Genomic DNA, 124,380 nt, shown 5'->3' with positions numbered 1-124,380 from the left:
AATGTTCTTCAGATTCTTCTTTGAGCTTCCATTTCAGCATCTGTAATGGACATATACCTATCTTTTGGGGATTTTGGAAGAATCAGATGTAAATAAAACAGCTAGTATGGTAGTAGACATTCAGTAAGTTTTAGTAATAGTAACAGTAATATTATTCAAGAAAAGCTAGTGCCAGAACTTGTAGCTCAACTTGTGCTGCTTGGACACTGAGTTGTACCTTTGTGTAGCCCCCTTTTATTTAATCAGTCCACCTTAACCGTGTGTTGGAACAGGTGAGTGAGTAGGGGCCATATGAACTACCACGTTTATTATCTAATATTACATTTATTGTATGCTTGGAATCCTTGTCATTTTTATTACTTAATTACATTTTATTTATTTTGATTTATTATGTTTTAAATACATAAATAGTTTCTCACACTATTTCTATCGTAGTGTCAAATTTTAGAATGAAACTAACACCAGATAAGAGTAGTCCCAACGAATTGTCTAATTGTGGCTCCACAGGTAAACAGGGAATTAAGTTGACGTTACCCTGTCTGCTAGCAGCTACCAGTGCAGTTACTGGGTTTTTCCCCATATTTGTCTTAGAGAGCAAGAGAGTTCTTAAAACTAGAAGTGGAGACAGCACCCGAAGAACAACAAAGATAAAACAAAAATGCAAAGATAAAAGAAGAAAAGCCCAAACAAAAATGCCTCTCAAAGAGATGATGAGCAGTAGATATAAAGAGCTGGGAGAGGTGTCCTTGAAAGGGAGGAAGAGATGGGCAGCGTGGTTGCATAGATAGAATAATGCACATGAAAGTGCTCATGACCTTCACCTTCTGGTGAGTCAGTATTTTTGTGGTCTTTGTATTCAGCACGGTGCCAGGTGCTGGGAGTTACAGAAGGAGTATCAAACTTGTTCTAAATCAAGATGCCTTTTGTCTGGCTTGTCTATAATGCCAGTACATCTGAATGCTCAGGTATCTGAAATCTTATCCTTTCCAGTCTCTTTCAATATTTGCTTTCTAAAGGGTTTTTCCTTCTCATATATTAACTTGAAATTTATTTAAAAATTAATTGGTGGCTGTAAAATCTATTTTTTCTTGATTTGAAGTTATTTTAGAAAGAATGATCACCTAAAAATAGGAATACATGGAGAAATCCTGAAGGAAAAAAGACTACATGTTTTTTCTTCTAACCTAAAAAGGACCGTCATATTTTATGGCCAATGTGGTTGTAGGATAATGTTCATGTCCCCCACCCCCACCCCAAGCTCGCTGTGAACCACTTCACCGCTGGAACAGCGGTGGCCTTGCTGACCTCAAGGCTTTGGTGCTCATTGGGCCCACCTAGAAAGCTCTTCTTAGGCTCTTGGCTAGGCCAGCTTCTTCTCATCCTTCAAGGCTCAGTCGAAATCTCATTTCCCACAGAGGGAGGTTTCTGAATGCCAACTAGTAAGCACATCACCCTTCCCAAAGGACCACTCAGTGTTTGTTTAGTTACTAAGGTGAACCTGGTACCAGACCTGGTGCCAAGGATGGTCACCATTTGGCTTGAGCCAGTCAGCACATTCCTTTTCCCTTCATCACAGTCGTTGGTTCAGGGGTGATCACGTGATGCACTCAGCCCAACCAGGTGACTCTCGGTACTATCACTTAGAATGCTGGGATGGGAGCATCACCTCTCTGCTCCTCCTCACTCCGTGCCCTCCACCTCCTCCCATGTCCTCCAGCCACTATCTTGTGAGGTTCTGAGATCACAATAACCTTACTACAGAAAAGGTAGCTAGCATACAGCATTGGATAGAAGTTGGAGCCCAGGACTTAACGCCAACCCCGAAACCCAGCTTGCCTCTGCATTTAAGTTAGGTGAACCATATGTTTCCTTAGTGTTGAAGCCAGCTTGAATTGGGAGTTTCTGTTATTTGCTGACAAAAACATCGTAATTTCCTCAGCAAGGTAGGTCTTCCTTGACTATATCTAAAGCATCTCCTGGTTTCCAGTTACCCTCTACTGTTACCACTTATTTCCTTTCCAATATATACCACAGCCTGCAATTATCTTGTTTATTTATTTACTTATCTTTTTTCTCTTTGAATCGTATGGCTCAGGAAGGCAGTGACCTTGTTCTCTTCCTCACAGCGCCCTATAGATGTTCAGTAAATATTTGGTGAATGGCTGAATGATAAAAGTATTTCATAAGCTTATTAGGAAAAAGGGATCTGTACCAGCTTTCCTCTAATACAGAGTTGTTCCATCTTGGCACTGCTGACACACTAGGCCAGGTGTTCGCTGTCGTGTGGGCGCTGTCCTGTGCATTGCGGGGGGTTTAGCAGGACCCCAGACCTCTACCCCGTAGATGCCAGTAGCACCGTCAAAAACAAATTGTCCCTGATTGAGAACCACTGTTGTAAGATTTTACTTACGCTTCACTGGCCCAGAAAGGGCATTGTCTTAAGACATTCTTTTGAGAGAAAACAAAGTAATGTTTGATTCTGAATCACAGAGACTGAGACATGGGAGGAGTGAAAGCCTCGTTATGAGTGAGTCAGGCACCTTCAGCCCGTGTTTGGTCCCATAGGTGAGGAGGGATGGCGCGCCTCCCATTTAGCCGCAGGACACGCTTACTGACCGTCATGAAAATGGAGGAGCTAATTTTGACAGTGGTTGAGAAGTATTTTTGTGATTACAAATTATTTCCTTCAGACAAGTGTATATAACTCACTGCTTTTCTGTGCCTTAGTTTCCTTGCTTGTGAACGAATACTTTGAGTGCCTGCACAATTACTGGAAAGTATTCATTCTTACATTTATGGTCACCTTAACCACCCTGTTTTAGCAGAAAAAAAGAAAGAAATTTAGTATTTGGTAACCGGGATCATTACTGCCTTACATGCTATTCTGACTTTCCACCCTGAAAACTAAATTCACATGCCATGGATAGATTCCGTCTTTTCCGCTTTGTTTCCTCAGCACATGGGAGGAAAAGGAGAGGGAGAACGAATACCCTGTGTGTGCTGTATTCTGAACTATAATGGGGTAAATTCAAAGTCCTTCCAAGTGAAGTGAGTCATTTCAGCACAGACTGTTTGGATTTGGCCTGTTGAAAGGAAGTACCTTCGTTTTCAGAGGGGAAATAACACCAAAGTGTTGGTGTCCTTTTTTCTTTTCTTTTCTTTTCTTTTTTTTGAATCAGATAGGTTCTGAAAGCAGGATGTGTCTGAGCTCCAGAGATGTTAGCATTGACGATGGACGCCATCAGTGGGTGGCACCATAAGGGTGCCAGAACCAAGGGTGTATTCAGTTCCCCAGATGAATTAATAATTTCCTCAGGAGGGTGGAAGTGGTAGAATAAATAACACTTTCAGTATTTGATTTTATTGGACAAGTCGGATTGTCCTTAACCTCATTTGTGCCAAGTGAAAAGACACTTCAGGAGAGCTGGCTACCTGACTGCAAAGCGGAATCGTGGCAAGGATGGATAGACTCACAGAGTCAGTTGTCTCGTGATGGACAACTAGAACGATAAAAAGAGAGACATGAGAACTAAGAGTCACGCGAACCAAAGTTACTTTATTTAATTCCCCAACACAAAGGAAAAACAGCAAAAGGGTATTTCTTGCCAATTCTGAAAGATGAAGCACTCCAAAATAATTGCACGTGCCCCCCGCTGCTCTCTACATCAGCGAACATTAAGGTTTACGGTCTGTTTGGAGGAGTGAGTAAAGCACTGGAGAAGCTGAGTCCCTCTAGCCCGCTAGAGAGGGGGAAACGCAGTTACTGTTAGGAAGAGCATGTTGCTAACAACCTTGAAACCAGCTATTTAAATTGTGAAATGTTAAGCCTGTTTTTCCGGAGGAAGTTTGTGAATTGTTACTTTTCACTTGAAAAAAAGAAAAAGACACTCCACAGATCCCTTATTGCACTTAATCTTAACGCTTGCAAAGGCTCTCTTCTGAGGATTCACCATTTATCAACTCTTTTCATTTTTTGACGATATGTATTCTTCCCCTTGGCCAGCTAAAGAATGTCACTCGCCATTCAGCTCTACAGGAATTAAGTCATTAGCCACTGCAGTCATTGACCTTCAGCACACCTCGAAAGGCGTGCTCTGAGGAAACTGGCAGGACAGGCCTTCAGATAGTTTTTCAGGAGAAGATTTTATGAACCCAATTTCTTGCATTTTCCCGTCCTTAGAAAAGCACTAAAACCATTAAGTTAGCTGTGCCTTGTGACTGGCAGTAGCCTTCTACTAAGGTGTTGCTTGATTGCACCTACCCATTCTCAAAATCACGTGCGTGCTGACTGCTGCCCTCGCCTCTTTGGAGCAGTTCCACAGAGCTCTCTGGGAGGCTGGCTCCCAGGATACTGTCCTCAGTGAGTCCCCAGATAGAACTGGAACGCTCAGCTCTCAGTTTGTGCGTTTTGATTTCAATTGACACCTTTGTTTCTGAAGGGAGTAGGGTCAGCCCAAGACGAGAAGTCAGGAAGGCCTGTCTGTAGCTCCTGTCCCCTGCCTTTCCACCCCGTCTCCAGCCTCCTCCTTTACTACTGGTTATGTCTCCTCAGTGTCCCGGAATGTAAATCCCTGAGCTCCTCTGCCAAGGTTTTAGGCGATATATGTGTGTTCTGTTCCTGTCTGATTTCTTTTTGGCCTCCCAAGGGCGGAGGGGCTTAACCAGCAAAAGGCAACCCGGTCCCGTCTTACCTCATCAGTTGGGAAAAAAAGTGTCCCTCTCTCCTGGAACAAACCACTACGGGCTGTTTTCCCACCTGGCCCTGCGCTGGTCTTGCTTGGTGAGGACAATGGTGAGGACACCTCCTAAGGAGGAGCAAGTCCCATCTAGGCTCATTGCCACTGGGATGGAGGTGAATGTTTCCTGAGAGTACAGGAAGCCCCACCCTTATTGCTGTGGCCTATGACGCGTCCTTGAGGTTGGCCTCTGTCCTTGAGCAGACTCAGAACTCTTCCCTAGGGCAGAGTAAAGTATGTCTGTGAATCAGGGAATGTTTGCTTGGCAGGGAAGGTGGGGAGGGGGGACCCTAGTACCCAGGAGCCTTGGGCTGTTTCCAGGAAAGGTTCCAAGTACCTGGTTGACTTTTTTCAATAGTAGTGGGTCTCTAGGAAATTCATCATGATAAAATAGGACAAATATGGACAAACCTTTGTGCTTTTAAATATGTCCTTACAGATTACATAACAGAAATGCCTGTTAGCCTTCATCTTGACGTGTTTTGTCCTAACTAGTCAACTCTGCACTCCTGGCCTCACCTGCAGTTGGTGAGCACTTTCACTGGGCAAGACTTTGACTTTGTACTGGAGGTGCAGTGATGAACCCACCCACATCCCCGCCCTCGGGAGACTGAAGAGGAAGCCGCTCTTAGAACAAGGTTCAGGACTTGGCCAGCTGGGCTGTGGTTCCAAGTGATGGTAAAAGTTCCAAGACAATACAGTAGACCCTGTCTGGAGTCAGATGGATCTGGGTGTAAGTCCTGGCGTCTATAACCTCTTGTAGGCAAATTACTTAACCTCTGTGAAATCATACCTGTCAGATGTGGATAGGAAATCCTACAGCATCACAGTGTTGTGGAGGCCAGTTAAATAATATGACATAAGCAAAGTGCCTACCACAGAAAGGAAGCACGATTAATAGCAGCTGTGGTTGTTACTGCCTTGATTACTTAACCTCTTGGTCACCTAAGGCACCTCCCCACTTCCTTGCCCTCATAATCCTCTCCCTGCATGACTGCACACACCTGTTACCCTCCTCCCCTTGCCCAGTGGGCCGCTCCTGTGGCATCTCTGCTTAGACGATCACAGATTTCCAAAAGTTCGATAGATCTGTGTTCATATCTTTGCTGATAATTCAAAACCAGAGAATCAGATTTTAGCAGGGAGGTTAAAATGCCTCCTTTCTGTTGTGAGAGATTCTGAAGAATATTGCAAATACCAGAGATTTTAACTTTGTCAGTGTCCTTAAAAAATTCACTTAATTAACCTTTATTTCTGTTACATAACTCTTAAAGCCCTTTCCCCAGTGTTACTTTATAACATTATGTTTCTGCTTAGTGGATCACTGGAGTGATATTAGTACATTTTCTAAAGGAATATTGCAGTACCCCGCACTAAACGGACTAGTCAGCCACCCTTGCTCAGCACTGGAAGTTTCCCCAAGTCTAGTCACTCACCCATTCATCCAACAAATATTTGTGGAATTCCTTCCATTAAAAAGCCATTATATAAGAGTGTTACAGGTGATTCAAAGATCATTATCAACAAAAAATATTTGCCTACCTGCTGGGGTGAGGGATGAAGGGAGGTGTAAGTGGAAGCTACAGGGAAGTGTCAGTGAAGCCAAGGACCTGGGGACCAGAGAGAGCTGTGCTCCAACCTCACTCTCTCACTATAACCATGTGAGCCCAGGAAGCAGCCTGAGCTCTCTGAGCCTCTGCATTTTCATCTTCAGAATGTGGATCCACTATCAGCGTTCAACACACATGTCCACTTTGTGCTGGGTACATCTCCTTGTCAAGCTACACTCTCTTGGTAAATGCTCACCGCAGTGCTCTAAGGCATCTAGCCAGTAGGTTCTCAACAAATGTGATTTTATCTTCTCCTGTCTTTCTAACATATATTCATTTAATAAACTTTGGACCAAGCCCTGTGCTAGAAGCACTTGGTTTAAAGATAACAGAGATAAAGACCACACCTCGAGCTTCCCAGTCTAGTTGGGGACATAACCTGTAAACAGATAATTATCCAGGGTAATCACTGTAATGACAGCCCTGTGCAAAGAGCATTATTGGAAACAGAAGTAGGATCCGTAGCCCAGCCTGGGCCAAAGGTGTGGCATGGGGGTGGGGTGGAGAAAGGTGGTTGGCACCTGAGTGGAGGTGAGGAGGTTGGAGGAAGGGTCCTCCCTTTCTCTGCCCGATCTGCAACTACCCGAGAGGTGTCGATACCTGGGAGGACAAGCAGGTTACTGTTTCTAAAATAAGGAAAGAGCAACAATGATGAAAAAACGTAAGCACAGCGGAGCGGCACGGACTCAGGTTGTGCTTCCAGGCTGACTGAGTACCGAACGGTTGGTGTGGTTCCCAGGAGTAGCACTCCCTCTCCAAAAAATGGAGCATGATCGAATAAAAGCAAACGTCTGTATTTTTAAATATGTCCTCACAAATTACATAAGAAAAATGCCTACCAGCTTGACTTAAAAATTTTTTTTTTATTCTGCACTTTCCTCATTCAGAGTAAGCTGGATGGGCCCAACTGACGTGGCTGTGGCTTTTAAAAGCACGATGGAGTCACATAGTCTGTTGGTGAATCTTCTAATAATATCAAAATGGTGCTTTGTGTCCTGACTGCTTGTAGAGGAGAGTGACGCACTGCCCTCCTGACGTGGGCCACTCAGTGTGCCACTGACCCAGACCCACTGACCACCCCAAACGGGACCAGTCAGGGGACTAGACAGGCTCACAGCAGACACAGCACCACCACAGCCAGGAAAGCAGGTGAACCATGAAAAAGAAATCTCTGTCGAAGCCTTTGTGGGCCAAGTTAACCCAAGGATGTCTGAGACTAGAGGAGTCAAAGTGTAAAAAGATCATGGAAATGAGAATGCTTATGCAGAGTGTGGGATTCCTAGAAATGTGAATTTATTCTCTTTGCCACCCAGGGGAGCCAGAGACTCATGAAAATCTTACACAAAGCTGCCTAAGTTACAAGCCAGGGAGCAGAGAAGTACTACTTCAGTTTCGGCTTTAGCAACTGCAGTCAACAGGGAAAACAGCCGACCGACAGAAAAAGAGATGCATTAATTCACGTAACTTGCATCTGGCTTAGGCTCAGCCGTGTTTAGGGCTCAGGTGGGCTCATCACGACCCACCCGGTCTTCCTCTCCAGCCTCCTCTCTGTGTTGCCGTCCTTCCCCACGTGGGACAAAGCCCCACTCTGCTCCGCACTGATGCAGTGCTTACACCTGGGACGAGGAGAGGGGGGTGGGCGACACCATGTTTTCCAGGTAACCTCCAGGGTCCCTCTGAAATAGGTACCTTCTATTTCAGCCTCGTTTTACAAATAAGACTCAGCTGGGCTAAGTAATTTCCCAAAGGACCACTGTTAAGTGGTGGAGCCGGGTGTTAAACACCACAGCCCTTGCTTGATCGCAGGGCAGGGGAAGCGATGGGAGGACAGAAGGTCAGACAGAGGGCTGCTGGCTGGCAGGCTGGGAGTGGGGCCTGGGCCCTGGGCGCAGGTGGGTGGGGGGAAACGGAACGTGCTTTGAAGTAACTCCTCCCCTTTCTTCGAGCACAGCCTGAGCCACAAAACCCGTAAGAGGTAAGTCCCAAAGAATGGGAGAGAATTTCCATTCCATTGGAGGCCCAGGTTACTATCTGGTGCTGGGCAGCCGGTTGGGATGGCAGAGGTGCGGCTTTGGGAGTGTCCGCGGGGACAGTGCCCTTGTCTGAGCTCACAGACCAGATCCCAGGTCTGCCCGGCCCTGAGGCTGGCCGGATGGGGAAGTGGGGGGGAGGGGGAGGGACTTGGGGTGGGGGGAGCTGAGTTCCCAGAGGCTCCCTGACCACCCGCGGGGCCTGCAGCCGCCAGGTACTCCTTTCCCTGTTAATCTTTCCAGAGGGCTGCCTCCCCCTCGAGTCCAGAAGGGGTGGGAACGACCCAGAGATGACTCCTGAAGCCTGGGGGTGGGGGATAAACTGTGAACTAGAGGTCTCTCGGAAGTGGGTTTTTATTTATCAAGAAAAGCTGACATTTCAGTTTCTCCTTGAGTTGAGGAGAATGCTCAGGAGAACACTAGGTAATGGGGAATGAGGTAACGTCCAGAGCACACATGACCTGCAGACAGAGGACAGCGGAAGCCGGGCCTCGCTCTGGAAAATTTAATCAATCTGTGACTTGACTCGAGTTATTGTAAAAGCACAGCTCAAGCCTTACAGTAATTGGTTTCATGCTCTTTGGAGTCTTTGCTTTCTTTTTATTTTACCTAAGAACTTTAAAATACTATATTTCGTTTTAGTTGTGAGAAATGCAGGGGAAGAAAGAGGGAAGGAAAGATGACACACGTGCAGAAGAGGCTTGGAGCTGTGTCAGGGTTGGTGATATTTGGATGGCGCCCAGCACTGCCAGGTCCTGGCCTGCCGGAGCCACCGCCTTGGGTGTCTGTGGAGACAGAGTCAGGCAGAGGGGCCCTCATTCCTCAGAGGCTTTTGCTTCAGTCCCCGAAGTAGCAATCCGCTGCTGGTGGAGGAGATCCTCACTTAGAGTAGCAGCAGACCTGAGGGCACCCCGGCCTTTTCCCCCTGGGTCCACACGTTTACCGCTCTGATACTTGTTGACTGAGAAAAATGAACAACTTAAAAGTTGAGGATTATGTTTTATTCAGCAGACATTCTGAGAACTTCAAGCTGGGGAGGCAGCCTCTCAGATCACTCTAAGGGACTGCTCCCAAGAGGTAGGGGAGGAGCCAAGATACACAGGAGTTTTTGCAACAAAGACCAGGGAGTTGGAACATCAAAAGATGTTACTGAGAAAACCAGGTATCTAGAGTTAAGGAATTTAGCACTTTTCTATATATGGGAAGATGCAAGAGTCTGGGCTCACTGAAATCATTCCTTTGATGTACACCTAGCTACCTTGGGCCAGTATCCTGTGCTTTCCCATCCTGAGTTCCCCTAGGGGGCACCGTTGGAAGTGGCTGCAGAGGCTGAGGGCTTGGCAGCAGGCAGCCTGCTTGTCTCCATCCTGAGTTCCCTCTGGTTCATTGTCGGGGACATCAGTAGTGGCTGAGGACTTGATGGCCACAGCATCATTTGTTTGCTGATACAGCTGGCAATATTTTTCATTCACATATTCATTCAGCAAACATTTACTGAGTGTCTACTACATGCCAGGCACAGTTCTAGGCACTTGGTCTTCAGCAATAAACAACACATAAAAATCTCTGCCCTCATGGGGCTTAAATTCTAAGATTGGGAGACTGACAAAAAATGATGGCTTGTGGTAAACACCATGAAGAAAACTAAAGCAGAGTAACCAGGGAACAGGTGGTAAGGGGATGTGTATGTGTGTGTATGTGTGTGCACACACACTCCTACTTTAAATTGGAATGTAACAAAAGAGCAGAGACCTGAAGGAAGGAGGGAGTGACATACAAATATCTGAGGGGAGGGATTCTGAGCAGAGGGAACAACACATGCAAAGGCCCTGGGGTAGAAGCATGGTTGGCATGTTCCATGAGTAGCAAGGAGGCCAGTGTGCCCCGAATGGAGTGGCAGAGACAAGAATGATAGGAGAAGGGGGTTGGAGAGGTAGGTGGGATCATCTACAACCATCTGAGTCCTCACAGGCCACAATAATATCTTTCACTTGTCTCTGAGTGAAGTCTAGAGCCATTCTCAAAGGATCACTCTAGGTGCTGCATGGAGTCCAGAGCAACATGGTCCAATAGAAATATAACGTGAGTCACAAATGGAAGTCATAATGTAATTTAAACAATTTGGGGGGGATGATATAGCTCAAGTGGTAGAGCACATGCTTAGCACGCATGACATTCCTGCCACGGACAAGGTGGGGACTTGTGTCTGAGTGTGAGGGCACCAAGAGCAGAACTCCTTGATATGGACACGTACTATGAGTGAAAATAAGCCATTTTTTTAAAAGAGTTATTTGGTAATGAAACAATACTGAGGCCGGAACACTTTCATAGTTGTGTTCTCCATTTGCAGGTCTCTTTCGTGTCTCACTTTTCTGAAGTTCTCTGAGGTCAGCCTAAAACATAAGCGTGTAACAGCGCGCATTCGATTGTAATGTGGTTTAGCTGTGTTCGGTGTCCTGCTCATGGTAACCTTCCCTAGAAAGGACGGCACACCCCCTCCCTCACGGGTGGCCATGCAGCTTACTTTGCCCAATGAGATGTGAACAAAGATAATGTGTAGTTTGCTGTATTTTTCCCCTGCTGCTATGGCAATGGCCAATGTCCCAGGCAGAGGCTGCTCTGTCACCTTGGGTCCTAGAGTCAAAACGACGTGGAGCAGAACTACAGCTGGCCCCTGATGGACACATCGGAGGAGAGAGAAATTAATCTTTGTTATGTAAGCCTCGGAGAGTTTGGGGGTCATTTTGAGAGAGGTGATTAGGCAGGTTTGCTGACCCTGACTGAAGGCAGTGCCAGGCTGCTGAAAGGCAGGGCATTTCTCATCTCCCACAGCTGGCTCCTTAATTCCAAGGACATGGTCCTACAACAGGATGACTTATGTCCCACGGCTGCTGCATTAATGCCAAGGACAGACCTCAGTATCTTTTTCTTTGTGTTCTTTCTCCTTCTGAACTTCCTGTTTCAGGGCTGAGCTCCCAGGGAGGGAAGAGTCAGTAATAAAGTAATTAGCGCCACCACCAGAAGGAAGAGAAGGATAAAAAGCCCCTGCGGCCTGAGCAGGGGCTGGAGCTGTGTCCACCAGCTACCTCGTCGCCGGCTCCCCACTCCAGTGTTTTCTTTTCCTCTCTCTCTGACCAAAAAAGCAGCTCTTTCTTCCACTTTGACCCTCTGCTCTATTGAGAATTCTTTCTCAGTCTCTCTCCGTCTGCTGGCCGCACATTTAAGGGGGCTTGCCCACCCTTCTGGGGAGTTTCCCAAGTTGGGGTTTCCTCTATCTGCTAACGGTTTGTTTGTTATTCAATATAGCATAGCCTAACCTGACAGATACATAGGTGCATACCCATGACATTTCAAAAACACCAGCAAAGCATAGAACTGAATATTACCATTACTGGGGAAGAGGGGTTTTCAGAACTTATCACTGTCGGCCTCTCTCCCCATAGTGGATGGACTACTTTAACCCACACTTACCCTTATCCTCAAGCACAGCCATGTTTCCGCAGAAAGTGGATTGCTGATTGATTATAGTTCAAGACATTCGCTGGCCTGGGTGTTGCTAGTGAGCTGTATTATTGGTCTTAAAGGTCAGGACTGACAAGAGACACTGTGACTTCCTTTTCTACATTCGGCCTCCACAGGGCCTTGCTTCTGATGGAGTATGTCATCTCTGCCCATTTGATTGCCTGGGCTGGTGGACTTGCGCCGCTCTTGGATTTGGAAGGGAAGAATCAGAAGCAAGGTGCTTCACTTAAGCCTCCGATGCAGCCCGCTTAACTCTAGCTCAGTGGTGGGGGTGTTGTTCAAGCAGAGCTCGGGTTCTGTTCCTCATGTGTAGGGCATTTAGGAATAAATTCCTCGAGGGAAGGAAGAATGAGTGGTTTATTACCCCAAACACCAACCCAAACCCTGAACAGCTCCTTTAATAGCATACAATCTACTATTAATTTCCTTATCTGTAGGGTTTCCCAAACAAAAGCCGCATGCTTAATAGCTAACCCATGTTACTGTTTCTAAAGAGCTCTTAGCAGAAATTGAATGTTGTCTTGAGGGAGAAGTAAACAGAGAACAAAATAAAGAATAAGTGCTCAGTCAAGGCTCTTTATGGACCTATTTCAAATTGGCTTTTTTTTTAAGGGTATATTTTGGAGGTTTATTGGAAGGATGCTGAAAGGTGAAGCTATAGAACCTGGTGCAGAGTCAGCACTCACTCCCCGGGCCACCTCCCCCTCAGGCAGGTACACTCAGGCTCTCGCCAGAGCAGAGAACTCACTTAATTATTAACATGTTAGCACGTTGTTGCCTGATTAGCTTGGCCATCAGCAGTATAATTTAATCAACTAGAATGTTCATCATAGAAGACCACAACATAACAGCATTTGTAAAAGATTGTATTTTTTAAACAAATATTCACAGTCAGATAATTCTCATATGAAAAAGCACTGAGATTCGAACACCCAAACTGAATAGAATTTTCAAAAATGGAAATTGTGAGTATTTAAAATTCATTCCTATCATTTTCCTCCCCTGAGGTTCAAGACTTGCTTGAATAACTGTGCTTTTGGCTTGTTTGGGGAGACTTTTCACATTTGCAAATTAGTGACCCAGTCCTAGCTGAGGTGGTGATGTTCAAATACTTCATTTCAAAAACAAACCCAGATCTGGAATTTTTAATAGCCCAGACCCGGGGTTGGATTGTGTTTGTCTGTGCCCCGAGGTCTACATCTAAGACTGACAGGAGAAAACCCAACTGAGCACAAGTGTTGGGACAGTTTGCATGAAGAGTAATTTGCTTGGGTTTCCCACACCCTCCTCTTGAGTTTTAAATAGCATTTGTTCAGTAAGTCATTCAATGCACCAGTTTCTACAATCAGCAAATACCGAAAAATTATGGGAGCTTGAAACTATAAAAAATGATTTCTAGTGTAGCATAAAGTTAATTCAGCAGATATTTATAAGCACCTATTTCTTGTCAGGCACTGTGTGGATACAAAGCAAATTAGGGTATTGAAACAGAATTATAACAGGATGTGATAGATGCCATGAATGTGATGGAATTGTGTCCAAAGGGCGTGGTCCCTGGGCTGTGGGTGGGGGAGGGGACAGAAAAAATATTAGAACTTGTCTTTATTTTTTTATCTCATACTTTAATTTTTCTGTTTTTGCATGTTTCTAGATAGAACTGGTACAGTGACATACATAATTTATAAATAGGTAACTATGGTGCGTAATTGCTTTGCTGAATGAGAACAGAAACTGGGATCATTTGCTCTGAGGTGCAGAGGACTCGGAACAAAGTCCCCGAATAAGCAGTGTTTCACACAAATCCCACAGAAAGCCTGTGATTTCGCCAGGCAGAAAAGCGGGGGGACTGTGCTAGTCAGAAAGAAAATACTGCCGTGTCTTCTCACATGTGGGAAAGAATATGACACTTCTACAAAATGTGGGGTGGCTGGGGAGAGCCCTGCACCTGTGGTGGGAAGTAGAGGGGAGGAAGCGGTAGCGCCAGTGTGGGAAGGTCACGGCCAGGTGGGAAGGACGTGGCCAAGTTCAGGGACCCGTGTTTTACGCCGCAGGAAGGAGAGGAGGGGAGGAAAGGGAAGACCAGGCCTTTCCACAGCCCCACTGGACCAATCCGTGGGATCCTCTTTCTAGTTGTGATGCTAAGGGTGAGTTTTGCCTATAATTTTGGAATAGCTTTGGAAGCAAAGGGAGACAAGCTCCTCGAGGGCGGTGGAGAGACCCCCCTATTTATGTTGTCAGAGTCTTCTTCCTGAGCACCTGCTGCAGGGGCGGCCAGGGCCACTGCATCCTCTCCGAGCTGCATCTCCTCTTCCTGCCTTGCTCCTCTCCCACAGGGGAGGAAGATTCTCTTGCTTCCCTAAAGGCTAAAGCCTCAGGTGCAGTGAGAGCAGGTGTGCACCATTCCAGGGTGTGGGGCAGGGTTAACAGACGGTTAGATCATGGGTCTGATGATCACAATGGTCTTAAGTCCTAGAGACCCAGTTTTAGACATTCTAATCCACTGTCAGACCCCAGGCCGGGTTTTAGGTTTGGAAAATAACCCCCAAGGCCCACTCGTAATTCATAAAGCCACTTCACTGTGTTAGAAGAGAACAGCCTTCTCAACACTGGTGGGGGAGGGGAGAGTTGCATTCTGTCCCTTGCTCGGTCCTCACTGGTCAGGCCAGGATCCCCAGTCATGGGACAGAGGCAGCCGGCTGGCCAGGGCTGGGCAAGAAGCGTGTCCCTACTGCCACACCAACAACCCAGCACACTCCTCTGGGTGCCTCTGCCTGGGACGCCTTTCCTCCTTTTCTCAGCCCAGGAACCTGCTATTCCCTTGTTCAGACCCTGCACAAAAGCCACATCCACTTTTCTGACCAATTCCCGTGGCCCCGATTTGATTTTTCCCTCGGTATGTTCCAAAGCGTTTCCACCTGTGCTGGAGCATAACGTCACGGCAGTGGCATTCCTTCTGAATGTTTCCACCTCCCCAACGGGGCTGTGCACTCTTGCGCCCGGTGCCTCGTTTCATGCTCCTTTGTGTCCCCCCCAGAGCCCGGTCACGGGCAGGCCAGCTCGAAGGCGTTCACCATCAGCTGAATGAATGAATGCAGTCCAGCCTTTTGGGCCTGAAGTATAGTTATTATAAGATCCAAAACCCATCTGTTTGGAGCTTATTAGATTATTTGGCTAGCCATGGCTTTATGCATAGCTCTTTATGTTCTCCTTTAGTATTTAGAAAATTCTTTTAAAAATTACCAGTCAGTTTTAATTATGGTGCAATAGGCCCCTCAAAAGACATGCCTCCTTGCTGAACCCCTGCACAGGGGAAGGGCATACTTTTGGGGGCCAGGATGGGGGTGGCATCCAGAATTCAGGTGAGTGAGCCCCAGGAAGATAAAGCTGTGACCTGCTCTTCCTTCGTATCACAGTCTCAGAGGACAAGAGATTAATTCGTTTCTGTTGGAAGGTGTCCCCTTACAGTTGGTGTTCCAGGTGGCAAAGAGGCACAGGGGGGAAGGACTGTGTCACCAAGAGCATCTGTGTCCTCACGGGCATGTTTTGTTTCAGGAACTCTCAACTTGTGATTGGGAGGGAGCACTGCCAGCAAGTGCATTTATCACGCAACTGGAGTGAGAGGTAATCCTTTAGAAACCGTGAGGTATGGAGCTCTGTGACCGTTTATCTGCACCTGCCATGGGAGGGAGGACGCCGGGCCAGGCTTGTGGCTAGGAGTGTGCGCTCTGCCGTGTGCAGGGCTCTGTTTCCCACACCTCTGCTCTGCGTGCTGAATTCTGATGAAAACATTGATTAAGCACCTAGAGTTGCTTGTTAGCAAACATGGAGTAGCTATCTGAACACATACCTGGTAGGCAAGCTGCTTAATTACCAGGCTTCTGTGTCTGTTTTAAACAAGTCTTGGTTTAATGTTTAATATAGGTGGGGAGTTATTTTCTTGGAAGAAAGCTAAACAGCTTTGGAAATTGGAAAACTTCTAGAATTCGACACCAGGCAGGTAGGTTTTAAGGAAGGACAGAAGGGATCAATGCAGTCAACCACAAATTTGAAAAGCTTCGCTGAAAAAAACGAAAGGAAGGATTCTGACACCACTTCCTCCCAGAAAAATGCTGTTGACATGTAGCCATAAGCCTTGGCTGAATGGAACAAAATGGCCCTATGTGCATTCACGGGAAGTGGACAACACGCAAAATATTCAGTTTCAGGTTTCAAGAAGTCAATATAAATCACAGAGAGAAAACCCATTGTCTCTAGACTTCCTTTTAAAAACTTGCAGCCGCTGTTGCAAGGACATACTGCCCGGCGCTGTGAGGGTAATCTCTCAGCAAGCGTTCATGTTTATTAGGTTCAAGACAGCAAACGTTTAGCCTGCACCGGCCTCTCTCCCCCACGTCCTACTGGTATCCGTAGGGCCTGGCATTGGTCTTCATTTAATGTTTGGCAAATGGGTGAACACTGGATGTCCATGTGGAAGATACTGGTGTTCACAGGGCACCTAATGAGCATCCAGAAATATGGTGAAGTGCAGTGAAAACATGGACGAGACTTCAGGAGGTCACGGTCTACACTCAGGTAAGCACGAGCACTTGGTCCTGTCTTCCCCCCCCCGGGAGACAGAAATGAGTCGAGGCTCCGGGGAGGCTCGGGGGCGTTCAGGACCCTGGGAGGGGTTTGCAGCTCTTCCTTCTCTTCAGTGCACCATCTTCCCCGCTCGGGAGGGACAGTCACATGCGGACAAGAGGGACTTTCCGAAGGAGGATTCTGCAGTCCCTCCACTTTTCGGCATTCCGATTCAATTAATTTTTATCAGACTTTTGGATAAAAGTACCCCCTCTGTGTTCCATTATGGTGAACACTTAAAATTACATTTATACAAAATTACATTTACACAAACTTCTATTAAAAGCCAAATTCCAGGCCTAAGCCATTGGCCAAATTCCATTTAAAAAGAGAATATTAAGTAAATTAGTTGAGCTGATTAAAAACACCTTCATCAAAGTAGAATACTGGTGCCAACAATATTAAGATTTGAATTATTGATTTTTTTTATAGCAGATGGTATACTAGCAGGGAAGAAAAGTGATTCTCCCTCCTTTCCTCTGCCGCCCATCACCCGCTGCCCCCACCCCTTCACTTCGGGGGTAAGAAGGGGCGCCACTGACCTACCGCTGGCGATCCGGGGAGGGGAGGTGACGGAGTAAGGAGGACGCGAGAAGAGAGGATGGGGCCTAGGTGAGGGAGAGGAAGGAAGGGAGGAGTGGAGACGAGTGGCCGCAGGGAGCAGAGGTCAGACGCCTGGAAGGAGGGCGCTGTCCCAGCGTTGGAGCGGCCACCTCTACCCTCACCCTGGCGGCGACCCCAGCCCCAACCGCCAACCAAGCGGGTGCGACAAGCGCGCACAAGAGCGCTCCCGCTACCGGCCGCCAGAGGGCGCGTCGGCAGCCGACGCGGTGGAGCCGGAGGAGGGAGGAGGGGAGCCGGCGGAGAAGGGTCAGCCGCGGCGGCTGGGGCGGCGGCGGCGGCGGCGGCGCAGCTCCGCTCCCCGCGCGTCTCCCGTCCCCGCGCCCGGACAGGGAGCACAGCTCCGCCGCCGGGATGCGGCCACACGCCCGCCGGGGCCGCCGCCTGGCGCTCCCGGCACTGCTCTCGCTGCTCACCTGCTCCCTGGGTAAGTAGCGGGCGGCCCGGGTGCGCACGGGAGAGGCGTGGGCTCCCCGGGCGCAGCCGCCCGCGCCCCGCGTCCGCGCGCCGAGGGAGGCGCTGGGCGGCCCAGCCTTGCCCCGCAGGCGCCCGCGCCCCGCCGTCCGGTCCCCGCTGCGCCGGCAGCAGCGCCCTCTCGCGGCGCCAGGGCGGGACCCCCCCCCCCCCGAACCCGGGACCCCGGGGCGCACCTCCACGGCCCCTTTCGGCGCGCGGAGTCCCGTCGCCGCCCCGGCCCGCCTCGCATCTTCCCGCTTCCTTCCGCCAGGAGCGGGCGGCCGGCCGGCCGGGCCGCGAGGGCGCGGCGCCCACCCCCACAGGAAGCGCGGAGTGAATGTGCAACTGCGAGAAACTTTGAACGGAGGGAAGCGGCGGCCGCGGGCCCGCCCCCCATGCCTTCCGCCCGCGCCCCGCGCGCCCCGCGCTGGCGCAGAGGCTGGAGGCGGGCGGGCTCCGCGGCCAGGGCCCCCGCTCCGCCCCGCCCCGCACCTCCCGCCCGGCCCGCGCGCCCCTCCGGGGCTCCCTGCGGGGTCTGAAGGTCCTGCCCGGGCTCCCAAGGCTGAGATGCCCACTGGGCACCAGCCCCTTCCACCGATTCCTGGACCAGGAAGTGGGAACCGGGTACCCGGCTGGGCCTCCGTGTGTCGGTCGTGGCGTGGGGCAGGCAGCGGGGAAGCCTTCCCGAATCTTGCGTCTTCTTGGGGGGAAATTAGAGAACACTTCTGCAACAGTGCTTGTCTGCTGCAGCTGTAATGCCCCTTCCCTTTACCCCCATGCGCCTCACAAGAGCCTGCTTACCCCTTTATCATAAAATAATGTTGTAAAAGTTTAAAAAAAATTGCAGTTGACTTTCATGATTTGTGCAAGTTTGAAAGCTTTGGGGGAAAATTATTCCCTTTGCAGTGTTCTCAGGATTATTGTCTTCTTTCCCAGACTTTTGTGTTTCCAGCCCGTTAAGAGGCAGTAATTTCAGATTTTTAGAAATGGCAGAATGGTGCAATTTAGGAAAAGACGTAGCGTCATTGCACACTGCTGTTTTGGTAGCCCACCAGAACCTTTCTAGCCGTTTTCATTTGGACTTAAAACTCTCCGAATAAGGACCTTGTTTGGTACCCTGGCGTGTCTGTAGGTGCTCAGTAAGTGTGGAAAAAGTGAGTGAGACTAATTGGTAATTGTTCACACGCATGATTAAGTAAGTAACAATGTAATTAAAAATGTTTGGGCACCTTGGGCGGAGAAGGCTGTAATTGACGGTGGGGAGCAACTGAACTAGGCCAGAATCTGCTTTGGTGGAAGAGAGTGCGTTGCTGGGGAGGCAGCCCTGGGGGAAGAGGGGACTGAAGGGGTGGGACGCGGACTAGGTGACTGCTGGCTGCATCAGTTGGCTGGCTCCCTGGGCGTTTTTGCATGTCACCAAATGGGGTGGGTGGTAGCTGAAATTGGCATTCTATTTATAGCACTGCACTTTACAATGCTGTAGTGGGAACACAATGTTTGTATGTAACATATTCACTGTACTGGCTGAAGTGCACACTTGTGTTGCTATGTGTATCTTTTTCACTGCGCTTACGGGGATATCTGCATTATCCAAACTTGATAATACATTAAAGGACGTTCAGAATGAACTAAAATGTCCTCCGGTTTTTGGAGATGTCTCAGGCTTGTGAAGTTGTCAGGTAGGCACAACAAATAAGACATAAAACCTATTAAAAGGTCCCTGTGAGACATTTGGATTTATGAAGTGGTTTTCATGTGTTGGTACAGACAGGTCTTCGAGGTCAGAGGTAAACCATGAGTTCCTTCTATTGAGATCTTCTTTGATGTTGCAGAAAGGCACCAAGAAATAAAAAGATGTGGTACCCACTCTATATCTTCAAATCAGGATTTTGGAAATCTTTCTGAAATAGAGAATGTGATAGGAGTTCTCAGGCATGTGAACAATCCTGACAGTGTAAAAATACCTTAAATTCCCTTGTAAGGGTGGCCTGACTGTATATAGCTTCCCACAAACTGTAGTGTATTCATTTGAGCTTTTAAAGTCAATAGAACATTTATTTTAAACCCATATGATTATACAAACAAAATTCACTGTAACTTCAGTTCTAAAGTCTGAAAGCCAGCACTAGAATCAGAAGATTTATTCATGCTTCCAGGTCACCCATGGTGTGGCTCCTCTTTGCTTTCTTTGAGCCTCAATTTTCTCATATAAAACAGGAGGCATAGACTAGATAAAAATACTAGAACTTCGACATCTCTTACAGTTTTAACTGATTCTATTGTAGCAGAGTTTGCTGTCTGCTACCCTCAAGCCCCTAGTTCCTTCTTTTCCTGACCGAAAAACCTCTTAGATAATCAGCAGTGTTATGGACTGAATTGTGTCCTGCAAATGCACGTGTTGAAGCCTTAATCCACAGTATGACTGTTTGGAGATGTGCCTTTAAGGAGGTAATGAAGGTTACATGAGGTCTTAAGGGTGGGGCCCTAATCCAGTAGGACCCATGTCCTTATCAGAAAAGGAAGAGGTACCAGGAATGCTTGCAAACAAAGAAAAGGCTGTGTGAGGACAGAGAGAAAACGGCCATCTGTAAGCCAAGGGGAGAGTTCTCAGCAGAAACCAGCCCTGCTGGTACCTTGATTTTGAACTCCTGGCTTCCAGGACTGTGAGAAATACATTTCTGTTGTTTAAGCCTCGCCGTGGCTTCTATTACGGCAGCCCTAGCAGACTAATAATACAGGGGGTGAGGGGAAGGGTGGTGGGGGGTGGCTGTGTGTCCAGTGAGAAAACATTTTTCAGTGGTCCTTGCAAACAGGTGTAGCCAGTGAGCTATCTGTAGAGATTTTTGGGTGGGTCTCTTGGTGGCTGACCCAGTTGAGATGCAGAACTTCTGTCATTGTTTCCTCCTCCTCCTCATTGCCTATTGTGTGAATCTGATGGCTGGAGCTTTGGTGGCCATCTTGTGACCACGAGGTGACCTTGAAGACAGAAGCCAGTGGTGCAGATGGTAGAGGGGCAGGGGTACCACCACCTGGGTGCCAGGTGGGTGTGGAGCACCAGGCTAGCCCGGGATGGCCTGTTACCACACTTGTATTACATGTGATAAAAACATAAACCTGTCTTTTTAAAGCCCGGTTGTTAGGGTATTTTAATTACATGCAGCCAAACCTAATTCTAATGGGTACATCTGGGAAGAGACTCATTTGAACCAATGGTAAAAATAATAATGTTAACATTTATCTTTCTCGTCCCTGTTTCTGCTCTGTATGAGTCAGGATTGTGAAGTCTTAGCACCTGCCAAAATTAGGGATGGTTTTTCATTCCGAGCCAGGTCTTGCTCAGATTCTTTTCATTGCAGTGAGTCAGACATTTTAGGACCCTGAGAGTCACACCTGGCTCCAGGTTATCTTGTTTGTTTGTTTTTTTTTTTTAATTTTTATTTTGAAGCCCTCCTTTTGTTTCTTCAGCGGTACTCAGGTATCACCGGCATAGATTTCAGTTGTCTGGATGAATTCTCTGTGGTCCAGATAGCCCAGGTCCCCCAAACTGGCATGGCCCCCTTGGTCATGGACTTGGCCCATGGGAGTTTGCCTGTGGCCAACAGTCAGGCTCTGGGGAGGAGGCAGGGAGGGCTGGGGGTGGTGGAAGGGGAGGGAGGAAGGGCATCTGTTCCACATGAGGAGGGGGGCGGGGAGGGTATGTCCTGACCTTCCTGCCAACTTTGTCTGAGGCGAACCTTGTGGGCCCAGGGCCTGAGTCAGTCATCGTTACTGAGGTCACTGGGGCCACTGAGGGCCAGGTTTCTCGCTTTCTGTTACAAGCATGTAAAGCAGGCCTAGTTTGCAGACGTTCTGCGTTCTCCTCCTTGTAGCCATTACGTGTAGTCCATCTGGGGTGCTGAGCAGATTCCTGCTGAAGAACAATATACAGGGGTGTGATTTCCATTTTCGTGAATATAAAGGAAAAGTTACGGTGCGTGTCTGGGGTTCCTGAGACCCGTGACTGATTGAGAGTCTCCTTTAATACCATATTTCAGAGGATCTGTTCACTAAGCCACTTCCAAAGACACTGGATGCAGTGTGGGTGCGGACTTGAACTACTAGAAAATGTTAACTTAAGAGTAGTATTAAAAGCAAAAACCAGCTCCAAGCTTGTTTTATTTATTCAAAGAGGGTAGAGTAGCTAGTCTACATCCAGCATTGGGATGTTGCAGGGAGCCAGAACTAGTCTGTGTCTACCCTTGTGAAGCTTGCAGGGAAGGTGACATTAAAACCCACTTCACCAAAAATGCTGGCTGCAGCCTGCTCGGTGCAGTGAGTGGGCTGCGGGGACGCATGTGACTTTATCCTGGAGTCTGGGGCCCCCAGGGATGTTAATGGCTTTAGCCTGGAGTCTGGGGCCGTGGTTCTCAACAGTCATCTTGCCCCACCTGGGAACACCTGTGGATGCCTAGAGATTTGGTGTCTGTCACACAGGATGGCTGGGCAGGGAGCGCTGCTGAGTGTCGTACAATGCGTAGGACAACCCCCACCTCCCGAAGAATCAACTATCTGGTCCAAGCTGCCAGTAGTGCAGGGCTGAGGAAGCTCAGAGCAGGGACTCAAGAAAGGGACATCAGAGCTCAGACCCGAAGGGGAAGCAGAGATCAGGTAAGCGGAGGAAAGAGCTCGGGCTGGAGGAATTCTGTGGAAAAAGGATGGGGCTGTAGAGGGGGTGGGGGTCAGTAGAGGCCCTGGAGACCAGGGTAGGGATTTGGGACTTTGACCTTAGAACAGTCAGAGCTATTGAAGGGCTGTCATAGGGGAGTGACATGATTTGACTTGCATTTTAAGAAGCTCACGCTGGTTGTCCCCTAGGACAGGGACGGGAGGGGGCCAGTGTGGACATAGGGGACCAGTGAGGAGGCTGCCAGAGCCAACCCCAGGGGACCTGATTAAGAGTCTCTGAGGTGTGGTGGTGACTGGTCCAGCGGGCTGGGAGGAAAGCTCAAGGATGAGTCTTGGTTTTTGTTCTGAGCTGTCGGTGAAGAGGTGTTATTTACTGATACAGGCATTGATGGAGAAGGACCAGATTCAACCGCAAGAGAAAATTTTAATTGTAATTAAATATATACAACATAAAATGTATCACTTCAGCCATTTTTAAGTGTACAGTTGTGGCATTAAGTATTCAAAGTTTTCTAAAATTTACTTTTAATTTTAGGGGGAGGTGCAGATGATGAGCTGAGTTTGGACAAGTTGAGTCTGGGGTACATGCAAGATGCTCAGGCGCCCTGTCTGGTGGGGAGTTAGAGCTGCGGGTCTAGAGCTCAGAGGAGAGGTTGGCTGAAGAGAGATTTGGGGGCAATTTGCGTTTTTTGTTGTTGTTGTTTTTTAAGAAGAGAGCCTTGATTGACAAAATAAACTTATTTAAGCTTTTACTCAAAATGTCTGTGCTCTGAAATTTGGTAGACGTTGGGGAAATAAACAGTCTTTATCTGTAAAACTCATACAGTGTAGAGCTGCAGGTTTAGACACACACACAAAAAAGAGTTAAAGTGTCATCAAACACGGTTTGGAATGCATCTCAAGCACAGCAATGCCAGTCTCTCCTGGGCATACAACTTACTTTCACTCCTAAAGGAGTCTTTTATGATCTGCAAAGGTGATATGTTTTGGTTCACATCATTGCTTCCCATAAGAAGCTCAAGGCTTCTTACACAGCACGCTGAATTTATCTTCTCCGGATCCTTGAGGGTGGATATGCAGGGGCCTGTTCTTCGTTTATGAGATGAAGGAGGCAAAGGAAGATAAATGGTGAGAAAAGCCGTCCCGTCTGCCTGAGTCTTGCTGTCTGTCCATCCCAGCGTGCGTCAGACTTCACACACGGAAACACCTCAGGGTCTTAAAGAGGCCCCTTTGTTAAAATGCAGATTCCTGGGTTCAGGCTCCAGATTTTTCTGATTCAAGAGGTGGGTGATGAGGCCTGTGGATCTGCATTTTTAAAAAGGCGCCACATGAGTTGTATATGCTGGCAGGTACAGAGCCCTGCATGGGCTGCCCTTGCCTGGGGTCAGTGGGGCCGATTCCCTGCTCATCTGTAGAAGGTAAAGATGATTGCCGGTTGCTTGGTCTTTAAATTGAGTAAGGCGCTGTTTTGGAGAGAGCAAAGTGTGGAATGGAGGCCTGACACTCAGCAATCAGGTGTTTTGTCTCCTTGGGGAAGGAACCAGAAACCCCAGAATTCAGACTGAGAAGTCTCTCTCTGATTCCAGCATCGTTTAGCAGATTTACAGATGCTACTGAAGGGACTGCATGAGTCTCAAAAGCTGAAGCAGTGGGTTGTTAGAGCAAAGATTTTTGGACAATAGACAAGTAAGCTCTTGAAGGCGTTGGCACATCTCAGACTGTGGGCACCACGGATTCAGTGGCACTGACGGGCGCTTTTTAGGACCCACTCTGTCTTACAAAACTAAGTTACCCAAGAGTCAAGCAGAAGCGTGCTCTTACAGATTAGCCAGACGGCTAGCTGCTGAATATGCGTTAGCAACGTAAAGGCCTTGTGCAGAGCGCGGCTTTCCTGGTGTTTGAGTGAGTGCCCTCGCGGAGCTCCTCTGTGCTGGGGAGTAGGCTGTGCGGCCAGGACTCCTCTGCCCCTTACCCATGGCTCAGCCTCTGGAACATGCTTGTGCATTTCTCCCAAAACTCTGTTTGAGTTGGAATTTTCTAGTTTTCAGACCCTGACTGACATGGGTTTTCATATCTTCTGTTTAAATGAGATATGAATCAAAGAAGCAAAAGATCTTTTCCTTCCTAAAATATATGGTCCGTGCCCAGGTCACCCCCTCCAGGTGTCCCTGCCCAGGTCACACCCCCAGGTGTCCATGCCCAGGTCACCCCCTCCAGATGTCCATGCCTAGATCACAGACCCCAGGTGTCCCTGCCCAGGTCACACCCCCCAGCTGTCCCTGCCCAGGTCACACCCTCCAGGTGTCCCTGCCTAGATCACAGACCCCAGGTGTCTGTGCCCAGGTCACACCCCCAGGTGTCCATGCCCAGGTCAACCCCTCCAGGTGTCCATGCCTAGATCACAGACCCCAGGTGTCCCTGCCTAGGTCACACCCCCCAGCTGTCCCTGCCCAGGTCACAACCTCCAGGTGTCCCTGCCTAGATCACAGACCCCAGGTGTCTGTGCCCAGGTCACACCCCCAGGTGTCCCTGCCTAGATCACACCCCCCAGGTGTCCATGCTCTGGGCACACCGGACTGTTTAATGTGCTTTGTGTGCAGAAGCCTGTTTCCAGGCCTTCTCCTCTTGTACTTGAAGTCTCTGCTGCCTGGGGTTTACTTCCTTGAGCACCGAGGCGAGCTTGCTGCAGGCAGTGCCCCGCGCTCTGGCGGCCTCCCTTCCCCGCTGCCCTGCCAGTGCGATGCCCTCTCTCCCTGCGGGGGCTCCCTCAGTGGTGCCTTTAGAACGGCTGCCTTCAGGGGGCGCCCGTCGGCACTTGGTTGCTGACTGAGGGGCTTGGCAAGTTAGACCATTAGCTCCTTGGGGAGTTGCTCATTCATCGTCTGCCCGGCTCCTAGCCGAATGCAGGGCACATATAACATGCAGCCGCTCTTTGATTTTCTGTTGAACAAACGAAAGTATAAATTAATAAAAGTAATGACAATAGCTGCTCACACCCAGAGCCCCTTGCGTGTGCCAGGCCCCATCCTGGGCCTGTTACAGGGGCTCAACCATTAGCTCCTCAGCCGCCTGAGCTGGTCTGTCCTTCTGTTCTCAGCCCTGCGGAGTGAAGGGCCCTCCATCCGTGGTTGAGTGGCATCTCCCCTCCCTCATGACCGCAGCTCTGGGGACCGTGGATTTGTCTGAGGAGGACAAGGGAAGGCCTGTCACTGGGCCAGCATGTTTGTTTCTGTTCCCTCTGCTGCCAGGGATTATCTTCAAAGCAGGTCTTTGGAACCAAGTAAATTGACTGCAGGCTATGCATCCTGGAGCTTAAGGCCCCTTCGGAGGACCTGGAATTAAACCTGGAAGCTCCAGGGAGCAGGAGCTGCTGGGGAGGAGCTGTGCGGGCGGTGGGGGGTGGGGGGGACCTGTTAAGGAAAGTAGGTCACAGCAAAGAACCCGGGCCCCAGGTGCTCCCTCCCACTGTGCCCGGGAAGAGCCCTGAGCCTGGGGGGCACTGGCCGCAGGCTCCCGGGTGCTGTGAGCTCTGTCCTGGATGGCAGGGCTGCCCTCCCTCTGCTTCCTCCTCCCGGCCTGTGTGCCGGACACACGCCCGCCCGACCCACGGTGACGGTGATGGCTGGTTTGCTCCACCAGCATCTCCGCAGCCCCCTCCTGAGCCTTCGGTATCCGCTGAGCCCTCTCGGAGCACTTGCTGCCTCATCTCACTCAGTCCTGACGGCACCCCCTGGGGGGTTATTTAGCATCTTACTGGTTTTGTTTTTTGGTATTTAATTCAGTTTCTATGATAGATGTTACTGGAGGAGTTTGGGAGGAATAAAACAGGAGAATCAGTCACCTTTCCTGCCTGGGCCGGTCCCTGGTCCCTCCCCGGAACAGAAGACAGCTGATTAGTGCTGCTTAAATGCATTGCAATTAATTTCTCTCCTGTTTTCTCACACTCCAGGGCTTGGGCTGGTCGATAAATCTTGGGCCCAGGTTAGCTGTAAAATTTGATTTATCTCTCAGGATAGATGCGCTAACACATTAGTTGGCTTGAATTACTTAAACTTATCATGAGAAGGGTCTTATTTCTATTGTCCGCTCTGATTTGCACTTTAAATATAGTTCCCTGTAGCAATTCACAGGGATTCATGTTGAAAATAGAAAAGGGGAAATTACTTTTAAACAGCAGTTTGGCATATAAGAGCTGATTTACCTTGGAATATTTCTCCCAACTGCACATTAAGGCCAAGCTTTCAAGAATATTTCTTTTCCCCCCACTGAATCTGGAAATTAGTAGCAAGTCAAACAGTACACCCTGAGCCCCAGGTGGCCCCTCCCCATGGCGGGGGTGGGGGGGTCTCACTCCCTCTCCCGCCTCCCTCCCTCCTGCTGGGTGAAATGTCCGCACTGTGCTCTTGTTAGGGCTGTTGAAGGTGACATGTAATTTCTTACCTCTCTTGCTGATTTTTCTCACTTTCCTCTTCTACTATAATGCACCATTTTGCCTTCATTTCCACGAACTGCAAAAGCTGGGATTTTGTTGGTAGGAGTTCTGTAAATGATTCATTATTTTAAGGTTGAATTTATCAGGGTAGAGAGGGTATCGCTCAAGTGGTAGAGCACATGCTTAGCATGCACGAGGTGCCGGGTTCAATCCCCAGTACCTCCTCCAGAAATAAAGAAAGAAACCTAATTATCACCCTTCAGCCCGCCCCCCCCCCAAAGGATTGGATTTGTCAATAGTGTAGCATATTCTTCAAAATGCACTTGGTTCCTTGGTGATTTATTTTGTTTTATTTAGATTATGGAAATACAGAGCTAAAACCAACTAGTTATTTGTTTAGATATTCATCTAATGGGGATTGTCTTGCCATATTATGATTTGCTCTTATGCTTGAAAGGCCCTCTGATGGCTTTTTTATGTTATTGCTTTACATTTTATATAATTTATTTCTCTCACGGGGAAAAGGTCTTAATTTCACAGCAGAGTGATGGGGAGAAATAAATTTTATTTCCTTTTTTTTTTTTAAAGGATATTTAAACTCTAGGCCAGTATATTTTTGGAGACAACTAAAATCTAATTTCCCTTAAGCCTTGTCTGAATAAAAGTATGGTGTCTTTATTCTATAAAGACAGCAGGGTTTGAGGAATTTACTTGACTTAGGGGAAACATCTTTCCTCTGTGTAGTTCCTACTTTACACAGTAACATTGTCAAATAATATTAGCTGCTTATTTTTGAAAGCTGATGCATTAGTAGTACTTAGAACCAATACCAGCTAAAGACGCTTTCCTTCAGTGTAGAGCCTGCATTTGGAAGGGCCTGGGGCTTTTGTGTGGACATACTTTTCTTTTTCACATGGCCAACTGGTCTTGCCAAAAAGTGAGGTTAAGAGTAAATGCTGGGTATTAGCTGATAAGTCACTGAACATGTTAAATTGGAAGGGTTATTTTTCTTGATAAAGGAGGAAATTCTAACCCAGAGAGCTTTGACTGTCCATGTTTGGAATTAGGCAGTGGTGAGTTGGGGCAGATGGATTTTTGAGTCTCAAGTCCTATATTAGATTGACCACAGTTTTTAGATCCTGCAAGTTATTGGAATGTTGCAACCTCACTATATGATGTTTATTAATAATTCTATTTTTAAGATCTTGTTGAGGGTTTTAAATGTACACACTAGCTTGGAGATAAATAAAACAATATCAAAAGATTAAATACCCAGAAGGAGAATTTAAATGGTGTTTGAAGTTAAATCTGTCCTCTCTTCTTGGGACTTAATAAATGATTGGACTTTGCATTTGCCTTGGGATGTGTGTGTGTGTGCTATGCATGCACATGTGTGTAAAAAGTGAGAAAGCAGATCAGATCCTAGTGAACATAAACTGAGTAGGGTACTAAACTTCAGTCTGCTGGGTTGAGATGTTGAGTGTAAGGAGGGGACAGCCCTTCAGTGATGGATTGGAGACGAGCTCACTCCATTCATTCATTCAATAAATGTTTATTGAGCTGCTTCTGATTTGGGGGCAAACAGTAAATAAAACCACTCCTGCCTTCACGGAGCTTGCGCTACACTAATCTATAAGACAAGCAATAAACACGTAAACATATATTGTGTCAGCAGCAGGAGGTGCTCTGGAGGAACATAAAGCAGAGCAGAGGGTCGGAGGGTGGCGGTGGGGATTCACTCAGGGAGCCTCGTGCAGCACCTGCTGGGATCGAGGTTCACATAGAGGCTCATTCGGCTTCCGTTTGGATTTTACCCGCCTTCCGAAATATCATCCTGGAAGTGGAATTGATTCGACCTTGTTAGTCATTTGCTTCTTAGTGTGAGTATGTTTTAGGTTATTTCCTTTGAGCAGATGTTAATGGAGAGGGAACTTGAGGCGGGGGCCGTCTCCTCCTCTGTTCCCCGGGAGCCCTGGCACTGACGCTCCGTATGCGGTGTGACTGCTGCCCGGAATCGCCTGTCCAGCCCTTTCAGCGCCTTTTTGCTCTAAGGCACTGCACGTCTCCTCCTGGGAACGCTAACTGGAGAAAGCAAACTCCGAAACGCTTTCCTTTTAGCCCTTCAGGGGACATGCACTGTAAAATTAAGCTTTTTTTTTTTTTTTTGGTCTGGTTACCCTTCCTGTTTCATTTATCATTTTGCTTTATATTTTCAAAATGTTACCGTCAGGTTATTATTATTATTTTTAATGTAGAGCCTAGTTTTGTCTCTAGGGATGTTTTTGCCTGTTTATGGGCTCCGACTCAAAACATGAAATCATTCTGAGCGGGGGATGGTCCTAACTCCTCTGGCTCCCCTGGCCCCGTGGCTTTAGTAGGGATCTCTTATTTCTCCCCTGCGAGCTGGGAGCAGTTTCTGCACCACACTGCAGACCCTGCACCCACAACCCCCGAGATGGAAAACTTGCCCCAGGTTTAGCTCTGTTGCCCGCCAGACTCTGGCACGGATGAGAGGGTGGAAATCTGTGCTGCTTCTTGCCGGATTCTCAGGAATTCCTCTTTGCTTAAGAAGGTACCAGAATCAGGGTTTCTGAGAAGTCGTATGTTTGTATGCGTCTGTCCTGTGGTTTATAATTATAGATAATTCCTTTGCTGTCCATTTTCCTTAGCTCGGTAGCCTAAGCATGTTGGCTTCACACTGATGGATAATCTTAGGTCCGGAGGTAAAGGCGGCCTGGGCACCAGCTTGCAGCAGTGCCACTGCTTTCAAAAATGAGCAAAACGAATCTTGTTAAAGTATTTTTTTTTCCTCATTTTAAGGAAAACCGTTTAATGTGAGAATGAATCTTAATTGTTAATTTTAATGTAGAAATGTTTCTTTCTTTTTGTTTTTTTCCAGCTTTTGCTTTGGTTTCTGAAGATATAAAGAAAGAGGTCAAGCAGTCTAAGGTACAAGTCTAATGATCAAATCCATTCTTCCTATGTGAGATTTGTTTGTATTTTCTTTAATGGGAGCGGCAATGATTTCATGTTTCCATAGTTACCAGATTTCTTTTTTTTAAATGAATCATTGGTCAATGTAGATTTTGAATCCAGGCAGCAATCCACAAATAGGCTTGCTTAAAAAAGCCCTTTAATAGTTAAGGCAGATCCACTAGGCTTTCAATTCCATTTTCAGAGAAAAGGTGCTTTGGTATGGAGCTAGACATTTTAGCAGTCTTGCCTGGATACCATAGTCTTCTCCAGTCTTTCACAACTTAACCTTGGGCTGTCCCTCACCTTGAAGGTGGCACCATGTTGAGAGGGCATCCTGGGAACCGGCCTGGAGACCCCCAAAGGTGGCCGTCAGGCTCCTTACACAGTCAGAACCAGAAACTGAGACCTGGGGACCGACGGAGAGGGGACAACACTTACCCAAATCTCAGAGCTGTCCCTTCTTGATCATTGGTTGCATTCAAGAACTGCGTCTAAATTTCGCCATTTGGGGTTGCATTAGATCAGTTTGGCACATGAGAAAGAGAAACAATATTTTAAACATATGAGCTGTTTTCTGTCATATTAATTAAGGCTCAGTTGACTGTATTTTTCCCCACATAATTGGTATAAAAGCATTTTTAAATGGAATGTTTCTTTTTTCAGCAGAGTGTGATCTGTTCTAACTACACCATGGGATTCCTATGCTAGGGAAATGATGATAATAATTCCTTATGGCTTTAAGAGTCTTTGTGGTTGGTTAATGAAGCCTTTTCAGACATTTCATTTAATTTGATTTTCTGAATGATCGTGTTATTGCTAAGCAAAGCAGATATTCCCACATATAGCAGAAAACATTTACCCTCAGAGAAGTTAAGTAATTTGATTGAGGTCGAAAGGTGAAGTCAGAATCCAAATTTTCCAAATACTTGAATTTTTCACACTGTGATTTCATAGTACATAGCTGTGTGTGTATGTGTGTGTGTGTGTGTGTGTGTATTTGGCAATAATGAGGCTCATTTATAATGAATTTAAGGGTTATTAATGGGGAATTAATATTTTGTGTGGTGAATTTAGAAATTAGAGCACCTACTTTCAAATATAGGTTTTAAATAATCTTTTCAAAAGAAGAAATACATATATTCTTTGCCTTAAATACATATATAAATATAAATAGAGGTAGGTAAGGTGAGTCCTATATCTTAGTGTCATTTTTCACACACAGCTATTAAAGCCCTTGAAAAATGTCATTAACCCCATCTGTGCTTAGGTCACAGAACCAACAAGCCATTCAGCCCATGAGGAGAGGCAGTGATGAAGTGTCCCCTGTAGCCCATCCCAAGACTGGGCGATGAAGAAGTGGTTTGTCCAGTGTTGTCCAACGTCTGTGCAGTCTGGAGTTCTCCAGAACTCGGCCAGCCCTGCCCAGGGCAGGTCCTTCCCCAAACAGTGGTCAGACACGCTGGTTGGCCTCTGGTGGCTTTGCGCCCAAATCCTGAGAGCTGCCCGTGCCCTGCCATCCTGCCTGGGGCCTGAGCTATGGGCCAGGCTCCTCTTCTGGGCACCTGGCCCTGGGACTGCCCAGATTCTGAGCTGCCCCGGCTTTCAGGGGAGCCTGCCCTCCCAGGCTGGTGCTCAGGCCCTGGGTGCTGCCTCAGCCAAGCCCCATACCTGTCCTCAGCCTGCAGGTTTGCCTGGCCTCACACCCTGTGGTGGCTTGAGTTACTGGGTCCTGAGTGACGTAGGCTGAGAGCTGAACCCTGGGGCCAGGCTGCGGTGTTCACAGCCCTTCCCCGACTCTGACCTCCTGCAGGAGTCCCGGAACCTCGCTGTGCTCAGCCTCCTCGTCCGTCTGGACGATGGGGTGATGGGACCTCCCTCGGAAAGCTCTTTTGCAGATTAAGTGTGTGTGTGTGTTGTGTTGTGTTGTGTGTCCACCACTTAGAGCAGTGCGGGTCCCTATTTAAATGTTTACTAGATATGACAACAGGAAGTGTCTTATGCAGTTTTGGGAGGAACCTACATAAATCAAAGTAAAAAGAGGAACCATAGACCTTACTGCTTCTATCAGTTAAGTTTCTTCCGTGGGCCTCACGTGACACGGGTGATGAGGATGACTGTTTAAAGGGGGCAGGAGCACATGTTGAGCATTTGCTTTGGGCAGACGTGATACTATCTAACTGAACCTTCACACCAACCCTGTGCAGAAGGTCTTGTAATTATGATTCCTGTTTTACCGAACCTGAGGCCTGAGCTAGTGAGTGGTGGAGGCAGAATTAGAGCACAGGACCAGCTTGCAGCTGAGTGCGCTGGCGGACGCGTCTGATGAGTTCATTTCATACAAAATGTGGGCGGGGGGCGGGGCAGGAGGCTGTTTGCAACCTGGTAGAAGATGCCATTTTATTTCTCTTTTCTTCTTAAAACATTTCATAGCAAATTCTTCTGAGCTTGTTTTATCTTCTTTTGGTGAAGGATGTACACACTGGGCATCACATGTACGGATTGCAAGTGTTCAACTCTATTGTGTCTTAAAAATAAAACCTGCACGGAAGGGTGGCTTGGACCTGTCTGTTCCCGGTGAGGGTGGGAGCTGTCTGTGGGGAGCTGCACTTGTGGCACATCTGTCTCTCTCCTCTCTGAGTAGCAATTCCATTGACTTAGAAACCTTTGACAGAGCACATTTTGATTGATATTGATCGTCTGTGTCAGAAACATGGGGAAGCAGAGATAATAAAACAAACCATGTGTTTCTGTCTTCTTTAGGAAGAACTAAGCCTTTTCACAAGGGAAGCTGGAGACAATTTAAAATGTTCTGTCAATTCGTTCATTTGGTCTAGTTTTCTTTCTCAAAGGGGAGATTACTGAAGACCATTTTTGGTTCTGTTTCAATTCACCTAATGCAGCTATTCCTTGGATATTTCATTTTTACAGTTTACAAATTGAGCCGTTTGAAATGGCTAATCATTTCCTAGCTCAAAATTGTGTCAGGCAGTCGGAGCCGCAGTGCTTAATAACAAACAGACAGCCGTGTCATTTCGGCTGATTGTCTTTGTTTTCACAAAAGCATGTGGTAGAAAGTCCGGTTCCTGTTCTAAGCTCAAGTTAGTCTGGATGCGTTGAGTTCAGGGTGTTTTTTATATTCAGCTTCTGGGTGAAGATGACTTTTGTGGCAGGTGTTACTTTGAGCTTACTCTCCAAGTACGTTTCCATCTAATGAGGCATGTCGTCTGAAGCAGGCCTCTGCAGTAGCGCTGGGCATGCGACGTCCAGCAGTGTAAGGAAGGAACCCTGGGAAGGCTCACAGACCTGGATTTTAATCCTGCTTCTGTGGCCGGAGTGACTCGTGGACACTGGGCAAATCCTGTATCTTTTCTGAGCCTCCCTTGTCTTATTTGCAAAAGGCGAGTGTTGGATTGAATCATCTATGCTATTTTTAAAAGTTGTAAAATACACATAATATAAAATAGACCATTTTAGCCATTTTTAAGTGCACAATTCAGTACCGTTAAGTATATTCATACTGTTGAGCAAGCAGTCTCCAGAACGCTTTTCACCCCGCGAGACTGAAGCTCTGTCCCCGTTAAACCGCAACTCTCCCTTCCCTTCCCCCAGCCCCGGCCCGCACCATCCTGCTTTCTCTCTAGGAATTTGGTGACTCTAGGCTGTCTTAAGTGGGGTCATACAGTGTCTGTCATTTTATAACTGGCTTCTTTCACTGAGCATAACGTCCTCCAGGTTCATCCATGGTGTTGCATGTATCAGAATTCCCTTCCTGTTTCAGGCTGAATAATATTCCACTGTATGGAGGGACCACATTTAAAAAATCCATTCCAGGCCTATTTTTAGATCTAAAATTTCCAATTTTCCATGATCCTCATCTGGCCGCCAAGGCCGTGGCCTCTCTGCTGCATGCTGACGGGGACACTGAGGGTGCCTTCCCCGGCTGGAGCGGCAGTCAGTCCCCACGTGCTCACTTCGGTGACAGCCTGGCTTTGCTTCAGGTCACATGGACAAGTGGCTTGGGCTGTTCAGTCTTTTTTAGTGGCTCTTCCAAAAAGTATGTGTTTTTATCTGGGTTAAGTAGGGTCACTTGATCCTGAGGTGGAGATCAGGACGCGACTGTGAGGTCCATCTTGACCCGGTGGTATTTCTGTTCTTGAGATAAAGATAACTTCAGAAAATGCCACCAAAGGTGGCCACTGTGCTGTGTTTCTCTCTCTCTGCACGCCGTTGTCACGGCCCTGCTGGCATCCTTAGAGGATGCGTCTCTGCAGCTGCATCTTGGCTTTTAAGCTGTTCCGGTTTTGTTGATAGAGGCTCACAACTGCATTTCTTGTTGCAGTCTGCGCAGAAAACTGGAGGATATTTGCCACCATCCAATTGTCGTAATTATAGCGTATGGTGGTTGAAAATGGAAGGGGGCAATTAGAGAGAAAATCTCTCTGCCAGAGAAGACAATGCAAGTGGCAGATTCCGCGCTGACACTGTGCGCTTTGTCGGAGCGGTCCCTGAAGAGCCCCTCCCCCGACTTACCCGGGATCAGGATCAGGGGTTCCTGTGCCCACATCTGGGTTTCTGTGCCTGGAGCTCTGCAGCTCTAAGACACGCACCTCTGTGCTGGTGAGATCTCGTTCGCCCCGGGCTGACCGCCTCCGGGGCCCTGCTCTGGCTCCCAGGGCCGCTTCTCAGGTAGGAGACGCATCACAGGAACATTCTCAAGGACGGCACGTCTGAGCCTCCAAGATGGGAGACACAGTAGTGAGCGGAGCCCCACGAGGACCACGCAGCCAGGGCTGGCACGACCTCTGATGTGTCTGCCATGCTTGGCGTTTATGGGGTTTTTAAGCCAACCCTTCCCCAAACACTGTGAGCCGTTTACACTGGAGGAAGGAGTCTCAGCTCAATTCAGTGACTCGCCCAAGATCACAGAAGAGAGGCCCCATCAGAACCTTACGTTGTGATACAGAAGTGCATCGTTGCTGCCTTTTCTCCTTTAATTTTGTTCTGTTTCTTTAGGGAAGCCTTTCTAAGCTCTCATTTTCAGTGTCTCCCCTGCAAATGTTAACATGTACCATACATATTTATTTACACATAGGTGTATTGCTAGTTTTGTTATGTGACGAGATTGATCTTTTTCTCTTTTATTTAAAATACAGAATTTGGAGAAAAGTGGTATATTGAAGAAAAATGATATAGGTAAGTAATGATTTCTCTTTTTTAAACTGAAGAGTGTGTATCCAGGTGTATTTCTTGTAAATTATATTTCAGTGAAGTGAATTTTGCTTTCTGATTGTATGGGATAAATACTGTTGTCCCGATACTTTGTCTCTGGCCCAGCTCAGTGCTGAAGACACAGGGAGAACACTTTTCAGGCTGGCTCACTGGCATTCGATACATGTTAGAAGTTACAGCTCATATTTTGGATTTAAGTCCTTTGGCCACAATTTATTGAGTTTCCAGTAAGGACAGATTCTGGTACCAGGTGGGCACTGAGGGGGCTGCAGAGGTGAATAAACAGGGTCTGTTCTTAGTGGGAGGAGAGGACGGCCTTGGCCTTGCCCACGCCCTCCTCCGCCTGGAGCCGGGTGTCCCGCTCGCTGACCCGCGGACAGTGTGTTCCCCTCGGTCTGCTCACCACCACCTCTTCTGTCAAGTTCGTCTGGAGATCCCTGGGGTGGAGGTGGCTTCTCACTGCTGTGCAGACACACCATGCTTCCCTCCCAGCCCGTAAACACCCTCACCTGCACTCCTTTTTAAAAAAATTTTTTATTGACGTGTAGTTGATTTACAGTGGCGGTTTCAGGTGTACGGCGAAGTGATTCAGTTATATATATACATACACATATTTTCTTTTCAGATTCTTTCTCATTCTAGGCCATTACAAGGTATTGACTATAGTTCCCTGTGCTGTACAGTAGGTCCTTGTTGTTTATCTAGTTTATGTATAGTCGTGTGTGTCTGTTAATCCCCAGCCCCTCTGTTATCCCTCCCTCCCCTTTCCCCTTTGTACTCCCTTTTTAACACATCTTTCTCCCTCCGGTGTTTTGTGAGCATCTTCAGGGATGTGACCATGAGTTAGTCTATAGGATGGAGGCTGAGGGCTGTGGGGGCTACCAAAGCAGCTGTCCCAGCAGAATCAGAGCCTGGATCATGGTCGCACAACACTCAGGGCTGCTGACCAAGTCCAAGGGCGGGTAGTCTTTTTTCCTCTTTTGACTCATTGCCTAATCAATATATTGACTGGTGACCATTATTCTTACCACATACAGCATAACTGGAGTGGCTCTGTGTGTGTGTGTATGTGTGTGTGTGCATGTGTGTGTTTGTGCATGTATTGTGTGCACATGTTTTGTGTGTATGTGTCTGTGTGTGTATTGTGTTTTGTGTGCATGTATTGTGTTTTGTGTGCATGTATTGTGTTTTGTGTGCATGTATCTGTGTGCATGTATTGTGTGTATTGTGTGCATGTACTGTGTGTATGTGCATGTGTTTGCATGTATTTGTGTGTACATGTATTGTGTGTGTTGTGTGTGCATGCGTCTGTGTACATGTATTTGTGCATGTATTTGTGTGTTGTGTATACATGTGCGTACGTGCATGTGTGTGCATGTATTGTGTGTATTGTGTGTGTGCGCGCATGTATTTGTGTGCATGTATTGTGTGTGTGCATGCATGTATTTGTGTGTGCATGTATTGTGTATGTGTGTATATGCGTGCGTGTATGCATATGTTGTGTGTGTGTGTACATGTATTATGTGTATGCGTGTGTGTGCATGTTGACCCCTCAGCCTTAGGTCATAGGCTGCTTGTTACCAGAAGCTTTTGTCAGAAGAACATCACATTGAATCCTCATCAGAAAAACACCAGCACTAGGAAACTCAGGTTTCTAGATAATTTCTGACCGGGAGAGGTCAGCATTTAGTAGAGTGTGTGGTGTGTGATGTATGCTCAGAAGCGGGGGAATGGGAGCCTTTGATCTCTTTACCTTCACAGAGGGCTTAGTTGTCCTGCAGGGACCCTTCTCTAGCCATCTCTGGTTCTGTTTCCTGAAAGCTCTCTGTGGCTTACGTTGGCTTCAGAGCTGCGTGGGTTCCTCTGCTTCCTTGAGTAACATCTTCATCTTCCCCCCTTGCCTGTCACACTCATCATTACTGTCAGGCATTCATTGTGCAACCCATTTATCGCTCATTCCTGGAGGGGAAACAGTGACATTCTGTCTGGAGCTGTGACGGGGTTTGCTAAGGGCAAACTGCAGTGAGTTTAGGGCAGTAGCATCAGAGTGAGGAGGAAGGAGTGAATTGTCTTAGGCGGCTCTGTTGACTGGGCGGTGGGATGGCATAAACGGAGAAGACAGCTGCCAAGGCGAGCCCTGGGATCTAGACTCAGCCAGGATGCGATTTGGTTAGGATGTATGTCAGGAAATATTTCTTGGTGCTGATATAGAGAACAGCAGGAATTTGAGAACCAAATTGTACTGTCCTGGTTCTTTTCTGGGATTGGGGTGGGGCTTAATGGCATGGAAGTGATTTTCTGTCATTCATTACATCAGGGCTGTGGGACCTGGGTGCACCTTCCTCTTCTGCCTCATCGCAGGGAACTCCCCTGCAGGCGTCCGACTCCTCACTCAGCTGTGCCTAACTGATGTTTTCAGGGCCCCACCTCCACTTCCTGTCCCAGACCGTCCCTGCTCTCTCTTTTGGGAACATCCTCCCACCCTCTCTCTGGGTGTCCCGAAGGTCGGTGTCCTTATCCCATTCTCTGGGGAGGCCCTGCTGCCTGGGGGCCCAGGTGGTCTGGGACCCTTCCCGTTTGAAGGCTGTTAATCTGTAGACCCAGCCTCTCCGCATGTCATATAAATCCTCCAGGATCGGGTCTGGCTGACCCAGCCTTCCTCTCCAACTATCACTGACTTCATCCTTTTCCCAGAAATGCCGGATAAACTCCCCGGTCACCTACTTGGGGATGCTGCAGAGATAAGGTGGGCTGTGGGCTCCAGGATCCCCTGCCTTCTTTCTCTGCCTCCTGTCTGCTGCCTTCTGCGCCTGAGTCTGCAGAAACTGCTGCATTTTAAAGGAGACTCAGGAAACACCCCTTCCCAGAAACCCCCCAGGGCCAGCTCCCCCACCCCTGTCCCCTACGCTCCAGAGTCCCCGCGGGGCTCGGCGGAGAGCTCGCTGCCTGGCGTTGAGATGGCTGAGCGGGACTCGGGCCCTCCCGTGCTGGGGCTGCGCCCGTTCCTCTGCGTGTCTGGACCCTCGCGCTTAGGAGGGGCTCGGAGGTGTTGCTGAAGGAGCTCACGTCACACGCATGAGGGAAGCACATGAAAAAGCAAGTGACCGCTCAGTAGCAAAGGAAACAACTCACAGCACAGGACCTGATACAGGAGAAGGGGAAGAATTCTCACCAAGCTCGTCCCCGCGCGGAGGAGCCATTGTGCAAATGGGGAGCTTTGCGGATCTGCTAGAACAGGGGGCAAGAGTTGATTCCTGCGGGGTTAGCCTTTTGACAGGTGCAATTGCACTTTTAAAAAGTTTAGTATGACTTATTTTGAACCTATAGGAGGCTATAGAGAGTAACAGAATGAACAGCCTTGTATCTACCACCCTGATTAAGAAATAAAACATTCCTAGCACAGCCGAAGCCTTTAAACCATTATCCTGGTTTGGTGTTTAGCATTCTCATGTAGTCTTTCGTACTTCCATGTCGTAGTTAATTGGACACATGCATATATATAGCATGTGTCCATTTTACATATATTTGTGTTTCTATTTTTGCAAAGCGTTGGTTTATACCGTATGGTTATGCCTTTGCAGCCTGCTTTTTCTGCCATTCTCTGGGTAGGGTTCGTCTACGATGTCCATGTAGATCGATCCGTGGAGTGCTGGTTAATCTTTATTGCTGTGTTGCGGTCCAGTTGGGATATCTCGTCAGTGGGTGTCTGGTTTGCTTCCAGCCTCTTCTTTCTATGCAGGGCTGCCGTGAGCACTGTGGTTGTGTGTCCTGTACCCACGTATGAGAGTTTCTCAAGGATGACTAATGGTGGAATTTCTGGGTCATTGGAAATGTGCATCTTTAACTTTATTACATTTTGCAAAAATTATTCTCTGAGGTTTATTGACTCCATTGTTAACAAACGTGAATCTTTTTCAGTTTGGTAAGTCAGCTGTGCTAGTGTTTCAGAGGTAGTGGACTGAAGGTTATGTGTCAGTTGAAATAGAAGACACCCACTGAGCCTTAGCCGGATGTCTGATTTATAGAGCCAAGAAGCCAGTTTAAAGCAGAAATAGGTATATGGGGGGCTCATATTTATCTAAACGCCTACAGAGAAGGAGTTAGGTCATATTCTGTAGGTTGCTCAGCATTTCCTTGTGCATTTTTGAATTTTAAGCAATGAGCACTTTGGATTATTTTGGGGATCTAGCTGGCTCGCTGTGGAGCTGTTTGTTGTATGAATATTTGAGTGAATAAATGAATGGAGCTGTGGAACTAAACATGAAAATGATAAAATAGAACAGAATAAAATTAAAACGAGTTTTTTAATTTTAATAAAATTAAAAGCTCACGGTGGCAGGGAGGGTCCCCACGTTCACTTACTGTCAACCTGGCTGGAGGCTGCAGTTCTATGTCACATCTGCCTTCGGCCAACACCTCTGTCTGGAGGCAGAGTCTCGACACAGTGGCTGTTTCTTTACTTTGTCATAAGCTCAGAACCCAGACAGGTGTGATGTGCTTCTCCAGGGTGGGGCCTGAGCCTCCATCTGGGGCCAGACCTCTGATTCTCTACCTGGTCAGGAGGCCAGGACATACCTGGGCTGCCTCCCTCTCTGCCCACCTGTCAAAACTCTGGCTGCCCTGCAGCGGGTCTCCAGCTGGGAGGCAAGTACTTCTCTGCAGCACCTCCTGCCCCAGCCTTGTTGCCGTGGAATCTTGGCTCTTGTCCTGGAGATAACACTTCGCTCTGGCCAGGTGCCTTGTGAGGTCCCTGCTGAGTGTCACCTTAAAGGGCCGTCTAGAACATGCTTGAGGTGGTGTCTTAGTTTGCTAGGACGGCCGAAACAAAGTGCCACCAATCGTGTGGCTTAAACAGACACCTGTCTCCCATTTCTGGAGGCCGGTCGGTTGCCCCTGAGGCCTTCGTCCTTGGCTTGAAGATGGCTGTCTTCTCCCTGTGTCTTCACGGTCTCCTCCCCCGTGGGTCTCTTGTCCAGATTTCTCCTTTTTATAAAAACACCGGATACACTGGATTAGGACCTAAACTAATAGCCTGACTTTAACTTGGCTACTTCTGTAAAGACCCACTTCCAAATAAGGCCATGTTCTGAGGTCCTGGGGGCTAGGATTTCAGCATACGTAGTTTGGGGGACACAGTTCAACCCCTAATGGGTAACAACACACTGTAGGTTTATGTGTGAATTGTTCAAAGGCTTCTTGCAAACACTGGATTTTCAGGGACGAGGGAGGTGAGCGCTCCAGGCGGCTTCACCCTTTTCTCCATGTTTATATTTGCATTCTTGACAAATGTCGCAGCAAATTCAGTTTGTTACCCCAGACTTGGTCTAGCACAGCGAGCTTATTTACTTGCTGACTGCTAGGAAGGAAGTTTCAGAGATCAGTTTTAAAAGAGAGATTTTCTCCCTAGAATTACATATAAATTGATTTTTCCCCCCTAACAGTTTATTGCCTGAAGGCTTGCCTTGTGGGCTGGGTTTTTCGTCATTGTTGTCCACTTGTTTTCAAGTTTATTTCAGTCATTGTTAGAAAAAAGTCTGAAAACTTTTTTGTTGTTGTTGTTCTAGATTTAAAAGAAATTGTATTTGTCATCCAGAGTCAAAGTAATTCTTTTCATGCAAGAAAAGCAGAACAGTTAAAAAAAAGCATCTTAAAGCAAGCTGCAGATCTTACACAGGTATGTGGAGACGGCTTGGGGTGTCTGGTAATTACTTATTTCTTGATGCATCATGTGTCCAAAGCTCTTGGTCCGTAGAGAATCAACTTTATTTAGATGAAGATACCTGTTCTGATTTGTTTCGCTGGCTTAATAGGGACTATCTGTTGTTTAAAATGCTCGTTATTCCCAATACTCAAAGCATCATATTCTAAATTATTATATGTGTATTTTAAGAAAATCATATAAATGGTATGGGACTATCATGGTTTTATCAAGAAGTGTGATAGAAAAAATTGGAAAAAATAACTTTTTAAAGGCAGGGCTTAAAATAGCAAGGATAATTAACTTTTAAAATTTTGGTAAGAAGTCCTATGGCAATTTTTATGTTGAAATAACATTTTCATTAACCTTAGTGCGGTGCTTCTTCCATGGGTCCCTTAATCTGTTTTTTAATTGGATATTATTAATTGAACTTTCGATTTGATTTATAATGTAATATCTGAGAAGGATTATGGAGAGAAAGATCGACACAGACAGGTACATTGTAATAATGTTTGAAACAGGCGTGAACTGAATTTAAACCTGTTCTGAATAATGCTGGGGTTTGGAGCAAAAGAAGAGCTTCCTTCTTGTGCTGCTGCTCGGAGCTTGCTTCTTAGGCAAGTGGAGAAATTCCTCCAGCCTTGGAGACAGACGTGCTTGTCTGGAGGCAAATAGGGCCGTTTCTCGGTTCTCTCAGCAAAAGCTCTTTGCCCAGAGACCCGTGTGCTTGACAGATGGCTTGATTTCTGTTGGTGGGCGCTTGGAAATAAAGGGTTGGAAATACCAGTGGAAAAATTAACAACCTTAATGGTCTCCAAGGTTAAGCCCTGCTGACAGTAGGGTTCATTATGCTTAATCTTTAGATGCTTTCTGGGCAAAGTTCATCCAGCCTCCCCAGTCCCTGCAGGGACGGATCCTTGGCTCCTCTGCCGTGGGGCATCATACCTTCTCCAGGGAGAGGGAAGAATTGCAGGCACCAGGCAGTTTTTCTGGTAACTGGAAATGGGAGCAGCTTGATGAGTTTACCATTCTCCTTGGCCTGGAAACCCAACTTTGGGGATTTTCTTCTACTCAGTTTTTTAGATGCCGTCAGGATGGAAGACACGCAGCAACCTTGGGGCCGGGCTTCCTCCGTGGGTCCCGGTGGAGGCACCTGTGGCAGGGGGACGGGAAGGGGGAGCCCATGCAGCCCCCTCGGTCCAGGCTCAGCATCCGTGGAATCGAGCCCAGCCAGCCTTGGCACTCCCCCCAGCTGTGTGATCAGTGGTGACGTCAGGGCAGGGTTACGTATCGCTTGAATTCGTGTATGAATTAAGGGCACATGTATCTCTGGGACTTGTACGCTCGTTCCCAGAAGCACCTTCCCTCTTGTAGACGCAGACTCACGTGTGATGAGGGTATGTGTCTTCCCCCTTGAATCTGTGCTGTCAGTCCTGTGGTCAGTGTGGGTGCCTACACACTTTGCCAGCCAAGGCCAGCTGAGGGAGTTTGCCCCAGTACTTCCTTTACTGTTTGTCAGCTCCTTTTTTGTGGTTTTTTGGGTTAAACTTTTTCTTGTGTGTGCAAATCGCTACTCATCACTGGCTCCCTGCCTGCCTTTCCCCCTCCACTCTTCTGGGAAGAAGCGCTTCCTGGGAGCTGGGGGCAGGACAGTGCTCCCGGGACTTGGTTTACAGTGGGGAAGAGGTGTGTGGGCACCGCTTGGTGGGAAGCAATGTAGATTATAAAACATTCCTCCTCCTTTTCCGCCCCACAGGCAGAGGTACGCCTGGGGGCTGGGAATACCTGCTCCTTCGGGAGGCCTGGGGGCTCTGTAGGGGTCAGGCCCAGGAATGCTGGTGCTTAAAACTGACTGGAGGTTCTGGGGAAGATGGTGACAGGTTCCCATCTCAGCCAAGCTTGGCACGTTTAGGAATGGAGAATGGGCATGGCTCTCGGGCGTGTCTCTTGGGAATTGAGGCAGGACAGCAGTCCAATAAGGTGTGGATCCAGCAGACCCCTGGGAACCTCCCATGCTCATTACCTTTTACCAAGACAGCCTCCCAGAGCTTGTTAACCAAAGTCCCCGTCCCTGATCCCATCTTCATTCCCTGCCACTCGTCCCTTTGCATTTTGTTTGCCAGTGATTTCGAACTCTTCATGGTCCCTGGGGTCACCTGGTTATGTCATACTGCTGTGGCCCTGCATGTGATGACCTTCGTCTTGACAAGCTCCCGTATCCGGTGAAGCCTTTCTGTGCACTGGCTTGATCTACGGGGACAGATCACTTCCTCTTTGCTTCCACTTTTAGCGTATACTTTACACTTTGGACTATTTTTATTTGTTACATCTCTGTCTCTTTTATGAATTTTGAGAGCAGAGAATGTGTCTGATTGGTTTCTGATTCTTCAGAACCAAGCACAGAGCTTTCCATGCACTGAACCTGAGTCCTCAGTGAATGTTAATTAAACTGGATCTCTGAAATTCATGGTTTCATTTTTCCTTACTCTCTTTTCTTTTTGATTTCTTTTTTTTTTACTTTTTAAAATTGAAGTATAATCAATTACAATGTGTCAATTTCTAGTGTACAACATAATGTCCCAGTCATGATATATATATATACATATATTCATTTTCACACTCTTTTTCATTAAAGGTTATTACATGATATTGAATATAGTTCCCTGTGCTATACAGAGAAATTTGTTTTTTAAATCTATATTTATATATAGTGGCTAACATTTGCAAATCTCAAACTCCCAAATTTATCCCTTCCCACCCCCTTTTCCCCTGGTAACCATAAGATTGTTTGCTGTGTCTGTGAGTCTCTTTCTGTTTTTCAGATGAATTCATTAGTGTCTTCTTTTTTTTCCTTTTATTTCTCTTACAGTATGGTCACCTTTGACCACACACACGCCCTCACATCCACACACACACTTGTCTTAAGTTACAGGTTCTTTGAGGCAGGTTCTTTGGCTTGCTCTGCTTTTGATTCCTCCACGGCACCTTAAATGTAGTGTGTATTCAACATACGGCAGTTGAACTGAATCCAGAAGAAACTGAACAAATGAAAACTAAATATTACTTTGAGTAGATTATTTTTTCTATTAAAATTTTGGGGAGTAGTTCTTAAATTGATAGTGGCCAGCCCCTCTCGTATTAAATATAATGTCTGTTTTACTTTTCCCTGTGAAATCAGAGTTTAGGGGGAAGAGCAGAATAAAACATTGAGCACGAGTTGGTGCTCTGAGAGTCTGATTTCATGATTAAGTGAATCTTTGAGAGGCAGTATGGAAAAGCACCAGAAAATTCACTGACTGCTTTCACGCAGACTGCATAACAATGACTAAGGAAGGTGGAGCCTTACTCCCCCCAACACAGTCCATTTGAGGGGCAGGGGCGGGCAGCTCTGGTCCGGTTTCTTCCGTCTTGTGACTTTGCCATAGGCTCAGGTGTCTGGTCCTCATCTGTGTGATTGGAGCTGGCTTACCGCCCTTACATCTGCATTCTGATATGTGGAGGACAAGGATCCTTTCAAGGATGTGACCTTGAAGTTGTATGCTCAACATTAGAAACTGTATTTTCATGGATGCGCGAGTCTCAGCTTTTAAAACTCAGAAAACCGTTCCATTTCTCGAAAGTATTGAACATTTTTAGCACTTTATTCTGTGCTTCTATTTAGTTTCAGGGTGCTTATACTTAAATTTTTGTTGTCCTTTACGTTTATAACTTGCAGTTTAGACCACCTATTTAGCCAGTGACTTAAATTGCCACTAGGTGGCAGTATTGGTTTTGCATTTAAAGACACCTAATTAAGCAATCTCATCAAGCAAACGCCTCTCCCAGCACCTACTTTCTGTGATAATAAATGGAGCCTAGACTAAACCACAGGAAACCTCCCTCTAATTATCAGATAGCCTGTTTTTCTTATTCCAAAATTCTTTCCCTGATGGACGCCAGCTCTGAGTACTGAAGTAGTTATGAAGGGACTTTATTCTAGCACTTGGGTTTAAACTGCTCACGAGATCCAGGGTGCTCTGTTATGACTCAGGTAATTCCACATTTGGGTTAACAAGTCTTTCGGTAGTTGAGCTGGCCAGGAGACTTCAGAGTGTGCAGCCGTGTGTGATACTAGTTCATTTTTTCCTCTTTATAGTGTTCTTTATGTTACATATGTAATTGAAAGTTGAATTTATTCCATGCATAGCGTTTTGGAGAGCCACAGGTTGTTGACAGCTCACAGTGGGTCTGCGGACAATTCACATTGGGTCTGCAGACAGTTCTTGGAGCAGTGCTGAGCTACCTGGACCTAGAACTGCACACAGACAAAGAAGATTAACTGCAGAGAATTAAATGCTGAGATGCACAAAACATAGGGCATCAAAGTCGCTTTAAGAGGCAGGTAATGGCTCCCTAGTTACAACTTAACTGGAATTTGTGTTTTTAAGAAACTGACATATTCTTGAGAAAGAATTGATAGCTTAGTTGTCAGCCATGGAAGCGGAGGATGGTTGAGTTCAAGTCAGAGCTGTCGGGGCACCCCAGCCCTGTGGTGGGGAGCGGGCGGCTCCCCCTCTGAGGGGTCAGTCCCGTGGTTTGCCAGGTGTGTGCTGTGCCTCTGATGGAGTGGGAAGTCCCCTGGGCCCTGAACCCTGAAGTCTTTAGGTTACAGTTTTGCTTTTCTCCATAGATTTGCCCACCATGAGCTTTCACAAAAGCTGCTTATGGGGGAGGAATCAGCGGTAGGTTTTATCATCTGAATATTTATCTGATAGCCCAAAATATCTGTTCCTCCCACACTGCCAGATGTCTAGAACTGCTGTTTATTTATTCATTACTCCTATCGAGTTGCACTCCACTATGAAATCTGCCAAAAATTAAGGTGCAGAAAAGTAACAGTTTCTGGGGTTACGCACCTGCTTCTAACTGTTCTCTTCTGCTCTAGCAAGTCAGTGTGCTCTTATTAAAAACACAAACACTTTTCATGCTTCTCATGTGAATAGAAAAAAAAAAAGAACTTTCTGTCTGAAACTTAATACTGTGCTTGGGGTTGTTACCGGAGTGGTGACACTGTTTCCCTTGTTTTCTGAAATAATCTGGGTCATTGTGAGTTGTCACTCCCATCTCCAGTTTTGAAGATTTTAACGCAGTCTGTAATGGTTTTGAAGCTTATAATGGGTTATTTCTTCTAATCAGGAAGCCAGCAGACTTTACCAAGTGCTTTCTGTGTTCAGAGAACCATTCTACATTGCTGTGGAGCCAAGAGTTAGGAATTAGAAAAGATACTGTGGTTCCTTGAATCACTCATAAGGTAGATGGTAACAGCCTCATAATAGAAGTGACTCTATCATTAAGTAGAAATTAGAAGTCCAAAATAAATGCATTAAAATGTTTATTCAACAAACATTAATTGGCCATCTGTAGCTGTAGGAGGTACTTGTGAATATAAAAGGACATCTCTCCATAGGACCTGGGCCCTTGAGAAAGTGATGCTCACGGAGCTGTTTAGGAAGAAGAGTGATGTATAAAAACATGAGTAAGTCTAGTGCTGACTGTGCCTGTGAAGCCTGGGAGGATAAAGAAGGAAGACTTTTGTCAGATCAGGGAGGAGAGACAGGAAGTTAGCTGGAGGGATGTCAGCTGAGAACAGGGATCGGATCCGGAAGACAAAGACGCTGACTGTCAGGACGGTCTGCTGCTGGGATGCCCGGGGGACCTGGAGTCTGTGGCAGGCGGCACAGTCTGGGGGATGAGTAGCGCATGTATTAACAGGAGGAGTGAGCTTTTTAGATTGAAATAGGTGGAAAGTAAGGCTGGGGAGGCGGGGGATGTGGCTGACCAATACGGGTTCCTAAATGCACATCTGTAGTTATAAGAATACAGATGTGGAAAAAGTGCTCCTTTTTTCCCCTGAGTTTTCTCCCTGCGTTACAGATGGAAGGGGAATGCGAAGTTATAAAGATTGACTGTTTAAAGAGGTGCGTGAACAAAAGCCAGGTGGAGGTGAGGCCACAGAAACCCGGAAGGAGAGTTTGTGTGACAGTCTCCGAGTTAATCAGGCTCTTCATTGGATTTCATTTTAAGCACCTATTATGTGCATAGCATCTGTGCACCAATTATGATTTGACTTTTATTTTTTTTGAACTTGAAAAAATTCCTTCTTGAGTGGATGTTTGTGTGGAAATTCCTTTTTTTTTTTTTTTTTAACCGAAAAGGGGCACAGACAGCTCAGTCCCTGGTGAAGACTCTATTGGAGAACCCTGTTTATGTTGTGTTGGAGAGGCTGTCATCTGAGAGTCTTTTTTCTTCCCCTATGGGACCTGGGACCCAGTGACCAAGGCTGATCCTAGATTGAGATAATTTTTTTTTTATTTTCATTTTAATTTATTCTCTGCAGTTTAAAGTGAAAACTAGAACATGATACAGCCCTACCACAGAAGCTTTAGATACAGTGTTGATCAGTTTTGAAGCAGTGACAATGAGTAATCATTGCACACACTCCTCATCTCTAACTTTACATCTAGATTGAGATGATTTTTACTGTAGCTTTAGAAATGTATTGACACTTGCTTAAAATGATGAAACTATTACTGCTCTCCAAAGCAATTTCAAAGTAAGATTAAACTGGAAACAATAAAGGAGAGAGGATAAAGTATCACTGTGTGTGTGTGTGTGTGTGTGTGTGTTTTTAAAGTAGGTTCTAGTAAAATAAGGATTCATATACTATTTTGAAAACTCTAAAGTGTGACCTTTAATCTTAGTGCCAGGCACGGGTCATGCTTGGCTGGGGAGTCACTTTGAATGAGGAACGGGGAATGAGTCCCTGCGGGAGTGATGCTGGCAGAGAGGGAAGGGCAGGGTTCAGAGTGAAGGAAGGACCTGAGATGGGGCAGAACCACCAATGAAGGCATCCCACAAACGCAGAAAAGAAAATTCAGAAGCGAGTTATGCTTATAAGGCGGTTTTTGGGGGGGGGGGGAGGTGGGGAGTGTATGGTGCAGCTGTAAATTTCATTTTATGGCAGATGTTGGATTACATTTCCCCTTTGAGGCCAAAAGGAGCCAGACTATTCAGAAACCTCCCCCACTCTTCTGGCCTTCGGCTGAATAGCTTTTAAAGAGAACAGACACTTTTAATTCTGTTGCCGACTTTCGTGGTATGAACTTCATTTAAAACCTGGCAGAATTGCAGCCTTGCAGATAAATGATTCTTTTTGCTTGTCCACAGAGAGTTTGGAAAATCACTATTTTCTTGAGAAGAGTTAGTCAGGCCTTGGCTCATTAGTTTAAAAAAAAACTCATTTCCATGAGATAAGCCAGGAAAGCGGAGAGCAAAGCCTTTTACAGGTTGGTGCAAAGAAGCTGGAGAAAATGGCCTTGCACTGTCTATTTTTAGACTTTCTGTATTGGCCAGGAGACTGTGAGTGCTTCATTAAAATGTTAGCTTGGAGAGTCAAGCTGCTCTTCCACTAAACTTCCCTTTTTAGATGAGAGCAATTGGATGCTGAATTACTTAGTAAAATTTCATTTTTTGTAGTAATCCATAGGCATTAAGTAATCACATTAAATTGTTTGTTAAATTGGAGTTTTTAATTACATTGCTGTTGGATAAGAATTTATGCATCTAATGATATCTTTATGGAATATTTACTCACACACGGCCCAGGTGAGGTGCCCCAGGAGAAAACAGAACAGTGAGACCGAGTTCCCTTCCTCAGGGGGTTGCTCAGCGCCAGTGAGTTCTTCACACCCCGTCTTGGATGTCGACTGCCCAGTGGTTGGACCCCCTCCCTCCCCGGAGAACTGGGACCCTGTGTGAGTCTGGTGGGAGGTGGGCTTGGCCCACGAAGAACCTCAGAGGCCAGGCGCTGGGTCCTCCCAGCTCAGAGATGGTGGACAGTTGGATGTGGCCATGCAGGATTCTGAGTCTGCAGCCAGGGACCCAGAGAAGTGGTCACTTTAGATCTCACTCCCCTGGTGGTGACATCAGTGCCCAGTGTCTGGTGGTGACAGTGGGGACCAAGCGAGGAGGCAGCACACGTGTGTAGAGGAGGCTAGTGCTGGGGTGTGGACGAGGGTGACATCCTGTGGGGCGACTGGGCGATCCTTCCAGTGAGTCACTGTGGACGGGCCCCACCTCTGCCGGCCTCCAGGAGGCTCATGTTGGGGGAGACCCTCATGTCACGGTCTGCAGCCACATCAGCCACGAGAACCCAGGCTGGGCAGCAGCCAGCCCTGCCGGAAGGCTCTGTCCTGACGTTTGACCTGAGCTTGAAGGAACAGTAAGAGTTTGTGAGACTCCCGCCTGGGAGGACTGCGAGGACCCTCAGTGATGGAGACGGTGCATCTCAGTCTCCCAGGACAGGAGCCAAGGGGTCAGCTACTCCGTGAGCTCACGCGGCGAGTTAGTCTGGGAAGGCGGGGCTGCAGGGACCAGGGAGAGCCCTGAAATGTGGGGCTGGGTCTGCGGCAGGGACGGGTCGGAGCTGCAGCGCGATCACGGCCGACTCCCGTGAGCGCCGGTCGCGGGCGTTGCCTCACTTGGCGCTCCTGCCAGGACGCTGTGCCGCTGTCGGGCATCACTCGCTTAAGACTGTGAAGCGGTTTCTGTGATTCTCCCCGTCTGCAGAGAGGAAACTCAGGCTTAGAGGGGTGGAGCGACTTGCCCCTGCTAGAGTCACTAGTAAGTGGTGCGGCCAGGCCGGCATCTCGGTTCCCACCTGCTCCCCGACACACAGACGGGGCCTCAGTCGCAGGCCGGGCGGCAGGTTGCGCGGCTGGTGTGTGCAGATTATTCCACGCTGGTTAGTAAACAGTGGCCTGTGCTGTCTCTCGCTTTAGCTGGCTTTATTTTTTTTTTAATACCATTTATCCTTGACGTTATATTCTAGATTTCTTTGCTTATTATTTGTCTCCTTCGTTAGAACTTGAGATCCGAGAGGGCAGGGATTTGGCCCTGTCTGTTCATAGCTGTTTGCTGTGATCCTTGAACAGCGCCTGGCACGTAGTAGTTGCTCAACAAATATTGTAAAATCAATAATACTATTAATAACCATCACGTTCAAGCTTGTGCCAGGTACTTGGCATGTTTTAAGTCCCTTGATCCCAGGAGAATTGTTTTCCCTGTGTTAGGGGTGAGAGGACAGAACCACAGGCAGGTCTGGGAACCTGCTCAGGATTGTGTGGCTCCGAAGAGCTGGAGCGAAGATTCTGATGCAAGTACTTTGGCTCCAGAAATCGGGTTCCTAAATGCTAAGCTTTATCGCCTTTCATGAATGGGTGAATGATTGGTTAAAACAGATTTATATGAGCTATAAAAATGTACTTAGTAACGCATTTCAAAGTAAATAGTTAATAAAAGTAAATTATATAAATAATGAGGTAATATTTTTCTCTTGTTAGGAAATGATGGTTAATGATTAAGACAGGTTTCTGGAAAAAAATGTGTTTTAATATAGGCTCAGATTCCTGGAAGGTTTGTTGTTATGGTATCACATATAATCTACTGGTCCATAAATGAATACTGTTTTTTTTAAAGGCTAGTAAATCTGTCTGATATATGTTCCTAACTGCATATTATACATCTTGGTTATTATCCTCATAAGATAGACCTACATCTTATGGAAGAAATTATAACAATAAACAGATGTTAATTTTCATCATAATTTATTTGTTGGTCTAAAAGCTCAGTTCAGTGCCTAAGAACTATATAATGATTGGGATTTAGAAATACAGTTGAACTGGAATCAGTCTTAAAACAAGATTTAGTCCTTCAGAACCTTTGCCTAACACTGAACAAATGTCTTGGCTTTTGGTTTCTAATTTAGTACTTGCTCTGAGTAATGGGATTGAATTAGACCATAAACTCCTATACTGCCAGGCTTATATTTTAAATTAAGGTATGGACAGGTTACAAATAGTGGGAAATAGTCTGTGGACAAGGGAAAAGGCCAACATCATGGAGTTACATTAGCTGAATCTTTTCCAGACAGAGGCAGAAAGACAAAAGTGGTTCACAACCAAATTTGCCTAGTAATTTAAGTTATTTATGGTATTTAAAATATTAATCTGTTTTGATCCATGTTCAAATGTTGGCTTTTTCATTCATACTATTAATATTTCTAGATATAAATTTTTAATGATCTCTCCCTCCATATTCAAGAATAACGGGCTTTCTCCATGCTGAAAGCATTTTTAGAGTGCTTAGCTGTGGAATCAAACCCCTTTCCCAAATGAAGGTGATAAGTATGAATAAGAACCAGGTAATGAATTAGAGTGTTGATTTTGAATTTGTTGGTTCTCAATAATTATTATTTAAATACGACTATGCCTTAATAAAACATGTTCAGAGGAAGTACTGCCTGAAGGTCCAGTGGGCTTTCTGACTTCAAAGGGTTTATTAGCAGACCATGGTCAATGCTGATGATGGAAAATAAAGGGAGACTTTGGATCAGTGAGACAAATAGCATTAATATAAGATGTTTAAATTACTGTAATCAACTTTTTCACTTTTTTCCTTGCCTGTCATTTTCCCATATTAGATTATTTGTATTTTTAGCCCCTTTATGCTTGCCTCTGTTAGGGCATTATCTAATTTTTGGTAGAATTTTCCCTGCCTTTTAGGTTTGAAGTAGTAGCATGGTTTGGCGAAGAGGCGTCATTTCGGTTGACGGCAGGTGGCACTGCACGCATGGGTGTCTTTACTGTAGCTTTTACTCCAGAGGACTCTGTTGATAGAACATTTTCTTACTTTTTCTTTGATTTTTCATCTGAAAACTTTCTTATTCATCCATCCAATTATATATTAAAAGAACTCTCTTTGTATCTTAAAGTGCTGTAAGGTGGTGATGCGGCACCCTGAAGGAGGTCTAAGTCTTGTGGCGGTGTAAATAGAACAGAACATAAATTGTCACAACCACAAGTGGTAAAACTGAGATAAGATCGTTTGATCATTTGATGGGAAATTTGATTGTGACCTTTTAAATTATTTTATCTTAGAAGTGCTAATACACACGAGTATGTGTGTATCTAAGTCTGGGTCTGTGTGTGTTCATACACAGAATACACACACACATATATACACATATACACACATATATATAAGACAAGAATAAAAGCTCTTGGTCCCTTTTGAGGATTAGTAGGTGAAAGTTTATAAGTGAAATGACTTTGGCTTAATCAAGAGCAGGTTTCTGAGCATCAAGGTAGGACCTATTTTATATTTTTGAGATAAAGGTATTGGCACATATCTGGAGATAATTATGCACAAAGCACACTGGTTTGTGAAATGTTTCTACTTGGAGACAGAGAGGTACAGAAAACTTGATTGCCATTTTTGTGTTCACCAACTGAAGCAAATATGAAAGCCAGGCATATGATTTAGAAAACAAGAAGTAATTGAGATGGGAAAGATTGTAATCCACTAGCAATCCACAGAGTTTATTTTAGTCTAGAATTTAACTCTTTCTTTGTACTGACTAAACCTTAGCCTACAGCACTTTTACTGTCATGACAGGAGGTTTTCACACGTCTGTCTTTGCATCTCTGCCAGGAAAGGGCCCTCACGGCCTTTCTGCTGAGGTCACCGTCTGCGTATAACACCTGCTGACATCACTTGGATAGTTCCTATAACTCGGAAGGGTAGTTCTTGTTTGGAAGCCAAATTTTTGTATTTATTTCTGCCCAAAATAATTTTTTACTTAAAATACATTTTAACTTTATTTTTCTCACTCCTTTCCAGTCTCTGTTCATGTGTGAATGTGTCTTACACAGTTGGAATCATGTCTGTTTTTTCACTTAACATAAAGAAGTTCCCATGGTTATAATGTGTTCATTATTATAATTTCAGTTGCTACAGAATTGCTCATTTGCTACTTACTTTCTTATAAACCTTTTTTTAGTATTTGCTGTTTCTTTTCTAGCTAGTTCATATTGGCACACACCCATAATAATTTGAAGGTTTTATGCAAATGTTAATATTACTAGTTTTCTTCACATATGATTTTTGTTCTTACATAATCCCTCATGAGTATATATATGGCATTTATATGCATAAAGCATATAGCTATATATGTATATATGACATGTGTATAGCATATAGCTATTGTTTGTGTGTGTGTGTGTGTGTATGTGTGTGTGTGTGTGTATATATATATATATATAAATACACATAGCAATTTTTGAAAAGACATTGAAAATTACTGCAAGATTCAGAATCAACAGTAGGAAAGCCCAGAATTATATTGGGTAGCTGTTAATTCATCCTTTAGGGTTTGCTTTTTCTAACGTGCCACACTGTGTGATTGGACCTTTGACTACTGTTTTTACATTTCATATTTGTACATGGAAGCTAAAAATACTATATAAAGAAATAAGGCTTATTTGAGATTCCAAAGATTTAAATTAAAAACCATTCTTTTCTTCCTAAATAATAAACTTATATGAACTTCAGGACTCGTATGGAATCTTCATTACTGTGGTAATGTTTCAGATGGTTAATCATTTCTTCTTAAAGTCTTTTGTCTGTAACAGTTACCAGGATGTAGGTAGTATAAAACACAGAACATACTAAAGTTTGTTGGGGGGGGTGTTCAGGCGTATTAGATTTCTGACTTTTGGCTTGTCACAACCTGAAATTCATTGAATAGTGCTTAACTTCAAAGCTAACATTTATAGTTTAACAATTAGTCTCTTTCTTGTATGTATGTATGTGTCTCCATGCATATTCAACCATAGTTGTATCTTATTTCTGGATCTTAGTTCCTCCAAAGTTTATAAATTCTGAACTTCCATCATTATGCTATTACTGTTTTTGCCTTATGAATCCTTAGGGACTCTGTTTCTAGTATACAGATCCAAAGCTCTTCACTATGGCGGTGTTTCAGTGTTTTTAGGGCACTCTGAAAGTTGTTTTCTTCACGGGAGGTAAATGGGGCATTATACGCTCTTGTTTAGCCGAGGTGTTTTATTTTCCGTGTACTACCGCTGTCGTGTGTACAATAAAAACTGTCCTTACGCCGCTGAGTTTCCCTGACTTCCCCGGGCTCTGCAAGTTTCAGGTCAGCTCTGGTCTCACTGAGGACCCTTCTTGGAGGTCGTGGGCCCTGTTTGGAGCCTGGCTGGTGGGGAAGTTGTGTGGATTCAGCTAAAATCCTTTGTTTCTAGTAGCTCCTGAAGAGAAGAAAAGAGAGAGTGGTGTAAAGAATAAAACATCAGATCTTTTAAAATTAAAAAAAAAAATATATATATATATATTTTTTTTTAAATACCTGGTCTTAAATCTGAATCTTTTAAAAAAAAATTGTGGTCCTATTGTCTGTTCTATTTATTTCTCTGCTTTGATGGTTGTTTCCTCAGGAAGGCCCCCGAGTGCTCCTCCTTCACCAGCTTGCCCAGCAGGAAGGCGCGTGGACCATACTTCCACTATTACCGCAGTACGTTCACTGGGCTGTGTGCGTGACCGGCGTCTCTGCCCGACCCTCGGGGGCTCCCTGGGTTTCTTACTAAGGGGTGTTTTTCCTCAGAGTTAGGAAAGTAAAGGAAATTTGGACTCTGTTTTTCCTTCTCACTACTCCCTTAATCAGATTTCATGATGATTGATTCTTAATCATGAATAGCTTTTATTTTTAAATATGTTTCTCTCGTAAAAGATATGATGTCAATATATTTGATATTTTACTTGAAAAGTATCTCTCTTCTGAATTGCTGTTTGTCATGGAAAGAATTAACCTTAAGAACTCTAGCTGTTTCATAAACCAGTAGAATCCGGCTTTCCTATAAGCTGAAACTATACATGGAAGAAAAATATAGGGGAAAAAAAATCCAGGTTCCTTGCCATTTTATGTTTTTCATCCATGTCCCGCTTATGAGTTTTAAACCTTATTATAGAAGTGATTACTATAACCTATTTCTTTCTGTCAGCTTTTCTGTAACATATAGCAGAAATTCATCTTGGATTTTCTTCTGTGAAGAAGAGACAAGAATACAAATTCCAGAACTCTTAGAAACACTCAGAAGATACGACCCATCAAAGGTGAATACAGTCTCCACACGGGTACTTATCTTTTGGGGAAAATGCTTAAAAGAAGTTTAACTTTGATTAAGAGCCTTTTCAGTCTAATAAAAACACTTAATTTAAAATTTAAAAAAGTGAAATAATAGTTGGCTATCTGGAAGCAATGTTAAATAATTCTCTTTGTGGTTTGGAGCTTTCAGAGGATGGAACTTATAATGAGCCAATTTCAAATGAAAAAAATATCTATATGTGTTAGCAGTTTTAAAAAGTTAAAAACTACACCCTAGAGTTAAAAAGTAAGTTTAAGTTGGTTATTTCTCTTCGTCAACAATGACCACACATTATTTTAGATATTAAATATTTTTTGAGGACCAACTGTGTATCAAGGAGTGATCGTAGGGGTGAGGACAGACAAGGCTCCTGATCACCTGCATGGTACAGAGTCTCAGGGGGAGGACGGACTATGAAAGGAGCAATTATAGTTAACAGTGAGACACCTTACGAAGGGAAACACTGGGCTCTATTAGAAGCACAGAGCAGGGCCTCAGACCTGACCTGGGAAGGTCATGACAGGGAGTGACATTTAATCCAAGCCCTGTGGGATGAGTAGAGGTTAAGAAGAGGAAGCGTTTTAAGCAGGGGAACAATATTTGAGAAGGTCTGGAAATGAGACAGAATGCATCTTATGTGAGAAGGTCATCACTGCATTCATATTTCTAAATTTTACCTTGTGCAGATATGATGTCACAATTGGATCTTGTTTGGATCTTGTTTACATCCCAATTCCTAGCACTGAGGGGTGTTCAACACTTAGTAGGTGGTCAGGAAATATCTGTGAAGGACTGAATGACCCTATAAAGACAGCAGGACAGCTGGGCTGTGTTCAGTGTCTCTGGAGGTGTAGAGGCTACCCTGGAAATGTGTCCAAAGTAAATCAGGCTGTTCAGTTCTCTTGGAGAAGGCCAGGTCACACCCTGGTCACTTAATGGAATTCTTTACACGTGGAATAAGCAGAATTGGGCCCCTTCTGGTACCACTGGACACTCAGCTCAGCCCTGTTCTGATGCCCACTGCAGGCGGGAGTCGGGTTTAACTGGCACGTGGATGAGGAACGGTGGGTTGGTTCCGGGACCCTGCTTGGTTTGTTGATGTAGACACACAAAGTTGGGTAGCCATCACCATTAGATTAATTCTCAAAGGCTGGAAAGTTTGTTACTATAATAAAACCACTGGTTTTCATGCCTTTTAAATGCTGGAAGGACCCATTATGATTTCTCTTTATGCTTTTGAGTTCTGGGAACGTACAGATAAAATTGAATGAGAAGGTTGTTAGGTTAAAAAAAAAATTCCTTCAAAGGAGAGAAGAATTATGAACGTGTCTCATGCAGGCTTCTGAGATCATGCTAAGCACCATCTGTGTACTTTGTGCTGTGTTTTATGTCAGACGTTAGTTAGGCTTTTATGTTTTCCTTTGACTTGAGGAAAACTCCCAAACCTTTTTTCGGATGTAGGAGTTTTAGTCTCCTGCTAGTGTCCATTTCGCCTGGAGGTTATTTTCACATTCGCCATAGCTCTAATTCTGTACAGAAGATGGTGACTAACTGTACTTTAGAATGAAAATTAGAATGATAAATCTAAAAGTTCAAAGCAAGTTCATGAAAAGCAAGTACAGAACAGAGGTAAAAATGAGATATTTTCTTCTTTTTCGAGCTCTACCATGTGGAAAAAAACAATCTAGATGCTTTATTTCTTTTGAAACTAACATGAGGAAGTAAGAATTACATAATGTTGAAGTTAGCCAAACCAGTGTGGGTTTGTCCTTCTACTGCATAAAATTTTAGGAGAAAAGCATGAAACAAACCTGGCTTGATGTTGCTACATATGAACTACATTAAAATAATAATTATACAATGCATTAGGGTTATCTGCTATTTTGTCTGATTCTGACTTTTTCCCTTCAGTATATTTTCTGTCATTCTTATTAAATGCAAATTTATGCTTTTATACACTATTTTAAATGAAAACCTTTAATCTTTACTAAAGTGATTAATCTTTGTTAAGTCGCCTTTCTAGGTGATTTCTATACATGTCTGTATCTTATTGAAGTCTTTCTGTTTTTCCTCACAATGCGCTTTTAATATGTGTGCATTGGTGAAGCGTCTTGAATCTTTTTATTTTTAACAGAGGTGAGACATGAGTGCTGGCAAAGAGTAACTCTGAGATACTAAAAAGGACATTGTCTGACCTACTCTTTTGCAGTTTGTCTTGATTATAATTGTCTTTATTAAGAAGCCATTAAGAAAATCACTAGGAAGGATGGGGAGGTGTCTCTTCACTCAGTCTGTATTAACTTCTCCCTTAGAGCAGTTTACAGTATAACCCCTCCACAAAAATAATGAAAAACAACCTTATATACTAGGTAATAGCTGAATACCACTATTAGTTGTTAAAACATAAAAGTGTGTCCCGTGTAAATACATGTTTGGAACGGGAGATTATGATAGTGAAAGATCAGTGAGAAAATGCTTAACTATACTGGTGTTTATGTTCTTTAATTTTAAGTAAGCTATATTTGCATAGTATGTTAAATCTGATGATTTCCACATTGGTTAATGTTTAGTAGTTTGAGTTTTTCAAAAAGATGCTGAATTTCCTTCTCAGGCCATGGCTGCTGGCCTTGTAATTACTTCTCTTGCCCAGGGGTGACTTAATATATCCATGGAGTGTCGAGAGGAAATCCTCAGGTGGGGCTGTGGGCCCGGACACAGCTGTGTTACCGGCTTTCACATATGTTCATGACTTGTTGATGAAATGACCCAAATGTGAGACTCTGGGAGGCGCCCAGAACTCAACCGTAGGCAGAAGGCTCTTAGGAGACAGTCTGCATCCCTCCTGCAGCTTTATTTTTTGATAAGAAGTGGGGAGCAAGGTGGTGGTGGTTGGATAAGAGTGAAGATATACAAGACTTTGTCTTCAGGGTAGCTGATATAAGTGGCATGCTGACGTTTCCTTACCAGCTGCGTCTGAAAGCTCTCCCAGGCTTGCTGTGTTCATTGAACACAGCCCTCGGGAACATCTGTGACGTGGTAGGTACCCTGGGGATACAGTGGGGAGCGAGATGGACAGCATCCCTGGTCACCAGGAGGGGATGTTCTCGTGGCGGGGGGACAGGCAGTAGACAAACGTAAAATAATGTGTCAGACGGCAATAAGCGTCTGGAGAAAAAGAAAGCAAGGTAAGAGGGATAAAGGATAGACTGAGGGCGGGCTTGCTTTCCTGTATAGGGTGTTCAGGAAATACCGCACAGGTCAGGTCACATTTAGCCAAGTGTGAAGGGACCGAGGGAGTGTGCCATGGGCGCCCTACTCTGATGTCAGGCGCCTACCTACCTGTCTCACAGGAACCCCCAGCTCAGCGTGTTCAAGACCGAACTCCTCACCCCCCTTTTAACCTCTTCCATCTTCAGTCCCCTCATCTCAGAAATGGCTTCACTGTCTATCCAGTTGCTCATATAAAGAACCCTGGGGCTGGTGGTGGACTCCTCTCCCCTGAACTGCAGCTGAGTCTGCCTCCAGAATCCATCTGCTGTCCACTTCTCCTCTCCCTGTTGAATGCCTGCACCCTCCCGCTGACCGTGACTAGAGCGTCCCCGCTGGTCTCCTGCTCCCCACTCTCGCCATCCTGACAATCCCGTATCTCTGTCATTCAGACCACCTCGCCCACCTGCTCATAAGCTTGCGTGGTTCCCCACCCCGCCTAAGAGAGATTCACTAGGTGTAGCTCTCTGGGTCGGCAGCAACCTCCTACCACTGTAAAGATGCTCCCTTCTTTCATGTCTCCCGTTTTTGTTGAAAAGTTGTTCTATTTTTGCTCCTTTGAAAGAAATGTGTGCACCCCTCCCCGAAAACAACTTTTAATGTTTTCTCTCTCTTTGGGTTTTCAACCGACATATGTCTGTGGGTGCTTTTCTTTGTATTTGTCTTGACTAGAGTTTATAGAGCTTCTTGAATCTATGGCTTGATGCTTTCTGTCAGTTTTTAAAGAAGATTCTCAGCCTGTATTTCCTCAAATGTTGATTCAGTTCCATTGTCTCTCCCTGTCCTGGGTTTCCAGCATCGTATATTTTAGAACTTTCATTGTGTCCCATGTTGCGTTTAAGCTCTTTTCTGTATGTTCCTCTTTGTTTTCCCTTTTGTGCAGCAATATGGATATTTTTCACTGAACTTAACCTTCCAGGGTCACTAATTCTCACTTCTATTATGTCTAATATCCTCTTGAATTTCTAGTTCCAGTTACTGCATTAATTAGTTTTAGAATTTCCATTTGACTCCTGTTTATAGATACTAGTTTTTTGGGGTAAAAATCTTCATCTTTTCATCTATTGTCTTAAACATTAATTGTAGTTATTTTTTAACTGCAAAATTTGATGTATCTGTGAATCTCTCATTTTTCAGTTTTTGGTCTGGTCTTGTTTCTTGGCATGCCTGGTAATTTTCCATTAAATGTTAGATATTTTATGTGAAAAAGAGGTTATGGATCATATGCTGTTCTGCAGGAGGGTTTAATCTTCCTCTGGGTTGTAGACCTTGTTTGGGGAGGTCTGTTTACAGATGCCCTTACTCCTGGACGCCTTTCTCCTGGGCAGACCCTTCTGGCTCCCAGAACTGTCGCTGAAGTCTTTGCTCAGCTTTTTAACTGCTGTTTCCGTTTGATTCTTGGTTTTTGTGCAGCCTGGGAATTGACGGGAAATTGCAGGCAGAATGCTGGGCTCCCTTCTCTGGGATCCCGTTACGTCTCTTCCTCCTTGGCAGCCTCCAGCTCCAGCCTCTGTCTCTGCAGTCCAGCCGGGTTGCAGGAGTCCCCACCTGCTTTCTGTTGTGTGCTGTTCTCTGCTCTGGGACCAGCAATCCCTTGGGGTGAAAGGAGGTGAATATGGGCCTCCTGGGGGGCTCCCCTGCTCTCTGGGAAATTAGCCTTCACATTCCCATTTGCCTTTGTCATTTTCTGATGCCCTCAATCTTTGCTTTAACAGCATCTCCAGCTGTTAGAGTTTGAGTCTGATCCAGACTCTGACATCTAAGCCCTGGTCTGGCTCCTGCGTCTCTTTCATACTGTTTCCCATACCCAGTCTGTTACAGCCACACCAGGCTTATTTCTTCCTCGAATGTATCAAACTTTTTCTCACCTCAGGGACCCTGTATTAACGGCCTCACCTGCTCCTCCCCAGATTTGTGCACAACAGGCTTCTTGACGTTGTTTAATCTCAGTTCAGCTGTTCCCTCCTGAGAGCCTTCCCTCCCACAGGGACCCCCAGTCACCCTGGTTCGTTTTTGTCATAGCACGCTGCGGTCACGTCAAATGTTACTTTACTTCCTTCCTTACTCTCTGTCTCCCCACTGTGTCAGCTCTGTTCCCACCTGGTGTGGGATAAATGTCAAATGTTAATTGATAACAAATAATAATAAATGTTAATTGCACGAATAAGTGAATGGATAAAATAGGCATTGATTCCGGGAGGAATTTTTCAAATTCTTCTTTACAAACATCAGTGGGACATAAAGGAACACGTTTTCCTTATATTAATAGTATTTTGATATGGAATATTCTATAAAATACCACTTTTATACATTTATAGTATAATGATGACTAACATTTTGTTTGCCCTGATGGTCTGATCTTAAGTTACTCTCTTCATAGACAAAGATTATGCTATATTCATTATCATATGAGTATTAATTATATTTTGGTTAAAATTCTTCAAAAAAAATACACAATCTATGCTTATTCTCTGTCACCCAGAATACTTAGCTGAGACTCATGATACTAATTTGTTTTTGGTCTTGCATGAAATGGCTTTTTAAACAATTCTGTTATCTTTATTTAACAGGAATGGTTTTTAGGAAAAGCCTTACACGATGAAGAGTCTACAATAATTCACCATTATGCCTTTTCTGAAAACCCCACAGTGTTTAAGTATCCAGACTTCGCTGCTGGCTGGGCCCTGAGTATGCCACTTGTAAACAAGTAAGGATTTATTAGACTTTCTTTTCATTTCATTTCATGTATGAATCAACTTTTATTTCCCTGAGTCTTGTAATTGATGGATCTCGGTGAGGTTGCTGAAAAGCAAGTGGTAGAGTGGGGGGCCTGCGGCCAGAGCCAGACGTGGGGGGCTCTTGCTTCTGCTCCGTCTCGTGCTGGGCCCCTTGGACTCACCACCCAGCTGCTCTGAACTTCCTCTGACTCACCTGCAAAGCAAGGCGAATGATGACCTTGAGCCTAAGGGCGCGCACGGAAGTGCTCTGGGAGCTCTGCACGTGGAGGCCTGAGCGCTGCTGGTGGTGGACCTAGAGAGCTCTGGGTGTGCCTGGCTGGCAGTGAGGGGACGAACAGCAGGAGGGCCGGGCCGAGGTGGGGGGCTCACTATGTGCAGGGGACACACGCGTATCTGAACTCGGGCTGGGCCGGAGGTGCCGCTGAGAGGCGCTGTGGATCACCGTACGGAGCTGTTTGTGTGAGCACAGTCGTGCTTTTCCAGGTGTGAAAAGCGAGGATAATTAGGTCATAATCCAGAAGCAATAGGGTTGTTGACTGGCTTTCTCTGAATCTAAATCATGCGAGTTGGTTGTACGCGTTTGTTCTTTAGGGAGTGGAAAGTTGATAACACATCTGCGAAGAGAGTGTTTCTATTACTACAGTAAGTGTCCTGTTTCTAGGGTTTGTAGTCCTGGAGAGTTTCTGGCTTGCTGTAGATGGTAGATATGTTGTCATTTGTCGTTAGCCAAACTTCTTGATGACTCCCTTGGTATTTGAAAGGATATACATCCTTCCTAATGTAGATCTGAAAAATGGCAACAGCAAAATCTGTTTTCTTGCCATCCTGGCTACCAGGAAACCGCTGTATGATACAGGGTCCATCAGCTAGAAGCACTGTGGGAAATTCTTTCTGGGAACTGGACTCATCTGGGGAAGGAGACAATGCATGGGTGGCCATGTGGCTCGAGAGATCATGACAGAAGAGGGGTCTTTTGGGGGCTGGCAGCTGAGACAGTGGCTCCCTGATGGTGAGTTTCTAAATCTGAGGGTGTAGAGGTGCTGAGGGCCTGGCAGGTGCTGCGGCTCCGGCTTAACACTTCTCTCGAAACCCCCTTGGGCTGGGCCTGTGACTCACTGCCAGGGCTCCTGCACTGGCCAGGAGAGCAGTCTTGTCCAGGGAGACTCCATGTTAGGGGTTAACTGGCATTTTGTAGAGTTGGTCCCACGGGCACATGATTGTCTCCTCAGTCGTGTTCACAAGGTTGCTGGAAACATCTATCAACTGGTCCAGCCTGCTCTCCTCCTGGTCACACGTAACCACACTTTCTGCTGAGGAATGGGAGGACCCGAGGGTCTTATGTCACTGCAGTAGGGCATGCAGGGAACTGTGGCTGAAGGAATTGGGGCCAAAAGACTAATCTTTTGCACCTTTCAGGAAATTCCTGGCACCTCCCCTAGAACTCTGACATGAGAGAGGAGGGAGGCACCAGCTAAGTTCTGTGTTCAGTGTCGTCTGCTCGCACAACGCTGAGTGGCTGCCAAGTAACTACAGAATGTCTGCGGTGCATTAAGATCTGTGGTCTTTCCCCATCCCTCCTCTAGCAAAAGCAAAACAAAATGAAGGTGTAGACTCCACCATACACCAAATTCAGAATTCTAGTTAGACCACATTTCCTTTTTCTCATGATGCAGACAAGTAATCAAATAAACAGATGATGTAACCCATCCAAGATCAACTATTTTGTTGCCACGATGTATTTTAAAATGGGTTTCTAATAGGAGATTCTAATGTATTCTTCAAGAGATTGGTGTAGAACTAAAGGAGGCATAGATTATATGTAGAACTAAAGGAGGCATAAAGCAGCCATTGGATCTTCTGATGGTTGGCTTTTCCGGTTCCAAATTTCGTAGGCTGACGTCATTTCCTCCTGCTATTAGGAATTATATCAGCATGCTTTTGGATGCAAGTAGCAGAAAATTACTCACCATGGATTAAGGGAATATTATTGCTGTTGTTGGAAGGGGAGATCAGCCGTGTTACTGAGGACCCTGGCTCTCTCTCTCTCTGCTGCTTGGCACACAGCATCATTTCATCCTAAATCTGGTTCGCTCTGTGGTTGGTTTCAGGGCAGTAAGGGCTGCGTGTTTCTTACTTATGTCCAGCAGTAGAGCGCCTCTAATCATGGAATGTAAGCACTTATCCTCAGTGTCTAACTGGATTCTCCTGTCCAGTTTAAAGTTGATGGGGACAACTTCAGGCCCGTATGTACCAACCACTGGACCATTAAGAGTAGAATTTCAGTGCACTGGCTGGGATCAAATTCATTCTGATCATGGAGCCCCTTTATTGGGCTGAATAATTAATCAAATCAATATTCTCTCCAGAAGGAAGGGGAAGCTCTGTTTTGTGTAGATGAGCAACAGCGCCCTCTGCAGGAGTGTTCATTCCCTTTGTCCCCTTTCCTTGACTTCATGGAGGTTATTAAAAGGAGGAGACTGAAAAGGAGCCACTTTTGTTACTCTGTCATGCGAACTTTTTTCTTTTCTGCCCTTTTCTTTCTCTGTCATTATTTTGTCAAGGATTATTAGGAGTCAACAAAGTTCATGGCTTTTTGAAAAGACATTTATTATATTGTGTTGTTTTATGTTATTTTCCAGATGCTGAAATAACGATGCTACATTTGCAACAAACCTTGCCTTCATTTACTGGTCCACAGATAATTGTGTTTTCACAGCCCTTTGCTTCAGGGAAATGAAACCGTTTTATCTTAAAATGTATATTTTTATCTGTTTTCAAACATTAAATAGTCTCGAGAATGTGTTATTCTTGTCTGACACCTCTTTTGGTTTTTAAAAAACTCTAATTGCCTCTATTTTCTAGGCTTACCAAGAGGTTAAAGAGTGAATCCCTGAAATCCGACTTTACGATAGATTTAAAACACGAGGTAGGTCGTGGTTGGTTTGGTGAAAAGTCTTTGTAATTAAGAGTGTGTTGACATAAAAGGTGTTTTGTGTTCCCTTAAATGTGCCCCCTTCCCCCCCCACACCTTCTCCCAGCAGGAGACCTGCAGCACCCTGAGAGGGGCCCTTCTCTTGCAAGCTCCTCTAGGTCCCGAAGGTGGACAGGAAGGTGGGAAAGATTCTTCATCCTTTGTTTTTAAGCTCAGCGGGAGGTCCAGAGGTGGATTTTTGAAAACATGCACAAATATTACTCAGATACCTCTGATTGTATTTGGCGCTTTGATTGCACATGAGCCTTCGTCACATCTCTGTGCTTGGTCCTCTGGAGCAGAATTGAGGCAGGTGGCCCCAAGCAGGCAGCTGTGGCCTGCTCGCCTGGACCCTCGGCACCTAGTGGACATCTGTGACCAAGTACCTGGAGGCAGGTGGCAGGTGTCCCATATTAATTCACGAATCTCTCCTGAATCAGCCTTAACAAGGTCTCTGTGCATTTCATTCACGGCACCTCTGACTGCCTGAAACAGCTATCCCTCTGTATCTTAGGACGTGGGGTCAGTCTCGACAGGTCCTGAGCCCAGCAGTGCTGGCAGCCTGCCAGGAGTGAAAAACATACTCCCAAGGTTTTCATTTTGGGGGGTGTTTTTAAATGATGAATAAGCTTATTTGAGGAGAAATGTACATGTTAAAAAATCATTCATTTCCATAAAAGGGAAAGAATGATTAGTTGAAAGCCAGGGTCCATCTAGATATTTCTACTGAAAAGTCAGCTTGGATGTAGAGACCCAGGTTTGGGAAACTATTAAACACTGAGTAACATGCAGAAAAATGAAGGTATAAGGATCAGCCAGAATATCTGTGCTGAGGAGCTGGAACTTGACCAGGTGTTTGGAAGCCACCTGCACACATCTCCCCAGTGGCTCCCTCACCGGAGTAAACAACTTTCTCAAATTTTCTGTTTCCCTTTTCTTCATATTGTACAAGCTTTGAATGAATCTCTGCATAACATATTGTGCAGTGATTGCATCCTCCTGGATTCTGTGTAAGCAGAATCGTACCATGAACATTGTTCTAGTTGGAAACTCATCCGTGTTGAGGGTGGGGCTTTCAAGAGCTTACGGTCATTTTCAGGACGGTCTCTCATGTGACTGTGCCACAGCTTTGTCGTCCGTTCTCCGGCCCTGGGTTTCTGGGCTGCGACTGGCTTTTTGCTGTCACAGTCACTACTTCTAGGAGGATTTTTGTCGTGTATTATGACGATCGTCTGTAAGAGCTTCTCTAGGGCAGAAGCTTTTACACTGTTCTTTTGACTGTGACCCACTTTAAAAGACATTTTTTCATGGTGACTTAGTGTACTTGTGTGTTGTTATTGTGCCTTACTGATTTCTAGCTCCATGTCGGTGGCCTGTATGAGTCATCTGACATATTTTTTAGGTGTAGTTCGTGTTCACTTTTCATAAACGGAGAGAAGGATGTACATGCTCTAATCTGGGGGTCTAATGTTCTCCTTGTATCTGTTAGGTTAACGAAGAAATAGATTTTCGCATATTTTATTTCCTCCTGCCCTCCTCCCTCCCTTCATTCCCTTCCTTCCACTGTTGTTTTGCTTGATCTCTCATTTACCAAGGGAGGAATGTGAAAATCTCCCAGAATAGTGGGACCGTGTCTTCTTGGGGACCTGCCATCTCTCGCTATTTATACTCTGAGGCTATGTTAATTAGATGCATGCAAGTTGAGAATTGTTACATCTTCTTGGTAAATTTATCTTTTATCTCTAGTGATGCTCTTTGCCTTACAGTTAATTTTGTCGATGGGAACACTTCTGTACTAGCTTTCTTCCGGCATTGCCCCATAACTGTTTTCGCCGCTTCTTTCAGTCCTTTGTGTCCTCATCTTCTGATGTGTCTCTCTGAAAGAGGACATGTGTTTTTTTCCTCCTGGTTTGACAGTCTTCATCTTCAAACCATGCAGGAAATTGATGTGTACATGTTTCATGGTGACTAACACTTTATTTTATCCTTTGTCCCTGTTTTTTTTTCCTTTTAAAAATTTCCTTGCTTTTAGATTTTTTTTTCGTTCCATTTTTTTCCCCTCCTCTGCTATTTGGAAGTTTAGCCTCAATGTGTGTTCCCTAATGGTTATTTTAACATGCATTCTTAACCTAACAATCCTGAAAATTCAAGGCCAGAGACTAATTTAACTCTGATTGTCCCCTCTCCCAGCTTATATGCTCTTATTGTCCAGGATTTGTGTGCTTTTTTTGAACCGTGCAACTCAGATGCTGTCCTGTTTACGCAGGGAGCACCTGTGTTCACCTCGCCCTCTGTTACCAGTGGCTGTGGTCCCTCCTCCCTCTTCCTTCTCCCACCTGCCAACGGGATCATGTTTATTCTTCCTGAATTACATCCTTCAGAATGCCCTTGTTAGTGAGGTGGCAAATTCTCAGTTTTTTTCTTTAAAAAATAAATTATTTCAGCTTTGTTCCTGAGACATAGCTGCCTTGCGTACACACTTCTAGGTTGTCAGGCGCGGTCTGTTGTCACAGTGTTGTCACCCTGCTGTGTGCTGGCTGCTGTCACTGCTGTGGTGCTGGGAGGCCGGCCCTCACTCCCCGTGGTCCCATGTGGGTAACCTGGCCTTTGTCTTTGGCGGCTTTTGAGACTGTCTCCTTGTCTTCGGTCTCCGCAGTGCCTCTACGGCGTGTGTGCCCTAATCCTACTTGGCATTCAGTGAGCCTTTCTAGAACAGCAATTTTACAAGATGCTCAGCCATTCCACTATTTTCTCATCTCTCTGTCCCCTCCTCCTGGGACTCTAGACTCTGCAAGGGCTGACCTTCTCCACATTTCCCATCTCCGCATCTTGCTGTGCTCTGTTCCACATAACTGGGCTCCAGCTTTTAGCGCCCTCATTTTTAGTCAGCTGTGTCTAATATGCCATTTATCCTCACCATTAAAATGTCTTTTTTAAGCCTTATATTTTTCACTCCCAGGCGTTCTAGTCACTTCTTTTTCAGATTTTGCTCTCTTGCTTAATTATATAGAACTTTGGCTCATGTTTTAAAGTTTTTCTTTTCTTTATAAAAATATTTTAGCAGTAATGCTGCCCCCGAAGCCTCTGGGGTGGGATGAGGCCGTGTCTGCTGGCTCGTCCTCACCATTGCATCCTTTGTGCTGCTTTTGGTGACTTTTCTGGGAACTCTTGCTCCCTTGGAACTCCATCCAGGGCAGCCCCCTGAGTCCTGGATAAGGTCCTGGGGTCCTCAGGAAGGGTCAGCATTAGCTTTTGCCTGCTGCCGGGGGCTCTTGCTGACTTAGGACCACTTTAAATTACTCTGAGCTGTTTGGGGGCCACACAGGTGACAAATTAGGGAGGCCTGGTAACAAAATCTCAGAGGACATCTGGAGAGGATTTTTCTCTCCATCTAGTGCCCAGTCCCAGCTTCATATGCGGGTTTTGCTGACAGACACGCCCCCCCCCCCCCCCCCCCCGTGGGTGGGTCGCGGGCTTTGTTCTCTTAACTGGCGGATCAGAACCTCCGCCTTCCCTGAGCTCAGCGGGATCCCCACCCGGGAAACTACCCTCGGAGCCCTTTCCCGCAGGTTCTCACTTGTCCATTTTTGTCCTCACAAGTTCCACACTTTTGTGCCAATTTAATAATGCATTTAAAATGATTTTAAAGATATTTTATCCAACATTTTTAGGTATTTTTAGCTGGTTATTCAGGGTCTGTACTTGCCAGCCTGTGGGAAACCAGAGTTGTGATAGTATTTCCTTTTATCCTTCTCTCTGATGCTTTAGAATCCCTAGAACAGCTTCCCTGAAGTTGCTATGGCCACTTTGCAATCTTCTGCAGGTCAGAATATTGATTCCTAATTGCTTATGGTTAATAAAAGATTAGATTGCTCTACATGGAATTACTAGTTTTGTAAGTTAAAAAAAATCAAAAATACTTGTTGAATGTTGATAAATTGATGTGGTTCAACCTAACATCCTCTAGAGAAGGATGACCTGCTTTTCTTTGAGATGCTTCCTGCCTCCATCTGCCTGTGGTGCTGGCGGAGCTTTGTCATGACGCCCGTCTCCTGTGTGACAGATCGCCCTCTACATCTGGGACAGAGGCGGCGGACACCCCCTCACTCCGGTGCCCGAGCTTTGTACCGACGGTGTGGACGCGTCCTGTGCTACCGCGTTCCGTTCTTTCCTGCCGCTCTGTGTAAGTAACACAAGGGCCTCTTCCTTGCCGTCAGAGGGGAACGCACCTGCTGTGCACAAGGCCGGCCTAGCACTTTACATGCTAAACAGTAAAATCAACACTTGCCGTGTGCCTGGTGAGAACTCTGTGCATCACGTTTCCAGTGATGACAACCCCAGGAGGTGAGCCCTTTGTTCCCCATTTGACAGGACAGGAGGGAGGCGTGGAGAAGCTAAGCACTTGCTCGGGGTGACACAGGGACTTCGCAGGGAAGTGAGTGAGCTTGTGACCTGCCGTCTCACCCCAGGGCCGGTGTGCAGCGCTCGCTCCATGGAGACTGTGTGCCCGGGGTCTGTTCTTCTGTTGACAACAGAGCATGGAGCTTGGGATTTCAATTCTGTTCCCTAGGAAGGTGATGAGACATTTCCCATCAAGCCACAGCCTTCTCCTCAAGGCCGCCCCCTTTACCCTCTCAGCCAGTGACCCCACTTTGATGTCACCTGAGACTGTCCAGAACTTTCAGAATGAACTTCCTTGTTCTGGTGGACCCTTGGTCCAGTCCCCAGGAGGAGCCTGAAGACCCCGGCACTCAACTGGGTGGTTAACAGTTCTTCTTCATCAGGAAAAATGGATTCAGCACCTCAAACGTTGTCTGTTATTTTCAAGTCAGTGACACAGAAGTCTGCATGTTGCACTGTCAAAGAGGAATGTACGTACACGTACACATACACATACACAACTCACACACTCACTCACATACACTCTCACACTCTGCAACAGTAGGGGAGAATCTGTAATGCTGGCACAGTGCCTGAGGGGGGAGTGTCTTTCTGGACATTACGCTTGCTTGTTCTTTAGTTCTTTTGGAAAGTCTGGAGGGTCTGACCTGGTGTCTTGAGTGACATGACCAAACTACGGTTACATGTCACTATAAACCAGCCCCAAATGATGCAGGAATCATGACTGAATATTGATTGTTCCAAGCCTAAGACAGGTGATGAAGGGGTCAGAACACCTGCCCCCCCCCAACCGTGAAGCACCGTGGTCAGGGTGTGGGCTGCCCACAGACTCTTCGTGTGCCCCTTTGCCTGAGTAACCAACCTGGGCTGCAGCCAGCTCAGGCCTCCAGGCTCCCGCAGGTGTTTGTAGTCCTGCCTTTGGCAGAGGACGGAGCATCACTATTGCCTAGACTTGGGTTGGCAATAAAGGGCCATAAAAATACGTCAAACATCACAGTGAGGCCAGGCTTGCAGAAGGGTGTCACCTCTTACTTTGCGCTGAAACGTCTGCCTACTTCTCCCTTCCTTTGTCAAAATCTTCCCCAGCTGGAGAAAGGAAAGGGAACGGAACCAGCATTTACTGAGTACCTCTGACGTGCGTAATAACTCAGAGTGCTAAAAGCAGCTTGACTGTTGGCTGCCATTCCAGTGTGCTAAATGAGCAGACTGAAGTTCAGAGAGCTGGGGACTCTGGTTCCGGTGACACTGCCTTTGTGGCAGAGCTGGGACTCTGGTGTAGGCCGGGCTGACTGCAAAGGTTTTACTGTCAGCGGAGCTACAGTTCCTTTTTTTCCTTAAAACTTAATCCTGGAAACAAGTCTGATATCCCTGACGTTGGTGAATTTGAACTTGGGAGCATGAGAGAGCATGTGGGTGTGAAGTTAAGATACACTGACTCATACATGCATATATTTTTATTTTCTTTTAGGGAAATCCAGTGAAGAAGGAGGAGATTTTTGTTGCAGTAAAAACATGCAAGAAATTTCATGGTGACAGAAGTATGTTTTGGGTTATTCATTTTTATTGAACTTTAATAAAAGTCCAAATTGCCTTTAAAAAAAAAAACTAGAAATCGGTTATAAACTCAAGAAAGAGATAATGACAGATACATTACTGAAGTGCAAGCACTTACTTAGTCAGTATTCTTCATTGTACCCCTTCAGTCTCCAAGATCAGTCACACAAATAATTCTGTATTGCAGTGTGAGTGGTCACAGCCTTTCTAAGGACCGATTAGAGCAGTATTTTAAATTGGAACTGGAAAAGCTCAGCTGTGGCAACTGAGGAGACAGTAAGTGGATAACAGTCCATTTTACAAAACAGCGTCCTGTGATGTCCATGCAGTCTCTGAGCTGTGGGAAAAATACCAGAGGGAATTTCGGAGTAACAGCATGCCAAAAAGAGTGTTTTCCTGAAGGCTGTTCCTTCTTTTTATATTTATTCAAATGCACATATTAGAACTTCAAGGATATGTACTTGCTCATGCATAGATATACTGGAGAAAAGGAAAAAGGTGCCTTACAAGCAGTGGTTCCTCCTTAAGGAAATCTTGCATGCAGATGAGTGTTGTTTTTATTCAAATTTTTGGTGTCATTACAGAATTCTACTATGTTATGGTGATAATATTAACAAAAAAGCCTATCCTAAATATAAATACATAATTTATCTCTTTTTTTTTCACCGTATTTCAAGCAGCACTGACCTGAAATTGAGAATTAGACAGCCTTTTGCATTTTCTAATTTTAGCACATATTTTAATTTTTGTCCATGAAAAGACTCTCAGTTTTCACCAAGAGTGTGATATTTATATAGGAGAGATTCCTAAACCAGCTATCATTTTTGTGGGATTGGAGCTATGGGAGTTCATTTATATAATTTATGTGATAACATGATATTTACAAATTATATTTTAAATGGGAACATATTTTCCAAATAAAAGAATATTATAATTTGGGATCAAAGCACTGCCTAAGACACTGACATCAATTCAAATCTGGTTATAATCAACAATATCTTACAAGTACATTTGTTGACGAACTCGGGTTTGGCTGCTTGCTGCTCAAAAGCTAATGAATTCGAGAGGCAAGTGTCAGTGGGAAGGAAAGATGCTTTGGTCAGAAAAGCTGGCAATCTGGGGAGAAGGTGGACTCCTGTGGACCATCTCTGAAGAGTCTGCTCGGCCATGGCAATTTTTAAAAGGAACATGGGAGGGAAGAATCTCAGTGGATCACCAAGGCAGGAGGTTGGGGTCTGCATCCTTCTCCACTGCCCGCAGACTGCCGGACTCTTCAGTTGTTATCTTGCCCATGTGATCTGCCTGCAGGATTGCTCAGGGGCTGGTGGGGCTAGAGAGCTAATCGTTCTTTAACTGCTTACTTTTTCATTCTTATTTCTTTTTATCTAGGAAAATCAGCAGGTTAGGGCATAGCATGCATTCAGGAGAGCATAAGTCAGGGGTTAGTTTCAGTTGCTTAGTGATCTCATTCCTATACTTAGGTTAAGGTTAGAGCAGGACAGAAATGGGCAAACAGGAAAGGGTCAAAAGAGCTGCTTTCACATTTATTACAAAGCTTCACGGTTACCTGAAATAGACACAATAAGTTCTAAGTCCTGTTAAATCAGCCTAAAGAAATAACACGCATTCATTATATAAGGAGTCCTAAAATACTATTAAAATGAATATAGCACTTAAAATGTTCATTTATCATGAGTTTAACCTGGATTTAATATCTCTTTTTTTCATAATCTGGAAGTGCTCTGTGGGATGATTTCTGGTATCTTTCACAAAAAAGTATCAAGGGAAATGAACTAGGCTGCTTTTTTTTAAAACACAGCAAGCAGAAGTGCTCAAATGATTCACCTGATCTTGAAGCTGCACCTGGAACGTGATGTTGATGTTAAGAATGAGACAGTAAAGCAGTAAAACTGGGGACCTTCCCTGTTGTAGTTTTCATATTCCACAGAAATGAAAAAAGTTTGCTAATTTTAATTGAGTCATTTTGAATAATCTAGCTTACTGCTTTCTTATTTTGCATAAGGTTGAGATGATCCTTTCAGATACCTATTAAATGCTTTTATATTTGAATTCTGAGTCAAAGGTCTTTAAAAATGACAAAATCTTATAGGCCTTTTAGGAGAATTCAAACCAGACCTCCCAGAGCCAGACTCATTGACTTGCTGCTGTTAATTTGGACCTGCAGTCACTGAAGCCTGAGACCTACAGGGTGTCTTAAGGATTTCACAGCTGACTTTCTGTGGCAGGCCATCTTTAAACTTGGACCTGTTTGAAAAGATGCTCTAAGACAGCAGGGTTTTAGAGTCTTTGATGTCCATTTTTCTGGGTGGAAGTGAAACCTGCCAGGCTAGTGGGCTCTGTCCCTCCTTTTGGAAGTTTAGTCCAGCCACCCATTGGCCCAAAGAATTATCCAGTAATCATATTAATTTCAGTGGCAACAGCTTCTAGCCGCTCATCTTTTTTTCCATTTTCTGGTGTGTTTTTCACATATATTATATCATCTGGTTTCATGTTGGCAGTTCCTTGTGACGTGGTAACTAACTATTATTACTCACTCGATGTTGTAGGCAAAGCTGACCATGGACAACACGCTGGCCCAGCTTCTCATAGGCTGAGTAGGGGAGCTGGGGCTCCAGTTTTGGGGCTCCAAATCCCCAGTTCTTTCCACCACAGCGGAGCCATACTGTAAACTCTTTGGATGCATTACAAACCTAATGATAGTCATGTTGAAGCTCTGCTACGTTCAAGGTCAGTTGTGACTTGGTCAGAAGCCATGGCAGAGGCTTTTTATTTTCAGTAGTGGTGAAGGTAGCCAGGAACTGAAGTCCACGGATGATCTGAAGTATATATTGAGCTGGGAATCCAGATTGCCACCCTATCCAGGCGTATTACTGCTGCAGTCAAGCCAAATACACGGACTGGGTGTTTTCTGTTTCTTTCCATGTGCACTCTGGTAGAAACACTTGAAGTTACAAAAGCCAGATGACAATGAGGGAAAAAATAAACACAGACAAGACTGTTTATCTCTGAGAAACTGGGAGTCGGCTACACGGCAGTGACTTACCCGGAGGCAGGCTCTCCCGCGTGTGCGCTGCCCCGGGTTCTGAGCGTAAGCGGACGCTAGCCACGGCCCCACTCCTGGCTCCTCCAGGAACGAGGGGGAGTGATGGAACATGCTGTTCAGGGCTCTAGTCAAGGCAAGGGAAAATACACGCTGAACTCATTCTACATACTCTTTTAATAAAATAAAAGCCAAGTTCCAAAATTAGGAAAATTATTTTACATCTTGTACTTTTAAACGTTTACGTAACTGCTTGTGTCTTCATTCTGATTTAGATGAAATAAAGCATCTTAGGACAGAGTTAGCAAAAATATATCCTATCTTTTGCTCAAGAAAGAAATACACATTGACACCATCAAAACCGCAGCACTCGCTGAGATGCAAGCAGTTGGTAGGGTCTTAAAGACACTGAAGGTTATGACAGAAAGCGACGAATTGGATAATGTGTAAAGCTGTGTCTGAGCAAGGAAAATCTCTCTGGAGTTCTGATATTCATCTTGATCACTTCCTCTTGGGTTACATGTTTTCCCTTGTGTGATGTGAGCCATCAGAAAACGTTAGGAATTTTCTCTGCCTCATTTTGCAGGCGGTTCCCATATGTGGCAGCCACTTTTTGTCAAACGGTGGGATGGGAGATATTCCCCTCCTGCAGACTCCTTCTAATTAAAGGGGTTAAATTGCCATTTGCTCAGCCTTTAGTTCCTTTTCAGTTTCCTGAGCCCCTAAAAATACTTTATTCCTTTCAGGTTAAAAAAAAAGTTTGATATCTTTACTGCAGTGATCTTGTCTAGAAGATGCAAATCTGAACACACGTATTAAAAAGAGTGTCTGGTAGCTGTGTCCCCTTTATACCTTGTAAGAGGTGCTCACAAGCCTCTCTCACCCGTATGCTTATTGGAAACAGGAGGTTTGAATCAAATGCAGCCAGATGGAAGGCCACACCCCGTGCTGAATGCGTGAGCAGATAAATTATTAACATTAACATTGCTTTGTTCCGTTCGCCCTGGCTGCTGCACAGGTGAGGATGCTCCAGATTGCCCTGACATGCTGTGTTAGATCAGCCATGGGGGATGCGCTTCCATCTTACCTGCCTCGCACCTCTAGACCCAGGACTGCAAGCACACCCTTGGGGTGCTGTGGCCAACCCTCTCCTGAGAAGAGAGGAGAAACCACAGCTGTATTTTGTGGTCTTTGACTTTCATACCGAGACAAAAGGTCCATTTGTCCATTAAAAATAGCAGATTCCTTAAAATCAAAACAGTCATGTACACTGGATCATGTGGTGGTTTTTGTACAGGGTTCAAGTGTCAGTTCATTTTCATTTGTAATCAGAGTTTTGCAAGTAAATTCACTGGGAGTAAAAATGTATCTTCTGTGCCTCGTAGGGAGACACATCTCTTGCCTCCAGTCTGTAAAGCAAAAGGCAAGATTTATGTCATCTGAGCAGAGAGTTTTTTTAATAGTACAGTTTTTACTTTGCTCCAATTTTAAGTTATGGCAAACCTTGAAAGAAGCATTCGCTATTGTCTTATTATGTGGGAGAAAGTATGCTTCTCTTGATTGAAAATGAGATAACAGATCACAAAGCTATACTGAAATATTTTCTCAAAGTTTAATATCTTTAGGAATATAGTGCCTCAATATAATATAAAATATTTTATAAATAGAATGAATTCAATTTAGAATTCAAACAGTGGTAATAAAATAGACCAATATCTTAAAACTTTTAAGTAATTTTGAATCAACTGGTTGAAAATAAAGCCTTCACCTGCTGTCATAGAAGACTCAGCTTTAACTTTTAATTCTTTACAGCTGGTGGATACAACAAATGCACAGGCGTTACCATGATGAGGGGACGGATGGTACAAACTGATGCTTCTGGAGTTAGAGACTCATAACACGTTACTGTGGTTGGTTCATTTTTGAATGACTGGCAATGGTGGTACCAGTCTTGTACCAAAGAATGAATCACCAGTAAGAAGAAAACCTTCCCCAAATAGCCGTCAGCCTAGTGTTGGAATTCCTCCAGAGTCCGGTCCTCAGTCACTATTTATTGAGCACCTGCTACCTCCCAGGCACTGTGCTGGGTGCTGGGGACTGAGTCATAGAGTAATTCCTACCTTTAGTGAAATTTGTTTCATCTGTTTCAAATGAAAACTAGAAGCAAGTCGTTAGGTGTAGCAAAGAGCTAACTGACACTTGATTTTGATTTTTAACTTCATTCAAATCAGCGAATTGAGAAGAGAAGCCTGTGCTGTTTAATGACGCTCGTAGAGCAAACAGAAACTGAAGGCTTAAAGGCTGAGGAAAATGAAAGCAGAGTTTGCAGGACCCAGTGCTGGGGACCAAGGAAAATTCTTGACCTTTCCTCCCAGCTTCTTCCTGTTACACAGTGGGGGACGCTTTCCCAAGAGCGTGAACGCGTAGTGGTCGCAGGGAGCCTTGCCTGGGAAAGTCCTCCTGCTTATTACATGCAAAGCAGGTGCCACTGCAGGGCCAAGGTTAAGATTTCTGTTGTGCTGGAATGCCGAAGTAGAACAGAGTGAGGATTTTTTTTTCTCTTTTTCACCCCAGCAACCTGATCTGTTATGTCCATTCTGTCAGGGAGAAATCTTCTAATCTTCCTTTTTATGACTGCAGAAATATACTTTAATGTGTAAAAATAATATTTAGTGGCTTAAAATGGGTAATTTGTAGATTAGTATAGCAAACATGCAGAATTCATAAGTCTTTTTATTTTTTAAAAGCTGGTGAATTATGGACTATAAAGTAGTACACTTTTGATTGTTTTCATAAAAGGACTGGGAGTTTGACTCCAGATAACCGACTAGCATAGCTAGACACTTAAATTTGGCATTGCATGGATAGTTTTTGCATCTAATTTATTTTTATTTAGGTTGGTGGAAAAGGAAAAGTTAAATGATCTAATAAAGTCTTAAAATACTGACCTAAAGATTTGGTTCATCAGAGCTGAGATTCTTAAATCAACAGGGTATAAAATCTAGATATCTTTTCTGTTAAAACAATGGAAACCCTTTTTAAAATTTAGAGATGCACAGAAGAAAATAATGACTGGAATAGTTGGTCAAGTGAATTAATACCAAGTAGTGATCAGGCAGATTTCTGTATGTCAGGCATGGAGACACACCTACCTTTGAGCATCTCACCCTAAAATACAGAAAACCAGCAATTTGCTGCTGTTTGTGTTTATTGTATTAAAATAATTTATCTGTTCATGGTAGATCTTTAGAATCTGCAGTGGTTCTCAATCTTATTTCTTCCATATTTTTCCAAAGTCCACCATAGTAATGTCAGCATCACATGCAGTGCTTCTCCATCTAGGGTCGTGCCCTTTATAGGCTGGGTGGTCCTGTTAGAATCTCTGAGGGGAGATGTGTGTTGTTTGAAAAGCGCCCCACCCCCCATCCCACTGTGAGGGAGGCAAGTTTACATCTCAGCTAGAACCACACAGAATGTTCCAGTCCTTAGAAGTAATTACATTCCCTACTCCCCTAAAAAGTATTTTAAAAATCCATTTATAAATTGTGAATTATAAATGAAGGAGCCTATTGGGAAAAGAGAACAATTAGTTAAAATTAATTTAAACACAACAGTATCATGAGACTAGAAAACTGATCGCTCTCTGGACGCAGTGCGTCCAGCACTGGGAATGAGCAGTCTTGGTCCTGGGGTGTGTCTGAAAACGCCTCTAGAAGACAGTTTGACTCGTGTGCTGTCGGCGTTCCTCAGAGTAGAGCAAGCCTTGGGACCCTGGAAGAAGAACAAGCAACGGTTCCATCCTTTACAGGCGATAAGCCTGCTGCTTTGAGTTCCCAGCCTCCCAGACAACAGTGCGGTGACGGTCCCCTCCCTCATTTTTTCAGTCCCCATCGTGAAGCAGACTTGGGCGGGTCAGGCAGCTCTCATCGAATACTACAGCGATTATGCAGATGGCTCCATTCCTACGGTAGACCTGGGAGTTCCCAATACGGACAGAGGTCAGTCCTGCCTTTACTCCTCTTCTCCAAAGCTTCCCTTCTGTAAATGTTGTAAATTAGGATAAAATGAAGTGTTTATGAATACTGTAATTTTTGCTTCATACAGGTTTCTTTTCCTCCCTCGCATCTTCATCCAGGGATACGGACCGACTCCTGCAGTTTCAGAGCTGCTTTTAGTACTAACAGAGGTTTTGAGTTTTTAATTGGTCATGTTATGATTGACGTGCATGACAATTATGCATATGACAGTTATGGTAGAGTTTAATAATATATTTTTGGTACCTTCATAATTCATTGTGGCCATAATGGGGTGTTCAAAGTTAATTTATCATCTTCCCCTACAAAGCATCTCTTCATTTAATTGTAGCAGTTTATCCAGCCAGGACTGTTACCCAGCTGCCGTGTGCCAGCCACTGTTAGACACTGAGGCAAAAAGGAATGAAGCTGACAGTTTCTGTCCTCCTGGAGCTTATGGTCTGTGACAGTCTGGGGCACATCTTGTTTGTACTTCTCAGGAGCATTTAACCACGTTCTACACTGTATACATGCAGTAAAAGCTCACCTACATGTATGTCCATATATTAATATTTTAATTAGTAAATTGTTGGAAGTACACCTGCTTTTCTCTTCAGATTGCAGGCTTTCTAATTAGAAACGTTCTTTATTTCAAAAAACAGGAGTAGAAATTTGACTATTTCATCTTCAGATGCTCTTTGTTCATCTTAATTTTTATCCTGTGTTCCTGCCACATTTTTTTCTTTAGTTTTCTGGTTCCCTCAAACCCTTTCATGAATGAAAAAAATAAAAGTATTAAGTTGATTATCTTGTTCTACAGAGTAATTTGTCTTGAGTAGTTTATGGTAGTGTCACCCAGAACGCCTTGACTGATAAAGTACAACGTAGAATCAGGTGTGTCAGTGCTGTAATTATCTGTAATCCCGACAAGGTTAGTAAATGTATTGCTGAGTCTGTCTGTTGCTGTCTGTTTTAGAAAAAGGATTTAGACTGAATTTTCTTTTGTTCTTTTTTTGTTTCTGTTAATCTTGCTTTTTAGACTTTAAGTTGACTATAATAATCATTTTTTCGTTGATGCATTCCTCATCTGATTTTAGTCTGACCTTATTATTTCTCATATTTATATTCTACTTTCTCCAAAGGTAATTTGAGATGGCTTTCAAGGATATATACCATAATGGTTAAAAGTACACACAGGGATCAAGAATACAGAAAATGAAGGTTAAATCGAGTGGTTTGTTCTCTGTTGTATAACCAAATACTTTGTTGAAATGAGGGGTTTATTCTTACTTACCAACTTAAGTTCTCTTCCCAAGCGTTTTATTGTTATCCTGGCCCCAGCATTTTCCATTAAAGCATCGATATCTGTTGGCGTCTAAGGGGCTGTGACTCTGTCTTAGGTAGCATGTATCTTTAATGCATATCCTAGAACTGGCCGCCATATCTGGCATATTAGAAACTTAATAGCAAATATTTGTAAAATAAATAAGTGAAGGTATAGTACTACATTTTGGTACCATTGTTTCATTTGAGTTTCTACTGTTTCCTTCAGGATACAGTAAATCTGAGGAGAGATGTCAAGCACCTGTAATTTCTGTGAGGCTTACAGCTCTCTTGTTTGTCTGGAGGGAAGATATTAGTCCCACTTGTGCTTGACCTTGTGTAAGTCCCCTCACCTCCTAGGTCTTCAGTCCCTTGTGTGTGAAATGAATCACTTTGACTTTGTGATCTCTAAAGTTCCCACTGGTTCACTATGCCTATGGAAATTAGAAAAGGCTTATTTTTCACATTTCAAATTCTTAAGGTGTATGTCAGCATTTAAGCTTTTACTTGTCACATTTTAAAACTTTTAAGTTTTAAATATATATGATTTATATATATTTTAAGAAAGATAATAAATTTTAAGTTTCTTTTCATCTTTCCTAGGTCATTGTGGAAAGACATTTGCCATTTTGGAAAGGTTTCTGAATCACAGCCACGACAGAGTAGCCTGGTTAGTCATCCTGGATGATGACACGCTGATAAGGTACGGAGTAGGTACGGAGTCTTTCTTGTCCTCGGGTGGCTTTAAATGCTACATAGATTCACAGTCAGAAACAATGATGGGTACTTATGCTTCTGGCCAAGATGGAGTAACAGGGACTGGATTTACCCTCCCATCTGAAACAACCCCCCAAAAGGATACAATGTATCAAATAGGTGTTTTTTGTTTTTTAAATACTGACATTAGGCAACAAGGTACAGTGATCATGAGACACAGGAAGCAAGTAGGGTGAGTCCTCTGACAGCCCCAGGTAACTGCCTTATGAGAGTTTCCACAGTCCTGCTCAGGGAGGGGAACCCAGGTGGAACCCAGCCGAACCCCTGAGCTGAAGTGATGAAGCTGAGAGTCTGGGGAGACCAAAGCCATTAGAGCTGCAGGGCAGAGCACGGGAAAGGAGAAGCTGCACAGAAAGAGCACTGGAGACTATGGAGACTCCCCTGAAGTATTCAGCAGAGTATGTGTGAGGAGATTCCCAGAGGCTGGGGAAAGAACCAACCCAGGTGACCAGAGGGAGTGGTGCCCAGCCCTCCCACAGGGCTGAATATGGTACCTGGTCCCACCAGCCTGCCCGGAAAACCCTTGATTCACAGTATTGGGTAGAGTTTATAGAAGGGTCTTACTTTAACAGTGAGAAATAGCTAACCCTAGACTAAGCACTGCTTTGGTCTTGCCTGACAAATAGTAAAGCAAGACCCCAAAAGACCGAACTGTTTCTAAGTCACTGGCCTGCATCCAAGAACAAAGCTCAAGAATATATACAGAAATACAAAACCATCCAGCACCCAACAAGGTAAAATTCACAGTATCTGTGGTTGAAATGGAGGAGGCCATGAAGTCTAACACAGGTATAACTGGAGTCCCTGATGGAAGCAACTCAATAGAACAGAAATAATATTTAAATTACCAGAAATAAAAGACAATCTTAATTTGTATATTGAAAGGGCCTAGCTGGTGCCGGGGAAAACTGGACTGAGATCATCAGCTTCTTCCCATATCCTAGTAATACAACTGGATTTTGATAATTAAGTCCTCCGAGTCTCTGAAGTAAGCTAAAGAGCATGAAAATTAGACGGGCGTCAGACTTCCCAAAATAACGCAAGAAGTGTGATAATGGTGGAGGAGTGTTTTCAACCAACTGAAAGAAACTGTGAGTCAGGGATTTTATATGCAGCTAAGATGTTCTTCCAGTATCAAGGCTGCAGACAAGGTTCTCAGTGCACATGAATACAGGGAACAGTGTACACGTGTCCTTCCTGAGGAATATATTAGGGAAAGAACTTCATGCAACTAAGATGAAATCTGGACAAAAGGACTGATGGTGAGCATTTCGTATGTTTAACTGTAGAACTAAAAGCAAAATGGGGGTGGGGGCATGGGTAAAGAACAGCGTGTAAATGTATGTTCTGACAAAGCAGAGAGCTTGCAACTTAAAAAAAAAGGAAGGAGAAGGGGACAGTAGAATGAGATCATGGTGAACTGTATGGGTAGCGGATGGAATTCAAAGGAGACTGTGTAGAACTGACAGGCCAAGTAATAAAATGTTAAATAAGGAAGAAGGCATAGTTGAGACATGAAAAGGTAAACAGAAGATAAATACCAGGAAAATAAAACTTTCTAATAGCAAAAATATTTTTAAGAAGCAGAAAAAGACTCACTAAGTAGATAAAGAAACACAGTAAATACAGTATAATACATATAATAATTCAAACAAAGTAATCTTAGTGTTGAAATCAAACATCATCAGTCATATCACTAGATGTGAGTGGGTTTAACTCACCTAATAAAAGAACAGACTTTTCAGATTGGCTCATAAAGCAAACCCCAACTCTGCTTTATATGAAAGACACATAAAACAGTCATTCCAAAAGTCTGACAATAAAGGCTGGGTAAGGTTTGCCAAGCTAGTGGGAACAATAAAGATAAAAAATTTAATTCCCAGCTCAAAAAACTAGGGAAAGAATCACAAAGTCAACTCAAAAAAGCACAAGGAAGAAAATAAGAATTAAGATAAAAGCAGAAATAATGATGTAGAGGTCAAAAAAGCAGAGATCAAACTAATGAACCAAAATTTTGGTTCCTTGAAAAAAAAAATTGTATTGAGTGATTCCTAGAAGATACCTGACAACCGCCAAGCGCACAAGAACATATTTAGTTTGCTTCCTTGTGTGTAAGAAAGAAGGGGAAATAAAACACTCCGTAGGCTTATCTTTACACAAAAGGACAGATAAGCCAGAAAATCCTGAAGTAGTTTCTACAGAGGGAGGAGGACAGGGTGGATGGAGGTGGGGGTATGTGACCCTTTTCTGAGTTTATCTCTTAGTTTAGTTATGACTTTGGGAAGCATGCTGATATTTTACCTGTTGAAAAATAAATCCAAGACAGAAGAAAAGTAAACTAGGATGATGAGAAAACTGAAACGGAAGAATATGTGTTCCAGATGAAAACACAATCACACTAAAGGGCAAATAAAACTAATGCAAGTGCTGCTGAGGACAGGACTTAGAGACACCGTCAGGCAGGGGCGGGGCGAGGCGAGGAGTGTCCGCCCCCAGGTGTGCAGCCGGTCTGGTTTCTGGGGCGGGGCGGGGCGGGGCGGGCAGTCAGTCCTGAAGGGCTGTGAGGGACACTGTAGGCCTGAGTAAATGAGTAAGTGGTAGTGGTGTCAGTAGCCAAGGTGCTGTCTGTGGAAGGATTTGGAACAAGCTGGTCAAGGAAGAGCCCCGCGGGAGGGCTGGAAGACTGAAATGGAGAAATCTGCCAGAATTCCTGATTTCCGTTAGACTCATGATTCCTGAAAAGTGTGTGTGTGTGTGTACGTGCGTGCATGCGTGCACGTGTGCACTTGCACACATACATCTTTCTAGTTCTTTCCCCCAGAGAAGAGTAGAATCGAAGACATCCCAGAAGCACCGAGCAGCAGTGACCAGAACTAATAGTGCAATTTCCACCACTAAAAGGAACCAGGCCTTCTCAGAAATACCTGATTTTAAGGCTGAGGCAAGGAAGATAGAGGAAGACATTTGGAACATTCTTTTTTATACCAAAGAGTAAGGAAATAGGAAAAAAAAAGTGCATGTCAAGAGGACACAGATGTGAGCTTGAAAAGGTTCCCGCTGGCTGTGAACCTGGGACAAATTGAGCATCAGTATGAGTAAGGACAATAGTGAATTATGAACCATTAAAGTCAGGAATCGGTGAGTTCATGCTGATAATAAGCAAGTAAATAAACCAATAAATGAGGCAGATCAGGCACCACAACAAAATACTGCAGACTGGGGGCTTAAACAACGGAAATTTCCTTCTCACGGTTCTGGAGGTTGGTCCAAGATCGGGGGCTGACAAGGTCGGTTTCTGAGGCCTCTTGGTTTCAGGTGGCCACCACCTTGCCTATGACCTTTTCTCTGTGTGCCATGCAGCAACAGCTCTCTGGTGTCTCTTATAAGGACACTAATTCTGTTGCACCAGGGTCCTATCCTTTTGACATCATTTAACCTTAGTTACCTTCCTAAAGGCCCCACCTCCAGATACGGTCACGTTGCGGGTTAGGACTTCCACATCTGAGTATCGGGGTGGGGGCCATAGTGCGGTCCACAGCAGGCCGGCAGGACAGTGAGGAGCTCTGACTGATAAATGTGGACGGAGTTGGAAAAATCATCTCTTTGCAACCATCATAGTAAAGATTGATTAAGTTTGGAATCATTAATGGATGCTAAACTAGGAGTACATGTTGATGAGGACCTGGGTATTTGCTGGTATTAAAGTATCTGCCCAGAGATTCTGAAAAATAGCAAAGGGAAAACAGTAAGTGTCCAGGGAGAAACCAGGCAGCACCTTGAGTAGGTGATCAAAATAGATAAAAATAGACGCTGCCAGTGGAGGGCAGGTGGGTACCACGTGCCAGACAGCAGCACGTTTGTGTTACCGCACCTGGGAGCGCATAACCTGGGCTTTATCACGAGGAAACGCCAGGCGAACCCACCATGAGGATCAGTCTATTAAAGGGGAGGGGCATTTATTTTTAAAAATACCACTGTCGTAAAAGATGAAAGCTGAGGAACTGTTCCAGATGACAGGAGAATAAAGTGAATGATAAATAAATGCAGTAAGGGTCCTGGGCTGCATCCTGTACTGGAGGGAAAAAATGCTGTAAACAACATTACTGGGTCAGTTGACAGAGTTGGAATATGGTGGTAGCTCAGATACAAGCACGGTGTCAGTGTTCACGACTTTGGATTATAATTCAGGCTGCAGTGAACCTTCATGTCCATGTCTTTGTATAGACATCTGCTTTATCTTGGCCAAATACCTAGGGGCAGGATGGCTGGGACATACAATAGGTTTATGTTTAAACTTGTTAAGAAACTTACTGTCAGTAGTAGTTTTTGAAGTTGCTAACTTGCACTGTTCTTAGAATACACACATTGATGTATTTAGGGGGGAAAAGGCACAATATAATGTCAAATATTTCAGCAAAGGAAATAAAAGTATGTACACATATATATGTATGTATATGTATATGTATATATTCATACATACAGGTGTGTGTGTGTGTACATAGAGAGAGACAGAGACAGAGAGAATGATAAAACCCTAAAATGTACTAACAGAATTTTGATGTCACTTGAGCATTTCCATACTGTTTCTCTTCATTTCTGAGCCTCAAATTGCCTGAAATGGTAACTGATTGTTAAATGAGGCTTTTCTCCTGGATCAGAAGCCAGTCCACTTGGCGAGAACTAGAGATCTGCCTGCTGTGGCCACATTCCCCTTTTTAGCAGATAAGGAGTAAGTGATCGTTGTCAGCCTCAGTCTATGCCTCTTCAGCTTTAATGTGATCTTGTGAATATGGAAATGGCTAATGTTGTCAGGAAAAGAAAATCAGATGCAGTGTTAAATCCTAGTTATTTTAACCTCAGAAATTGAGGGTTTAGGGTTTAACTAATAATTGTACAGTATGCAGGAAGAAGGGAGATACTCATTTCTTCTAGGTCAAGAAGTAGACATGTATTTGCCCCAGGGGGCTTTGAGTTTTTAGGGAACTTTTCACCAACCAAAGGCTGCGATTTCATTAGAGATCTTTGAGTATCTTGTCCATGACCGAACGGTGAGTTACTAGGTGTCCACACCCTTCCTTGCTTTCTCCTGCCGAGGTATTTATTAGATGCCTTTCTGAAGACTGATTCCAAACTAGGTGCCCAGAATGTTTAACTTCTGTGTCAAAAACACGGTAGGTTTTCAGACACTTTCTGGCCACTTAGAAACCGTCAATGTTATCAGAGCCCTTGACCTTGGGGTAGATATAAAGCTGTTCAGCCAGCTTGTAGACTATGAGCACCTCACTTGTAAGAGACGTTCTTCATACATTATTTTTCTTTTTTTCTTCTCTTCCAGCCTCGGTGTTATTAGCTGGGTGTTTCTGTAAGCTGTGTGAGCGTGGGTGGGAAAAGATGGCTCCTTCCTGTCCACTTCTACTCTGTTTTCTATGACCCCCCCGCCCCCCAGAAAGAGGAAAAGTAAATGAGGGCTGTAGAGCAGTAGTGTTCTAGATGTTAATACTGCTCTTGAGAACAGAATTCATGATTAGTAATTGAGAGAAATCCTTGATATATCGACCTCTTAAGAGATGCATGATGCTCATGAATCACAGGCTTGAGAAACACTAAAATTTACTTTGCCCGTTAAAAATATGTAATCCAAATCCAAAGTCACTGGCCGTGGGAAAACTTGTTTCAGGGAATGCTGATTGACGTGAGGGAAGCTAGGATTTTGTATGTGTGACTTGAAAATCTCTAGAAGAAGCAGTGGAAGGACTTTACAAGGCATTCTTTCGTGATACAAGTTCTTAAAACGTGGATAAACTAGCCTTTCTTAACATCAACCTTTGTCTCCACTTTAAAAACATTATTTCTAGATTTTATTTTCCTATGAAATCTTTTTTTCCCATCCTTACAGCAGCCACAGTTGCCAGCACTTTTCTGAACAGCTCATGGGTACTCTCACTGCCCTTTGTAAGCGACCACTGTTGACACAGGACAAAGAAGGATAGGGGGCGGAAGGTACAGACAGAAATAAAGGACCATAGATGAGGGAAGCCTTCCTTGAAGAAGGTACAAGCACACTGGTGCATCATAATCTGAAGGTTAGCCTGGAAAACCTCACTGCTCATGTTCCCTTCCCCACCTGCCAGCGACCTGCCTGACATGGACTTCATCTGTACCTCAAAAGTTCCTTTTTCGGCCATCAAGAATTTTAAAAAATACCAAGGACATCTGAAAAGATGTGACCATCAGTTCACTCTCACTGGGGATCACTGGGGAGCAGTTCCAGTAGAACTGAGCTGTGTGGTACCCAGGCCACCTTTACTTCATTAACCTGCCGCCCTGCCCACCCAAACGAGGCCACCACGACTGGCAGGGGCTTTCTTAAAACTGGGGGGGAAGCCCTTGTTTCTCAGTTTCTCTCCTGTTTCCAGTAATGTATGGTGTTCATCAGTTTTTTTTTTTTAATCCATTTCTTGTGTAAATCACTTGAATTTCATCTCTAAATGATTTCCTTTTTTAAAAATTGAAGTATAATGAGTTACAATGTGTCAGTTTCCAGTGTACAGCATAATGTTTCAGTCATACATATACATACATATATTCGTTTTCATATTCTTCATTATAGGTTACTACAAGATACTGAATATAGTTCCCTGTGCTACACAGAAGAAATTTGTTTTTTTTAACTATTTTATATAGAGTAAATATTTCCAAATCTCGAACTCTGAATGTCTCTCCAAGTACTGCATAATATAACCACTGGGCTGTAAGAGCCATAACATATTTACTCTGAATGCACATCTGAATTAAGTAACTGTTGCTTTGTTCGCTTTGGGATCGCAGCATCTCCAGGCTCCGGCACCTGCTGAGCTGCTACGACCCCCGCGAGCCCGTGTTCCTGGGAGAGCGCTACGGCTACGGCCTGGGCGCCGGCGGCTACAGCTACGTCACGGGAGGAGGAGGGTAACTATGAGCTTCCGGCTACACTCTCAGCACACTTCCGCTTCCGGGCCGCAGGGGCGGGTCTGGCGGTGGGATCTGCGCTGCTACGTAAGTGCTCTGCAAACAGCAGCTGTTACTGTGGTAGGAAAGTGAACGTTAAATTTGCTAAATATGAGAAGATCCCACTGTAAAGAATATGTCACTCCTTGAAGAGGCAGTAATATAAGTGCATGTGGAGGTACTTGGGAGAAACGTCCCTGTGGTAGTGATTGCTTTGAGGCAGCTAATTCGTTTTGACTGTTTAAGTGGAAAAAAAAAGTTGGATATAGATTTTAATTTCACAAAATAAGTCATTAGATTTTTTTTAACTATCCAGTGCTTATAAGTCACATTTGGGAAAATAGTGGTATAGAAGTTTAGACTTGAGCAATCAAGTGATACTTGTGGGGGATTTATAGGGTTTAAATACAGTTAAAAATCAGTGCTTTAAAAAAATAAGCATCTGCCTAATCTCTCGGGAAAGATTTTGATTAGATTTACATGGCTAAGTCAGCTAAGCAGTCGTTCTGTTATTTCTATAGTCTTTTGCTATTGGGCTATTTAGGGATAATCTCAGTTTGTTACCACTGTTGTAATGTAAATTCATTCACCAGGTTTTTGTTGAATGTCCACTATGTGCCGGGCAGCATTCATTCTAGTCACTGGATTACAAACATCTGACAGCTGGGACCTGATATTCCTATTTCACAGTCCCCTAGATGAGAGCCGTTTCTGCTGCGAGACCTACCGCATGGTCACCCTCCCAGTGTTCTGGTTGGTCTGGCCCCGTTCGGTGGTGACTGTCACGTGGTTATGGAGGTGGCTCTTCTAGTGACGATCCAAGCCTGTGCAGGAGTACTGATCTCTGTTCACCCATCGGCGGCCGTTAGCAGGAGGGCAGGGTCCACATAGGCCTTCGGCCTTGGAAAAGACACTAAAGTGTAAACCTAAGGAGAACTGAGCTGTCGTTAAAACAAGGTTCCGCCATTTGCAGCCTTACAGTAATGTGTTTAGTTTCCTGGGTGAGGTGCTGGTGCCCATTGGCCAGAACTTTTGACTTTTGCAAGGGACGCTGTTATTTGTATGAGATTTATATGTTCTGTAGCACGAAGATTTTACTATACACGGCCTCCTGGTCTCTTCTGCTCGTCCTCCACTCCGTGTGTCCTCCACGCCACAGAGACCTGGATGGAAGCACATCTGATCCTCTTGCTCGCTGTCAGGCCTTCGCTGCCTTCCCACTGCCTTTAGTGTAAACTCTTTCCTACTCTGGCATCCGAATAAGACATGATCATTCAGATTTCAACAAGAGTCAAGCTGATCTGGGATTAGGCCTCAGTCGTAACCACTTGTAGCTGCCTAATCCCCAGCCTCCCGGGTGCCGCTGAGATCACAGGGCTAAGCCTCCAGCAGGCCTCTCCTTCCCCCCCTCCCGCCCCTAGACCCACTTAAAGCTGCCACCACTTGCTGCTCCCCTGGGCAGGGGTCCTCTCTAGAAACTGGCTCATCTAGGCTTCATATCATTCATCTCTTGAACGATTCCAGAGGCTAATGTGATTTTTATTTTACTTGGATTTTTCTTTGTGTTACCATGGGAGTGAAAGGTTTTGCATCCTTTTGTAACCTCCCACTGCTGTTAGGATAAAGTCCAGATTCCTCATCCAGCTCACCAGGCCTCTCCTGGTCTTAGGAGATGCTTACCTTTTTTGCCTCATTTATCTGCACCTTCATCTTAAAAGAGTTCATACTGAGCCTGTTTCAGTTCTTCAGAGGCACTGTTTTTAACTCTTCCCCCAGATACGGCATCTGCTGGCCCCTACACAGCCTTGTTCCCCCAGCCAGCCTCCTGCCTCTCTCACCTGGCGAATCCCCCTCCTTCTGGACTTGATATCACCATCATTTATGAATTCCTGGAAGCCTCCAGCCTAGTCCAGCCCCTGAAATCTGGGTTTGATGCCTTTCTAATATACTTTCATGGCATATTATGCAAACTATTATCATTTAATTGTCTATTTTCTATTTTCCACCTAGATTATGACTTATTTGAAGGCAGCACCTGTGTTTCATTTCTCATTACATCCTTACTTGCTAGCATGAGGACTCACTTTTCACAAGGTACAGTGGATAAATGAATAAACAAGTGCATGAACACTGGTAATGATTCTTACGTAACTAACATGGACCAGTGTATTCTGTTCTTAACAGCACCTTATAGAGATGCATTCTTTATGAGATTGTCCCATATCTACCTTTGATAAAAGCTGCAGACATGATAATTTCTCTAGTATTATAGGAGACTTCTCTGGTGATCTAGCTTAATAACCAACACTCTTTTTTAAACAGCAAATCAGGGTTGATTAGTGGCTTGTAAAACCAATTAATGGCTCATAACCATCATTTAAAAATAATGAAATGCAGAATGGAATTGAATAAAATAGAAATACCATAGTGTATCACATGTAGTAAAAGTAGTATTGTTACGTGATTTTCTCAGTTTTATGCACATACATACACACATACACAAAACATAAACTACTACTTATAAAATGTGTGTGTTTTCTCACTGTGGCTTACAGTCAAGTTTTGGAAAGCCATTGCCTTAAACCCTCCCTCTTAAGCCCCACTTATCAGAGCTAAGCCAGGAGAGTGGACGCCAGCGATTTACGTGCAGATATTTGGTATTGTTTGGAAAATGAGAACTTTGCACTATTTGAATCCAGGCTGTCTGTGTTTTTGCCTTGTTGCTTACTCCTTAAGTTTGGGTATTTGGAGGCAAGTAGTGCAATAACTGTTTTCTTTTTTGAAAATACTTACTTGTGTATATTTGGGTAGGAAGCTGTGATCAGGATGTCATTAGTCTTTCTGGCAGCCCCCTTGGAAGAGGCCCTGGCAGTGGTGCCCAGAGACAGCCATGACCTGTCCGTCTGCTCGGAGCCCAGGAGTGGGCGGGCTGCTTCTGACCCACGCTGCCGTCTGTACGTGCTCTTGATTTGTGGGTGTGCCCTTGAGGCAGTCCCTGCCTCCCACTTCAGGCTTTCTTATTTCTAAAATTAGTATATTGCATATTAAAGGAAATCATATTATTAGTCTCATAGCCTTTCAATATCTTTTTAATGCTTAAAAGTTGGCAGAACAGACATACGATGATATAACTGGTAATTTTCCATTTTGGATGGTAGACCGGGCTGGCCTTTTCTGTCTACTGGCAGAAGAGAGAAAGGAGCATTTTTATTCAGATAGGATTTAAAAGGATAAGATAACAGCTGTGATTGGAATATATTTAGTCACCTATGAAACTTTCCTTGACTGGGCATCGGGTAGACATTCTAAGGGAGAGGTCTGTTTATGGCCAACACAAGTCCTCACACAGGCTCCTTTCCCGGGCTTGGCCAGTAAAGCAGGAATTTGACTCAGCACATAGGTGTGAGCCAGAGTCACTGGGGGACCCTAGACTTTCTAAGAGAAAGGCAGTTTATGGTAAGTTTTCAGACTTGCAGCTTGCTCCCTTTTGTATAGTTCATAATCACTTTTTTCTTGTGCAGTTGTATTTCCTTGTATCATCTTAAATAACGAGCTGCTTCCTCTTGTCCAGTCATATTCCATGGAGGCTTCTGACATCTTAGCGCGGGCAGGGAGCACTGCCAGCCTAGGGTCAGAAGTGGCAGTCACAGGGCACTGAACTGAGCCCCGCAGAGCAGGAATCAGTGTGTTTGCGTCAGGGACTGCGTTCAAGCTCTGTCCTCTTTCCCTTCCTACTAGATGGATTCATAAAACTTCCCCCTTCCTCGGGATGATCTTTGCAAAGGCGGCTTTGTTCTCATTTGTTGGATCATCAAACTCTTATTGAGGGCTTACTGTATGTGAGGCTCTGTATTTGCCTGTGGGAATATATGGATACATTTTAGACAGTTTTGCTTTCAAGAAAATTGTTGCTTAGTGGGAATGAACTTGTGAACCATGTCAGCCCCCTCAGCCCCATCAGCTACTGGGTTATTCATGAAGCCAGACGGGAAGCCAGAAACCAATCTATATTTTAAAAAGAGAATTTATTGCAAGAACTTGGTACAGAAGTACTGGCAAGGGCTGAGGGATAAAAGGGAGCAGGTGGCCTTACCTGGAGCTCAGTCACTATGGGAAATGCTGTCCCCTGAGGCTGGAGGAGCAAAGGGTGCTGGTTTCTGGTGCTGCTGCTGCTGTCAGGTTAACAACACTGCATCTGGGGCTGGCCCAGGGCTGGCCCCCACTGCTGCTTTGGCATCGTCACTGCCGCTCTGCCACCTCATGTTTCTCTGACAAACACTTCCCCTGGAATAACTGTTAAATGTAAAACTCTGCTCTGTCAATGTCTTTATCAGACACGGGGCTGAGAGCGCTATTTCCTTACTCAGATCACTGCTCGGGAGGAGCTGCTCTAACTGCCTTCTCTGTCTGCATCCCCCCAGGATGGTCTTCAGCAGAGAGGCAATCAGGAGACTTCTCGCCAGCAAGTGTCGCTGCTACAGCAATGATGCTCCGGATGATATGGTCCTGGGGATGTGCTTCAGCGGGTTAGGGATCCCTGTGACACACAGCCCGCTCTTCCATCAGGTGAGAAGAATGTTCTTAGTCCGACCTCAGGGGGAGAGAGGGGGATCTTCCTCTCACTTAAGGGTCCTGCTTCTTTCCCTTCACCTGTTCTGGAAACAACCTTAAGAACCATGTGGACAGGCTCCAGGGGGAAATCCTTAACAGACCTCTTTGTCCAGAGGGTTGGTGCTGTACCAGGTGCAGCATGAAGATGGAAGGCAGAAACATCTAGAAAACGAAATGGTGTTTGACCAGCATCCTTGCATGTAGGACCAGGTAAAGGCTGTTTGTTTTCTTTCTTTTTTTCTTTTGAGTTAAAAAAATTGATGGCATTTAAAAATTATCCAGTGCTATTTAGAAAATATACAGGACTGATCTAATACTGTCTTGCTGGCCACCAAGTGTGTGTCAGCGTACACTGTCCTCAGTTTTTACAGTCTCCATTGGCTACCTTTTTGCTGGGCTTTCTCCCCTTTGCTTGCTATTAAACTGAGTGGCTAAACTTAATTAAATTTCAGTGTACTATCTCAATATGCATATATTCTGGAGGCTATAGAAAAGCAGAGCTGAGATGATGTTTATCAGGGGTGGTTGGTGCTAACAGTGTCACTGTCCTGCAGTGTAGGGTCTGAAGGGAATCCTTCTGCATTATTTATAGAAGTTTTTTTTTTTCTCTTAAGAATCAGGTCAGTGGATGATAATGTAAGAATAGCAGCTATACTTAGACTAAAAATAACCACAGCCCACACTCATTTAATGCTCTCCTTTAAGAAACTCAGTAAAGCTTTTTGAAATTTGAAATATTTGAGTGCATGTATATTTTAAGTGCCCTCCCTTATGTTGAAAATATAGTCCTCATGCTTTATTTAACAACCAATAGCAAAAACTATGACAGCAGCACAGGAAACGGGCCTGACAGAGACAGCACTACGGAAGTTCACCTGAACAAGGCAAAGACAGTGCATTATCAAGAGAGGCAGAATCCTCTTCTGCTTTCTTGAGGACTGCAAAGGAGGATAAAAATAGACTATTGTAATACGAAACGTATGAGAAATCTCCTTCTTGGTACCACTCAGAAGGTACTTTTCCATCTTTTAAACCCTTGAGTCTGTGTGTGGTGGTGTTATGACTTAGAAAAGCAAGTTAGCCTCTTACCCTCTTTTGATGTATCTCATAACGTTTCACTCACAGAAAAAGAAAAGGAAGGGTACTTAAAACTGTTGGTGTATAGGGGAAATAATTTACTATTGTTTACATCACAGTCTTGGGTTTTTACAGCAGCCTTTTTTACTTAGGGAAGAATACGCTAGTAAATGAGATGCTAAGGGAAAAAGGAAGGAGAGTACTCCTTGAGTAAAAGTCCTTTGAAGATAATTTTAAAATTAAAAAAAAATTGTTTCCCATACTTTAAAACTCTTGATTTCTCTAATTCACCTAATAAATTTTAAACCTTTCCAAAGTTGTAAAGTATGCTCAAAACCTATCCTCCCCATGGACACTGCTTTATCTTCCAACTCTTAAGCCTCTTTTAAGAGAGTCTGCTTTGATTTGGACATTACCTTCCATTTGTAATGTTTGAACACTGGTCCAAACTGTGTATTTGTTCATACTGAGAAAGAGATATGAGACAGAGAGAAAACCCAGGATTCCTGAGGAGTTAGTGGGCATGTAGAAACAAGCTCAGATACAAAGTTGCCTGGGCCACATTCCTTCTCTTTTTAGGCAGGGAACGTTATTGTGAAACCACAGGTTTAGAAGGAGGCCTCAAGGAATGTCCAGTCTGTCCCTCTGTGTTAAAAACAAAATCTCTAGAGAATGTGGTTTTCTGTTCTTCCAACATTATATGCCTCTGATGGGTGTGGCAACATGCAATGGCCAGTGAATCCTCTGCACAAAATTGTCAAAACAACCACTTCAGGACTCTGAGAGTCAACCAGAAGCACTGAGAAGCATTAACTCCTGAAAATCTACTATAGCTCTGGGTAACAGCAACAGAGCCTGAGGCCTTTCTGTCTGAATCCCCCCACCCAAGCCCTCTTCCATCCCTGTTTGGTTGGAGAGGGCAGCAGCAGTTTCACCAGTATGGGCCTGGTGGGAAAAAAACAATAGGTTTGCTGTCAGAGTTGTGGGCTTGACTTGTGGGAGAGATGAACACCCACAGATACGTCAACTAAAGCTGTCAAACTAGGGTAGGAAACAAACAAGAAAAGCCGGCATCTTCACTGGCCTGGGGTTGTAGTCTCAGTTATCGTGAAGGGAAACCTTTATTACAGCTAAAATATCAAGAAAAAGATTTAAATGTATACTAAAAAGATTTTAATGAAAAAATGCCAATAAAGGAAGAAGAGATGGACAAAAAATGAGACATGTAAAAAACAATGGCATATAGAATGGCAAATGGCTGATGAAGATAGAGCTACATCAAGTATTACATGATTATAAATGGACTGGATACCCTAGTCAAAAGGCAGAGATTGTCAGACTGGATAAAAAGCATGATTGACTGTACGTTGTGTATGAGAGTCAAGTACACTTCAGATTCATAGACGCAAACAGGTTGCATATAAAAGGATGGGGAAGGATACACCCTGCAAACAGTTGGTTATAGAGCACTTGAGTGGCTGCAGTAGCATTAAACACAATAGATTTTAAGAACAGAAATATTACTAGAGAGAGAGTGGGGCACTTCATGACAAAAGGTCAATACATCAAGAAGATAAAATAATTGTAAATGTATATATACACTAACAACAGACCTTCAAAGTACATGAAATAGAACTGAAGAGAAAAATAGGTAAGTATTAACTACTTGACCTGACAACAACAGAATGAACATTCTTTTCAAGTACACATGGAACATTCTTCAGGACAGACCATATGCTAAGTCGTAAAACAAGTCTCAATAAATGTAACAGGACTGAAAACATACACAGTTATGTTGGGAATTCCCCCGATATTTGGAAATGAGACAACACACTTTTAAATGACCCATGGGTCAAAGAAGAAATCATAAGGAAAATTAGAAAATACCTTGAATGAAAATGTATCAAAAATTTGTGTGCAGCTGTTGTAGGGATTAAAGGAAATTTATAGTTTTAAACATAATCTAAGTTTCTACATTGAGAAGCAAAAGAATTATATTAAACATGAACTATGTGAAATAAAAGAAGTATTAAAAGTTAGAGCATAATCCAACGAACTAGAAAACAGAAAAACAGTAGAGAAAAATCAGTTAAGCCAAAAATTAGTTCTTTTGGAAAGATCAACTACTTTGGTAAACCTTTAGCTCACTGCACCAAGAGAAAAAGAAGACATGAATTGCCAAAACCAGAAATGAAAGAGAGGCATCATTATAAACCCTACCAAAATTAGCCAACAAATTAGACAATTTAAATGAAATGGAGAAGTTTCTAGAATCACACTTTTTAAGCAATCTTATTTCTCCAGGAGGAACAGAAAATGTATTTAAACTTACATACATGGACGAAATTAGAGAACTGAGCATGCTTCCCAACTCATTTCATGAGGCCAGCGTTGACCTAGTATGTCAGAGATGAACGTTGTATCCCTACAGCAAGCACGAAGAAAATGACTAAAATTATATAGCAAAAAAATAACAAAGGGATTAAAATGGTACATCAGAAAAGTAAACTACCAGCAATGTTACTCCTGAACAGAGGTGCAAAAACCCTTAATCAAATATTAACAAGTTGAAGCCAGCAGTATACTAAAGGGGTTATATGACATGAACAAGTCATGCTCATCACAGGGATGCAAGGCTTGTTTAACACCCAAGGTCAATGATTATTATATGAATAATGAATGAAAAACACATGATCCTCTCAGTAGACACAGAAAAACTGTTCGATGAAATCTAACACCGCTTCATGATAAAAAAAAAATAATAAGCAGACAGAAAAACAAAAAACTGTTTCAACAAATAGAACTTCCTCAACCTGATAAAATGAAGATCAGGAGCAAGGCAGACATATCCAGCCTCAGCACTTTTACTCACCCCTGTATTTAGAGGTTCTCACCAGCGCAGTAAAGCAAAAAAAGAAATACAAGGATACAGATTGGAAAGGAGGAAGTAAAACTGTCTCTACCCACAGACAGCATGATCTTGTATGTAGAAAATCCTAAGAATCTATCAAATACTGCTAAGAGAAATTAAGATGTGAATAAATTGAGATACAGACAGTTTTTATGTATTAAAAAACTAGCAATTTCCTTGATCTTTTAATATTCATTTTAAAATTTATTAATTTATTTCATTCATTTAAAATTTACTTTATTACTTTTATTCTGAATGCTGGCATGAAATGGTCTGGATCAGAGACAGCTTTTTAAATTAAATACCTCACAGTAAATAATAAGAGCATCTTGCCCACACGCCCCACTGCCCCTTTGACCTAGTTTTTGCCTCTAGGGCAAGATGAGAGCGAAGTCAGTTATCCTACACTGGTGACCAGATACTCCACAGGCAAGCGATTAGGAATTTTGTTTTCTCTGCTTATAAAGGTGAAGGAGGCAGCTGTCCCTTTCAGTCCTTACTTCAGCACTTTACTATGCAAATAGTTTCTCCAAGGGCCTCATTCCTCCTTGAAATGTAAATGTATCCCTCCGGTAGTAGTGTTCAGGTCTTCCTGGCGCTTCAAGGCTTAATTTAGGGACGGAGTTCAGGGCTATGACCACTGGCCTTCTCCCAGAGATGAAGGGGGTTTTACTCTTCGTTTTGGATCACAGCAGTTAACTAGAAAATGACTACAATTTAATTCTCATGGAATGTGAGATATTTATAGTGGGCTAAGGCTCTTTTACAGGACACAGTCATGCAGGGAAATTTTGTCTCCCTGTATTCCCCAAATTGATCTATAGATTTGGTGTAATCATATCAAAAGCACAGCAGCAGGCTTCTTTATAAAAACTCACAAGCTTATCCTAAAATGTATATGGAAATACAAAACAGTTTTTTAAAAAAGAGCTCTAAGTGGGAGGATTTACACTTACATGATTTTGAAACTTACTATAAACCTCCAATAATCGGGACAATGTGAAATTAGTATAAGGATAAACATATATATCAAAGGAATGGGACAGATTCTAGAAATAAACCCTCCCATTTATGGTAAACTGATTTTTAACAAAGATGCCAAGGCAAGTCAGTGGGGAAATGGGACAGTGGTGCTGGAACAATTATAGCCACATACAAAAAGTGAACTTAGAACCTTACCTGACACTATACACAGAAATTACCCGAGATGGATCACAGTACAAAATACAAGCTCTAAAGTTACAAGCTTCTGGAAGGAAACAGGGAGAATAGTTCTTTGTGGCCTCAGTTTAGGCAGAGATCTCTTACAGCATCAAAGGCATGATCTAGAAAGGGAAAATTCATAAACTTAACTTCATGTAAATTAAAAACCTGTGTTCTTTGAAAGATATCATTAAGAAAATGAAAAAAAGTACAGGGCAAGTGGCATAATGGATAATGTGTCTGACTATGGATCAGAGGAAAATGAAAACACAAAATAAAACACAGGAAGTCATGGCTGGGAGAAGTATTTGCTAATCATGTATCTGATGAAAGATTTGTGTCCAGAAATATATAACAATCTCTTACAACTGCATAAAGAAACAAACCACTCTGTTTAAAATGGGCTAAGATTTGAATAGATGTTACACTGAAGAAGTGAAGGAAATGGCTAATGAGCACATGAAAAAGCGTGCAACGTTACTGGTCGTTAAGGAAATGTAACGAGATCACTGTGAGGCCCCACCACATGTCTGCTGCACTGGCTGTGAGCAGAAAGCAGAGCATACCATGGACGCTCTGTCCACAAGGACGCAGGAAAACTGGCTCTCTCAGACACTGCTGGTGGGAATATGAAATACAGGCACTTTGGGAATGTTTTGGTAGTTTAAGTTAAACATACTTGTAGTAGGCAGTTTATGACATGGACCCCAGTGGTGCCCTCTGAATGCCACCAGCAACCACCCAGTGAGGTTGTGGGTGGATCTTTTCGTCATTGAGCCTTCGGATGAGACCACAGACCCTGAGCTGACACCTTGACTGCAACCGTGAGAGAGACTGTGAAGCCAAGGCCCAGGCTGCGTGCTGCCCAGACTCCTGAGCCGCGGCAGCTGGGCGTGGTTTGTGTGGTATGTCCATACAGGGCACCACCGCCCAGCTGAGAAAGGAACTAACCTCTGACGTATGCCACAATGCCAAGTGAAGGAAGCCAGGCTCAAACACCCCTATTATGATTCCACTCATAAGAAATTTCTAGGGACCACTGTAGAGACAGCAAATCAGTGGTATCCTAGGTCTGTGAATGAGGGTGAGGACTCATTGCAAATGCATGCAAGGGAATTTGGGGGGCATGACTATAGAGTTCTGAAACCAGATTTGCGGTTGCCTAGCTCTGGAAATCTGCTAACATTATCCAAACTACCATTCACAGCATTATTGTGTGTGAACTGTGTATGGTATGTAAATCATACCTCAATACAGCTGAGATGAAAATGTGTGTCGAAGAAAATATAGTTTTAACCTTCGTTTGCTGCACTCTGTTCACTGTGCTGTAAGGAGAAGATTTTAATTTTGCCCAGTGTGTGTTCTCCTCATGCAGTTTCAGCCATCTCTCTCTCTCTCTCTCTCTCTCTCTCTCTGGGTACACGGCTTCCCACCACGCTCCCCTCTGTTACCCAGCCCTCCTTCCTCACCCTGACTCTGCCTGCTTGGGATTTCCTTTTGGCCTTTTCACAGACGTGTGATTTTTAGAAGCTAAATGGACTTCTCAGTGTCACAGATGCCTCTCTGGATGCATCCTACTTTTTTCATTTGGTTTTGTTCTTTTCCATGAGCTCATCTGTCAGAAATGATGAGCACGTCCTAGAGCTTAATAAGCCAGGTCTTCACTTGCATAGATGGCTCCTGAGATGCAACTAATCACTTCTGGAATCTGCATTAATAGAGGGAAAGATATTATGGATTTATTTTTTTCCTGTTAGATGTATTTGTATCTCCAGTAGTTGACTTTTAAATGTGAAAAACAAGCAACGATTCATTTCCATTGCTTTAATTTTTTTCTCCTGAGACCATTGTGGAATTATCTGAGAACTGAATTGAGACTTTGTTTCTCCTAGGTTTTCTTCTCTGCTGGTAAATTCTCAGAGAGCATTGCAAATAAACCCCATGTAATATATGAATTCCCTCAGCTAATATTCAAAACTTTCTCAAGTCATTTAGAATCTATTCTAGTATGTAATTTTGGTCTCTGTCTCACTGTATTTCCCTTAAAAAGTCTCTTCCTAGAATTTTAACTTCATGAACACTTAGAATTTTTAAAGGATAGTACCGTGACCATTATGAAAGTTCTCCCCTACATTATTTTGAAGTCTTCCTCACAGATATTATCATTTGACCCTCAGCTGAGCAGCATACTTGTGCCACCGCTGGATAAAGCCTCCCAAAGCGGCTAGGGCAGCTAAAGCCTCTGACGACCCTGGACAGGCTGAGGTGGTGGCAGGACACTGGCCTAGGAGCTGGGCACCTGCTCTCACCCCCATTCCAACATTTGCGAGTCATGTTACCCCAAGAAAGTTATAACTTCTGTGAGCTCTGGCTTCCTCATTTATGAACTGGGGAGGAATCATGCTGCTCTGACCATCTTGCGAAGTTTGTTTCAAGGACTAAATAAGAACATTTAATGAAGGTATTTTGTAAACCATTTAAGAGAGTTTACTCGTATCAAAAATTTAGATGGAATATAATAAAATATTAGCCTAGAGAAGATCTGTTTCTAAATGTATCACATCTAGGTTTAATAAAGTCAAGACTACTTCAGTACTGGTAACCCAGTGAGTTACTATATGACACAGATGGGCTTTATACATTTGTAAACAAGATAAGCTTTGAGAGAAGATGGATGCTTTGCTCAGAGAAAACAAAATGTATCTGGTTTCAGTTTCCTTCCATACCCTGGAGGTTACTTTTTCAGTCTCATTTTAGGCTATATCTGATTCTGCTTACATTTCATTTTTTCAAAAGTTCTGGAGAATTCTGAAATGATAGTAATGCAAAAACTTTCTAGGTCCTGTTGCAGACTATTTCAGGTTACTCAAATTTCCAAGGACACCTCTGGAACCAGGCTGGATATTCAGGTAGGAAGAGAGTAGGAGCTACTGCACCCTTCTCCCTGACGAGCTCCACGTTTCCCTGCTCTGAGAGACACCCGCTGATTCCACGTCAGGGCAGCAGACAGGCAGTGCGAAGCCTGGAAACCCCTTGCCCCACACCTCCACACACATGTATGGCCAGAGTTTTAGTTTTTTTAGACCTAAGAAATGACAGATTTTCTGCCTTTTTGCAGAAGGCATAATTGTAACTCAAATGACTTACCAAGGGAAACTTTTCATAATTATTACCACAGTTGAGGAATCTCCCAGAGGTGTGACTATGAAACACAGAAGCAAAAAGCGATGTGTTTCAAGCGATGCACTTGGGGTGTGAAAGTAACTGGAGATATAGAAGCAAAGAGCCTACAGTTAGAGGGAAGATTTTAGTGGGAAGGATTTTCTTCTTGCTTTTAGATTCCCATAACCAACATCAGCTACTGACGGAAAGCAACGGTTTCATGCACTGAGATGCTATTCTGAAGCAAGACTGTCCTCAGTGAGCCAGAGAGCGGCCTTCTCTGTTCTTCTTCCCGCAGGCCCGGCCCGTGGACTACCCCAAGGACTACCTGTCCCACCAGGTCCCCATTTCCTTCCACAAACACTGGAACATCGATCCAGTGAAGGTCTACTTCGCGTGGTTGGCACCCAGTGAGGAAGACAGAGCCCAGCAGGAGACACAGAAAGGCTTCAAAGAGGAGCTATAAGGCCTGGCGCCGGGAGCCCAGGCAGGATGCGAGGCAGAGACCGGCCTCATCCTGCTGCGGTCCTCATGCTCACGCGCGACACGGGGCACGGCGGCTTCCTGACTTTAGGTGGAAATTACTGGATGGTAATTTCTGAGTTGGGGGGGAGGAGTCATAGGGAAAACAGATTTTTTTTTCCTGAGAGAAATCACTTCCTTTTGCATTACGCGGCTGTTGTAATACGCAGTGATTACTGTGTGTTTTTCAAGCTGTAAAACAGCAGCTTTGTTTCTGTCACAGGAAAAGAAATGGCACCAAAGTCTCCATCCTGCTCTCTCTCCTTTGTAACGGAGGTTTCAGTTGGGCGTGAGGCTGGAGAGACGTGACTGTCTGTCGTCATACGTGTAAAATAAAGAAGAGGGGAAGTCCGCTGATCTGGGTATTACAATGGGGTGAACTTTTTAACCGTATTATTGATGATTGAAATTATTTCCTGGTAACTCACTAGGAATATTGCTGTATTAAGGATCATTCATAAACCATCATAAAAGTCTAGTGATGAAAAATCCCCTGGAGTCTGTAATCAGGGTTGTTATGTTTTATCTATTTTTCTGTTTGTGCCTCATAAAAAGAGAATAAGAAGCCTGCGAGCGTGTTCTACTTCTTTAGAGGTTTGTCTGTGTTCCATTTCTCCCTGAAGCCCTATCTTTACGACCTACTTGTAACACAAGTGTGCTCGCTGCCGCCAGAAAACAGTGTTCTCAACATTTAAAAACAGCGTCATGTTTTATTCAAGTCACTGAGCTCTGTGTAAGTCTCGGGAAGTGAATTAAATTAATTTTACATGGTACTTTACTCTTATTTTTATTTGTATGTTACTTAATGATTCTCTCCAGACTCAGAATAGGCCCCCCAGTGTACCCTGAAGCCCCAGTTGGGGTACCAAATGGTGATTTGGCAGTTTCCCCAGGCTCTTAAAGAATGAAATTTGAAAACGGTATTTTGAAGCAGCTCTAATTTCCACATCATGTCTTTAATATATTATTAAATATATCATTAATTTGTAAAGAATACTCTGTAATTTAACGTTTTAATTATATAATTCAGTTTTCTAAAGGTATTTGTGTAAAATTTGATTTTGATACGTCTTAAAACTAATTTTGGTATAGTAAAATACTTTCCTCTTTTTTTTAAATAAAAATTTCTATTCATTAACTTTGCATGTAATGTTTTTCTAGCCAAGCACAGGGTTTTAAAGCCATGCCACCAAAAGTACCCGTGTTTGTGTTTTTAACAGCACATTCTTCTTGCAGCTTATATGTGACTGACTGCCAAAGTGATGCAATAGTATTTACCATTTTTCCAAACTAGCAAATACTTGGACGGGTATGTTTTCAGTGATAACTGAATGCATTGGATTCATTTCTGTGAAAGTGGATTTTGTGGCCTGTCCAAGAAACGGATCAGGGATTATCAGCTGGATAAGAAGCGCCCTAAGGACTTATGGATCCCGGCAAGCTGTTGCTGATGACATCAGCTTTGTTGTCAGAGCCGGCATTACTGTCACTGTTACGCCTGTCGTGTCATTGGTAGTAACACTCCTGGAGGGCCTGGCTGCCCAACCAGGGGGGAAGAGCCTTCACGTCCCACCCCTGCCTGCCAGCCGAACACGCTGCCAGAAAACAGCGTGTTCACGCGACAGGCTGGTCCTGGCGTCTCTACATGAAGACCCATGTCAAGCTTTCTCTGTGTATCATGATCAGTGCCTTCTACTGATACCGGAGCACCTTCTCTGGTACCTTTAGGTGTTTTGTTAATTATGTTCACTTTTTGGAACTGTGTAAGCCTAACCCCAAATAAAAGATGTTTGCCTATGTTTCTGATTTCTCAAGTGTATTTATTAGTCCAGGTAGAGTGGGAGTGGGGAGGGGCATGGGGACAAGGGATGAAATGAACCAGAGAAAAAAGTTGGCAGCTCAGTAAACACAGTTTTCAGCAAGAAAAATTAATAAAATCCTATCTTTTTTCAGAGAAAACCATCAGACTCTGAAGATATATTTATACTAAGTATAAACGCTTATCTATTCTATTATACATTGGTGATATTCTGGAACTGATTCTTATAGAATTCATATTTTAAGAACTAGTTTTGAATCTGAACTTTCCTGGACAGATATTGTCCTATTCATACTTTCTTCGCCTTTTAAATAGGAATTTACTGCAAACGTCTGTTTTTATACTGGGGATGTCAACGTCAAGGAATTATAGGTGGAACCATGGAAAGCCGTGTTTCCATCTAAGCCTGTTCTGCTGATACAGCCAAAGCAAGTTGTCTGACTATGTAGGATTTTTACATCTAGCCACTGAGTCAGAAATCCAGACACAGACACAGCCTTTATAGACTGGGAACACAGAACAGCAGCGGGCTAGGCTGCAAGTGATGGAGTGCACAGGTATGTAAACAGCAGAGCTCTCTGAGTTTCTTGCTTTATTGAATACCTTCAGTGCTTCCACATCCATATCCGCTGGAATTGTTCATAATTGTCTCCTCTGCTAGAGTGACATTTGTAAGAATGCTTCTACTGTCTTCTATTCAGAGACACAACTTCCGTAGACTACTATGAATCAATCAGTAGATTCATCAAGCGACTATTCATTAAACCCCCACTGTGTGCCAGCCCTTCCAGGACGCCCCTTGCCTGTCCTGCTCACCAGTCTCTCCCGGGCATCTCTGAATGCCTGGCACTATTGGTGCTATTGTTTTATGTTCCCAAGCTTCCTATAAACATGGCACCTGCAAAATGTGCTCCCCTCCTGTCTGTAGAAAGCAAAGGCTTCTTTTCCGGCAGTAAGTCTTTCAGCACATGTTTTCACTTTAAAGACACATATTCCTGGAGGGAGCTGGGGTAGGTGCAAGGAAAAGGGCATAAACCAGTAAACGAATGAATGAACCAGATGATTTCTAATAATGATCAATGCTGTAAAGACACCGAGAACAGGGAGCTAGAATGGGGTGCGGGCTGGGGACGACTTTGGATGTAGTGGTCAGAGAGCCTCTGAGAAGGTGATGACTGAGTGGAGACTCCACTGAACAGAGTGAGTCAGGGACGCAAGAACATGTGCAGGGAGTTCTAGGCAGGGGAACAGCAAACGTGAGTGCTCTAATGTGGGGACAGATTGTCAGAAAAACCTGTGTGACGGCGTAGCTCTCATCGCTGTTATTAGACATGCAGGTGATGTCAGATAAACAGCTGCTCTGGCAGTCTGCAGCTCAGAGCAGTCAGGGCAGGAGTTACGATATTGTAACTCACCAGCATTTTACAGGTTTTGAAAGCCACAAGACTGGCCAGGATGGTGTAGGGAGAGAAGGAACTAGAGTCAGCCAAGGTGGGAGGGACTTGGGAGCTACGGGTGGGGGTGGGGGTGGGAAGTGCTGTGTAAGGGAAGCCAAGGAAAGAGTGTTCTGTGAAGCAAGTGATCAAGGGTGTCACGTCACCAAGAGGTCCAAGAAGGGAGGACAGAGAGGTGCCAGTGTGATTTGGCAGCGTGGAAGTGACCTTGACAAGACTGCTCCCAGTAAGTGGGGCAGAATGGGAGTTGAGATTGTGGAGAGCAATTATAAACATTTATAGACTGGGAACACAGAACAGTAGCATGCTAGGCTGCAAGTGATGGTGGAGTTCATCCATAGTTAATTCTTTTTATGAGTTAACTCAAAGACAAAGAAAGGTAGCTTGAGGGGGAACATGGCGTCTAGGGGGTTTGTATTTCAGGACGGAAGATGTCTAGGAAATGTCTTATGAGATGAGATGTGGGTTTGTCACCAGTTGTGGGTTCTGGCCGGCAGAAGTCCCACCGAGATGGAATGAATTACTCGAGGCTTTGGAAAAAGTCAAGAGAGCGAGAGGGAGTCAGGAGCCAACTCCATGAACCTCTCAAATGCTCCTACATTTATGGTATGCAATCAAAGGAGAAATCACTAACAGTTGTGTGATGGAATGCAGGAATTTAGGGAAAGACAGGGTGGGATCGAGATTGTAGAGTCTGATTCAAGGTCAGAAGACCCTTTATGTTTTGGTAAATCATGTTTGTGTTGGCACCAGCGAAACTTACAGCTTATCAGGGTGGAACGTATGAGAAGCAGCTGCTTAACAACATTTTTCTTGGACTCAGGCGGCTGTGCCTGTCTTAGGTTGCCCCCACTCTGGGGATCTTACCCATCATTGGCTAACCAGCCTTCTCACCTCTGAGTCTGCAGCTTTTTATAACTTGTTTACCATTCCAGCCCAAGACTTGTTCCTTTGTTCCCACAATCGGGGGCCTACAGTTTATCTTTAGGGAAGTCATGGGAAGAGGGGAACAAGATACATCCTTAAAGATATGTTAGAGCAGACCACCAGACCAGCCAGTTCCTTGTTTTGGGTAAGACTATCTAACAGCAGGCACGCCCAGCATTTATAGCTGAGGGCCTGGGTCCTTGCTTGCAACAAGCAGAGTGCTATCGAAAACCTCAACTATGTAAGCAAGGCAGTTACTAAGCACATTTGCTCTTCTTTAAGGAGACAAGTGTCTGGGGTCTGTTACAATTTGTAAACCCAACCATGGGCTCCCACAATGAGAATGATCAAGTTGAGAGGGAGGATGACTGCACGGGCAGTCCTGGCGTCAAGGCATGGAACCCAGTGCTCAGCGGAGGGTTGGACAGGAGGGTTTGCTGTCAAACGGGGCAACAGTGTAGGCACAGAGAAAGATTTTTAGATGTGCTGATGTGAAGATAGGGGTGTTTCCATCTGATCACTTCTATTGAGTGTGAGACAATGTTACTTGCTGAGAGTGATTGACTTTTTACATAGGGTTGCTCTTATGGAAACCACAACATTAATACTAATAACAATGACAACCATTTATATAATGCTTTCTATGCTTGGCACAATTCCAAGTATTTCACACACTGAGTTATTTAATCCTCACAGTAACCCTTTCAAATGAGTACTAGTGTCTTCCCCAATTTACACTGGAGGTACCTGAGGCACAGAGAGATTAAGTAACCAGCTCAGGGTCACACAGCTGGTAAGTAAGTGGCAGAGCTGAGTTTTAAACTCAGACATTTTGGCTCTAGAGTTTATTCACTTAATCTCTGGACTCTTTCACCTCCACCAAGAACATGCAGCCTCTCCCCAGGCTGACTGTACGCCTAGTTCTGAAACACCAGCATAGGCAAAGATGACCAAGAATGCGAGCGTTGACCACGAAGTAATCCTGTAAGATAGATTAAAGGCAAATAAATCAAATAAATATATATCAAATAAATTTTAGAAGCAATATGTACTAGGAGGTTTAAAAAGGAAAAAACTGGCTACTTGAAACTGAATTTTGAACTTTTGTACCAGAACTCTGGGAAACAACACATCCAGTAAGGGTGAAGATCCTTACTTTCTGACCCCAGAGTTCCCTCAGGTGTGTACCCCAGTGAGACACTCACACACATGTGCTGAGAAGTGTGGACAAGAATGTTCACAGCAGTGTACACAATTCAGGAGAGTGGAAAGCTGGAACCAGCCTGCATGCCCACTGCTTGAAGAATTCATAAGTTCTGTTACATCTTTACAGGATCACGTTATGCTGTGGTTAGTATGAACGAAATACAGCTACATGAGGCACCTCAGTGTTAAGCACATTTTAAAGTCACAGAACAAAACTTATAGTAGGATTTCCTTCATAGAATTTAAAACTATGCAAAATGAAAAAGTAAACATATCAAGATACACATCTAAAAAATTAAGAAAAGTGAATGACAGACACAAAATTCAAGACAGTAGTTACCCTCTAGGGGAAAGAAAGGGAAACAGGCTGTCAGACACACCGGGGCTCAAAGGTGATGGTAAGTTCTAGATCTGGAACAGGCTGGTGGGTACAGGGCTGTTTATAAGTACTCTACACACCTGATGCATATGTTATGAATATTCCCTGTTTGATGTAATTAATGGCAATAACGACTTGATTTAATTAAAAGCACAAACGCCTTGTTTGGCCCCTGATGTGTGAGTATTATTTTCCTGCATTAACTGTTGTCCCTGCAACAATTTATCACAAACTGAGTGACTTGAAAAAACACGACTTATTATCCTGCGTCCTGCCTGTGGGTTGGGGAGTCTATCAGCCTTCTTTCATTTCACCCTGTTTTTGTCCCTTCCGGATCACTCTGGCAGTGCTTCTGCTTACATAACAATCTCAAAAACCTTGTGACTCTCCTGTGTATGTTATGGGGATTCTCGCTACTAGACAAGGAGCTCCTCCACAGATCTTTCGAGATGCTCTCATCCCTGTCCCTGGCTTCTGCTGAGGCTGGAGGGGCTCCTGGAGTCATCTCTTCAAGGAACCTTCTGTGTGAGGGAAAACTCTGACCTTCCCCCTTCTCAAGGCACTAGCAACACCTGTGGCTTTCTTTCCAGAGCATGCTTTTCTAATAGTGAATCTCCTCATTTTAGCATCTTTTACAATGTGGATTAGCTGAAAATTTCCCAAACTATCAAGTCCAGGTTCATTTTTGCTTAACAATTACCTCGATTTATCTCTTTCCCCTCAAATTATACTATAAACTACAAGAAGAGACCAGGCTGCACATTTAGCATGTTGCTTGGAAATCTCAGGAAAATCTCCAAGTTCACTGCTTACGCGTTCTGCCTTCTACATAACTACAGAGCATAATTCAGCTTGACTTTCTGCCACTACATTACAAAGGATCCCCTTCCCTCCAGTTTCCAAAAATATTTTCCTCATTTCCTTCTGAGCCTTCACCTTCTGAGCAGGGCCCTTAGGGTTCAACTTTCTACCAACCTCCTGTTTATAACAGTTTGCGTATTCTCTACAAGGATACAGGCTTTCTCTCCCTCGCTCCTTACTTACTCCTGAGTCCTCACTGGCAGCACCTTTAACATCCATTTCTACCAAAAGTCTGTTCAGAGCAATAAAGTTTTATTGGCTAGGGAATGTTGTATGTAATTTACTTTATAACTTAGTTTTCCTTCCACAGTGGTAGTAGAGCTATCACATAAGAAACTGTATGGACCGAACTGTATCCCTGCCAAATTTATAGGCTGAAGCCCTAACCCCTAATGTGGCTGAATTTGGAGATGGGGTTTTGTAGGCCTCCGCCTGAAGGCTCTAGAGAATAAGCCATGGGCTGAACTGATAAACAAGCTGTGAGGAATGTCATGTATCCAGTATGGACGGCTGGATAGCCAATGAAAACTAGAAATAATAGTTTTGTCCGCTCCTGTGTCTAACAACCCTGTAAATTGCTTTCCTTGTACTGAAACTGTTAAAACAGGTCTGTTATCGGTTAATGAATGTGTCCAAAAAGCTTGCTGTCCTGTATGTCTGAAGCCCTTATCTCCTCTATTATTTTCAGCAAGTTTTTGAGCAGGTAAATAAGGTATCAAAATAATTTGAGCAATTCGAGATTGCTTAGGAATAATGTAATAAGAAGAGGCATGAACCATAATTTTAATTTTTCCAGTATAATCATTATCAATAACACCGGGTAAAACTGTTAACCCTTTTAAGCCCATAGATGATTTCCCTATTAGCAATCCAAAATACCCAGAAGGTAAAGGTCCCCAAACTCCAGTAGAGATTAAGTAGGTTTTATTACTGTCATTTATCAACTCATTATCAATAGTCATTAGATCTAAACTTGCGATCCCGGGGGGAGAAGCTGTGATGAGGTCAGAAATGGTGAGATGGGACTTTGGCTGACAGTGATTTCCTATATTTGTTTTTGAGGGGCACCTGGGAGGGTGCCCTGCTTTGAAATAGCCTTTAACAACTGCTGCAGAATATGGAAATAAATCTTTTGCTGTACTGTCACCTGCTGTCCCATGGTTACACTGCGGCGCGCCTGATAGGGTGAAATCCCCAATATAAATTTTTCCCCTTACTTACATGTAGTCGCCGCGCTGATATCACGTCGGGGTCACCGAATGTTGGTGGCACGGTATCATGTACACACGAACACCGTGCAGAGAGCAGTGAAGCAGTTCTCTGTTTATTGATTCTTGGAAAAGGGTTTATATAGGACATGCACGATGCCTCGCATATCATCTAAGTTATGACAATGCTAATAATCTTAATCTAGTTAGGTCCCCAAGCTCCTGCAGTAAGCACAGGATGTTACACGGTTAAGGACAGATTGTTTTAAAGTTCGTCACGAAACTTCATGACCGTCTCTCATCCAGCTGCCTGTGCCTGTCTTAGGTTGTCCTCCTCTGAGGATCTTACCCGTCACTGGCCCTCCAGCCGTCCATACTGGACATATTAAGTAGCCCATTTCTTATCCAGCCGGCTGTGCCTGTCTTAGGTTGTCCTCCTCTGAGGATCTTACCCGTCACTGGCCAGCCAGCCGTCCATACTGGATACATTAAATAGCCCATTTCTTATCCAGCCGGCTGTGCCTGTCTTAGGTTGTCCTCCTCTGAGGATCTTACCCGTCACTGGCTAGCCAGCCGTCCATACTGGATACATGATATTCCTCACAGCTTGTTTATCAGTTCAGCCCATGGCTTATTCTCTAGAGCCTTCAGGCGGAGGCCTACAGGTTTTTAGGGAGGTAATTAAGGTTAAGTGAAGTCATAAGGGTGGGATCCTAATCGGTCAGGACTGGTGTTCTTACAGAGATCTACAAGACCCCAGAGGTCTCTGTCACTCTCCATACACACGAAGGAAAGGCCACGTGGGGACACAGTGAGAAGGCAGACGTTTACAGGCCAGGAAGAGAAGCCTCACCAGAAACAGAATTGCCAGCACCTCGATCACTGACTTCTAGCCTCCAGAACTGTGAGAACATACACTTCTGCTGATTAAGGCACCCAGCCTGCAGTATTTTGTTGTGGCAGCCTGAGTAGACTAATACATGAATGGACAGTCTTATGTTTATATACACTTAAATAATGTTACAACGAAAATAATTCAAGCTGACTGGTTGATTCCATGAGCAGTGTTACTTGGAAAAGCGCCTTTTTATTATTATGTAAATTTGACAAACGGGGCTTTGTAGTTAAAATAGGAGAGTGCTGGAGTCCTAATATTTGGGTTTTAATCCTGGCTCTACAATTTACTGTGTGATGCTGAACAAGTTAATTAACCTCTCTACCCCTCAGTGTTCTCTTTTGTGAAATGTATATAATAATAGTTTCTATCTTTTAGGATTGTTGTTGAGGAATATGAGGAAGCTGAGTTAAATGACATAATGAATCAAAATACCTAGCAGAGTAGATAGAAATCTACATTAAAGCTATGTCTTATATTTAAAAATTATTCATGCCATTTTGCTCCTAATCTTCCTAATTGTGATAAATTTCTCTAGTCAAACATGAAATTATTAATAGAGCCGTATATCTAACTTATAATCCTTATGTGCTATTAATAAATAGCTCTTATTACTGAAAAAATGTTAGACAAAAATAAAGGATAGAGGACATTCTAAAATTTCCAAGCAAAGGAGATTTAATAAAGCTGCCAATATGAAATCCCTAGGGGAAAAAAAGAACTTGAGCTAGCCTTAGCAAGATTTAGCTTGGGCTGCTGGTTCTAACAAAGGTGTAAACGATTTGCTTCTAAGTTGCACGCACCTTTGGTGTAGAAGAGATGTCCTGGGCATCACTTCACACTGTCGTCCAAGGACCCAAAAGATTAGTTAAAAATTCAATTTCTTTTTCATATTAGGCAATAGAATCATAAAACTCTCTGAAAACATAACACTATAAAACACATTCTTGGACTTTTGGGGCACTTTATATCTGTAAAGTATATACCCCAAATTGCAGCTTCCAATTGGGAAGAATATGAGACAGAACATGGAAACTTTTCACCTAGGTGGAATTTCTGTATGCCATCTGTATTAGATTCCCATTGCTGCTGTAACAAATTACCACACCTTAGCAATTTAACACAACATAAATTTATCATCTTACAGTTCTGGAGATCAGATGTCTGAAATGGATCTCAGCAGGCTAATTAAGGGATTGGCAGGCTCCTTTCCTTCCAGAGCTTCTAGGGGAGAATCCATTTCCTTTGTTTTAAGCAAGGAATCTGTTTCCTTGCAGTTTCTGGAGGCCACCTGCATTCCCTGGCTTCTGGCCCCTTCTTCCACCTTCAAAGACAGCAGCATATCATCTTGAAACCTTCCTCTCCCTCTGACCCTCCTGCCTCCCTCTTATCAGGACCCTCATGATTACACTGGATTAAGCTGAATAACCCAGGATAATCTCCCCACCTCGGAATCTTTAACTTAATCATATCTGCACACCTTTGGCCATGTAAGGTAACACGTTCAAATGTTCTGAGGATATGGATGTGGACACTTCTGGGGGCCACTATTCTGTCCTCCACATCACCCGAGGCTCTGCTCTACCTGGCTGGAAGTCAGAGTGACCCAGGTGTGCTTCTGTGAATCAGGCTACATGCATGGTTATGCTAAATGTGTGACAAGTGCTTTCTCTGCCAAATCAATTCTACACGCATTTTGGTATAACTTCAATGCAACTGACATTGTCCTAAAACCCTGTTTTTAGTTACAGCTATACAGGTTTCTCCCTGCCATTACATAGAACATTTGGAACTTACAGACTAGAGTCCCCCGATGCTTCTGTAACAGCTCATCAACGTGTCTGTTTACACATGATTATTACCTCTTGGTGTTCTCACACATTATTAGGGAAGGCGGAGCAACTCGGACCAATGTGAGGAAAGGATCGCCTGATGATGGGTTGGAAAACAAAAAATGAAAGCAACCGAAGCCTCTTTCATCAAGCTAGTACTTCTTGCTACGATCAAATGATAAGATCTTTGGATTAACCCTTAAGATGATCAGTACTTGCTAATTTAGAGAATTTCCACAATGACTCTTTAGGAACCAAAGGTAAGGGGAAATAACCTTATGCACAAAGTCATAGCTAAATTTAAAAAAAATTCCAACAGTTTTAGAAACCTTTACAGAAACTGAGGTCATTGCCACTTTCAAGGAGGATTCTGTTCCAAGAGATGAACCTAATTGCAATCCCTGCCCAGCATCCAGTGAAAAATGGGTTATATTTAAACAGGAATGTTCTGCAAAGCAGAAATTAATAAAGTTCTGCTTTTATATTGTGTGCCATGAATGACACACACCCTCATTATAAGACTTATGAATGCATTTCCCTGGGAGGAAACCCATGAGGGTTCCGAAGAAGAAGATAATGTAACTGCTTTCAAAGTATCCCATTTAAGTCCTATTATTTGCCTTTGAAGGAGAAGAGGAGCAAATACATCATTGAAGAAACTGACAAGCCTCCATGGGCAATGTGGTATCAAACACCAGCTCAAACAGGCCTACAGCGAGGTAGGGAAGTCGGATTCACGACAGCAGAACAGTCAGGAGGGGGAGTACAGATCAGAAAATCACTAGCAACTCGGAACCGTGCCCTGGAGGTGCCACTGCCTTGTGAAACTGAGGAGCTGGAATCTCACAAGGACACGCAGAGAGAAGGGAATGGACTGGACAGGGTGGCTGGTCACTGTAAAACACACAAAAATCACCCCCGAAAGAGAATTCCACAAGCAGGGAACACTGAGAACAGGCCTGCAGCCTGGTACACCTTAGCACTGACTGCTGGAGAATTAAAACAAAAAATTGCTGGTCCTTTTACTGGGATCATGTTAAGTATTTTCCATCTCTGACAATCAGGTGACACCTCTTGGCCTCTGCCCCCGTAGGAACCTCATAACCCGCACTGCAATTAGAGAGCCCAGCTCCGTGGGAGCAGTTCCCATACAGAGAAGGGCCAAGGATGCTGGGGCTCCTCTCCCAAATCCACCATCCACGATCATGGTAAAAAGTATGTTCCCTGGTCCCGACCAAGCTGCGTGAGCAGGATTTCTATGATAAGCCCACTTTAACATCCCAGTATCCCTAAGTCCTTGAAGAGCTTCCTCTCCTGCAGCCCAGGGCACTGCTGGCATCTGGCCACCTTAATCCATGTCTCAGACAATCAACCAAAGAGAGCTCTTCCTAACCCCTCAGCTGAAGCAGTGACTCTAGAGTTTTGCTTCGTGAGCTAATCTTCATGTTAGCCTCATACAAGTTTATATTCTTTCCACCTCAATCCCACACCCTTGAGAGCCGTACCGTACACATGCGTGTCTTCTGTCTGTATACACTGGGAAGATCACAGAGCTCTGTTGGTATTCCCTCCCCTCTCCACCATGCTCACACACTGGACCCCAGATAGGAAAACAGCTATAAAGGACTTCACTGGGACAGCGGAAGAAATCTGCGTATGAACTGTGGACTAGCGCCTAGAGCTCATCTGTGTTAAGTTGTCTGAGTTTGATCCTTGTGCTTCTGTTATTTTTCTTGTTCTTAGAAAATATATCCAAATCTGGGCAAAAACAGTCTGCTAATCCTCTAAAATGCAGTAAAAATGAACTGTGTACGTACCACTTCAGTCACAGCATTACAGTTCACATAGCCCTCAACAAGATTTTGGAAAATTATGTCACTCTTCTTACCTTTTTTAAGTTAACATTTAAAGTGTTTCACCATAAGTTTTTCTGAGGGGAATTATCCAAAACTTGTAAATAAGATAAAAAATGTGATTCTAATGTCTTGCTAAGAGCGTATTTCTAATAAGCCAGTTTAGGATAATCTGAGTGGATGTTAGACTTACTTTTACATTCGATCAGAGCCCAGTCATTTTACACTTTTACATCTTACACTCCTGTAAAGATAGAGGCTACTTGTAGAAAAGTAGTAAGATGTGCTGGTTTTTCTTCCGTCTGCTAGAGCACATAACCTTAAGGGTTATGGGCTTACTGCCGGGTGGGAATTAACCAGCTCTGTTTCTAACTAAGCAATCTTGTTTCAGAAGCATTCCTTCTCTCATTAACTACATAAAATCCTAGTTTCTCACACTCCTTTTTAAAGATGGCTTTGTCTCATGTTGGTCCCTTCTTTAATGGGTTAAATAAAATGCTGACTCATCTATTTGTATGATACTTAACATCTATTTGTATGATATTATGTTACCATTTTGTGAGTTTTCATTTGACAGTTCAAATAGTTGCAAAACGTGTAGTTACAGTATATTGTAAAAAATTTTAAAGCGCTAAATCACTCTTTTGATCTATCCAGATGAATCCAAAGACCACGGTGATTTAATACCTACCATCAATTTCTAAAAAAAAAAAATACAGGAAAGAGCTCATCTTTAACAATCAGAAGCTTAAATCATTGTTTTTCCTCGTTAAACTCATGCCCACAATTCTCAAAATCCTGTCATACTTCTTGGCCAAAAATGTATATATATATTAAAATTACTGTTTTGAAAATTTTCCTCTGAGGATTTAAATGTTAAAAAAATTCTCGGTTGATTTATCACAATTACTATGAAAATACAGTTGACTAAAACAGTTATCTATTAGATTTTTTGATAGTCATTAAATATAAGAAAGTATTTTATTGGAAATGCAACTCAATGAGATTAATGGAGCTTTGTACGATTTTTTATACACTCATGGATGAATATTATTTACTGCTGTTTTAATTTTATTGATGTAAACACCTCAATAAGTAGATAGGAAATAGAAATAATTATTATAGTATTGTCACTTAATTTTTTGAAGTCCTCTGAATTATATGCCAAAAATTAGAGTAATTTATTCATCCAAAATGATGGTTGGTGATCTCCCAGCTAATAACTCCATCCTTCAATTTTGTTGACAGTAAAGAACTGGAAACCACCTGATTTATAGAAGGATTTTTATTGGGTCATTTCCCATCACTGATACCAAGACTTTGAATGGATCCTTTGTTTTGCGCCCAGAGGTTTGTGTCTCCAGAGCAGTATCTCAGGAGACTTGCAATGGTGGAGCAGTAGGCCGTTCTTTTACAGAGTGAGAAGAGAAATTGTGGAAGGGGAGGTGGGGAAGGAGAACCTGCACCCACAGCACAAAGTTCGATGCAAATGCAGGTCTGGAAATGAATTCTGCAAACATCCAAAACCACTTACATGGTTTGAAGGCTGCTACTTTATAGAGAATTTCGCTCATGACCTTGTGATGCTGCGAAGCAGGATTCCCTTACCTACCAATGCTGACCTTCCAATGGGCTTAAATGACTTCCCAGCACAGGTACACCGAGCCCATCGATTTAGTTGTATATTTAGCCCAAACATACCTGTCAATAGAATTCCAAAGAGAAACCCACAAAATGAAGAGTATGCAACCTAGAAATTTATATCAGCATTTGACAACAATTTTTTGAGGTAAGCACTTTAAGAAGGATGAAAAATATCCTCTATCATCAGAAGCTAATGGTGATATTTTATTCCAGCATATTAATGTAGAAAGTCATATTGACTCACTTGCCTAAAATTAAGACACAGAAATATATCATGTTCCCAATGATACGAAGAATGGCAGTCAACCAAAGAAAGTTAGCGGAAGACACCAATGTTTGAACAGTCTCATCAGAGACATCACCATTTGCTAGGTCACCAGTTCAAATTGCACACAAGGGGGAAGATATGCTGTCCCCTCCCCTCTTCCTCCTCCAACAAGCTTTCAAGGAGCTTATACCTCAATAAGTGGTCTTCAAAATATAACAGAAATAGGCTCTACATTCTCCTGTTACAATCCATTTCCAAATCATTTCATTCTGTAACCTCACATGGAAGTCAGGGCTAATTTAATTAATTGGGAAAACAGCAAATACATACAAAAGACATATAAAGCTCCCTAAACTCATCCTAAGGCATACTATGTTAAATTGCAGACTAGTCCTTGCTGATGAGGTAATATAGCTACTCCAATGTTTTATATTATAATATTTATCTGCCCTCTGATTTTATGAAGGTTGTTTTAATCACGGAAGATTAGGATGTTTCCCCAGCACGGAACCAGGTTCACTGCCAGTTATTAGCCATCTCCATCTGTGAGGCATCACTGGGCAATACACTCTCACCCATTTCCTTATGACTCCTGAGTCCTCACAACAGCCCAGTTGAGACAAAGGAGGAGACGACCTCCCTGCTGCCCCTGAGAGGGAGCCTGGTGGTGCCTTCCTGCGCCCTGTGGCATGCCGGCGCAGAGCCGTCATCATGGCTGGGAGTCCACAGAAAAACACCCCACTCATCCCCACCTCCAACTTGGGGAGCAAAGAAGTGGGGAGGCAAGAGTTTAACTTTTCAAGTGTATGAGGAGGCAGGTTGTTCTCATAATTCTTGTCTTTCACCATTTCCAATGGAACTATTAAAGGAAATGATCCATTAAACCCAACCTTTCATTCCCCCAACTAAGCAAATGACTTGGCCTGGGAAAAGGATGGAGGACATAAAAAGAAAGACACAACCAAACAGTTCATCCCAAGACATTTTGCCAAATGCTATGGAAATTCAAAGTCAATGTTTAAAAGAAGAGTTCTAGTGAGGAAAGGGAAGGTTCTCTTTTTCTCAAATAAACTTTTTTTTTGGTTTCATCTGGTGCTTTGAATTACTCAGGTGTAGAAGCAGTTGACAAGTATACAGTTTCAACTAGAAGAATGCCTTCTTCTATTTAGTTAACAGTTTCGTTTTTCCTGCTTGTTCGGTTTAGAGCTTTAAGTCTTCAACTCTCAGTAGTCATTAGGATTTCCTGAGTGGCTCTGAAAAAATGGAGATGCTCAGGCTCCATCCCTGAAGACGGGGGACTCTGCATCCCAGCAGGGACTGAACTCCCTTCGGTACTTCCCCACACGTGACGTGGATGGCAGGTGGGGCACCTGCTGTCCACTCCTGGAAAGTTGGGTCCATGGCCCAACATTATGCAGGGTTGTAAGTATTTTTGTCACTTTGATGTTCAGTTTTATGTATAGGATCTATTTGGGGGTTTTGCCATAAAGAGATTTTAAATTGTTCATAATTAGACCTGTATTTTTCCCTATTGTTCAATCTTTGCTTTATTCTTGGAGAGGTCATACTTATCTTAAAATATAAAAATATTCAACTACTTCCTCAGTACTATTCTTGTTTTTTAAGTTCATTTATTCAGGCAGGCAGGCACCTACCACCTTTTATCCTCCATCCTCACTTCTGTTCCCTCTCCTACTTTCAGTCTTTGTTATTTCAGCCCTTCTAATGGGTGTGTAGGAATATCTCAAGTTTAAATTTGCATGCCATGAATATTAAAGAGACTAAGAGGACTGGATAAAGATGTGGTATTTATACAATGGAATACTATTCAGCCATAAAAACCAACAACATAATGCCATTTGCAGCAACACGGATGTTCCTGGAGAATGTCATTCTAAGTGAAGTAAGCCAGAAAGAGAAAGAAAAATACCATATAAGATTGCTTATATGCAGAATCTTAAAAAAAAATAAACATAAATACAAAACAGAAACAGACTCATAGACATAGAATACAAACTTGTGGTTGCCAGGGGGACAGGGGTGGGAAGGGACAGACTGGGATTTCAAAATGTAGAATAGATAAACAAGATTGTACTGTGTAGCACAGGGAAATATATACAGGATCTTGTGGTGGCCCACAGCGAAAGAGAATGTGACAATGAATGTATGTATGTTTATGTATAGCTGAAAAATTGTGCTCTACACTGGAATTTGACACAACATTGTAAAATGACTATAACTCAATTAAAAAATGTTTAAAAAAAAGAATTTCCTTCTATGTAGTTTGCTAAGAGTATTTTTATTAGTATAAATGAGTGTTGGATTTTATCAAATGAATTTTCCACGTCTTTTGATGTCACTATTTTTTCTTTTAGCTTGTTATTGATAAAGTACATTGTTACTGAATGTTAAACAACCTTAAATTCTTGAAATAAACCCAGATGATTGAGAAGTATTATCATTTTTATCTATCACTGAATTCAATGTATTAATTTTTTGTTTTGTACTTTTCAATTTACGTTCATGAGAGATTAACTTATAATTTTCCCTTTGTGCAATGTTCTTGTCAAGTTTTGGTGTTAAGGTTATGTAGGTTTCAGAAAACAACTTGAGATGTGTTCCCAAATTTTCTATTTTAAGAAAGAATTTTTTTAAAATGGACATTACTTCTTCCTTGAATGTCTGGAAAGAAGTCACTGGTGAAGCAATCTAGTCTGGAGTTCTCTCTGTGAGATGGTTTTAAATTACTCAATTTTATTAACACATATACTCAGATTCTTCTATTTCCTCTTGTGTCAGTTTCAGTAAATTGTACTTTTCACGAGATTTCCTCATTTCATCCAAAAATTCAAAGCTGGCATAGCACCATGGTTATTGTCTCTTCAGTGCCCTGTCTTCTCTGTATCTGCAGAATCTGTAGCTACATCACTCTTTTCATTCCTGATATTGGTTAATTATGTCTTCTCTTTTCATTCTCAGTCTTGCCATGGATTTTCAAAGAATCAGCTTTTGGTTTCACTGATTTTCTCTATTCTTCCCTTTATTTTCTCTTTTTATCTTCCCCAGATGTGATTTAACTTCCCTCTAGACAACAGTTAGACTAGAGGGCAAAAAATTTGATCCAATCAGGATGTGAGAGATTCAAGGGGAACTTCAGGCTTTCTGAGGGCTGGTCTTTCCACTCTGTCCTTTCCCCCCTGCCCTCGGCACTTTAGAGAGCTCAGATGAAAACCTGAAATATTTACCAGGGTCCTTCTTCCTTGTCTCATCCTGATGCTCTGTTAGATTGTGTAAACTCTGTCCCATCAAGTAGACACTTAGCAACCATTTTCTGCTTAATTTCTTGGTCTCCTGACCCAGGGCATTTTATGAGCGGCAAATTCCTTGGGAGCAAATGCACTGCAGAATAATGCAGAATGTTGGGCTCACTGCTCTGTGGTTTCTCTCACTTTAGGATCTTGGTACCACAAGCCCTGGGAGCCTTATTACCCTGCATTCATTTTTGCCTCCTAACTGGAAAAATCTCTAGGCAGCTATTCTCTGCTCAGTGTCCATCTTTCACACTGAAAATGAGCCATTCCTTGAGGGAAAGGAGAACAAAGAAAGTTCGGCTCACCTCAGTAAACTGTTCTTAACTTTGAGCTCTTAACTCTTTGAATTAATTTTCTTTTGCTGTGTTTAACAAATTATCATAAACTTTGAGGCTTAAGACAACACACATTTATTATTTGACAGGTTCCTAGGGTCAGAAATCCAGACATGGCTTAGGTGGCTCCTCTGCTCCCAGCTCTTTCAGGAGGCCGCAGTCAGGGTGTGAGCCAGAGCTAGGATCTCATCTCAAGGTCAGACCAGGGAAGGACCCAATTCCAAGCTCGCTCAGTGCTTGCTGGAAGGAGTCACATCCCTGTGGGCTGTGGGACTGAGCGCTGCACTTCCCAGCCATCCTTTGGCCACAGGCTGCCCTCAGTTCCCTGCCACACGGGCTACTCCTACATGGCTGCTTGTTTCATCAAAGTGTCAAACTGAGAAGGCGACAGAGAGAGGTTGCTAGCAAGATGGAACTTACAACCTCAGGTAACAGAATCACAGAAGTGACAGCCCATCACTTTTGTGATATATCGGTTAGAAGCAAGCTAGAAGTCACACCTACACTGCAGAGGAAGGCATCACACAAAAGCATAAATACTATGAGGCAAGGATCACTGGGACCATCTGCAAGTCCACTATCCCTCGGGTCTTGCCTGCCTTGGCCAATTTTTGATGACTATATTCAAAAGCTTTTTCCTAAATTTTATTCTGTTTTTAGAGTTTTTCTTGGTGATCTGTTTGATCTAATACAAGCTACTCTATCAGTGCTGCAAGGAGAAAAACAGTATACATGTCCTTTTTTTGTGGGAAAATACACATAACATAAAATTTACCACGTTAGCCAAGTTAAAGTATACAATTTAGTGGCATTTAGTACACAGTGTTGTGTAACCATCATCCCTACCTAATCCTAGAATATTTTCATCCACCACACAGAAACCCTAGACGCATTAATCAGTCATTCCCGTTCCCTTCTCCCCTAGGCCCCGGAAAACTCAATTTGCTTTCTGTCTCTATGGATTTGCCTATTCTGAACATTTCATATAAGTCAAATCATACAATATGTGGCCTTTTGTGTCTGGCTTCTTTCACTCAGTATTACTGAAAACAAGGATCACCCACTCTGTAGCACGTGTCCACACTTCTTCTCTAGTTATGGCTGAATAACATTTAATTGTACAGCTATGCTGTGGTTCCTTTTAATTTACACAAATACATCTTGCTATAGATCTCATTACGCCTTTTATACTGCTGTGACTCAGGAACTTTAAAAAAAATTATTTTCTTTCAGATAAAATGTACCTCACTGTTGTTATAACTGGATGAGCTTTGATAAATGTATGCATTCACGAAGCTACCACCACAGTCATCATATAGAACATGATCCCAAAGATCCATGAAGAAAACCACAGGACTCCTACAGAAGGGAGAATGAGGTGGGCATTAAGCAATATTAGATTTGCAGTCAAATGGATCAATGCTTTTTAAGTGCTGAGAGTAAGTGATTTGGAACTTGGAATGCTATCCAAGCCACACTGTCCATCAAGTGTGAAAAGCCAGTAAGTACATTATTAAATATGCCAAGATGTAGAAATTTGATTTCTCACACACTGTGCACTACTTCTTAGGAAGCTGCTCATGTTCCAGCCAAAAGAGACAGTCAACAAAGGAAGGGATCCAGAAAACAACGGCTCCTACTCCGATGACAGCAAGAGTCCCAGAGTGACACAATGCGGCAGGTCTGGAGAGAAAGAGGTCTGGCTCACCCAGGAAGACGGACGACCCCAGGAGGAAGCTCTCCTGGAGAAAAAGAAGATCCACAGGCCACACAGTACTACTGAGATGCTGGGTGAACTTAAGAATATGCTAAAGGGAGAAAATGCTAGAAGGGCAATTAGATATTTCAGAAAATAAAAGCTGTAAAGGAAAGACATGATCAAAACACACCAGCTCCTCAAGGAACATTTACACAGGCAGATTAGTATGTTTTGATCTTTAAAACTTTAAAAATTCATCTATGAAGAACAGAAAAATTAATTATTGTTCCAAATAGCATACAAAGACTGTACAAGTGCATGTGATAAAGGCAGGAAGGGGCGAGGCGCGGGGCTGGGCGGGGGCGAGGAGATGGCTAGGGGGGCTGCATGGTCACGTCTCGGTCTCGCGTGCCGGAAGGTAGCATCTCGAGCTGCTGCTGTGTGCGGCAGAAAGGGAACCACGTTACCTGAAGCTAAAGAGGTGATTAGCAGAGACACAGATGATACAACTGCACCGCGGGGAAGTGGAGAATGCAGCTCAGCGGACTCCTCAGGCTGCCAAGTAAATACTGACAGTGAGAGTCTGTGACCTAGAAATACACTAGTAAACACAGAAGAGTGAGAAATGACCGACGTGAAGTGCCTGCCTCGGGGATCTGAACTGGGAGGACAGGACGAGAGAAAGACATTCTGCTTTTCACTACAGGCCCTCTGTTTTACTGGATTTTCAAGACTATGTATACGTATTACTTTTATAAAATGTGAAAACACAAACATGAAATTTAAAAGATGGTGTTTACTTGAGAACTAAGGTCCAGGTTTATGAAGAACTTGGTGGATTGTAAAAAGGAGTAAGATTGTGTCCTAAGTGATGGTAAGATTTTGAAGAATTTTTATCAAGGGAAAGGTTTACTACAATTTGCATAAGAGAAGATTATGAGGGGATGACTGATGTGGTTTAAGATGAGAGACAGGTAACAGTAAGGATGCTCTAGCGCTGGAACAAGGCAGAGGTGAGGAGGGCCGAAGCTGGAGCAGTGGGAGTCAGAGGTGAGGAAGGCTGGTCTGGGCAAGGAGGGGTGTGGTGGAGCGGATCCCAGAGGGAGAGAGTAAAGGGAGGCAAGGTGATGCTGGGAAGAAGAAGATAGAGTTCAGATTTGATGACATTGCACTTGAAGTGCCTGAACTGGCCTTTGGAAATTCACTGGGCCTCTTGGAACATGGGTGCACGGCTCTGGAGGGATTTGGGGGGCAAAAACACAAACCAGGCTAGTGTCTGTCCACTGAAGCCATGATTATGGGTTAAATCACTCAAAGATTACAGGAGGAGGAGCCACGGGCCAGAAGAGCATCGCCAAAACCGTCAGAGTGCACATGTTGCACCGAGGAACAGCATCTTGGGGGCTGGATGCCTCAAGGACACCTGGCCACCTGATTCGGGCACACCTATCTTGGCCTAACCACCTGTTTCAAGGTTAAGGCTTACTCTTTATTTCAGAATTCCTAGCACAGACACTGTTTGAGACTCACTTTATTTTCACATTCTCTATCACAACTGTCTTGTCACGTGGCACAAAATTATCAGTTATTTAGTGGGAGAGAGAATGTACAGGCTGTGAAAAAAAAAAAAAACCAAATGATTTTTTCATTTTGCACTTAGTTGTTATGTAGTAAGTAAGGAAGAGTAGCTGGCTCTCAGTCAGTACGTTTACTGGTACTTGCTTTCCATGTTGTACTGGGCCATGCTGTCTTGGCTGTCCACTTCAATACGGGCAAGGCATCTCCTTACCTCTTACAGAATAACTTTAGAAGCAACTAGACATTTGGAAAAAGTAACAACAGTCTGGATGTGAAATCTACCAGGGGAAAGATAATCTGAACGATTTATTGATACGTTTAAACATGAAAACAAGTGGTATTAAAGTGTTCAACTGCACTGCAACATGCAAGAAGTGATAATATCTCCCTGGAAATCAATTACCACACGACTTTCTTGTGGCCACCAAGGTAGGGAGAACTGGGAACATAAAAACCAAAGGAAACTTTGAGTTAACAGATGGGTCATAAATACCAAGTGTATTCTCTCAGTGGAGGCGTGTGGTCTCCTGCAAGATGATCTATGCCACAGACCCTCAGGCACATGGCTTCCACATGTCAAATATGTTACGAGATGGCTTTATTCCGCTTAACCCAGACTCAGCATCCAGCCTCACTCCTGAAGGGTAACAGTTTGATGAATGATGTTGCCTTCATTATTTCATACAATGCATTTGAGTGGTATGTTTTCATCTTAAATGAGTCCACAAAGACAGTGGTTTAAGTCATTTTGTTGACCTGCAGTTGAGTGATATGTCATTTGAGTCAACAAACACACACACACAAACATAAACAGATAAGAAACAATGAATAAGAAACCTGAAAATCCACAGCCAGCACAACCATCAACAAAGAAAGAACCCGAGCAGCAGCTCATCTGGCATTAAGTGAGCCAAGTTTTCTTAGAGATGAACAACTATTTTTCAACTCGACCGCTATAGAAAGAAACATCCTGACTTTGTGGTTTTAAGTGGCCAAATCAGAGGAAGTCCAAAGAGGAGATGATGGGAGGCGCAACCTTGTAGAATATTGGCCTTCTTAAGTGTTCATTCAGGAATCTCTCTTGGGCTCACTGCAATGGCCAATGAATTTAGAAGAATGTAGTGTGAGGATGCTATAAGACTGAATTTAAACACTGTATAATTTTTCAGTTATGGGGAGCCTTTGATCTGTGTCATGGTCTGGAATAATGGATTACAACTAGAAATCAAAGAATTCACTTTAGAAATCTACAAACATTGGGTTTATTTCCTCATGAAACCAGGAACCATTTTAGACATAGGAGATGATATATTTGTCAAAAATGTCATCAGTTTAGCAAGACCGCCCAAGTCTGGATTTGCTGTTATTATCTATAGCTACTAATTCATTTAATTTTGTTGTCTTCTAACTTTTGTTAACAGATAAGCAAGTGGCAGTAGCCTACAAAGGCATGAACATTATTTATGGGAGAAAAATCTTAAAATTCAGAAAACATTTCAATTCATCTAGTTTTTTCCCCCAGACCCTTGGGGGAAAAAAACTTGTCAAAATCTGAGCACTTGAGCATGATAACCCATCTCCTTGGGAAATGCCTCAGCAGGCGTACCTTTTTGAAAATCACCGTTTTAGCCAGTAGAAAAAAGCAATGTCAAGGCATCAGAAGTATGGGGCTCACATTTGTTCTTTACTAAAGTCAACACTTGCTTAGCTCACTTCAAAAGTTACTGAGTCTTCAATTTGTCATGTTGACTCAAAAGCTAGCAAATTCTTGTCATTATTAAATGGCTGAATTAATAGAATACATTGCTTTAATCTAGAAATTTAAAACCTTTTGAACTACTGCTGCAATGTAAAGTAAATGAGTGAAAACTGCTGTCATTCTCCCCATGCCTGTTAGCAATACCTATAACTCAGGCAAGAAGAGGCATATTGAAAATGTCGACACGTACAGGGTAATGCAGTGGATTCAGGTAAATCCCAAAGATCTCTCAGTGGGACAAGCAGAAGGAGTGAAGGAGCGGAGAACACTGAGCTGAGAGGGCAGGAGAGAACAAAACTTAACAGGAGATCCTGAGTTTTAGGAAGAGATAATGGTAAGTTAGAAAAAAACTTTTTAAAATTTTTATTGAAGTATAGTTGACTTACAATATTATAATAGTTTCAGCTGCAATCACAGTGATTTGATATTTTTATACATTACGCTCCATATGAAGTTACCGCATTGACTGTATTCCCTGTGCTGTACATTACAGCCCTCTGACCTAGGATGCTATACAACTGGCAGTTTGTACCTCTTCAGCCCCTGCACCTGTTTTGCCCGTCCCCTACCCCTCTCCCCTCGAGTAATCACGAGTTTATTCTCTGTATCTGTGAGCTTTTTTCTGTTCTGTTACACTTGCTCATTTGTTTTTTAGATTTCACATATAAGTGAAAAGACAGTATTTGTCTTTCTCTGCCTGACTTATTTCACTTAGTAGAACACCCCCCAGGTCTATCCATGTTGTCACAAATGGTAAGTTTCCATTCTTTTTTATGGCTGAATAATATTCCTCTGTGTGTGTGTGTGTGTGTGTGTGTGTGTGTGTGTGTGTGTGTGTGTGTGTGTGTGTGTCTTCTTTATTGATTCACCTATTGGTGGACACCTAGGTTGCTTCTGTATCTTGGGTACTGTAAATAATGCTGCAATGAATATTGGGGTGCATATACCTTTTTGAATTAGTGTTTTTATATCCTTTGGATAAATACCGAGAAGTGAAGCTGCTGGATCATATGGTAGTTCTATTTATAATTTTTTGAGGAAACTCCATGGGCAATACATTCTTTGACATTAGTCTTAGCAACATTTTTTTGGATCCATCTCCTCAGGCAAGGGAAACAAAAGCAAAAATAAACAAATGGGACCACATCAAACTAAAAAGCTTTTGAACAGCAAAGGAAACCATCAACAAAATGAAAAGGCAACCTACTGAATGGGAGAAAGTATCTGCAAATGATATGTCCAACAACAGGTTAACATCCAAAATATATGAAGAACTCATACAACTCGATATAAAAAGAAATTTTTTACAAAAATATGATCCTTTTTGTCTCTCCTCCAAATTTAGCAAGGCAAGGAAAGGCAGGTGCATGATTCTGTATCTAAAAATAGTTGGAGTCAGTGGGTTGGAAATCAAATCCATGGAAAGTGCAGACTGAGAGACCTTACAGTATTCATGCTGAGAGAGATGCAAGTTAAAGACACACTGCCTGCCAGCATCCTCCCTACCCATCACTCCTGTGAAGCGCTGGTTCCTAGCCCTTCCCACCCTGGCCGGGTTGGCTTTGCAGTGCAGGGCATGGGGCGCCAGGAAACTCAGCTCAGGGTCAGTCAAGATCTATATCCACACCTGTCCATTCAAGGGAGAAACTTCTAGCACCCAACAGGGACGCAGTTTGGCATGGGAATAGGTCCCGTGTTCTTGTTCCTGATGGGAGACAGATCTCTTAAGTCTGAGGTGACTCTCACTGGCCAACCTTTCCTGAAGGCTCAGCCATCGCTTTGGTCAACCCCTCTGAGGGCGCTTAAACTCTGGAGCTGGAGCGACGTACTCAGACCAGTTGTAGGTAAGGGACACCCACATTAACTTCCTTCCTTCCTCCCTCCCTCCTTTCCTTCCGCATAGCTTTTGAGTCCCTAATACGTTCCAGATCACTGTTCCTGGCACTGAAGATGGTTAGAAAACTTTCAAAGAGCTTATATTCAAGAGGAGGGAAATGGAAAATTAAGATACGATTTCTCAGATCTTTAAAAAAAATGTGAAGGAAATTGATAGGATGATGTGGTAGAGAATGCAGGAAAGTGGGTCAGGAAAGATCTTTCTGATGAACTGACAAGAATGAAAGTGGCCCCCCCTGTA

General features: G+C 43.8%; 1 protein-coding gene across 1 annotated transcript; it reads left to right on the top strand.

The window, feature by feature from the left end:
* Nucleotides 1–17,365: 17,365 nt before the first annotated feature.
* Nucleotides 17,366–101,016, top strand: B3GLCT (beta 3-glucosyltransferase). The gene is made up of 15 exons (XM_032496341.1): nucleotides 17,366–17,566; nucleotides 29,592–29,641; nucleotides 34,822–34,861; nucleotides 40,462–40,571; nucleotides 53,930–54,006; nucleotides 54,494–54,605; nucleotides 60,475–60,611; nucleotides 63,505–63,568; nucleotides 67,677–67,796; nucleotides 69,483–69,552; nucleotides 76,514–76,627; nucleotides 78,569–78,668; nucleotides 85,571–85,690; nucleotides 90,151–90,295; nucleotides 98,992–101,016. The coding sequence occupies exons 1-15, from the start codon at nucleotides 17,494–17,496 to the stop codon at nucleotides 99,157–99,159; spliced, it is 1,500 nt and encodes a 499-aa protein (XP_032352232.1). The 5' UTR covers nucleotides 17,366–17,493; the 3' UTR covers nucleotides 99,160–101,016.
* Nucleotides 101,017–124,380: the final 23,364 nt, after the last annotated feature.

This window comes from Camelus ferus, chromosome 14 (assembly GCF_009834535.1).
Source record: "Camelus ferus isolate YT-003-E chromosome 14, BCGSAC_Cfer_1.0, whole genome shotgun sequence".
Lineage (NCBI taxonomy): Eukaryota > Metazoa > Chordata > Mammalia > Artiodactyla > Camelidae > Camelus > Camelus ferus.
The sequence above is the reverse complement of the archived record's forward strand: the minus strand, read 5'-3'. Positions and strand labels throughout refer to the sequence as shown.

Excerpts from the sequence above, each read along its gene's own strand:
- B3GLCT (XM_032496341.1), top strand. The coding sequence starts at position 17,494 with ATGCGGCCACACGCCCGCCGGGGCCGCCGCCTGGCGCTCCCGGCACTG. Across the intron at positions 63,569-67,676 it reads CGATAGATTTAAAACACGAG|ATCGCCCTCTACATCTGGGA; the intron begins GTAGGTCGTGGT and ends CCTGTGTGACAG. Across the intron at positions 85,691-90,150 it reads TACGTCACGGGAGGAGGAGG|GATGGTCTTCAGCAGAGAGG; the intron begins GTAACTATGAGC and ends GCATCCCCCCAG.